Source organism: Mus musculus, chromosome 4 (assembly GCF_000001635.26).
Source record: "Mus musculus strain C57BL/6J chromosome 4, GRCm38.p6 C57BL/6J".
Classification (NCBI taxonomy): Eukaryota; Metazoa; Chordata; class Mammalia; order Rodentia; family Muridae; genus Mus; species Mus musculus.
Genome location: NC_000070.6, coordinates 8119371 through 8263549, shown reverse-complemented (window position 1 = coordinate 8263549; position 144179 = coordinate 8119371). Strand labels below are relative to the sequence as shown.

Genomic DNA, 144179 nt, shown 5'->3' with positions numbered 1-144179 from the left:
AACCCTAATTAAAACACACCTGGAATTACCTAAAATTCCATAATTACATTGAGGGAGCACATATGAGGGATTCTTTGCTTAATTTGAAGTGGAATATCCACTTCTAATCTAGATATTTGAACTGAGAAGACATGCTTTTAATCCAGAGCTTTTAAAGTAGGAAGACCCATCTCTAATCTGGGTCATGCCTTCTGCTGGAAGTCTACATAAGGACATAAAAGAAGGAAGCTTTTGTTCTTTGCCTGATTCTTTTGCCTTACTAGCTAGTCCTTACCTTCACTTGAATTAGAAAATATTTCTCTGGAATTCTAGCATATACTGATCAAAGGAGACATACAGCGACATAGACTGAGCAGCTAATGAATTCTTCTGTTCATAGGCAGAACATTATTGGATTAGCTGGACCACACCCTGTAATTCATTCTAATAAGTCCTTCTAAATAAACAGAGGGATATTTATTCTATAAGTTTTGTTATTCTAGAGAACCCTAGCTAATACAGTGATCATTTAGTATAGTATTTATATCATCCTAAAATTTCTTTCCCAATACTGATTTGTCTAAATTAATTTCATCCATTTTGTTTCTGGATCACAAAACTAGAATTTTTTCCAGACAGAAATAACATACATGAATTTTTTCAGTTGTGATGACTTTAAGAGATAATCTACCTTACAATTTTCTTCATTGCAGGGCATGATTCTGTACTGTAGATGTTGTTAAATGTGTTAATAAAGCACAAGTCTGCTAGAAAAAAACAGATGGCAAAATAGTCATTACTGAAATGCTTGGTGTTTTCATTGGGTTATGGATACCTGGGGTAACTGCAGCTATAACGACCTAATGTAGAGCTCTTAACGGGAACATATCAGAATGGAAATGGAAACCACCAGCATAGATGAGAAGAGAAAGAACTTTGCCAAAATCCTAGAGTATGCATTTCTACCAGAAAAGCAACGTGTAAACTGGGAAATGAGCCCAGCATATAAAAACACACTTAAAACTTGTTCAGCTATTGGATATCCATCAAGTTTGAGTACCTCATGACCTCTGAACATCGCCGTTAAAAGGAAAGGATCTGGGACCTTGGGAGAGGGAAGATTTCCATGAAAGCATGAAGACCTGAGTTTAGATCTCCACTATTCACACACAAAAAAAAAACTGCAGGAAGTGATGCAGGTCTGTAACACTAATGTTGGCAGAGGTCATGTAAGCTGAGACATGTTGATGCCCAGAGATCACTGGTTACTGGGTTAGCACTTGGTTCAGTGAGAGAGCTTGTCTCAAAAAGTAAGGTAGGGCCATCAAGATGACTCAGTTAATATAGACGAGGCATATTTAATTAGTTTCTTTTTCACAGGCAGATACCTAGGCACTCAATGATGTTGAATCTTCTATTGTCCCCTGCTGTCCTTTCTTCTGTAAACTTGCCTAGGAATGGGGAATTTCTCTGAGGAAGCACAACACAGAAAAATCTTGGATTAAAAAAAATTGATGCTAAGTTTCATGTATTTGAAGTCTAGGGTCAATTTTAATGAATTCATTGAGGCTAGGTGGTAAAATTTAGTCAGCTTAAGAACCCTGCTTTCCATATTATGGGAAGTGGATTTTAATTTTTTATTAATGTAAAATTTTAAGAATAATTTAATATGGTATATTTTGATAATATTCATTTCCATTTCTCTCCAGATCTACTCCTATTTAGTCAGCTGTGTTCTTTCTTCTGAGCACTCTCCATTCCGTTCCAAAGATCACTTTTTAATTGGGTTGCCTTCTTGGTGTTTGGGTTTTTGATTTCTTTGCGTATTCTAGAAACTAATCTGTCAGATTTATAGGTGGCTTAAATTCTGGGAAATGATCTTTCAGGGTACATACATCAGGAAGATTAAGTATGGAAGATTCAGTAAAGATTAAGTTAGAAAGACACAAAAATTTCCATCCACTAATATAGACAATGCTCAATTGAAGAACAAGCATTGGAGTGGTTTTACCTAGATCCGAATTGAAATGGGAGGTTAAGAGATAGGTCTTGAATTAAAAATTTCACAATATTCAGTTAGTGATGAAGATTCAGTTTATGAGAGGGTAAACAACACAGGTTGACTCCTAGCTTTCCCCTCTGGAAAAATGGTGGTTTTTTAGTTTCAGTCAGAAATAATGGTAAGGGCCATCTGGAAAGGTTGCCAGTGAGTTTTATTTTAGATATTACATTTTTTAAATATTTATACGAAATATCATTATATATTTTTTATATTTTTATTAGGTATTTTTTCATTTACATTTCAAATGCTATCCCAAAAGTCCCCCATACTCTCTCTCCCAAACTCCCCTACCCACCCACTCCCACTTCTTGGCCCTGTCATTCCCCTGTATGGGGCATATAAAGTTTGCAATACCAAGGGGCCACTCTTCCCAATAATGGCAGACTAGGCCATCTTCTGCTACATATGCAGCTAGAGACACGAGCTCTGGGGGTACTGGTTAGTTCTTATTGTTGTTCCACCTATAGGGTTGCAGACCCCTTTAGTTCCTTAGGTACTTTCTCTAGTTTTTCCACTGGGGTCCCTGTGTTCCATCCAATAGATGACTATGAGCATCTACTTCTGTGTTTGCCAGGCACTGGTATCTTCTCACAAGAGACAGCTATATCAGGGTCCTTTCATCAAAATCTTGCTGGTGTATGCAATGGTGTCTGCATATGTAGGCTGATTATGGGATGGATGTGTCAGTCTCTAAATGGTCCATTCTTTCATCTCAGCTCCAAACTTTGTCTCTGTAACTCCTTCCATGGGTGTGTTGTTCCCAATTCTAAGAAGGGGCAAAGTGACCACACTTTGGTCTTCATTCTACTTGAGTTTCATGTGTTTTGCAACTTGTAACTTGGGTATTCTAAGTTTCTGGGTTAATATCAACTTATCAGTGAGTACGTTTCATGTGAGTTTTTTTGTGATTGGGTTACCTCACTCAGGATGATACCCTCCAGGTCCAACCATTTGCCTAGGAATTTCATAAATTCATTCTTTTTAATAGTAGAGTAGTACTCCATTGTGTAAATGTACTACATTTTCTGAATCCATTCCTCTGTTGAGGGACATCTGGGTTCTTTCCAGCTTCTGGCTATTATAAATAAGGCTGCTATGAACATAGAGGAGCATGTGTCCTTATTACCAGTTGGAACATCTTCTGAATATATGCCCAGGACAGGTATTCTTGGATCTTCTAGTAGTACTATGTCCAATTTTCTGAGGAACTGTGAGACTGATTTCCAGAGTGGCTGTATAAGCTTGCAATCCCACCAACAATGGAGAAGTGTTCCTCTTTCTCCACATCCTCGCCAGCATCTGCTGTCACCTGAATTTTTTTTTTTTGTTTTGCAAATGATTTTATTGTTCTCCTGGCCTTTTTAAGATAATACATATTTTTTTTTCCATTTTTTATTAGGTATTTAACTCATTTACATTTCCAATGCTATACCAAAAGTCCCCCATATCCACCCACCCCCACTCCCCTGCCCACCCACTCCCCCTTTTTGGCCCTGGTATTCCCCTGTACTGGGGCATATAAAGTTTGCAAGTCCAATGGGCCTCTCTTTCCAGTGATGGCCGACTAGGCCATCTTTTGATATATATGCAGCTAGAGTCAAGAGCTCCGGGGTACTGGTTAGCTCATAATGTTGTTCCACCTATAGGGTTGCAGATCCCTTTAGCTCCTTGGCTACTTTCTCTAGCTCCTCCATTGGGAGCCCTATGATCCATCCATTAGCTGACTGTGAGCATCCACTTCTGTGTTTGCTGGGCCCCGGCATAGTCTCACAAGAGACAGCTACATCTGCGTCCTTTCAATAAAATCTTGCTAGTGTATGCAATGGTGTCAGCGTTTGGATGCTGATTATGGGGTGGATCCCTGGCTATGGCAGTCTCTACATGGTCCATCCTTTCATCTCAGCTCCAAACTCCGTCTCTGTAACTCCTTCCATGGGTGTTTTGTTCCCAAATCTAAGGAGGGGCATAGTGTCCACACTTCAGTCTTCATTCTCCTTGAGTTTCATGTGTTTAGCAAATTATATCTTATATCTTGGGTATCCTAGGTTTGGGGCTAATATCCACTTATCAGTGAATACATATTGTGTGAGTTTCTTTGTGAATGTGTTACCTCACTCAGGATGATGCCCTCCAGGTCCATCCATTTGGCTAGGAATTTCATAAATTCATTCTTTTTAATAGCTGAGTAGTACTCCATTGTGTAGATGTACCACATTTTCTGTATCCATTCCTCTGTTGAGGGGCATCTAGGTTCTTTCCAGCTTCTGGCTATTATAAATAAGGCTGCTATGAACATAGTGGAGCATGTGTCCTTCTTACCTGTTGGGGCATCTTCTGGATATATGCCCAGGAGAGGTATTGCTGGATCCTCCGGTAGTACTATGTCCAGTTTTCTGAGGAACCGCCAGACTGATTTCCAGAGTGGTTGTACAAGCCTGCACTCCCACCAACAATGGAGGAGTGTTCCTCTTTCTCCACATCCTCGCCAGCATCTGCTGTCACCTGAATTTTTGATCTTAGCCATTCTGACTGGTGTGAGGTGGAATCTCAGGGTTGTTTTGATTTGCATTTCCCTGATGATTAAGGATGCTGAACATTTTTTCAGGTGCTTCTCAGCCATTTGGTATTCCTCAGGTGAGAATTCTTTGTTTAGCTCTGAGCCCCATTTTTAATGGGGTTATTTGATTTTCTGGAGTCCACCTTCATGAGGTCTTTATATATATTGGATATTAGTCCCCTATCTGATTTAGGATTGGTAAAGATCCTTTCCCAATCTGTTGGTGGCCTTTTTGTCTTACTGACAGTGTCTTTTGCCTTACAGAAGCTTTGCAATTTTATGAGGTCCCATTTTTCGATTCTTGATCTTACAGCACAAACCATTGCTGTTCTATTCAGGAATTTTTCCCCTGTGCCCATATCTTCAAGGCTTTTTCCCACTTTCTCCTCTATAAGTTTCAGTGTCTCTGGTTTTATGTGAAGTTCCTTGATCCACTTAGATTTGACCTTAGTACAAGGAGATAGGAATGTATCAATTCGAATTCTTCTACATGATAACTGCCAGTTGTGCCAGCACCATTTGTTGAAAATGCTGTCTTTTTTCCACTGGATGGTTTTAGCTCCCTTGTCAAAGATCAAATGACCATAGGTGTGTGGGTTCATTTCTGGGTCTTCAATTCTATTCCATTGGTCTACTTGTCTGTTGCTATACCAGTACCATGTAGTTTTTACCACAATTGCTCTGTAGTAAAGCTTTAGGTCAGGCATGGTGATACCACCAGAGATTTTTATCTTTGAGAAGAGTTTTTGCTATCTTAGGTTTTTTTGTTATTCCAGATGTATTTGCAAATTGCCTTTTCTAATTCGTTGAAGAATTGAGTTGGAATTTTGATGGGGATTGTGTTGAATCTTTAGATTGGTTTTGGCAAGATGAGCCATTTTTACTATATTGATCCTGCCAATCCATGAGCATGGGAGATCTTTCCATCTTCTGAGATCTTTGATTTCTTTCTTCAGAGACTTGTAGTTCTTATCATACAGATCTTTCACTTCCTTAGTTAGAGTCACACCAAGGTATTTTATATTATTTGTGACTATTGGGAAGGGTGTTGTTTCCCTAATTTCTTTCTCAGCCTGTTTATCCTTTGTGTAGAGAAAGGCCATTGACTTGTTTGAGTTAATTTTATATCCAGCTACTTCACCGAAGCTGTTTATCATGTTTAGGAGTTCTCTGGTGGAATTTTTAGGATCACTTATATATGTTATCATATCATCTGCAAATAGTGATATTTTGACTTCTTCCTTTCCAATTTGTATCCCCTTGATATCCTTTTGTTGTTGAAATGCTCTGGCTAGGACTTTAAGTATTATATTGACTAGGTAGGGAGAAAGTGGGCAGCCTTGTCTAGTTCCTGATTTTAGTGGGATTGCTTCCAGCTTCTCACCATTTACTTTAATGTTGACTACTGGTTTGCTGTAGATTTCTTTTATCATGTTTAGGTATGGGCCTTGAATTCCTGATCTTTCCAAGACTTTTATCATGAATGGGTGTTGGATCTTGTCGAATGCTTTTTCTGCATCTAACGAGATGATCATGTGGTTTTTGTCTTTGAGTTTGTTTATATAATGGATTACATTGATGGATTTTCATATATTAAACCATCCCTGCATCCCTGGAATAAAACCTACTTGGTCAGGATGGATGATTGCTTTAATGTGTTCTTGGATTCCGTTAGTGAGAATTTTATTAAGTATTTTTGCATTGATATTCATAAGGGAAATTGGTCTGAAGTTCTCTATCTTTGTTGGGTCTTTCTGTGGTTTAGGTATCAGAGTAATTGTTGCTTCATAGAATGAATTGGGTAGAGTACCTTCTACTTCTATTTTGTGGAATAGTTTGTGCAGAACCGGAATTAGATCTTCTTTGAAGGTCTGATAGAACTCTGCACTAAACCCATCTGGTCCTGGGCTTTTTTTGGTTGGGAGACTAGTAATGACTGCTTTTATTTCTTTAGGGGATATAGGACTGTTTAGGTCATTAATCTGATCCTGATATAACTTTGATACCTGGTATCTGTCTAGAAATTTGTGCATTTCATCCAGGTTCTCCAGTTTTGTTGAGTATAGCCTTTTGTAGAAGGATCTGATGGTGTTTTGGATTTCTTCAGAATCTGTTGTTATGTCTCCCTTTTCATTTCTGATTTTCTTAATTAGGATACTGTCCCTGTGCCCTCTGGTGAGTCTGGCTAAGGGTTTATCTATCTTGTTGATTTTCTCAAAGAACCAGCTCCTCGTTTGGTCGAGTCTTTGAATAGTTCTTGTTTCCACTTGGTTGATTTCACCCCTGAGTTTGATTATTTCCTGCCATCTACTCCTCTTGGGTGAATTTTCTTACTTTTTTTTCTCGAGCTTTTAGGTGTGTTGTGAAGCTGCTAATGTGTGATCTCTCTTAGTTTCTTTTTGGAGGCACTCAGGGCTATGAGTTTTTCTGTTAGAAATGCTTTCATTGTGTCCCATAAGTTTTGGTATGCTGTGGCTTCATTTTCATTAAACTCTAAAAAGTCTTTAATTTCTTTCCTTATTCCTTCCTTGATCAAGTATCATTGAGGAGAATATTTTTCAGTTTCCACATGAATTTTGGCTTTCTATTATTTATGTTGTTATTGAAGATCAGCCTTAGTCCATGGTGATCTGATAGGATGTATGGGACAATTTCAATATTTTGTATCTGTTGAGGCCTGTTTTGTGACCAATTATATATTCAATTTTGGAGAAGGTACCATGAGGTGCTGAGAAGAAGGTATATCCTTTTGTTTTAGGATAAAATGTTCTGTAGATATCTGTTAAATCCATTTGTTTCATAACTTCTGTTAGTTTCACTGTGTCCCTGTTTAGTTTCTGTTTCCATGATCTGTCCATTGGTGAAAGTGGTGTGTTGAAGTCTCCCACTATTATTGTGTGAGGTGCAATGTGTGCTTTGAGCTTTACTAAAGTGTCTTTAATGGATGTGGCTGCCCTTGCATTTGGTTCATAGATATTCAGAATTGAGAGTTCCTCTTGGAGGAGTTTACCTTTGATGAGTATGAAGTGCCCCTCCTTGTCTTTTTTGATAACTTTGGGTTGGAAGTTTATATTATTCGATATTAGAATGGCTACTCCAGCTTGTTCCTTCAGATTGTTTGCTTGGAAAATTGTTTTCCGGCCTTTCACTCTGAGGTAGTGTCTGTCTTTTTCCCTGAAATGGGTTTCCTGTAAGCAGCAAAATGTTGGGCCATGTTTGTGTAGCCAGTCTGTAAGTCTATGTCTTTTTATTGGGGAATTGAGTCCATTGATATTAAGAGATATTAAGGAAAAGTAATTGTTGCTTCCTATTATTTTTGTTGTTAGAGTTGGCATTCTGTTTTTGTGGCTGTCTTCTTTTAGGTTTGTTGAAGGATTACTTTCTTGCCTTTTCTAGGGCATAGTTTCTGTCCTTGCTTTTTTTTTTTTTTATTGTTGTTGTTATTATCCTTTGAAGGGCTGGATTCATGGAAAGATATTGTGTGAATTTGGTTTTTTCATGGAATACTTTGGTTTCTCCATCTATGGTAATTGAGAGTTTGGCTGGGTATAGTAGCCTGGGCTGGCATTTATGTTCTCTTAGTGTCTGTATAACATCTGTCCAGGATCTTCTGGCTTTCATAGTCTCTGGTGAGAAGACTGGAGTAATTCTAATAGGCCTGCCTTTATATGTTACTTGACTTTTTTCCCTTGCTGCTTTTAATATTTTATCTTTATGTAGTGTATTTGTTGTTCTGATTATTATGTGTCGGGAGGAATTTCTTTTCTGGTCCAGTCTATTTGCAGTTCTGTAGGCTTCTTGTATGTTCATGGGCATCTCTTTCTTTAGGTTTGGGAAGTTTTCTTCTATAATTATATTGAAGATATTTGCTGGCCCTTTAAGTTGAAAATCTTCATTCTCATCTACTCCTATTATCCATAGGTTTGGTCTTCTCATTGTGTCCTGGATTTCCTGGATGTTTTGAGTTAGGATCTTTTTGCATTTTGCCTTTTCTTTGATTGATGTGCTGATGTTCCCTATGGAATCTTCTGCACCTGAGATTCTCTCTTCTGTCTCTTATATTCTGTTGCTGATGCTCGCATCTATGGATCCTGACTTCTTTCCTAGGGTTTCTATCTCCAGAGTTGTCTCCCTTTGGGTTTTCTTCATTGTTTCTATTTCCCTTTTTAGATTCTGCATGGTTTTGTTCACTTCCATTTCCTGTTTGGTACTGTTTTCCTGTAACTCTCTAGGGCATTTTTGTGTTTCCTCTTTACAGGCTTCAAGCTGTTTACCTGTGTTTTCCTGTATTTCCTTCTTAAAGTCCTCCTTCATCATCATTAGAAATGACTTTAGATCCATGCCTTGTTTTTCTGGTGTGATGGTGTATCCAGGACTTGTTATGGTGGGAGAGTTTGGTTCTGATGATGCCAAGTAACCTTGGTTTCTGTTGCTTCTGTTCTTACACTTGCCTCGTGCCATCTTATTATCTCAAGTATTTGCTGACCTCAGTATATCTGATTGGAGCCTGTCCTTCCTATAATCCCAGTTGATTCATGGCTCCTCAGAGTCCAGCTTTCTCTGTCATCCTTTGCTTGCGGGCTCCGGTGAACCTGAGATTCTGAGTGTATCAGAGTTCCTGGCAGTCAAATTCTTGTGAGACACTGAAATACTGGTGTGACCTTTTATCCTGGGATCCTGTTGTCAAAGATCCTGGGCGTGTTACAGTGCCTGGAAGTGGTGTCTCCTTTGAGGAGCGTGGAGCTGTCTGGTCAGTGATCCTAAGACTGAGTGCAGAGTCCTCTAGGGATCTTGGGGGTGTCTGCGGAATCAGCGCCCAAGGTGACCCGGTGCTGGCACCAACAGGAAGGGACTTGTAGACATAACATTTGAGAAGCAATTAAACACAGAAGATTGGGAAGCCAGTTGAAATGTATGTTACTATTTACAAATTCTAGGATTTATATATATTAGCTTTTGTTTTTAAAATTATGAGTTGCTATTACTTTAAATCACATGTTTTTCACAGAGAAGGAAATGCTACCATGTTTAATATTTATGATATTTGTGAATATGGAGTGGAATATGATTCTTTTAAAGTGAAGACATACAAAGTTGTCTTTGCTGTTATAGCCATAATTTCTATACAGCAGGCAGTCTGTGTGAAAGACTCTGTCTGAAACCTCAAAACCTCCCAGCTCTGGAATGCTTCCCGTTGGTCATACCACTGTCTCCAAGGCTGGTTTCTTGTGGTCCTCCCTTGAGACATTAAGTGTTAACATGCTATTTCCTGGCTGTGACTCCCCAAGATCAAAGACAAATGTTATTCCTCATAGAATTCCAAATGCTTGTACAGTATTTTCTTAGTATCTGTGTTGGTTAATGTATGCCAACTTGACCCAAACTAGAGTCACGGTGAAGAGATAACTACAGTGGAGAAATTGCCTCCATGAGGATAGCCAGTGGCATGCCTAGAAGACTTTTTTTTTATTAATAGCTGATGTAAGTGGATCTATCCCAATGTAGGTAGTATTATGCATGGGCTGGCATTCCTAGATTATATAAGAAAGCAGGCTGAGCAAGCAGTGGAGAGTAAGTCAGTGAGCAGAATTCCTCTATGGCCTCTGCTTTAGTTTCTGCTTTTAGGTTCGACTTGAAGCTCTGACTTTCCTTCATGCTGAACTGGACTCTGTAAGCTGAAATAAACCTGTTCCTCCCCGAAGTTGCTTTTGGTCATAATGTTTAGCATAGGAACAGAAAGCAAGAGAGGAGAATACCTAATCTATAACTATTAGTTGTGTGAATAAATGAATGAGCATATTCACATGTAGTTATAGGAGTGATGTCACTCCTACATGAAAAACCCTAGAACTTTGCTACAACAACACACTGTACAACCAGTGTATTTAATCAATGTATTTAATTTATGTATTTAACCAATGTATTTAATTTATGTACTTAATCAGTTATTGGCCACACATGTTGTCTAGTGACAGTGTGTCCATCCTAGCTTGTGGAGATACATCATATGTTTATACAATACTGGCATTACCTAATGATGCATTTCTCAGAATGTGTTCCATTATGACACTCATGATTATATTTGTAATTTTATTGTTTCTAGAATGTGCAGAAAGCTCACATCTCAATGATTTTCCTCTCTTCTTTCCATGACCTTAGCTCCTTAATGGGTAAGTTCATTATCTACCTCACCTGAAATGTAAATATGAATATCTTATTTGCTTGACCATGGGTGGTGGCATGTGTGGGTAACTAATCCAGAATACATGTCTGTGTCTAAATTTGGACTTTCTTAATGTCAAATACCTTGTCACCGAGACCCCCAGCAGATCCTATTTTGATATGAGGTCTCAAAGGCATAAAGGTTAGGTTACTGAGCTATTCACCAAGTCTTGGATTCTTAAGTGATGTTGGTTCTTGTATATTATGTACTTGGGAAAATCTTGGAAATAGACTCATAAAGACGTTTCTGAATGTCATAATAAGAGTAATATGGACATAATTTAAACTAATAAAGTTAATTCCAACACATGATGATCTAAGAAAGTATACATAGAGACGGCTTCTTAGAATAATTACAGCAGTGATTAAGAGTACGTATCTGTGCTGGGAAAGTAAATTTAAGGGACCATTACTCTAAAAAATACCTGAAAAATGACATAGCAAACATTCATGCACATGTGTATACATGCCAACACAGATGAACCTAATAAATCAACAACAGGTTTTTTAAAAACACATGTGCTATAGTAAAACATTCAGAAATGCTAAGATAAATGTGGCATTTTTAAGTTTGGAAAGAGCTGATGTGTGCCGTGCAACTGAGTAACAGGCTGAAAGTTGTCAGTTGTGAAGAGGAGGCTGGAATATGGTGGTCAGTTGTAGTGGTGAATGGGGATGGAGTGACGTGTAGTACATAATAGGCTGTTTTGGGAGCACATGTGGGTGCGCACAGCTGTAAATTTTGTCTATTCTTCCCAGGCTCAGTTCTCCTGGATACCGTTTCTGTGTTTCTCCAATATTACCCATGGGGAAAGGTGAGAGAAAACACACTCTCAACTTGTTTAGCAATTGCAATTGTTCTCTAATTATACTATTATATTGACTTCACTGACATGTATTTGCGTTTTCAAAACACACATTCTGATTTATAGGCGTGGCTGCTCTAGTTGAAGGGTTTTGCCTACGTTAACTTCTTTATTCTTCCCAATAGCCAATTTAATTTGGTGTAGCCACTGCCTTCTCTTATTGGGTTAAATAAATTAATGAAGATCTGTCAATTTGCTTTTATTTTCTCAGATGAAGTGGTGAGATGAGAGCCATACCCAAGGTGTATTAATTCATGACTTGGGCTGTGTCAGAGCATTTCCTTCTATGTTCTAACTATCCTTAGGCCTAGGACTGGAAGCTTCTAGCCTCAGTACAATCTAATCTTCTAAGCTGACTGATTCAATGCGGCATCTAACTGAATTTCTCTGCTTGACCTCATAGTAACTTTGGCAATATGTTCTAATCCTCTCTCTCCTTGTCTTTCTCTGGATCATTCTGTCTTCACCTGTGTCTAGTTTGTTCTTTCTACAACCTATTTCTGTAAAACTGTCCTGGTAAAACTGCCATATACACATATCACATAGCACAGTACAACTCTCTCTCTCTCTCTCTCTCTCTCTCTCTCTCTCTCTTCCCTTAAGTATCCTTTCTTTCCTGTGGTGTTCTTCAGTGAGTTGGACATATCCTCTCTGACTCATTCTGTCAAATTTTTCTCTGATTTGTCATTTTGTCGGTCCCTTAATTAGACATCACATTCAAACATGGCTGCTTCTTTCACAAACTAATCTTAACTTCATGGTTAGGGATTAAAGGTGTATACTAAGAGCAAGTCTGTACTCCAGCCCTGTAATATAGGGCATGTCTGCATTTTGGCAGGATCAGATATTTAGACGTGATCCTTTGTCAGAGTAGCCTTTTGCTGGATTAAAGTGCCTCTACAAAAATCAAAACTTCTTAAACTAGAAAGCCATTATGTCATGTTGCCCTTCGATATTTATAGTATCCCAATGACAAAATACATTTAATAACACGTGGTTCAGCCGGGCATGGTGGTGTATGCCTTTAATCCCAGCACTTAGGAGGCAGAGGCAGGTAGATTTTTGAGTTCGAGGCCAGCCTGGTCTACAGAGTGAGTTCCAGGACAGCCAGGGCTACACAGAGAAACCCTGTCTTGAAAAAACCAACCAACCAACCAACCAACCAAACAACAACAACAAAATAAACAAACAGAAAACAAACAAACAAAAAAACCACGTGGTTCTACCTTATTTTGAAGTATGATTTATTTTGGAGAAGTCCTTTCTAAATATATCTTAGTACTTGAAAATTATTTTATCTTAAGTTTTTTATGTTTTAGTTTTAGTCTGTTCTTTAATTTTCTTCTCTACAAAGGTTGGGGTATAACACGCTATCATGTTACATGTCCTACTGATTCTTAAATAATTTGAGTTTTAGTTTTAGTAGTGATGCTGGTGCTGCGTACATGCTCAGCAGCAGGCTTGATTTTCATTATAATTATGCTTCTAATCAGTGTGAACACCATGAATCCTGTTAGCATTAGCATTCCAAATGCCTTTTTTTTTTTTGTATTTTGTTAGTGTTGTTCCTGATTCCTCCTCACTACACAATCTCTTTACAGAATAGTGAAATTTAACATAAAACATTTGAATGCTTTCTGTTTTAGGGGAGAAGCATTTTCAATTGCTAAATAGGCGCTTCACAGCTGACCCTCATTGAGATTTGGTGACAAATGGGAATGTTTGAATAACAAATGGTGCTATGAATGATCTTTTCATACAGCAGTGATTAACACCTCCTCACTTTGAGTTTTGTCTTGCCTACAACATGTGCAGGGATAAAGATGGAGCAGACATTGAAGAAACATCCAACTAATGACTGGCCCAACTTGAGACCAATCCTATGTGAAAGACCCAGCCCCTGATACTACTAATGATACTTGTCTATGCTTGTAGACAGGAGCCTAGCATGACTGTCTCCCGCACTGCTTCATCCGGAAGCTGATGGAAACAGATGCATAGACTCACAGTCAAACATTAGGTGGAGTTGTGGTTGGGAGGGGGGTGTTTTGTGGAAGAGTTGAGGATAGGATTGAATGAGCTGCAGGGGTCAAGGACATCACAAGAAGACCTACAGAATCCATTAACCTGGGCCCATGGGGGCTCACACAGACTGAACCACCAGGCAAACAGCAGTCAGGGGCTGGACCTAGGACTCTTACATATTTGGAGCAGACATGCAGCTTGGTCTTCAGGTGGGTCCCCTAACAATTAGAGTGGGAGTTGTCTCTGATTCTGTTGACTGCTATTGGATCCCCTTCCCCTACTAGGCTGCCTGGTTTGACCTCAGTGTGAGAAGAAACTGGACTTTTGAATATGTTGGGACAATTAAAAACCATTAGTCTGAAATACTGAAAACATAAAGTCTACACTGTATATAAATATTGAAATATATATATTTCAATATATAGTTCAACCAGAGAGAGAGCTAAGTAAAATTGGATAAATATACATTTGCCAAAGTGCTGCAAACTAAAAAGGAATATTGGTCAGGAAAGAACATGTGAGACCATGTCAATATATGAAGGAGGAAATCTTTAAAAAAAATCACCACCTTAAAGCCAAAATTTTGGTCATGGATATTTTATTTAAAAGAATCTGAATAATCATAAATGATAGTGATAAAAGTGATAAAATATCTGAAAATCATTTTGATCTACAGCGTTACTCTGCTACTTTTATATCATTCAGGTTTTTTTTTCTCTTCTCTGGCTACACATATTAAGATTTGCTGTGTTTTCCATGCTTGAACTTATAGCTCAATCTTAATTCCCTTTCTTAAGCCCTCCTCTCAGAGTTTAGGTAGCTATGCAGAAGAGGCAGAGAGATTGTAACAACCAGAGGGAACACATGACACCAAGGAGACAGTGCCTTCTACACACACAGGACTGATGCACATAGGAACTCAGAGAGCCTTGGCAGCAGGCACAAACCTTGCTCAGGTTTAAGTCAGATGGAGACCAACACTGAGGTGAGGAAGTGGAACAGGCTCCCCCCTCACCCAAGAAGCTATCAGCAACTGACACCGACTTGCAAAGGAAAAATTAGATTTGATGGAATCTAATTTGGTATATTAACTGTATGTAATTACAGAACCCAACCCCAGCAGTGAATGGACAACACAAAATGAACTTGATGGTATTTTTGTAGATTTTTTTTTTTGTCTAATAGTATTTTGCTTGAGAGTTCTTTGTCTTACTCATCTTTGCTTTGTTTGTATATTATGGCTTCCGATTTTGTTTGATGGTTTATTTGGTATGTGAGTCTCTGTATTTCTTGTTTTTTAAAAGATACTTTTATTCTAAAACAAAGAAACAAACCATTGGTCTTTGGGAGATGGATTAAGCATACTTTGAATTATGAGCTGGAAAGGAGACAAGAAGTCAGAAGAATGTTATGACTTAAAATATGTTTAGGGACTGCAGGGATGGCTTAGCAGTAAGAGTGCATACTGCTCTTACAGACCATTCAAGTTTGATTTTTAAGCACCCATGTTAGGTGACTCACATCAACCTATAACTCCAACAGCAGGGGCTATGACACCCACTTCTGGAGTCCATGGGCACCAGCACTCATACATCACATACCGCTTTCCACATTTACACATACTAAGTGTTTGAAAATAAATAGAATGTTGTGTCTGGGTGTCAAGCTGACAAGGGTTCAGATTCCGACTGTCTGCTTGATTATGTTTGGAATCATCTAGGAGACACAGCTTTGGGTGTTTCTGTGAGGTTTACTCTAGCGAGGTTTAACTCTCAAGGAGGATCCATCCTGAATGTGGTTGACACCGATCCATGGCTTAGTGTCCTGGCCTGAGTAATGAGGGACAAAGAACACAGTGAGCTGAGTACCAGCATTCATTTCACTCTGGTTCCACTCTGTGCTCAGACCACCATAACTTTTCCAACATGAATTGACTGTATCTCTTCAAACTGTGAGCCAAGATAAACCTGTTCTTTCTTAAATTCCTTTGGCAAAAGCAATGAGAGATGTAACTAGTACTAAGTCTAACACAATGACCTCTGTGCTACGAACCATGGTCAACAATGATGTACAAATACCAGCTCATGAAGTGCAGTCACCATATGCCATCTCATTAGTAATAGACAAAACTGGAAGTGAAGAAGTGTACTGGCGCTTTCTGTTCAGTTTCCCTTGTAATAAAAAGTTGCTTAAAGAACAGGAGAAAAGCAAGAAGACAATCCAGAAATATAATTTATTTTAAAAATTGTTTATGTTGTACTCTTATCTACTTGCTCTCCTTACTCTTTCCTTTTAAAACACTCAGAGGTAGCTGCCAGTACTGGTCTAGTCTACCTCTATACTGTGCCCAGTAGGATGAATATCTAGTGACCATAAGTAAAGTATTGTGGCTAGAGTGTGCTTCAGGTTGGGGCAGTGTTGATAAGATCCTCACTGTTCTGATAGGGTGAACATACTGGCTGAGTTCAGCTAACTGGAAAATTCAACTGCAGGTTTGGTGGATCAGATCATAGGCTCCAGCATGAGAGACAGACCTCAAATCATTCATGGCCTGTGTCTCTGCTTGTGGCGGAGTCTGAACCATTATTATTTTTAAGAACTATAATTTTTAGACTTTTACAATAACAATAAGAAACAATCTGAGGAAGATGGCATGGTGTCTGGTACATAGGGACTGGTTTTTAGTTTTTATTTTTTGGTTGTTATTGTTGTTGTGTGTTTAATACATTACTTTATAAACTGCTTGACAAATATACATCACAGCATAGACTATGCTGCAAGAACAACAAAACCAGGGCATCTGGGTTTCGTGTCAGAATACCTAACTTCTGACTTTCAGAGAGTGTGGAAACTTTACCTGGAGACTTTTTTTTTTCTTTTCCTTCTCTTTATTGCTTCAATATGGACTTGTTTCTCAAGTTTCAATCTGACAAAATAGTTCCCATAAGACAAAGTAAAGAACAGTTTTTGTTGTGTCTTAGTTTAGGTAACAAAGTAGAAGGTTTTGCATAAATTTGTGCCAGATGATTTGTCCAAGGTTGGCCATTCTTTCTCGAAGCACCAGGTCTTGCTTTTTCTTGGCCAGTGTGAAAAAGCTTTCTAGCATCTTTCCTCTCCTGGATAACTTTATCTAAAGCATCCATGGATGTTGTTTCAGTCTGTGCTGGATAATAAGTCAAAGTGAAGTGACTTAAAGCACGCATTGCCATGAGTGAGTAGGCTGGGGATGTGGGTGCGCAGGGCTGAGATGGACAATTGTTCTGCTCATGTTGTTAGCTCAGTGACTTTTAGCTGCAGTTTCTGCTGTACTCTCCAGCTGTGCCTCTGTCTTCCCTTTCCACGTGGCTGGCTGGGGCTCACTCAGACTTTAGTGGACTCAAGATGGTAAGATTCTACCACAGACTTTTGGATTAAACAGTTGTGAATCTAGCTCAAATTGTCCTGTGTCTATAGGAGGGCAGGGGTATGGCAGCCATCTTTGAAGTTGGCCACAGGACTCAAGTTATTATCCACTTTTTATCTGGCCTGCTGCTTTTGAGTATCAGGCATGGTTGTCTCTTGAGGGTAGAATGGTGTCCAAATCACTTCAGGAACTTAAGGATGGATATTGGGGTGTATGGAAGACACTCATACTTGGCGAAGATGTCTTCTCTTAGATTCAAAAGGTTTCAGTGAACTTTGAGTCCTATAGTTCTGTCAGCTAAGTCCTAAACTTGTTTTAAGGCTTTAAAAAATTAAAACACAGACAAACTAGTTAAATAGGTGCCTTACCCCTATTTATAGAACCATTGGGGGTGGGGAGAAATGACCAAAATAGTGAATCCACCCTGGCTTTTGTACTTGTTTTTGTGGTGTATTTCTTCCCTTTGAATTGGAATGCTCTTCTATGCTCCTGTGAGTCCCTTCAGTGAGCAAAAGAGCTCCTATTTATCTTTCAAGAGTGGTCTGTCATGTGTCACTCCCTTGATGAAGCCCCTGTTGACACACCTGTCATCAGGCAAACTTGATCACACCCTTTTATTTCCTTTGAGGCCCTTCTGCACTCCAAAAGCTCCCACCTTAGTAACTAACTAAAGTTTATTGCCCTAATATATTTATAAAGGTCAATCAGGCCGTTCTATGGCTGGCAACATAAGGAAACCAATTTCTAAGCACATGTAGGGTGCTGTGTGTGTGAGGGCTGGCTGCACAGAGCAATAAGGCTTGGGAAGCTCTCTGTCTGTTAGAGGAAAAGACTTAACATGGGAGATTTCAGGGTTAGAGGTATGTAACAGTGTTTTGTGAGTTATTTTCTTATTGCTATGGCCAAATATCTGACAGCTTGGCAGTGAAGGCATGATGGAATGCCTTATGTCACATGGAAGGGAAGCCCCATAATGAGAGTTCAGGAAGGGGCCAGAGAGCCACCCCCCCCCACCTTCTACCTTTCAAAATCTCTCACTGATGCTATCATATGAATTCATCCAAGGATTAATCCATTGATTAGGTCAGAGCCCTTACGGTCTAACAGTCTCTGTAACTAAAATGATGTTACAGGCACAGCCAAAGATGTGTTTTATTGATCGCCTAGGCATTTATTAATCCATTCAAGTTGGCAATAATGATTAACTATCACTTGTGTGTTACAAAAGCTCAGGGGAAGGCACTGCGCCCCTGCAGGGAGGAGTTTGTTTGTCAGGGGCTCCCTAAGGAAGGCTTGGTTGTGCTAGTGTACTTCATCAGAGCAATAATTTTAAAAGTGCCAACTGGAAAAGAAATCATTTTGGTGCTAAAGTGGGCGAGGGAGCCCTAGTGTAACTGCTGTGGCCTGAGTAAATAGGGGCCGATTCCTGGGTTCTCTCTAGATTGGTTAGTCTGAGAAGTGGCGGTATGCAGAACAGAGAGATTTCATATAATAACTCCTCAGACTTTCTCCTAAAGAAAGTAGCATGTGAAGTTGGAGATGTGGTTTAGCAGATAAGACTCTGACTGATCTTTCAGAGAACACAGGTTCAATTCTCAGCCCTCATAGCTAACTATATAAGTCCAGTTTCAGGGGGGAAATGACACTCTCTTCTGACTTATGCAGGTGGGAGCAAAACCATACAGGCAAAACACCCATTCAAGTAAAATAAAATAATTACAAAATAAAATAGGTAGCACATGCCATTTTTGCCATATTAACTTGATACTGGCTGCTTAGCACCATCTAGAAGAATGAAACTAGACTCATTTCTCTCACCAAGCACAAAATCCAGTTCCAGATGTGTCAAGAACCTTAATGCCAAACTAAAAATCTCTAAGACGGGTAAAGGAAAATACAGGAAAAAATATTTCAAAGGATAGGAATGGGCAAAACCTTTCTGAAAAAGACTCCAATAGTTCAGGAAATTATCCCAAGAATTAACAAACATTAGTGCAGGAGTGAATGCAAGCAAGGAAGAGTTCCCTGAACCGCAAAGGGAGCGAGCTCCGGTCTGCAGAGAGAAGAGACTCCCATAGAGTGGGAGAAACCCACCAACATTTAACAGAGAATTGGAACCTAGATAACTAAATACATAAAGAACTTTAAGAGTTAAAGATGGCAATAAATGGACTCACAAAGTGTCTGGAAAACTTTTAAAGGAAGAAAAACAAATAGACAAATAAAGATTTAAGAAAGTGTTTAACCTCTTTAACTACCAGGGAAATGCAAACTAAACTTTTTGGAAATTCTATCTCATTATAATGACTGTCCTCAAGAAAACAAGTAGCAAATGTAGCTGGGGAAAGATGATAACCTTACCTCCAGTGTGCGCGTGCACGTGTGTGCGTGCGTGCGTGTGTGTGTGTGTGTGTGTGTGTGTGTGTGTGTGCGTGCGTGCGTGTATGTGTGCAGGTGGACACGAAAGCTAAAGTTAACTTAGGGTGTCATTTCTCTGGTGTCATCTATGGTATTCAGCCTAGAGTTTGTCAAGTAGGCTAGGCTGACTGGCCAGCAAGCCCTGCCCATTTGCCTGTCTTTGCTTCCCCAGTGCTGTGATACAGTTGTACATCATTGTGTCTGTGCTGGTCTTGGAGAGGAACACTTACACACTGTTGGTGTGGACAGTACATCCACTATGAAAGTCAGTATGCATACTCCTTGAAAAAAAAATCTAAAAATAGAACTATCATTTGATGCAGCTATACAAGCTCTGGGTACACAGCAGAAGGACTCAAAGCCAGCACACCACAGCCATACTTGTACCTACAAGGTTATTACTGCCCCCCCCTCCCTTTTCACAACACCGAGGAGATGAACCGGACTCAATGCCTACCAACAAATAATGGATAGGGAAAATGTACATGTACACAATGGACTTTTTATGGAATTTTAGTCAGGTATAAGGAAGAATGAAATTATGACAACTATAGTAAAATGGACATATAAACCAGACCCAGAAAGATAAACATTTTGTCTTATGTGAGGAGTGTGTGTGTGTGTGTGTGTGTGTGTGTGTGTGTGTGCGCATGGGCACACACACATATGGGACATGAAGTAGGATATCAGAGAGAGGGAGAGGCTTGAAGGCTAGGAGCGGGAGGCGACAAAGGAGCCTAAGGGAAGATGTGTGGCATGGATGCAGAAGGGAAGATATTTGTGAGGTGGAAGAGGACCACCAAAGGGACGAGGGGGAAGGGAAGGGGGAGGGGGAGGAGAGAGCAGAGGAGCTAATTGCATAAAGTAACATGAAATGCACTCATGATATTGTAACAGGGAAATTGTAACTTCCTTAGGACAGAAGTGTGTTTTCTTCCTTTGGGGTCTTCCACTTTCATTGCTGCTGAAGATCCAGAATGAAGATCTGCCTAGAGAGCATTTGCCACAGACAAGCCAGCTCTACTGTCAAGGTACTCCAAGAAGATAAGGAGCATGCAGTGTGAGAGGGTGACAGTTAGACATGATCACTCCAGGACCCAACCTCATCAATGCACTTTAGCAAGTCTTGATAGGGCAGACAAAGGACAAGGAAGATTGACTGGGAGGACAAGAGTATTGATAATCTCTGAGATGGGACCCTACTTTCTCTGTTCCTGTGATATCTAGTGGAGCTTGCCCCTTCCAGGGACCCATGCTTATATCAATCGGTACTTTGTGATAAGATCCGAGTGTTAAGAGAATGTTCTGCTGATCTGGTTTGACATCAGGTATGCAAACACTAAGTGTGAGCAAATGAAGACAAAGTCTCAAATACCATAGTAACTTAAGAGAGACCCAGAGTCAGGAGATACTTCTGTTCCTAATGTGAAGCATGGATATGTTTAGATTCTGATATTGGGTTTGGGTGTGCTTGTTCTATTTTGTCAATTAAAGAATTGGCCTATATCTTTGATCTGTGTTTAGATTTTCTGATGACAGAATTTTATAATAACTAGAGCTAATAATGCAATCTTTGGTGGCAATATAGCAGGGGATCTGTGGAGAGGTCTTAAGGTGTTAATAATTAGCAGCATACGAAGCACACAGTCTCAAAGCAATTAAGGATGGTAATTGAATATTTGGTTGCAGAGCAAAACGGCTCATGTCTATGTAGCTGGAGTTACTGTTTGCTTGCTTATAGGAGTTATATTATACAAATAAGCTTGAAAGTCCAGAACAAAATGATATGAGCCAAACCAATGCTTGTCTTACAGGAAGCCATATTTTTGAGTAGCAATGCCTTCTTGCTATATGTGACGCTGTTGGCTGCAAACCTCAAGAGTAACAATTCAATTTTTCAGCCTGTCTATAATAAATATGGCACACCATTTACTCATGAAAAATTTAATTGTCAGGGATAGTCTGATGTCATTTGATTTGGTAAACACTTCCATGTTCATGTACTTTAAATGCAGTCAGAGGTCAGACAAAAATGGCCACAATATCACATGTATGCTCGTTTAAGGGCATAGGGGAATATTAATGTTGAATTCAGAATGACCCAGGTATCTTTTTATAGAGATTCTCTCCAGCCTTTGCATGGACTTCGTCAGCAATGACAGATCAAGAATCGATAAATGGGACCTCATAAAATTGCAAAGCTTCTGCAAAGCAAAAGACACCGTCAATAAGACAAAAAGGCCACCAACAGATTGGGAAAGGATCTTTACCTATCCCAAATCGGATAGGGGACTAATATCCAATATATATAAAGAACTCAAGAAGGTGGAGTCCAGAAAATCAAATAACCCCATTAAAAATGGGGCTCAGAGCTGAACAAAGAATTCTCACCTGAGGAATATCGAATGGCAGAGAAACACCTGAAAAAATGTTCAACATCCTTAATCATCAGGGAAATGCAAATCAAAACAACCCTGAGATTCCACCTCACACCAGTCAGAATGGCTAAGATCAAAAACTCAGGTGACAGCAGATGTTGGCAAGGATGTGGAGAAAGGGGAACACTCCTCCATTGTTGGTGGGATTGCAAGCTTGTACAACCATTCTGGAAATCAGTCTGGCGGTTCCTCAGAAAATTGGACATAGTACTACCGGAGGATCCTGCAATACCTCTCCTGGGCATATATCCAGAAGATGTCCCAACCGGTAAGAAGAACACATGCTCCACTATGTTCATAGCAGCCTTGTTTATAATAGCCAGAAGCTGGAAAGAACCCAGATGCCCCTCAACAGAGGAATGGATACAGAAAATGTGGTACATTTACACAATGGAGTACTACTCAGCTATTAAAAAATGAATTTATGAAATTCCTAGGCAAATGGATGGACCTGGAGGGTATCATCCTGAGTGAAGTAACCCAATCACAAAGGAACTCGCACAATATGTACTCACTGATAAGTGGATAATAGCCCAGAAACTTACGATACCCAAGATATAAGATACAACTTGCCAAACGCATGAAATTCAAGAAGAACGAAGACCAAAGTGTGGACACTTTACCCTTTCTTAGAAATGGGAACAAAACACCCATAGAAGGAGTTACAGAGACAAAATTTGGAGCTGTGACGAAAGGATGGACCATCTAGTGACTGCCATATGCAGGGATCCATCCCATAATCAGCTTCCAAATGCTGACACCATTGCATACACTAGCAAGATTTCGCTGAAAGGACCCAGTTATAGCTCTCTCTTGTGAGACTATGCCGGGGCCTAGCAAACACAGAAGTGGATGATCACAGTCAGCTATTGGATGGGTCACACGGCCCCTAATGGAGGAGCTAGAGAAATTACCCAAGGAGCTAAAGGGAACTGCAACCCTATAGGTGGAACAACAATATGAACTAACCAGTACCTGGGAGCTCTTGTCTTTAGCTGCATATGTATCAAAAGATGGCCTAGTCGGCCATCACTGGAAAGAGAGGCCCATTGGACTTGCAAACTTTATATGCCCCAGTATAGGGGAACGCCAGGGCCAAAAAGGGGGAGTGGGTGGGTAGGGGATTGGGGGGTGGGTATGGGGGACCTTTGGGATAGCATTGAAAATGTAAATGAGGAAAGTACCTAATTAAAAAAAAAAAAAAACAACAACATACACACACACCCTGAAACCCACAGGCCATGTGGGTGCTGCAGCTGTCCAGGAGGTTTTTTGTTTGTTTGTTTGTTTTTGTTTTTTGTTTTTCTTCAGACAGTGGAGGAGTAGGTCAACTGATGTTTTTCTCCTTAGCCTCCATCCACTTCCTGAAGACGTGATACGATATTTATTTTTTAAGTTAAGGCCCCAACAGGCAGTAAAGGATAGCAACCCGGCACCTTAAAATTTCCCAGCTAATCAATCACCCCCGCCCTGTTTGAGGAACTCGATGCATCCATTAATCTCACAGACACTGTGGAGTGTGCATGGGCTATGTAAAAGGCAAAGCATACTGCAGGCCTGAGTACTAACTTACTATGCAAATATATCTGCTATCGTGGAGGAAAGGAGCTTAGGGGTTACTGAACAGGGCTGGAACACCAGGATGAAGCATTAGCCTGAGGTTGGGACACACGCTTCAGGGGTAACGACTTGACCTCTTTGGATCGGGGAAAGTTCCTGTTTGTTTCGTAATGTGTGTGCATTTCATTATTTGCGCGACTTCACGAGGCGCTTGGGAGCGGTGTCCACAGCAAGGTGAGCCTGCAGCAGCACCCCAGACTTAGAAAGTGGAACCAAACACCCCATTTCATTGTCTTTGAAATATATTTAGTAAAAATTTCTCAAACTATACCTATGTCTAGTTGCTAAATTATTTTTCGTGAAATGTTTGTTGGACTTATTTTGGGAAAAATAAAATCCATATTCATTTTCCCTGTGTTTTAAGGACGGATTAAAAAGTAAAACTCGCTCAGATAAGCTGCCACCACCACGCTTGGCCCCATGGTGGTGGTGCATTCTTGCAAGCCCAGTGTTTGCAAAGTGGAGCGAGCCCTGTGCAGTTCAAGGTCATCCGCTTCTCCACTGGGAGGAGTTTGAAGCCAACCTGGTCTCCTTGAGACCCAGTCTCACAAAACCAAACCCCAACAAAATTGACCGGTAAACGATGGCCAATAAACCATTCGACCAGGGAGTCTTGTTGGGTTCCCGGTCTCAATCCCGTTCCCAAAGCAAGGCAACTCCATTGGGAAAATTGTTTGGAGCAAGGGGAGCACGGGAGACAGGGCGGATTTTGGAGTCTCCAGGCTTTTGAAAGGGTATTAGGACTTGGGTGCAGCAGGCTTCCCGTGTTGCTGCAGCCCCAGTTTGATTTTCGCAGGCTTGCCTGTCCCGATTGTGGGGTGAGAGGGGGTGTAGGTGGGAGTGTAGGGCGGGGGGCGTGTCCTCGAGTCAGACACGCCCCCACCGACCTTAAAACGCGCAAGCCTGCGCCGGACCGCTGCCTCTCGCGCTCGCGGGGACTGCCACGCTCAGTGCGGTCCCCAGCCCCGCGCCTGCCGCTCCCGCACCCGTGTCGCAGAGCTGCCCATGGCTGACCTGAGCTTCATTGAGGATGCAGTCGCCTTCCCCGAGAAGGAGGAAGACGAGGAAGAGGAGGAGGAGGAGGGCGTGGAGTGGGGTTACGAGGAAGGTAGGCTCGTGGGGCCGCTGTCGCGGCTGCTACGCCCCACGCGGTCCCCCACTTGCCCCTCCGTGGCTGCCTGAGTGCTGTTCGCACCTGCTGCACCCAGGCAGCCACATCTCCCAGCCTGGAGCAGACGTGCAACCGAGTTGCTTTCTAGTCTTGGGAAGTATAACCAAACGCACTTCAGAAAAACCGTCCCGAATTGCAGGCTGGATCTTGGGGACTTTAAAAAGAGTTTTCTAAATCTGTCTTCGCAGATCCAGGGCTTCGAATAGTCATTAGTGCCCGCCCATGTTTCCTGTATACACGGAGAAAAGAGCAAAAGAACTAATATGTATGGGACACTGTATTTGCATTTTAAACAAGTGGCGCTCATTAGCGTTACAGGTTTTCTGTTGTCTCTGAGCATGTGGGGCTTTGAGGAAATTTCCCAGTACTGCACATAATTGAACTGATGAGCAGAAGAAATTTCTGAGGTATCTTTTTTCTAGTCACTTCAAGATGGCATAAGTTTCTTAGATCCCTACATCAAAGCGTCTGTATGCACAGACAGTAGAGGATTTTGTGTGTGATATTTAACAACAGATCACTCACGTAATGAATGTAAAAACCCACACACATTTCTTATATTTCATCTACATACAGATGATAGTCACAGCTATAATGTTAAGGATTATGAGATTTTTGTGTTATATTTTACTGTCATTAACCTTAAAAAAATCCAACCTAGTCTCATTTTGTCTTCAGGTGTTGAGTGGGGCTTAGTGTTTCCTGATGCTAATGGGGAGTACCAGTCACCTATCAACCTAAACTCCAGAGAAGCCAGGTATGACCCCTCACTGCTGGATGTCCGCCTGTCTCCAAATTATGTGGTGTGCCGGGACTGTGAAGTCACCAACGATGGACACACCATTCAAGTCATCCTGAAGTCAAAATCAGGTAATTTGGAACACATGTTTCTGCACTTTTATAAGCAAGCTCTGATTTAACTTGTATGGTTTTAAAGGCGACACCAACACAGTTTCTATTTTCATGGTCCTTATAAGTTGCATTTTTCTGGGAATTATTTTCTAATAGAGTTCTCAGGGGCTAAGAGGGTGAAGTGATGATTATCTCAGCTGGCTGTTCTTCCAAAACTGTGCCTGGAGCTGCCTCTTGCTCAAACAAACATTTACTGAGCTATGAAGGAAGGAGTGCACACACAGGCTTGCGGAATTGGGTCTTTCTGCTGTGCGTTTTGTTCTAAGTTACTGATTAGCTGAAATCATTTAATTATAATGTCTTTTGAAAATAGTTTGTGAGACCAAAGATTGGGATGTATTGATATCACCTGTGTTCAAACTTTTCAAATTAAAGTTCCCTTCTCTATCAATGACAAGAATAACTTTAATGTTGAATGCAGTCCGATATTTAAGTGGCAACTCAGTGCTTGCTTTTGGTTATTGTTAACTCACTCACTCTTCTTGAACCTTGCCGAAATGAATCTGAAATGTTTTGTGGAAAATGCAATTTCTGGGAGAATTGCTTTCCAGCTTAAATGTAGGAGAGACAAAAACAGATTTAAAAAACATTAGCACTAAGATTGTGTTTTTCATGGGGAATAATGACTATTTTTCCTCCTGGAAGGAATGTAACATTAGTGTGTTGAGTGTTGATGTGTTTTACAAACAGACTGTGCTTACATTAATTCCAAATTGATCAGCTAGGTATTTCAAACCATGAAACCATTAGGTCTGTCATTAGGCAAAGAAGATATTTATTCCTCATCTTGTTTCACAGTTTCAATTCGAAATCCACCAGGCAGAGCCTGTATTCTTTGCAGTTATTGGTAGTTTAATTGAGGTGGGGACAGCTCCTGAAAACAGTGTGTATTTTATATGGAGCTAGTAAACACACACACACACTCACACACATTCACACACACACTTACATTCACACACACACTTACATTCACACACACTCACACACATTCACACACACATTCACACACACTCACACACACACAAACACACTCACAAACATTCACACATTCACACACTTACATTCACACTCACACACACTCACTCACAAACACATACTCACACACACACATTCACACACACACTCACACAGTGAACTTAGATTTGAGCTTAAATCAGAATGCTTTGGAGATGTTTATCTCTGGTCATTACATATTCTATACTTCTGTATACTTTATATATTCCTGGCCCCTCCCCTCCTCTGACCTCCACTCCCGAGCAGAAGGAACTGCTGCCTGTAGTTTTGTCCTGACTTGCAAGGCTGGATCCAGACTTCATTCTCTACTTCTTTCTGGACCTTCCTCCCTCAGGGGCCCAGTCCTCTCCTGTCACTACAGTGATTTCTCCCTTTTAATGTGTCAAGAAACGTCCTGCGCACGGCGGTGCACACCTTTTAATCCAGCACTGCAGAGGAAGAGGAAGGTGGGGTCTCTCGACTTCCAGGTTAACCTGATCTACATAGGGAGTTTCAGCCATGGCTACACAGTAAGAGCTTATCTAAAAAAAAAAAAAAAAAAAAGAAGAAGAAGGCAAGTGACTGGAAAAAAAAAATCTCTTAATTAGTTTATTACAGCTTCTCTAAGGAATTGTCTTTAAACTCTGAACACTATTATTTATTTATTTAATGAAGCTTCTTTTCTTTATCAAAATGGACTACAGATATAATTTGAATAGTTGGCTATGTCTACATTTTCTCTACATCTAACTACAGCCTGTCTTGCTGTAGACTTCGGTTTTCCTATAGGAACTTCCGGTTTTCCTATAGGAACAACTACTTTGAACCTTTAAAAACTTTACTTTTTCTGGTTTTTTTTTTTTTGAGGTTATAATATAATTCCATCATTTCCCCATCCCTTTCTTTCCTAACTTTTGTGTATTACCCCTTCTTGCTATCTTTCAAACCCATGGCCATTTTCATTAATATATATATATATCTTAGTCAGGGTTTCTATTCCTGCACAAACATCATGACCAAGAAGCAATTTGGGGAGGAAAGGGTTTATTCAGCTTACATTTCCACATTGCTGTTTATCACCAAGGAAGTCAGGACTGGAACTCAAGCAGGTCAGGGAGCAGGAGCTGATGCAGAGGCCATGAAGGGATGTTCTTTACTGGCTTGCTTTCCCTGGCTTGCTCAGCCTGCTCTCTTATAGAACCAAGACTACCAGCCCAGAGATGGTCCCACCCACAAGGGGCCTTTCCCCCTTGATCACTAATTGGGAAAATGCCTTACAGTTGGATCTCATGGAGGCATTTCCTCAACTGAAGCTCCCTTTTCTGTGATAACCCCAGCTGTGTCAAGTTGACACAAAACTAGCCAGTACAATATATGTGTGTGTGTGTGTGTGTGTGTGTGTGTGTGTATGTATGTATGTGTGTGTGTATGTGTGTGTGTGTGTATGTGTGTGTGTGTGTGTATGTATGTATGTATGTGTGTGTGTATGTATATATATGTGTGTGTGTGTGTGTATGTATGTGTGTGTGTGTGTATGTGTGTGTGTGTGTATGTGTGTGTGTGTATGTGTGTCTGTATGTGTGTGTGTCTGTGTGTGTGTGTATGTATGTATGTATGTGTGTGTGTGTCTGTGTGTGTGTGTGTGTGTGTGTGTGTAAAACCTGCTCAGTCTGTATAATGTTACCGACATGTTTGTTTTCAGGGCTGAACTTTTTAAAGTTGTTTCCATTGTCATTACCTCTGTATTTCTTAATAACAGGCTTATGCCATTTGCTCTGATATTTAAGAGTTCTTCAGTCTCCGTGCTGTGGAAGGGGAGGTGTGTCTTATTACTCTTTCCTGTCCTGGTTTTGTCCCACATCATTAAAGTATATTGTTATTAAAAGTAATACTCAAAGCATAATTGCTATGACCTTGCACCTGCCATTTCTGCCCGAGGCTCTATTGGGTTTCCTTTATGGAACAATGTTTTCCTTTGGAGTTACTGTATTCTTGTTTATATCTTTTTAACGTTGCCTAAGAGGAACTCCCTTCCAACTCTGACAGATGATAGATCCTGTCTCAGGACATTCAACAGCAGTGAGTCCTCCCTTCTCCCTTGTCCTTTCTCTGGCCCCTGGGAGCTGCCCCTGCGTCTCTGGACTGCCACCGAAACACACAGACTTTTTGAGTTTGCTCTCAATTTTCAGTTTCTAAAATCTGGTGCAGATGATTTGATTTTCTTTTGAATTTCACCCTTCAGTGTCTTATGAAAATGAGACCCTTCTTCATCGTTTTCTGTTGCCTTCCTCCTGTTTGCATATTTTGGGTTCCTTCTTTCTCAGTTCCGTTCTGTCCTTTCCTCTTAGGAGGTTCTCCTCAAACACCCAGTGATGCGGCTCTCTGCTCCGACTTAAGATGAGTCTAGATGAGTCTCAAAAGCTCAGTTCAGGAAGGCAGAGGCTGAGGTCTGGTCACATGGTCAGTAGTGGAGTCTGGCGGTGACATGGTGTGCTAGAGATAGCTTTGGAGGGGGCTCAGTGTCCTCAGAACTTACCTGCTTGCTGTTTCTGCTTTTTAGGGACACTGGGTAGGTAGCAAGGGAGGGCTGGCCCACGTCGTGTGGCTGTTTGCATTCTGGTTGTTGTCAACAGCCACGAGAGTGTCACCATACTGTAGTTCCTATCCTCTGCTCATCTGTTAGGCCGTGTAGCGGCAGCTGTTTGGCTATGGAGAACGGAGTTCCGAGAGAACCGCTCTTTTTAGGGACTTTCATTTCTTGTTTGAAGTTTTCCACTTTATGCCTCCACCTTCATCCAGGCATACACAATGCCCTTCCGTTCCAAGTCTGTCCTTCTGTCTCTTTCCATTTGGCTGTTATGACAAAATGCACATTTCCCTCTTGGGTAGTGAGGCCTGAGCAGACATGGAAGCAGTTCCCGTCTAACTGGGGGTGTTTCCTGGTGACAGTGTGACAGCTTTAAATTGTTTTTATTTATTTGTTGTGATCTTATTTATTTATTTATTTAGTGTGTTTTGTTTTTGAGATAGGAGCTGTGTAAGTTATCCAGGCTGGTGTAAAAACCACTGTGTAGCTGGAGATGGTTTTGAGTTTCAACAACTTCCTGCCTCTACCCTCAATAGCTGGAACCATAAACATGACCTACAGTGCCCCACTCACGTGCTTTTAAAAATGTACTTTGTAATTATTATTTTAGTTATTAGTATGTATATATGGGTTGTGTGTGCACGTGCACACATTCGAGAACATGTGTGTGAGTGTGTGTGCACGCGCACATGCGAGGCAGCATGTGTGTGCATGTTGAGGGTTCATGCAGGAGGGCGGGGGGTTCAGAGGGTAATTTTATGATTCTGTGCCTCCTTCCACCTTTACACGGAGGTTTTGGGATCAAATTCAAGTTGTCAGGCTTCAAAGAAAGTGCTTTTACATCCTGAGCCATTTTGCTGGCCCATAGGTTATCTTTTTATAAAAGTAAAAAAAAAAAAAAAAAAAGAAAAGAAAAATTCCGCCGGGCGTGGTGGCGCATGCCTTTAATCCCAGCACTCAGGAGACAGAGGCAGGCAGATTTCTTAGTTCAAGGCCAGCCTGCTCTACAAAGTGAGTTTCAGGACAGCCTAGGCTGTACAGAGAAACCCTGTCTCGAAAAACCAAAAAAAAAAAAATTCCTAGTGTAAGCACAGTATTTTTTTTTTTTTTTAATTAAAGCTTATATTTTATCACCAGCCAAGTTGAGGTCTCTGTTTCTATGGACATAGTCAGTTTTCCTTCTTTTTAATTTTTTTCTATTTTTATTGTAAAAATAGAACCTCACAAAGAATTACTCCATATGACCACACCATTTTTTTTTTTTTTTTTGTAGTCTAGTATCAGTGTTCATGCTTCACAAAGCAAAGCCCTTAGTGTTATCCTAACAATGCAGCTCATATATATATGGTCCCTCTGGACACGCTGCCTTGGGGCATCGGACCCACCTGACTAGTCTCTAGTCACTAGTCCACGCAGACTTCCTTGGGCTGAGGCCATGGGTGATCTTACCACACACTCTCCCCAGGGAGAACTGTAAAACCTTATCATACTCTAATTGCCGGGTTTTAAATGAGATGTGTGGAGACTAGTCTCAGACACGGTTACCTGCGGGCTATTTTAGTTTTGACTGCTTCTCCCTGTCAGTTCTTCCCACTCAATCATCCTGAGCACACAGGACTCTAGGCTTCCTCCTCAGCCCTGCTCACACAGGCAGTGTAACGTAGAGACCGTGTGCTGCCGTTTCCTGTTATTTTTTTCTGTCATCAGATTGGCCCTATGCTGCAAACTCCTTGGCAGGCTGTAGCAGCCTCAGCCCAGGGAAGGAAAGTCAGTCTTCACCGAGGAGCACAGTCAGGCAGTTCCGTGCCTTCCCCAGCATGTCCGTCTAGAGTTCTGGACCTAACAGAGCATGCATATCAGGCTTTCTCAGGCATTCTTTGGAACACTGCTGACCTGCCTGTAAGAGCTAAGCAGATACTCGCAGCTAGGAGAACAAAAGACCACAATAGCCACTGGGTATCTCATTTACCTTGGTGTTGGGAGTGTAGGGCCTGGATAAAGCGTGCCTGGTTTGCCAGATGTGTGATGTGTGGGGAGAAGCTGGAGCTGTGGGCCTGTGCAGCAGCTGACTGGTTTCCTCTGGATGGTAGAACGCAGTTGACAATGTTTCAGTTTTACCTTATACAAAGAGTTACAGGCTTTGGATGTGGTAAGTTTAAGCCAGCAACCAGTTGTTGAAGGATGACTGTTTAGTGGAAATTATTAGAGAAGAGTTTGGGAAAGAAGTAGGATTTGATGTGACCTGGAAGGGTACATATGCTGCAGGTTGGTGAGATACGGAGCAGAGAGCTGCACAAGCCACGAAATATGGGACAAATCTAGAGATGATGCTGGAAGGAGCGTCTTATAGCACATCTGGAAGAAGATGTGTTTGTGGTAAAGGGAAATGTCAAAGTGAAGGTGTGTTAGAACACCGTCTTGAGGGACCATGAACAGAGGCTAAAGGACAAGACACCCCCTCCCCCATAGGAGCCTTAAGTAGCATGTTAATCTAGGAAAATTAACATGGCAGCACAGAATGGGGTGGGACCTACAAGAGATTGGAAGCTGGTTAAAAATTCACAGCAATAAACTAAATTACCCAAGAAAGACTGAGGCCATTGTGGGGCCATCCAGTGGAAAAGTAGGGCTGGCACAGGGCTGTACTGAAGGGTCCTCTGCAGAGCTCTAGTGGATATAGTAAGGAGTAGGGAGAGGAGGGGATGGATAGAAATGGGCAGGGGTGGAGTCCCCAAGACTGGACCACCGTTCAGATCCTGTCACCATCCTCTCTGTCGTGGGATGTTTAAAAGTGGCAGAGTTTTACTTATCCTGGAGTCTGGCCCATTTTCACATCCCGTGAGTGATGAGTTGACCAGGCTATGTGCCCCATTGTCTCCTGGAGCTGGGGGAAATGATGTAAGCTGTCACATACGCCATTTGATTTCTCGTCAGGAGTGATGAATGGCAGGAATCTTCACACTTGAGGTATGCAAACTAAATAAAATTGAACATACCTATGATAAAGAAAATAATGCACATATAACATGAGAGCAGTTTTCATTTATTGGCGGTGGTTATGGCCCCAGCTTCCATGGATTGCGCTGAGCTCTTTCTATACTGTTTGTCTTGTTACATATACTTATGATAAAGTTTACCTTATAAATTAGGCACAAATTGAAATTAGCAACAATATGTAATAATCATATAAAAAGTTATAAACACATCCTGGAATACAAATTATGTGGATGGAGTCTCTATATGTTTGAAAGTCTTGCTTGAGTACTTTCAGTCTGTATTGAATGCAGGTAACAGAAACCTGCAGATATGGTGACTACAGATATGGTGACTACAGATATGGTGACTATAGATATGGTAACTACAGATATGGTGACTACAGACATGGACAGATTTCTACTGAGACAATGTGGCGCTCAGGTGTGTGACATTGCAAAAGCCTATAAGATAGCACATCACTCCATCTAGTGACAAGGGGTGAATACTTGTTTTTTATGACACATGGTCTTGCTATTAGTCCAGGCTGGCCTCCAGTTCTCCCTTGTCTTCCTTCCATCTCTGAGTGCAGGGATTACAAGCGCATGTTCCCTGTGCCCAGCAAAGATAATGACATTTTTAATTGGCCATCAGTGTAAGAGAGATTGCTAACCACTCTAGATCATTCGTGCTATCTACTAGCACTTATTATAGCAACTTTAATTAGAAAAGTTTACTTCTGGGTCTTCCATAATTCTCGGTCTATTTTTAGGCTGGATGATTATTCCTAACCCCATTTCCCCTGTATAAAACCTTTGCCCACTGGTGACTTATGATTTCTTCTCTCAGAACACACGTGAACTGCTGAGAATCTCTGAGCCTTTCCATCCCCTGAGTATATTCTTCAAGACTCAGCTGGGCTGTCATTCCAGAATGTCTTCAGTGACTCTGTGTATGCTATCTGCTTTTTGATGACTCTAGCTGGATATCTTTCTACTGTCCACACATTCTCTTTTCGGACTCTGATACCTCCTGTAGGGAACATTCTTTAGGTAGTAAGGATGTCTGGCTGCTCTGGGTATGACTGTCTGCATTGAGGATGCTTAACTGCACTCGACATGCTTGACTAAACTGTGGATGCCTGGCTGCCCTGGGGATGCCTGGCTGCACTGGGGATGCCTGGCTGCCCTGGGGATGCCTGGCTACACTGGGGATGCCTGCCTGCCCTGGGGATGCCTGGCTACACTGGGGATGCCTGCCTGCCCTGGGGATGCCTGGCTGCTGCTGAGGTCAAGTCCTTTTGCTTTGTCATCTTTGTGGCCAACACACTCAAAATGAGTGTTCAGTTCAAATGAACTGTGAAGGAATTCTCCTCCAGTCACAGCTTTTGAATTACACAGTAAATCTGTTTTCAGCAAAGGACTATGAGGCTTAGACAGGTTTAAGAACATGTTTGTTCATCAAGTTGTCACATGATCCTCACATTTTGTAGAGCATTCCTTTAGGGGCTCTATCTGTGTCTCTTAAGCATCACGACAAGGCCCATTAAATAGCAGCTAAGAAATGGGGACAGCAGCAATGACATCAACTAGTGGCAGATTCTCCTCCCGGCTTTGTCACTCTAAAGAAATGAAGCATTTCAGAAGAGCCATCCCTGGGCTGTTTGACTGTAATTTCATTGGAGTTGATGTCATCCCCCCCAAGGAATCTTCCAAGCACTGTGCAAACATCACTCTCCGGAACTTAGTCTGTGGTTACGTAGGAAAGGCACTCACTGGGTTGACTGCCTTCCTAATAAACAACATGTTTTTTGGTAGAAAATGGGGTATAGTATCTTCAGATGGGGTCCAACAGTGACAATTTATTTTAGTGTATGAACAGCCTATCTCGAGGGATTCATAAGGAGTTCATTTACTTGGCATCTCAAACTAAATTCAGTGGTTTGCCCATTTCATGGCTTTGCATGGCCACCTGGTATTAGTATGGTTTACTTTTGAGATGTTGACCAGCAGCAAAAGTGAAAAGTACCCAGACCCTGATACCTGGACAAAGCTGCCTCTTTGCTTCCTCTCCCTGAGCATCAGCCTGGGAGCAGTGCCCTCCTCCTACCTGTTCACATATCCTCACAGCATGGGTGCACGAGGATCCTGTTGCTTCAATATAATTTAATGGAATACAATTAACTGCAGCTAATAAAACTGCCACAGTGACCAAGAATGACTTGGCTGTCTTTGATCCCCATGATTGAGATGAATTCAATTTCAACCTAAATGGATATGAGATCCATGAAGACAGGAATTCTGTCTGTTTTGTTAAAATCATTTTATTCTATATATTTTATATACTGACTAGTATCATGTAATAGATGATGAAGAATATTTGTAAATGGTTCCCTTGGGTTTTGAGTATCTGCCTGTCAAAACATCTGGGCTTGTACCGTTTGAGTTTCTAGCATGTTTAAAAACAGAAGCTCTGGGGCTGGAGAGATTGGTCCATGGATAAGAGCATTTACTATGTAAGCCTGAAGACCTAAGGCCATTTCCAGTTTCCTGCACCCATGGTAGAACGATTGTCTCTCCTTTTATTTTTAACTTATTACACATGCATGAGCATACACACACACACACACACACACACACACACACACACACACACGTTCTTAAATACACAAATACACCCTTCTCAGTCTATATAACATACACACATATCTGATGTAGATGATCTTAGGGTAGAGCAACAGGAGGGCTCCTCCCTGGAGAAGGCGATTCTCCCTACTCCCAGCACTCCTCAGTTCTTTGTCTAGGCAGGAGGACCCACAGGCTTTCTCCCTTCCATGCTAGCCTGTCCACTGTTGTCATCCTTATTCAGGTCTTCTTCTTTGTCTAGGCAGGAGGACCCACAGGCTTTCTCCCTTCCACGCTAGCCTGTCCACTGTTGTCATCCTTATTCAGGTCTTCTTCTTTGTCTAGGCAGGAGGACCCACAGGCTTTCTCCCTTCCACGCTAGCCTGTCCACTGTTGTCATCCTTATTCAGGTCTTCTTCTTTGTCTAGGCAGGAGGACCCACAGGCTTTCTCCCTTCCACGCTAGCCTGTCCACTGTTGTCATCCTTATTCAGGTCTTCTTCTTTGTCTAGGCAGGAGGACCCACAGGCTTTCTCCCTTCCACGCTAGCCTGTCCACTGTTGTCATCCTTATTCAGGTCTTCTTCTTTGTCTAGGCAGGAGGACCCATAGGCTTTCTCCCTTCCACGCTAGCCTGTCCACTGTTGTCATCCTTATTCAGGTCTTCTTCTTTGTCTAGGCAGGAGGACCCACAGGCTTTCTCCCTTCCACGCTAGCCTGTCCACTGTTGTCATCCTTATTCAGGTCTTCTTCTTTGTCTAGCAGGAGGACCCACAGGCTTTCTCCCTTCCACGCTAGCCTGTCCACTGTTGTCATCCTTATTCAGGTCTTCTTCTTTGTCTAGGCAGGAGGACCCACAGGCTTTCTCCCTTCCACGCTAGCCTGTCCACTGTTGTCATCCTTATTCAGGTCTTCTTCTTTGTCTAGGCAGGAGGACCCATAGGCTTTCTCCCTTCCATGCTAGCCTGTCCATTGTTGTCATCCTTATTCAGGTCTTCTCCAGGTCACCCTGTTGATGAAGCTTCATGGGTATAGCCTCTCTGACATTTTTAGGAGACATGATGTCAGAGAAAACTTCCTCTGGTTCTGACAATTGTCCTGTCCCTTTTCTACAACGATCTTTGAGACGAGGAACATTTGTATTGAGGATCTTCCTGTTGGGCACCATACCAACTCTTGTTCTCTACATTTTGATTGTGGTTTTTAGTAATGATCTCTGCCTGTTGTAAAGAACAGTTACTTTAATGTGGACTGAGAACTACATGTATCTATGGTATAAGAATAAACACAGCGTAGTTAGAAGGTATTCTCATTCAGGAAAGTGGTAGTTGTAGGTTTTCCTCCAAGATCCATGACCATGCTTGGCCTCGGTAGTTGACTAGATTTCCAGTTCCAGGAATGATTTCTCTCTTGTTGGGTGGCTCTTAAGGCTGGGTAGAGAGCTATTAGTTATCACCAAGGTATGTATGCCACTATTGCACCCCTAAGGTTATTTGGCCGTGTTGGTCATTGTCGGACTTCATAATCATCGTAGTGGGGTAGGACTATTGGTAGATTCGCTCCCTTAGAAGCTCGCATTGTGTCTTTTCGTAACATGTGACTAGTCCTCAGAAAGGGCCTTCAGGTTAAATGCATCTCAGGTCCTCTGGATCCTGTGTCTAGAGTATTTGGTATTTTCAGCAATGGGGAAATTATCTTCCACCTCTGGGAACCAACCAAGGGCAACAATAATAGTCTATGTTTGCGGAGTCTCTTGGACAATCCTGACTCACAAGGGGCTTCCGATGCTTGGTGATGAGGCTTTTATTAGTCTGTGGCTCTTGGGGGCATCATTGTCAGTTCAGATGGGAAGATTTTATTTATCCTGTATGTGTAGGCATATATACAAGCTTATGTTTGTTACATGTAACTTAAGGTAAAAAGTTAACAGCATGATTTCTTATAATTTTTACTGTTATTTTACCCTTCTCTCCCCTTCTTTATTCATTTCCATTCTTTTCCCTGGTTAACACCCTCCTCCCCCAACTCCAACCCTCACTTTCAAATGCTTGTGCCCTGCTACTCTCCTACCTCCACAATGCTCCTCCTTTACATTCCTGCTTTCGTCAGTTACTCCCGGTTACATATTCACATTAGAAGATTTGGAGCAGAAGGCTGTAGAGCCAATAGCTATAGTTCTATGTATTATGTTTGTGTCCTTGGCTTTGTTCTGTTGGTTGACATGTCGGTCTTTGTGGCGGCACCATATTGTTTGTCTTACAATGGTTCTGTAATGTGTCTTGAGCTCTGGAATGGTAATCCCTCCAGCACTGCTCATTTAGCTCAGGATTATTTGGATTATCTGGGGTCTCTTGGGACTCCATAAGAATTTTAGGATTGTTTCTTATATTTCTGTGAAGAATGAAACAGGGATTTTTGATTAAGATTGCATCGAATATGTAGATGGCTTTTGATAGAATAGTCATTTTTACAGTATTACTTCTGCCAATCCATGAGTGTGGGCATTTTTCCATTTTCTAGTGTCTGTCTCTTTCTTCTGAGATTTAAAGTTTTCATTGTAGAGATGTTTGACTTCCTTATTTGAGTTTATTCCTAAATATGTTCTTTTCTTTGAGGCTGTTGTGCCTATACAGGAGTGTGTTCATGACCTTTTCCTCTGTATATTTGTTGTTTATGCAAAGAAAAGCTATCCATTTTTGTAAGTTGATTCTCTCTTCTGCCACACAACATAATAATACTTTGTAAGACTCTCAGTATTGGTCATTTTTGTCTGATAGTTTTGAAAGGTGGATTTCTTTTTGTTTCATTGAGATCCACATCAAAACCACTTGTATCAGCCTTTCCCATAAGGAACAGCACACTGTTCTATAGTAGTTTGTGTAAGTGTGTGTTCATATGCATCTTATAACAGGGTTTTAGGCAAATGGTTTAACTCCTTTTCTTTTCTTTAATTGGATATTTTATTTGTTTACATTTCAAATGTTATACCCTTTCCCAGTTTCCCCTCTGCAATCCCTCTATTCAATCCCCCCTTACCCTGCTTCTGTGAGGGTGCTCCTCCACCCACCTACTCACTCCTGCCTCACCTCTCTAGCATTCCTCTACATTGGGGCATCAAGATTTCATAGAACCAAGGGCCTCCTCTCCCATTGATGCTAGATAAGGCTCCTTTCAGCTCTTTCAGTCCTTCCCCTAATGCCACCATTGGGGTCCCTGTGCTCAGTCCGATGGTTGGCTGAGAGCATCTGCATCTGTATTGATCAGGATCTGGCAGAGCCTCTCATAGTGTCTGAGATAGGTGTCTGCATGTGGGATGGATCCCCAGGTGAGGCAGTCTCTGGATGGCCTTTCCTTCAGTCTTTGTTTCACTCTTTGTCCCTGTATTTCCTTTAGACAGGAGCAATTCTGGGTTAAAATTTTGGAGGTGGATGGGTGACCCTATTCCTCAAACTGTGTCCATGCCTAATCTTTGGATATGGTCTGGACAGGTTCTCCCTCCCCTTCATGGGTTTTTTCAGCTAATGTCATCTCCGAGGGCTCCTGGGAGCTGCTTGCTTTCCTGGCATCTGGGACTTTCTGGTTGCTATGGCCAGTTCCCCATCCCCTATTGCTATACACCTCTGTTCAATTTCCTGACCCTCTGTACATCTCCTCCCATATGTTGGAGCATCTTCTGGGTATATGCCCAGGAGTAGTATAGCTGGGTTCTCAGGTAGTACTATGCCCAATTTTCTGAAGAACTGCCACACTGATTTCCAGAGTGGTGTACCAGCTTTCAATCCCACTAGCAATGGAGGAGTGTTCCTCTTTCTCCACATCCTCACCAGCATCTGCTCTCACCTGAGTTTTTGTATCTTAGCCATTCTGACTGGTATGAGGTGGAATCTCAGGGTCATTTTGATTTTCATTTCCCTGATGACTAAGGATGCTGAACATTTCTTTAAGTGCTTCTCAGACATCCGAGTTTCCTCAGTTGAGAATTCTTTTTAGCTCTGTCCCGCCCCCCCTCCTTTTTTGGATACAGTTATTTGGTTCTCCAGTCTGTCAGTCTATATCATTTTATTGGGGAAATGAGTCTATCGATGTTAAGAGATATTAAGGAAAAGTGACTGTCACTTTGTTGTTAGAGGTGGAATTATGTTTGTCTGGTTATCTTCTTTTGGGATTGTTGAAAGATTACTTTCTTGCTTTTTCTAGGGTGTAGTTTCTCCCCTTGTGTTGGAGTTTTCCGTCTATTATTCTTTGTAGGGCTGGATTTGTGGAGAGATATTGTGTAAATTTGGTTTTGTCATGGTTTCTCCGTCTATGATAATTGAGTTTTGATGGGTATAGTAGCCTGGGCTGGCATTTATGTTCTCTTAGGGTCTGTATGACATTTGCCCAGGATCTTCTGGCTTTCATAGTCTCTGGTGAGAAGTCTGATGTAATTCTGATAGGTCTGCCTTTATATGTTATTTGTCCCCTTACTGCTTTTAATATTCTATCTTTGTTTTGTGCATTTGGTGTTTTTTACTACTATTTGATGGGAGAAATTTCTTTTCTGGAGTTCTGTAGGATTCTTGTATGCTTATGTGCATTTCTTTCTTTAGGTTAGGGAAGTTTTTTTCTATAATGTTAAAGATACTTACTGGCCCTTTAAGTTGGGAATCTTCACTCCCTTCTATACTTATTACCATTAGATTTGATCTTTTCATTGTTTCCAGCATTTCCTGGATGTTTTGGGTTAGGAGCTTTTTGAATTTCTTATTTTCTTTGACAGTTGTGTCAATATTTTCTATGGTATCTTCTGCACCTGAGATTCTCTCTTCCTATCTCTTGTATTCTGTTGGCAGTGCTTGAGTTTATGACTCCTGATTTTTTTTCCTAGGTTTTCTATCTACAGGGTTGTTCCCCTTTGTGATTTCTTAATTGTTTCTATTTCCATTTTTAGATCCTGGATGATTTTGTTCAATTCCTTCACCTGTTGGGTTGTGTTTTCCTGTATTTCTTTAAGGGAGTTATTTATGTCCCTCTTAAAGTCCTATTATTGTCATGAGATGTGATTTTTAAATCAGAGTCTTGCTTTTCTGGTGTGTTTGGGGGTATCCAGGACTTGCTGTGGTGGGAGAACTGAGTTCTGATGATGCCAAGTAGCACTGGTTTCTGTTGCTTATGTTCGTGTGCTTGCCCCTTGCCAACCGGTTATCTGTGGTGTTAGCTGGTCTTGCTGTCTCTGACTGCGGCTTGTTCCTCCTGTAAGCCTGTGTGTCAGCAGTCCTGGGAGACCAGCTCTCTCTGGGCAGAATTGGGTATTGAGAGCTGTGGCACAGGGTTAGCTCTGGGACTCAGATGGAAACTGGAGGGATCCTGTATCTGGCTGTTTCTCTGTTCCTGTGTCCTGATGGTTCTGGGAGGGTCCCTCTTGGTCCAGGAATTTGAGCAGAAGTGGTGGTCTCACCTGTGCTCTCAGGTATGTCAGTACTCCTGGGAGATCATCTCCTTCCTGTCAGGATTTTGTTAAGACAAGCTGTGGCACAGGGTCCGCTCCAGGCACAGATGGAAACCAGAAGGATCTTAACTCCTTTTCTTATTTGTGTATGCCTAATTTTATGATACACCTCTTTCTTTTCTGTTGCAACATGGAGCTTGGCTTCTCCCAAGATAATTACTTTTATTACCTCCATTTAAAAATGGTGAGTTCTAGAATTTGCTCTTAAGGCTGAAGTCAGGTCCATGCTGTGCATGGTAGTAGGGATGCAGTGTGTTCTTCAGAGGATGCTGTTTGAGGTGCTATGTGAGACTCTACTTTTCCTTCTCTGGTTTGGATGACAGGGTACAAAGTGTGTAGAAGTCTGATCTCCTTCCTTGGTTTTTCTCAAGGTGGAATTTGGACAATCAGTGGAAAGGACCATGTGGCAGTGAACTATTCGGAATCTACGATACCTTTTTGAAATAAAAACCTTGCATACAATTGTAAACCTCTATCATGGGTGTACATAGAGTAGACAGAGCACATCTTCACAGAATTCTGAGAATCTGTAAACCTTTTTGAATCATGCATTTAGATTAGTTCTGATTGCCTTTTGGAAAATCTGATAGCATTTAATTCTCTAAGAAGAACCTAGAGTTTAGAAATCTAGGCTTAGAATCTATATTATTTTTTAATTCCATTCTTATAGACAGTATAATTTAAGTCTCTGTCCCTATCTCATCACCCCCATGGAATGAGATACAGAGACAAGGTGTAGTGCAGAGACTGAAGGAAAGGCCATCCAGAGACTGTCCCACCTGGGGACCCATCCCATATACAGTCATTAAACCCAGACACTATTGTGGATGCCAACAAGTGCTTGCTGACAGGAGCCTTATATAGCTGTCTCCTGAGAGGCTCTGCTAGTGTCTGACAAATACAGAGGTGGATGCTCTCAGCCAGCCATTGGACTGAGCACAGTGTCCTCAATGGAGGAGCTAGAGAAAGGACCAAAGGAGCTAAAGTGGCTTGCAGTACCATAGGAGGAACAACAATATGAACCAACCAGTACCCCCAGAGCTTCCAGGGACTAAACCACCAACCAAAGAGTACACATGGGGGGACCCATGTTTACAGCTGCATATGTAGCAGATGATGTCCTTGTTGGACATCAATGGGAGAAGCTGCCCTTGGTCCTGAGAAGGCTCGATGTCCCAGGGAAATGCCAGGGCCAGGAAGCCGAAGTGGGTGGGTTGGTGAGCAGGTAGAGGTGGGATGGGATAAGGGGTTTTTGGAGGGGAACCAGGAAAGGGGATAAATTTTGAAATGTAAATAAAGAAAATATCTAATTAAAAAAAGAATAAACAAAATTGAACATAAAAAAAAAAAAGAATCCTAGTGAAATCTGGACAGTTTAAATTTACCTCAGTTGTAATACATTTCTCATTTTGATTTTGCAGATTCAGTCTTTAGAGTCCAGGAGGGCTTTCTGGTTCAACAACAGCACAATCACAATCACAATGCCCCTTGTGTATACAGGTTGGGACAGCATTCAGCAGCATCATTTTCTCTTTTCAGTCTTGTCAGGAGGACCACTGCCTCAGGGACAGGAGTTTGAGCTGTATGAAGTTAGATTTCACTGGGGAAGAGAAAACCAGCGTGGTTCTGAGCACACGGTCAATTTCAAAGCCTTTCCCATGGAGGTAAGAATAAGAATCTTGTAAAAATCTCATAACTTAGTAAAGAACTCAGCAATTTACAGATGTGTAACTCTTGAGTTTTATGTTTGTGCTAAGACAAAAGAGTACCTAGTAGATTTCAGCTTAGACTGGCTAATGGAGCACTACCTGCCTACTTCCTGGGATCAGAGTGCATAAGGGGCACAGGCCACAGAGTGATCAGCACTTGCTGTCTCAGGTCATGGAGAATGTGTGTGTCTGTGTGTGTGTCCCCCCGAAGTAATCCCTACAACACTTCTTTTTTCGTGAATTTGTATGCATTCTTTAACACACAGTTGAAGTGTCATATCTCCTTTGTTTTTTTTTTTTTTTCTTGGGATCCTTGCCTAGGTAGAATTCTTCATCCCCTTTCTAATCTCCCATTGGACTTGAGAGTTTCCTGTCATGCGCTCATCCCATGGTTTGGCACATGTTGAGTCCACTGACTTCTTTGGCTCCGATAGTTCAAGGACAAGGCCTCCTCTTCATTCCTTTGATGACTTTTGTCATTACAAACTGCTAGGCTCATCTCAAAGGTCACGAAGTTGATGAGATGCTCCTATTAGTATAGGAATTGTTGTATTTAATTCCATGAGGAATCTTAGTCCTCCTCAATAAGCAGATGTTCACTAGTATCTAAGAGCTTCCCTTCTCTCCTCCCTTCTGTCCTCACTCCCAGTCCTGTGGTTTTTAATTAATTTCTAGGCCTTACACCTTAACTACATCAGACCCTGACTTCGCCTCCATGTAGAACCATGTAGATAGTCAACCACCTAATGGATTTTCCGTTTTGGATATCTGGTAGACATTACAGAGTAAAGATCGTCTGAGCCCTTTGTGAAAAAGAACTGTTTTGAGGTTTGCTGCAGTACTAGGCTTCTTTCTCTGTCCTCCACACAGGATGTACTTCATATTAAGTATGAGATTATTCCAAGAAAGGAGTCATGTGTAGCTCTGCCTCCACGACTAGAAATTGCTAATGTGTAATCTACATCATACGTGAACTGGACAGGATTACACTGGAATATTTTTCAGCATTATCTTAATCATTATTTTAAAATTTTCTCAGATGCTCTGGCTATTCATTTCATTCAAAAGAAACCCAAGCTTTAAAAGTGAAATGTGAATTGCTTCAAGGAGGGGAGAAAAACCCAAATTGGCGGTGTACTGAAGAGTGTGTGAGGTGTGCCCAGGAGTTCAGGAAGAGAAGGCAGCATCAAGCATCTGTTGAGGAAGCTCCCAATGATATCCTTGTTCTTGGTTTTCTGCTTAGCCCTCCCCCCGCCCCCTGGGCATAGAGATACCCTCTCATTTCTACCACCTTAAAAAACATGTCATGTTACCTCTGGCTCCTGTCCCGAGTGTACCTGAGAAAGGAGAGTGTACGCCACACAACATCAAAGAGGAAGGAAGACACTACAGGGCCTGTGGAGGACCAGGGTGGAGGCTGGAGGCGGGAGTCCTGTGGGGGCTGGTCAGAGGGGAGGACAAAGCAAGCTCTGCCTCCTGTTGGGGTTGGAAGGTCACCATTTTGTTTTAGTCATTCTCAAAGGCAGAGGTCCCTGTGAAGATTGGCATAATGGGGCAGAGAGAAGCACAGTTCGATTCTGGAGGCTGTTTCTCAGACAGTCCAAGGCCATGCAGAAGTTTTGCTATTTTGGAGTCAGTGGTCATCTGGGCGGTCAGATGAGATTTCTGACCTAACGTTCAGGCAGGTTTATCTACTTAGTATTTTATCGGATTCATTCTTTTAAGCGCCGGCAATGGTTTATTTTGAGTAAAGATTAACTTCTGGCAGTGAGGCTTTGCTTCTGTAGAGATATTTATATTGGGGATAATGGAATTACTAGCTTCATTCTTTCCAATGTCGTTAAAGGGTGGTTTTTCTATTCTTTGTTATCCCAGATTATCTTTGGTGCAGTCCCAGGGAAAATACTGCCATTAGTCATCTGTCATCTGCTTGGACTGATTCTATTGGTGTGTAAGTGCTGCGGCTTCACAGGGTTTAGAGGAGAATCTCTGCATCAAAGTTCTTAAAACTGAAGGATACAGGGGGCTGGGTGATATCTCCTTGCTTCAAAGCATCTACTGGTCTGCCAGAGGATCCAAGTTCTGATCCCATGCATCCATGTCAGGTGGCTTTCAACTACTTATAACTCCAGCACCATTTCCTTCAGACTTCCATAGGCATTGCCTTCATGTGTAGTAGGTAGGTTGTTGTAAGGCTGGGCGGAGCAGTACTCTGCTATAGGCCTTGGATGCTGTCTGACAACATTTGGGTCTGGTGAGTCACAGGGTGGGTCACAGAGGGGGTTACGAATTGGCTCTTCAGTCATTAGACTCTGGAACTACAACATCCCAACCTGCCTCCGACTCAGCCTTTGCAGCCTCTTTCCAGGGGTTCTCGTTTCTACAGGCATTGTGTTCTGCTGCTGCCCTCCGTGGAGCATCGTTTTCTGGTTGCTCTGAAATAGCCCAACAGCCATCTGTCTGATTCTTGGTACATCACTACCAGTGCCTGCCCAGGAGAAGCTACCCGCTCAACCCTAGGGGACGTTGCTTTGATTTTTATGCTGGGCCAATTAAAAATAAAATCAGTCAGGAACTTAGCATGTGGCGAAGGTTTAGGTTTTCTCAATAAGAATATCACTCACCTTCTGCTCATCATTTGAGAGAGAAGATTTAATTATTGAATTTAGGGAATATATGGTCTCAGAATAACACACAGACCTGAATAAATTGGGCAGGTTAAATGTTTCTTTCTCTGAATCCCTCCAGGTTTATCGCTACTAGACCATAGCCTCCTCTCTTGCAAGCATAGCCTATAGAAATGTCCATAAATAGTTTCCCTGTGTGGTTCTTATGTCTGGATTTCCAAAGCTATCATGTTATATAATGTTGAATAATTTTAAAAAAATCCCTCTCTTTTGCTAATCTATGGCATTATTTTTGCATCTACTATTTTTGAGTAAAAATATTTATTTCTAATGACTTTTTGGCCTGAGATAGAGCATGCTTAATAGCATTCATAGTGTCACTATTAAACATTAACTAATGCCAGAATTAATGTTAGTATTAGTGTTGTAAAAATGTAAATGAAAACATAAAAACTTTATTGGGAAATGGAGATGTGCATTCTTATAGCCGTGAACCCAGAAGACTATACAAATTATGAGTCAAAGATATGTTAAGTATCAAAGACAGATTTAACTATGTGATAGTCAAGAAACTTTATCAAGAGGTTTTATGAACAAAGCAAAAGACAAACACAGCCTGAAGGGAAATGAGATAGTGAGTACCATGTGACGAATTGAGTTTCCTTATGATACATGTGAGGCCCTCTTAACCCATGGTGGCCGACAAATGAATGAGTCATTGAAAAGGAGCCAACATGCCATTCAGTTAACTGCTGCTGTCTGAAGGAGTCTCACTTTAGCTGTGGGTGAAGAGTGAAATATTAATGTTGAGAAGATAAGGTTTCTTAAACATTATTGCTGGAAGGTATAAGCTGGTGGACTTTTTGGAAGAGAGCCATGGCAATGATAGTAAAATTTTTTGTAATGTTCTTTAAATTTTTTATGTAGTATATTTTGACCATATTTATCCCTCCTTCAACTCCTCCCAGATCTTCTGTGCTTTTGTAATTTCTAGGGATCTATTATTCGATCGGTTCATTGACTGACCCTTAAAATGTTCTGAATGTGTCACTTCTTTTTTATCATTAATTAATTCAGCTTTGCTTGTTTCATACATGTATATACTGCATTCTAATCCTTTCCTCTCCCCCACCCCTCATCCCTTCTTTCCCATAGATCTCTTTCATACTTAATGGCTTCTTGTTTTATTTTATTATCCGTTGCACTTACCCAGGGCCATCTGTGTGACTCCGGGTTTAGAACTATTCATTGGCCAGTGGGCTCACTAGGGGATATGCAACTGAAGACCACGTCCACTCCTTTCCAGAGTGTGAGTAGCCAGTAGTTCTGCAGTAATGAGTAAGGCCCTACAAGGGCTTCCCTCATCTATGGCAGGACTTGTCTTGGGCAGAACCAGTGCAGATAACCTGAGATAATGTGGTGAGTTCTTAGTACATGTACTGTGCTATGCCTAGAAGGTGGCATCTCATGGCCTTTCCCTATCGTTAGCTTTTACGTTCCTTTAGCATGGCAGGGGGTGCTTTAAGTGTTGTCTTTAGGGCCAAACCCCAAGATGTTATCTTCAACATCTAAGGCAGCTACAAGCCGCTGCACTCACCAGTTCTCTTTGAAGAGAGGCTTCTCTGATAATGGCTGAGAGCAGCATTTGTCTGGGTTTAGACAGAAATTTAAGAGATAGTGTGTCTATCTCCTTAGGCCTGGAGTTTTGGCCAGGTCTGTAGGACTAGGCATGGATTCCTTCCTGTGGGGCAGGCCTCCAATCCAGTCAGGGTATTTGGTTACCTCCATAACAGCTATATCACACACGGTGATGTGTCCTTTTATAACTTGAAGGGGTCACAGTTACCTGCAAATACTGGTGCATTTTTCTTTCCCCAGGTTCCTGCGTAGCACCTTTTAGAACTCTGAAAGCCAAGTAACTCAAACACCAACTTTTTTATTTTTCCATTTTTTTTTCTTTTGAGTCAAGTATGTAGCCCAGTCTGACCTTGAACTCAAAATCTGCCTGCCTCCGCTGCCTGAGCGCTGAGATTGCAGGTGTGCACTACCCTGGCCGGTTTAGGGCAAGCATTTAAAAAGCTCTGTACGCTGTCTGTTTTTGTCACTGCTCTCGAGATGCAGGGGTGTTGTGGGGGATGGGCACCGATTCTGCACACACTAGCACTCTGAGCTGGAAGGCTCTGGTTTGGAGTGGGTGGGTTAGGGAGCAGGGGGAGGGGAGAGGAGATAGGGGATTTTCAGAGAGGAAACTAGGAAAGGGGATAGCATTTGAAATGTAAATGAAGAAAACATATTATAATAATAATGATGATGATGATGATAATGATAATAATAAAAGAATGCCTTTAGTACTTTAATAGCAGGCCAGTGGTGGTGTGGCAGACTCTTGTCTTTATTTAGGTTATACTTAAGAAGCTCCTCTTGCTTTGTACTGAGTGATGAATGAGCCTAAAACCGGCTGTTCATGGGATGCTGAGTTCAGTGAGAAAGAAGATTATCTTGCAGAGCAGGAGCCCTTGCTTCTCAAGTGTTCTGGCCCTCCTGCCCCCTCCACTAAGACTTGTGCCAGCTCTGCTCCTGTCCCGCGTTTCCCCTTTCTCCTCAGGGGAGTGGGGTGTCTACCATGAATTGCAGCCTTGGTACAAATGACCTGGTCTTTATAGTCAGTGCCTCCAGGTAATGTTTGTATTTCCCTGGGGGGGAAAAAAAGACATCTTTTTCATTATTTCTTTACTGCTCCAAAGAGATCTCAGGAAGAGGTTGTCTGGTTAGCAGAGGAACAGTGAGTGAGTTATTTTACTTCCAGGAGCTGCTCACAGAGCGCTTAAGGCTTGTTAATCTTTTCTAAGAGGGATGTCCACTGACTTTCAAGGAAATGTAATATGAATACTTTATGGCAGAGTATGGTAAGAATTAGATGTAGAGACTTAATAGTTAAAGCATTCCAGATTTAAAAGGTACCTTTGAGACTAGCCATCCAAATACCTATCTGATACAGGATAAACCTCTGAGGGTTTGGAAGGGTCGAGTATGATCTAGTATTTGTTGGAAATATAATGTATGGTCTTGATGAAGCATAGAGGCTGGTTAAATAGTTCATGTAAGGGAAGGGTGTCCTTCTAAGCGCTGTTCTTGCTAGTGTATCTGATGGACACACACACTAGAGGAGTCATTCCTGGTACTTGACCCACCCTGTGATTGGTTGTTGAATCTGCAGCCATCTTAAATACAGAGGTGATGGGGAATGGGTTAGGGGCTGTGGCACTTAGAGCAGGCTGTGAAACCAAGATCCCAGTGAATTAGTGAAGGTGAAGGGGTGTGGCCTTGCAAAGGCGGAACATCTGTGTGCCTTGAGAATGCTGTACTGAGTGGATAGCCTGGCTCTGCCTACTTCGCACCTCCTAAGTCTGAAGTGGGAGGCAGCTAGGTTCAGGATCACAGTTCACAGAAATACCTAAGAATCAATGAATGCTTCAAGAAGAGCCTTCTCCACAAGCCAATTGTTAGGAGGAAATCAACAAATTTGGAATTTTCTTTGCACATGTAGTTTGCAAAGAAAATCTTTGCATCTTTGGGGGCAAACAGTTGCCATCTAGAAGAATTAAGATGGCTGCTAAGAGAAACTCTGCAATTTGAATATTCAGCTCTGAATTATTATTTTTAATTATTTCCAATAAAGTCTAATTATTTTTCATTGAGGAAGATTACCTTGTTTCTGACTGTACTTATTGTTTAGTGTTCCTGTATCCCCCATGGGGCTTACAGGTTGAGACTCCTGGCTAAACTGACCACTGGCCTCTACAGTGCTCACAGTTGTAGAAACTCTATTTCAGCAACTAACAAAAAATGTTTATGTTTCTTGAATTCTACCAAGCACTTGCCTTTTTACTCCAAGAAAATAATGGTCTCTGCTTTGATCCAGCATGCTTATCTTTCATTTATTATATTTTTGTGTGTATAGAAACCTAACAGATTACTGAGTAGAAGATAAAGTTATGATGTTGAGCAAACATAAATGTTCTTGCAGCTGCACTGTGTGTGTGTGTGTGTGTGTGTGTGTGTGTGTGTGTTGGGGGGACATGGTGAGGTGGGGTGTGCAGGGGGCCCCGCCCTTCTTCCCCATCTCACCTTTTCTTGGCAGTTATCTCTGATTTTTCATCTGTAAGCAGTTCCTTCCCTGTCACTGTTTGAAGAAGGTTGTTTTGTCAAGCTAAATTTGGAAGAGGCATTCATATTCTGGCTGATTTCATGATACAAAGGAAACCACTGTAGATATTCATGGATATGTAATTAATGCACAGGTAGTTATAGACATAAGTTTACTACAGAATGGTGGTCTGTAGTAAATTATGTCTTATCTCAATATGATCTTAGACAATAAACATTGATTTTGACATTTAGTCTGTAACTGAGCAGCTGTCTCTAAACTTACATTTCTTTGGACATACCTTTTTTTTATCCATCCATATTCCATCCATCTAAACATCCATCCATCTATCTGCAAATACATTTTCAAAACCTACTACTAGTCAGGTCTTTGGCTCAATGCTGGTGATGAGCACAACATGGAACTTGGAATTTTTCACATAACAGGGGAGCTTGATGTGATTTCTTTCCTCCCCAGGTTTGCCCTAAAAGGAAGAGCATTTAGAAACGATGAATGATTCTGTGATATAGAAAGGACCTCAGCCTTTTAATCTGCCCATACAATATGTAAATTTTGTTCATTAGAAACTAAGGAAAATACTCTTTAAAGACATATATTAGAGTGTACCATCATTTGAGATGCAGATAGTTGCTAACTCTACAGAGTATCAGCTAGTATATGAAAGACATTGTGCCAGGCATAACCCAGGCACAGGCTGCAATGGGATAAATTAGTTACAGTAACGTAACAAAATTAGAACCAGTGAGATTTAGGACAGAAAGTGTTAACAGGGTGGAGTTAAGAAAGGAGGTCCATTTGGGAACGTTGGCCAATTTGGAAGGAATGAGAGAATCTTGATTCTATGTAAGCTCTTCTTGGATAAGCTGACTGTTTCCAAGTTCCACATTCCCATGTAATGGGCAAGAATTTAGCTCAGATATTGGCAGGGCAAACCATTCTGTAATTCCTATGACTAGGAAGAGATGGGAGAGACTTAGGAGTGATGGATCTCAGTGGTTGTAATAAAACCTTTGAAGTAACTACAAATAAGACACACAGAGAGTCTGCACAGGGGAAAATGTAGAAAGCCTTTACTGATCCTTGTAGCTTCTCTTTCCTCTCCAGCTTAATATATTAGCATTATAATCTAATAACTAAGCTGTAGTCAGTATCCACTCCTAAAGCCCTCTTTCCCGATGTGTTTTATTATGATTAGTATACATGCATATGAAATAGAATTTCCATCGTTAGCTGTCACTGATCTAGAGGCAGTGGGACCTGGAGAATGGAGCTGATAAGTAAGGCAGACTAAAGTCTTGTGCAATAGCTAATTTTATTCGGAACCTCAGACAATTTATACTCTTAGGGTTAAGAAAGGTCATGTGAGTAATGTTTATGAGAGAAGCTGTATGCAATCATGATGACAGGCCTCACTGGCAAAAACTAGTTTTTCCACAGAGGCATATAAAGCTAGTTTAAATATTTAATTGATTAACAGTAGCAAACAATAATGACTAATCTGGAGTAAACTGTTCCTATCTGCCATACCTTGGAGGAGAATGAAAACAGATTCCAAGAACAATTCTCTGTTTTGAAGAAACTGAGGTCACAAGACTCTTGTCTCATTTCCTTGGAGCTATCTCACAAGCCCTCTGAATTCTCCTCACATGACTCCGTCCCTGGACCTCGTTCCTACAGTTGGCTGTTTTGTAGTGAAACTAAACCCGGCTCTGGGGAGGATAATGGTCTATGAACATTAAGCTGCTGGTTCAATGAGAGGATGTTAGAAGATTTTTAGCTTTGTAACATCTTCGTCTGACAAACAAGCAAGCTTTTCTGCTTTAAGAATTGCGGTTTTGGTCCTCAGTGTGTGGCATGGAGGCAGAAAGCCTGCCTCGAATCACCCAGATTCCATTCTCAGAACTGTGAAAAAGGAAAGCAAGAGAAACGTTTTCTAGGATAATTGCATTTTTGCCAATTCTTGGATATGCTTAAATATTTTTGTTCTTTTGGTTTTACAGGACTCTACACAACAAAGTTCACTACAGAGCCTTACAACAACATAAATAACATTCTCAGACAGAAAGACTTTTGTGGGAGAGGCATAATTTCCTAGGATGCAGCTGGCCCTGGCAATGTGTGTTATAAGAGAGAAAGTGCTATTCTGATTCTAGTTCATTTGCTGTTTGGATCCCACAAAGTTGTTTAACTTAAATTTTTTAATTGATACACTAAAAATACATTTGTCCCTAGCACTGTGAAACAGTAAGAAGCTGTAAAAAGTAATAATATAGGAGCTATAGTTATGGCCCAGTGGGTAAATACTTGTCATGATACAAGAGGACCTGGTGTTGTATTTTCAACACACAATGGTAGTCATGTCTCTAGCCTCAGTCGAGGGTGCAGAGATAAGTGGATTCCTAGATTTCACCAATTCAGTGAAAAGACTTGTCTGTTAAAAAACAAAAGGGGGCTAGTGATTGAAGAAGTCATCCGTAATCTTTGGCCTTCATAGGCACATACATCTCTCTCTCTCTCTGTCTCTCTCTGTCTCTCTCTGTGTCTCTCTCTCTCTGTCTGTCTCTGTCTTACACACACACACACACACACACACACAGGAACGTGTATTACCCCTCAACACTAAAAAATATTGTGTAAGAATCAAGTGTTTATTTGATGGTTTCTAAAAGCATTCCATGAACATAGTTAGATGCATTCAATGAAAATGAAGTAACTTAGGGCTGTGGGTTACTCTGTTATTTAGAAGTTCAAAAGAACTAAAAATAAAATAAGAAGAAAAGAAAAGACAAAAAAAAAGAGAGACCCAAGTTTCAAGTTAAATATAAACATTAACTATGAATAGAAGATATGTAAGACCTGTCATGTATCAGGAGGCCTTTTCCCATTTATTATTGTCTGTATTTGGAGACCCCACAGCAAGTAAGCTCTCTGAACCCTGTCTAACGAGTCAAAGACCTCTACATGGAATGAGTTCTTTAGCGGAACTGCTTGGTAGACTCCGGAGTTTCCCAAGGAAGTGTTTCCTTATGATCTGTACATTGGTGAGTTTGGTGAGAAGGATTGAGTGTCCCCCTCCCCCCTGTTCTCTGCACTGTAAAGAAGTAAGGCATTATGAGAGTCTCTGGATGAGAGGAAATGCTGGGGACAGTTCAGTGTGAGACAGAAAAGGGACTGGAGGGAACTAAACAGTGTGCCTGGGCAGTTAGTTTATATGAAGGAGGGAGGGTAGGGCTAATTAGTTAATTTCCTAAGACTAGCTCAGATTTCACACAAGTTTATAAAAAGAAGAAAAAGGAGGAGGAAGGAGCTATTTGTGGTGGAGAAGTAGAGAAGAGGGCAGGCTCTGTTTAGGGAAAAAGAACATCTCTCATTATAGAGACCAGGAACAGGGAAGATGTGTTTCCTGTTAATGGTACTAATTGCTCAGATTTTTCCACTCACCCCTTAAGGCTCATGCTCTCCACTCACTCTGTAAGGCTCCATGACACTAGATACCAGAGAGAAGATCACTGCATCAGGGAGTCAGCAAAGGCTGCCTTTACTGCAGACTGGCTCATCTTAACCATCTGTGAGCCCTCACACACCTTTAAAAAGATTTGGGGGTGGGGTGGGCAGAAGATTTTTTGAATCTTGCTAGGATTTAGCTTGCCTGTTTCTTCTTTCTAAACTATTAGGTTCCTTTTACCCAGTCTACCTTCTTAGCCTGGGCCAATCACTGAACCATGGTACTAACCAAGGGTACTTTATGGTTGTCACACTTTACAGCAACTGTAGCCTTGGTCCAGGGCTTAAGTCACTAATCCTCCTCTTAATTTGGGCTGTACAGCAGTGGAAATATTTTGCAGTGATTTAAAAATGAATACCACATATCCACCTGTTTCAGAGAACAGATACTTGAGATTTTTAATCAGCAGGCTTTGTTCACAACAGACTCACAAGCCCTGGTGTACTGCAGTGGGCTTTGTTCCCAACAAACTCACCAGCTCTGGTGTACTGCTGAGCTGCTTGCTCTCTTGAATTAAAGTTTCCTGTATAGGCTGCAGGGTGAGTCATAGTGGAAGGAGGAGGAGAATATTCATAGCTGTTTGTCACTTTTCACAGCCCAGCACTGTCAAGTTCCTTCCTTAGGAGTGTTTGTGGTTTGGAGGCACCTTCCATTCAGGCAACACAAACAGACAACACAAGCAGGCAACACAAGCAGGCAACGCAAGCATCAGTTACTTTTGCATCACTGTGACCACGGCACCTGACAGAAGTATGTTGAAGGAGGACAGATTTATTCTGGATTGGGGTTTCAGAGGGTCTCGATCCATCCTGGTGGGGAGGGTGTGGCAACAGGAAGGCCTGGTGGAGGCTGTTTACACCCTGGGGGACCAAGAAGCAGGAATTAAAGGCCAGGCCTAACCTATAAGGGTCCACTCCAGTCCCCCACTTTTGTCAGCCACCCTTAGGCTCCTGAAGCCTCTGCAGCCTCCCCATATAGAGCTGGATGGGCAGAAGCGCTGAGACCATGAGCCTGTGGAGAATGTTCCAGATTCAAACTATAGCAGTAAGAGGAGAAGAGTTTCTGATGCTCGTGTCTATTGGGAAGGAAGACTCTAGAGTAGCTGATGCATTTGGTGAGCACACATTTGTGTGTGTGTCCAATACATCACCCATGAGAAATATGAAACACAAGAAGGCAATGTTTGTTTCCAGTGGCTCTTGAGTACCAAGAAAGAAACATATTTAACACCTGGACTGTTGTTAAATGATGTTGTAGAGAAAACCAGGATAGGCTTAGGAAGTAATGGCTGTGTTCACTGCTGTGCAAGGACAACATAGAAGTGCTCATCCTCTACAGGGTGGCAGACATATTCAAAATGGCGGCTTGCCCTAAAAAGGCTTTTAGGGTGTGAGTGCAAAAGATCATAAAATGATGGAATTCTGCTAGGCTCAGAAAAAACTAGAAAAGAATGGTGTCTTAGTTTGGGTTTCATTGCTGTGAAGAGACACTATAACCAATACAACTCTTATAAAAGCAAACATTTGATTGGGGCTGGCTTGCCGTTTTAAAGGTTCAGTTGATTATCATCATGGTGGGAAGCAGGCAGGCTTGGTGTTGGAGGATCCAAGAGTTCAACAGCTTGATTTAAAGGCAGCCATGGGGAGGGTCTCTCCTGCCCTTGGTGGAGCTTAAGCATTAGAACCTCAAAGCTCACCTGCATAGTGACATACTTCTAATAAGGTCACAAATCCTCTAATAATGCCACACCTTCTAATAGTGCCACTTCTCATGGGCCAACTGTATTCAAGCCACCACAAATGGATTTTAGAACATGGTCTTGATAGTAGAATAGGAGCTTGCTTGATAAACAAGGCTGGTAAGGCTGTTTCTGGGCTAAGGAGTAGCATTATTTAGGGTAGAAATTTTAAACTCCATCCAGGATGAGAAGGGGCCTTAGATATTCTTGAGTTGCTGAGGATTAAATTCTGTTTTTTTGGAGGGTACTTGGAGGTACAGTCAGGGTAAGATTAGGGTGGTAGAGTGGGAATAGAGCAAAGATCAGGGAAGATGAGGATCTGTGAGTGATGTGGTAGAAAATATATAAGCTAGACAGATTAGAACAAGCCACTGGGATGCTGAGAAATGGAACACAAACAATACAACATTCCTGAAATGAGTAGTGGAATAATGGAACCCTTACAGACATAGCATCCCTAATCCTAAATAGTGGCCACCAGAAGTGCTTCTAATATGAGCTTTTGGAATATGTGCATCCAACAGTGAGATATGATGGGTCTGGACACAAGTCTAAACAGGAGATTCATACACATCCCACACATACTTTACACACAGAGTTTAAAGGTGCACTTTTAATATACATGAAACAAAGGTTCCTTGTGTAGCATCTTCTACTGGCAGTGTCACATTAGTTTGAAAAGGTTTTGGATTTGGAGTTCAGATTTTGGGATGAGGGATGATAGTTGTGTAATAGGGAAAAAATGAAGTAGGAGAGAGTGAGTGGAGCTACTGAATGAGCTAGCAGGTTTTAACAATAGAGCCATTGTTACCGTGTAACTGTCTAGCGTGCTTTTAGATCTTCCAACTTTCAAACTACAAAGAGAATAATAGTACGAGGTCCTAGCCCCTTGGGTATTGATAAAGATGTCCTTGGCTACCTATACAGGAAAGACATAAACATGTGGGAAGCCGTATATAATTTGAGTCTTAAGTAGGATAGTAATGTCTCTCTGTGTAACAGTGTGGATTTTTTCAACAAAATCATTAACTTTCGTCCTTGTTTATTGTTAATTGCATTTGATTTGTATTGTCAAGGGGGGCAGAATTCAGCTTTAGAATATTCCCTTCCTTTTTTAGTTCAAGCATCTTAATTTATTATTCTCCATAGGAAAATGTGTTTTTTTCCTTTGGCTTCCTAGGCAAAAATCTCCTGCACTCTCTTCCCTGGTGCAGCTTTTGAAGGGCTTTACCGTGATACCTTGGTTCTCTAAAATTGCTACCACCTGCTGTTGTTGACAACTGCTTCCAGAGCCTCTGCTTATCTTTTTCAATTACTTATGGTATTTTCCTACAAGATATCTATATTTTGTCATGTGCCCAGTAAAGGGAGGTCTAATAAATTTCATGTTTTCATATTTTTTTTAAAAATGGAAGAAAATAAAGACTTTGGACTGAAAACAGCAAGTGAGGAAGCAACTGGGTTTTCTACATTTGCCTCTATGAAAGGTTTAAGAGAGACTTAATTTTGACTTAGAAGTGTAAACCAGTTTTGTGTCAAGCACAAAATACAGAATTTTATTTAAAATGATTAGAACTTGTCTTGCTGGTGGTCCTGGTCCAGAGAGAAAAACATTCAGAGAGTTAGAGTATTGCTTCTTGATTCCAGCTGGAGGACTCATTACAGGGTGGAGGCTTGGCTTCAGAGGCTTATAGGTTTCACCATCGAGCAAGTGACCGTTGTGTCCCATGGGCTGTGGAGACTTGAGAGAATGGTAAATGACGCCACTCTTCTCTCCAAACCTTCTGCTATGGAGAAGCTAGAAAAAGATAGGATAAAGGCTGAGCAAACAGTTGAAGTCATTTTTGGCATGATGTCCAGTAAACATGTATGTGATATTTTTCATGAGTTGTGGTTTTTTTGTTTTGTTTTGGTTTGGTTTTGGTTTTTTGAGACAGGGTTTCTCTGTATAGCCCTGGCTGTCCTGGAACTCACTCTGTAGACCAGGCTGGCCTCGAACTCAAATCCGTCTGCCTCTGCTTCCTGAGTGCTGGGATCAAAGGCGTGTACCACCACACCTAGCTATTAGTTGGGTTTTGAGTATAAGGCCCTGGGGGGGGCGGGCACAATGTTATTAATGATGCAACTACATGGAGACCAAGAGAATCAGAAGGAAGTTTTCAAGGTCAAGTAGTCATGCTGGTGTTGTGATTAGCATCAAATTTAAAATAAACTCAGTTAGATCCTAAGAATTTTTCATAGGTGGCGGTTTATCTTGACATCTAACAGAAGAGCAATTCTTGGCAGGCAGTGAGTTTTAAATAAATAAAACTAGCAGGTAAAAGAGTGAAGAATAGATGAGAGAGTTCTGGGCATAGTGCCAGGTACTGAGGCCACAAAGGTGACAGGGAGGTCATTTTCCCACTTTGGAGACTTCCTGTTTGCTATCTAGCGTGCTTTCCAATCAGAGAGCTACATGGTTTTCTACTTCAGTGTCTTTGGGCCTCTGTTCACATGGCACATACACAGTGGGGCAAACCCCAGCCCCCCTTCTTCTTTAGCTGGTTTGCACCATAGTCTTCTGTAGGAATTTATTGATATACACATAACTATAGTAAATATGTGCAGCTATATAGTTATATATTGCTGCATATATATAAATGCAGGAGTACAGTTATTTCATAATAGTCTGCTCTAGTTGGGTTTTAGCATAGGTAGAAATAAGGTACCTGGAAATGAATTTAGAATGGCTGGTTAGGGGCAGAGAATGGAAGTGTGACCATCAGGGTTTCACTGAAAAGACGACTGTGGTCAGATGTTTCGTATGTAAGTGAAGTCTAACTAAGAGCCGTAGGGTATTGCTGTGCAATATTTCAGCAATGAGTTCTTTATTCACCCACTAAACATTTATTGGGTGCCTATTGTGTTTGTTCCAGACAGTTTTTAGTACTGATAAATTTCATAGAAAAATCTATATAGAATCACTCTACCCAGAAGCCTTTGCCTCTAATGCAATGATTTCTTTGGTCAAGAGAGGTGACATACTTTAAAGGATCCTTGTTAAAAGCCAGATGTGATTGTTTACATGACCTCTGATGGGATGGTGGCCTTGGCAAAGAGGAAAGGGGGAGCCAAGAGTAAAGGTGGGGAGAGAGGGACCTTTAGCGCCTGGGAAGGCTTTAGAATTCTGGAGCTCAGAGGGACGTGGAGCTTATGACTTGGGAACTGGAAGAATGGTGGACTTTTTGGACAGAGTTTTCAGGTAAAATCAGGATGTAGAGTTTGACATGTTTGGAATCTGACCGTTGTCATTTATTTTGTAAAATGCCCAAGACATGGCTGGGATTATAGCTCTGTACCTCAGAACAGAGCAGACTAAATCTATGCCAGTGGCTAATATTCTCTCATTTCCCTCTTTCAATCAGGCTCTATGGAAGTGATAACTCCAGGAACACAGTGTCCTTTTTTTACCCAGTGTCATTGGTAGTAGTTACAGTATTAAGTGGTGTCCTGTTATCATTGCATATTGATTGGTATCACAGGCATATGGAATATGCTTGCTTAGCAGAATTGTCTGTAAGTCAAAAAAGCCTACTGCTATAAGTGAAATGTCTGCTTCGCCACACCTCACCATATCTTGAAGTGGTAACTGTACAATGGTTACTATTTATCTAGTCAAATAATTAAACTCATTTAAATTAAACTTTCATTACTGTTGAAGACTTAAAAGGCCTATTGATTGAAAAATCTGTTTTTTTACAGGAGTGAAGCAAGGATAAAATAACTGTACACCTTACCTCTGTTTTAAAAATTATCTTGCCTTTTTTTTTTTTTTTTTTTTGAGACAGCTCCTCGTTATATGGCCCAGGCTTACCTTAAATCTGTATTCTCCTGCCCCAACCTCCCAAGTGCCGTGGTTACAGGCATGTGTCACTATGCACAGCTTTCTGTTAGAATTGTAGGAAGCAGAATTATTTGTTGTGTTTCATTACTGTGGAGCAAGGAAGGTCCTTTGTAACCTTGTGGGTTTTTTATGTCCACCACAGTTCCTGAAAAATGACACAGAGGCTTAAATTTATTTACAGTGCTTATGTCCTTAAGCTGGGCTTGCTTCCCAATTAGCTCATAACTCAATTATCTTGTTTCTGCTATTTGCTGCTTGCCACTTGGCTGGTTAGTTACCTCTCCTTGATTTCCTATGTCCGAGTTCTGAGTCAACATGGCAAATCTTCCCAGAGTTCCTCTCTGTCTGCCAGCTGTCCTGCCTGTTTTTCTGCTTTGCTATCGGCCATTCTGCTCCTTATTGACAGGTGATGTTTTTACACAGTGCATCAGAGATTTTCCCTACAGTCTTTCCTTTCCTAAGGGCTCCATCTCAGTACATAGAAACACATATCAAATACAGTTTGGGCTTTGTACTGATTTCATTTGTCTAAAACAAAAGGGGAATTTTCAATAAAAGAATAGAGACATGCATGGACTTACACCAGGGATTCAAAAGAAGCACATTATGGTGGGAACACTGGAATGTAGTCACACCAACCCTGATGGGTCTACGTCAGTCATAGTCACATAGTCAGGAGACTTGGTGTACACCAGGGAACTTCAGCTGGCTTCAGAGCAGACTGCTTCATGGTAGCCCTAGAAAAACGTAAGTGGAAGGGCTGCTGTCTAACATAACAATGAGGGACTGCAGATCTGACTCAGCAGAAGAGAATTTATTTATCTGCATTGTACAAGGTCATGAGTTCAAACCTTAGTATCATTCAAACCAACCAACCAGCCAACTAAACAACCAAACGAACAACAACAACAACAACAAAAAAAAAAAAAAACCCAACAACAACAAAAATAAAAACACAAATCGAACAAAAAGTTTTAGTGTAGTAAAATTGAGTAATAGCTTATTATCCTAATCAGGTATTACATATTGTGTAAGTGCATATACTTTTGTATGACTGACATTGCAGTTGATTTTTTTTAATGCTAGCATCACTATATATAGTAGTGATGAGCTTTTCTATGACAGCAATGGAGTCAGCAGAAGGTAGGGCATTTCCAACTTCTTTGTCACACTTTCTCTCCATTTCGTTTGTTATTAAGAGAATGGTTGCATAGCTAAGATGATTAAAGTACAATTTATGTATCACACAATCAACTATTATGATGTGACATGGAGCCCCTACCTTGGCCTGTAGAAGCCCAGGACACGTTTAGCACTTTTGTCATAGATGCTCACCAGCATCATTGCAATTGCTCTTTTCTTTGGTTGAGACTGCGTCTGGATATACAACCCAGGCTGGCCTGTCCTCGAGGATTGGGACTCAGCATTTCTGGCATTCAGGCATGCACTACCACACCCAGCAAATTAATTAACATAATAAATTAACTAATTTTCTAGTCTTATTTTCTGGGGAAGAGGGCTACTGACAGGGTCTTTCATATTCCTGGTAAGCTCTCTGTAGCTCAGCTACATCTCCACCCTAATGATGAATCTTGGATTGTGTATAAGGTGTAGTGTCTAGAAATGTTTCTCCATATCATCATAATCTGCACAGAATTGAAGTTCAGTGCTAGAAGATGTAGGTAAAACTTCTTATCTCATTTCTGGTTCATACCCATTGATCTCTTTCCTGTGTCCAGTTGTCCATGTTATGTTTTTAAAACCCTAAATGTTTTGGTTCAAATTCCACTTCAGTCAAGCTACCTGATACTGTAGCTTCTCATAACATTGAAAAGAGCTGGACTCTGTGCTTTGGATCAGTAGTTTCTTAAGCTCCATTTTCATGGAATAGCCTTTACAATTAGTTTATAGCATTGCATAGTCTCCAGCACTATGGGAGCAGGGGAGTTTGAGCAGATGTCAGGGGAGTTCAGTCCCCTTTACTTCGTAGAAGAAGCACCTGTAATGTGTTTCACCCTGTGTTTGCTGAAGAATAGTTCTTTGTGCTACTCTCTTAAGCAATGAGTGAGTTGGATTAGCATGTTTTGATTTTAAAGTGAGTTATAAAACTTACATAAATAAGGAAGTACTTTGTTAGAAAAGAATGTGTGTGTGCTTACACAGAGCTTTTTGTCCTCTGATGAGGGCCTCCCTCTTCATTTTCATGTGGTCATGGAGAAGAACAAACTTAGGGAATGATTTTGGCAAAACTCTATTACACATGCTGCTGTGCATACTCATGTCTGTTTGGCCTGCCAAAGTCACCCTTATTACAGTCTTCTGAAGACAGGGGTTATACAGTTGGGCAGTTTTATATCTGTGTATTGTCTTGTGAGCATGAGGTTAGTGCAAAATGCATTCCACTATGATTCTCAGAGGGTGGTGAGAATCGTGTTAATGCTTCGGAAGACACATGCCATATCTTATTTGGCCCGTTATATGTATATTCTTTTTATTTCTATCTTCAACTGAATAATCATGTCAGGAAGCATTAAATAAGTTGCCCAAGCTACTAAGGTAATGGCTCAGATGAGGACTGCGTATCATTCTCTCTTCCCTACAGGGTATGGCTTTCCCATTTCTAATAAAATGGTTCTGACTTTTGTTTTGGATAATCCTTATTGGAAAAGCCCCAGGGATACTAAGTTAACTGATGAGTCTCTTGTAGATAAAGTGAAAATTAAAGTGAAGTGTTGTCCCTTTTCAACATTACCAGGTAAATTCATTTCAGTGTAAATGGTATAATTGGGTCTAAACTATTGTTCTAAATAATGAGGCGAAGTACGGAGCTTATAAACTTAGAAAATGACAGTAGTATTTGACAGAGAAATAAAATCATGTTAGGTTTGAAATCCAGTTAAAGTCGCTGTATATGAATTCCTGGTACTAAAAAGAGCTCACATCAGTAACTGTTAGCATACTTGAAATAGTTAATATAAGTCAAGTCATGTTTGTCACACTTGATGACTATGGAAAGATGTTCTGTTTGGACACTGTAGACTCCAGATTCCGTTAACTGCTCTGTGGGCAGTGATGTATTCTGAGGAAACAGTGGAAGATAAAGGGGGTGGATGGGTGGGAAACACCAGCTTTAGAGGCATTGACTACACTTAGATTTGGATGGTAAGTATGACTTAGATACCTCAAGTAAGGAATGGGCAAGACTTGGCTAAAAGGGTAAATTTGGGAACTTTGTGGAGATGGAAGGTGAGATGTAACTCTTGGCTGTGCATAAAAAGGACATGTTGGAGCAGATTTCTGGTTTGGGTTCTGCCATTAGAGTTGAGAAACAAGAAACAACAGAGCAGTGTGGAACAATAAGGGCTGAGATACATCAAATTTAAAATACCCTGCAGGAGGGCTTTTACTAGGCATCTTAGCACAGAGACCTAGGCTCAAGAGTCTGTTTGGATCAAAGATGTTGATTTTGGAATCATAAACTTATAGGTGATGGAGTAGATAAGATCACCCATCAACAATAGATAAAGGGAAGGAAAGGAAAGAGGCTGAAAGATGGGACCAGGACCCAACCAGGGGAGCCAAGTCATAAGAAAGGAATTAGCAGAGTTGGAGGCAGAGGGATGTAGAAGTAGGTACACATTGAGTAGCCCACAGCCAGGAGATGTGAGCGTGAGGATGGGGACAACAGATGCTGTGAAGTGAGCAAGTATGCCAAGGACACACTGTGACACAGCAGAAGGACAGTCCCTGGGTGAGCACTTGGCTAGAGTTGTGGCAATGAGAGCTAGATTGTATGGTATCACCCAAGAAATGGGCAGGGAAGGGTGAGAATGGTGACCAGAGATACATTTAAGAAAAGCAAAACCTGCTGGGAAGAGAAAGCAGTGGGAGGATGTGTGAGGTCCAGAGAGTTTGCTTTTCTAGTTAAAGGTGAGAGGAAGAGACGTGTTCAAACAATGTTGAGAGGGTAGTTCCTTACAAGGAGGGGGCAAAAGTTGAGATGGGCTAAAGATCTTTTTGTGGGTAGTGATAGAATAGTCCAGTGTGTCAACAGGTGTTTTGGAGAAAGGTTGGACAAGTGTTTTTGTCAGGGAAGGACAGGTTTTCTTTTGTCCCAGAAATGAGTGGCCTTGTTGTGAGAATATTGACAAATGCGTGACATTAATGGATGGCTTTTGTGGTTTGGTTGAAGGCTGGCTCCAGAAGACCAGTGTTTTGTAAAGTTTGGCCTCGATGCTCTATTCTTCCTTTACACAGTGCTCAGTACTTGCTTGGGAGGCACTTGAAGTTATGAGAGATCCTGGTGTCCTGGCTTTGTATAGTGGAAAGCAATATTTGTTCTATTTGTATGTTAAGGAAATAAATGAGTTGAAATGGTGCCACGGGGAAGATAATCTGGAGTGGCCTTCTATGCGAGCTTTCCCCCTTCCTCACTGGCACAGCAGTTGGATTGTGCTCGCTCTGATCATATTTAGGCAGCCAATTTGGTGAGACCTCATGGATGCAGCTTTTCTGATATTTCTAGGAGATACAACCTCATAGCAGATTTCCTGGTTTTCTGGCTCTTACAGTCTTTCTGCACAGTCTCCCAAGATGTTTCCTGAGCCTTGGGCATAGGAGTTGTATTGTAGATGTATCAGTTGGGGCTCTGCACCCCACAATTACTTCTTTTTTAAAAGTCCTACCTAGATATGACACTTACGAATGATAACAACAAAGAGCATGACACTGTAACCCTAAGGGTTACAACACAGCAGTGTGGAACAATAAGGGCTGAGCTACATCAATTTTAAATACCTTTGATAGAGTGTTGGTGGGAGTCCTAGCTATCCATCTCTTCTTTTTCTCTCTCATATCTTTTCGTATAGGTTCTCACCCGCATCTCCATCTCCCTGCTCACCTCCTTCTCTAGTCTGTTTTTCTATCAACTGTAGAGTAAGGCCAGAGGGTAGAGATGATTTGCATGAGGTGGGTGGAAGGTGAATAGTGGTGGAGCAGTTCTGAGGGGTCTGGGTCACCCTTGCCTTGAGCACTGGATGGTTAAATGGGGGAAGGAAGGGATTAGGGATATTTAAGTCTGTTTGGAGTAGGAAATGAAGGCAATTAGAGATTTTGAACAGAGGAAATGTGAAGTCCAGGCTGTAGAGAGATTAGTGGGACCACAAATGGGTAGAGGCAGGAAAGGCGTTGGTGAGCGGAGATAAGGGCTGGTGTGTGAAGCCAGGGAGGCGCAGCACACTGCTCAGTGTCAGCCAGAGTGCACCTTGGACAGGAATAGATGTCACGTCTACAACTCTTTTGTTTGTGGTAACAAGAAGACATCAGAAAGGAAATGCCTTTAAGCTTTTGCAGAAAGGAGACTCCAGAAGACTCACAGGAGTGCAGGAGCGGGGAGACTGCTGAGTCATGGTGGCCTTCTCAGATTTTACAACTTTTTCCAGTCTCATGATTCATTCTTTTGTCCTTTAATACTGTCATGTTATTTATGTTCATAATAAACCTCATTTATCTTGAAGGTAGCTTCCTGTTAAGCCACCATGGAATTTTCAGACTTACTTTCTCCAGTGACAGACAAATGGCTATATGACTATGGCGTGTCAGAGTCTCATGAGTGTGGACAAGTTTATCTGCTACTGTGTGAGATAACGAGATTAAGACTAATGTATTCCAGGGGCTAATGGTAAAGTCCCATACTCAATTGCAGGAAATTAGAGTCTGTGAGCCCTGTACTGAAAACACAGTCAAGGGTTTTCTGTGAAACTAGAAGACGGTATGTTACAATAGCTGTATGTAACAGCCAGTGGTCTGATGTAGTAGTAGGTTTGCAACCCCTGCTAGGCTGGAGTATTGTAGCCTTATATCTCTCACTGAGTCTTAAGTGGGTGGGAAATAGTTGTAACAAGTGAGGAGAACTGGGTTTGATTGTCAGAGAAGAGCTTTTCTGTTGCTCTGATCTACGCAGGCAGAACGAGGCATAATACACATTGGATTTATGTATTCTTACAGTACCTGGGGAGGGTATTTGTCCCGAGATCTTAGGCAGATGGCTGAAACGAGCACAATGCCGAGTACCGATAACTAATGTGTAAAGAGGTAAATTACAACAATGACTGTGGTAAAAACTCTAGTGTTTCCCTATTAGAGCTATGACAAAGTCTAAGGCAGCTCGCAGTCTGACTCCCTTGCCTTTCATGCCTCATAGCTTTGCCAGACTTAGGTCCCCACAAAGGTATTCTAGCTCTTCGAATACCTTGATGATCTTCCTACTTCTATGACTTGGATTCGGGGAGTTGAACCAACCTTACTCTAAGAAGGAACTGTTAAAATTATAGAAATAAAGGAGGGGCTGGGGAGAACAAAGATAGTTTGAATAGATCAAGAGGTTGAGATGTAAACAGACCATGCTATGATTGCAAGACAGGAAAGGCAAGCGTTCTGGAAAAATCCCATGAGAAAACCTGGCTGCCAGAGGTGGAAGGTGCTGGAGACTGAAGTGTCAGACAGATGGGGTGTTAGAAAGGACCATGGAGGATTCACAGACCAAAAGTGGGCAGGCAAACTGGTGGATCGCCATGACTTTGTGAGAGGGAGGGGCCTTAGGGAGTGAAAACTGGCATCACTTATGTTGCAGTTACTAGGTTAATCTCAAGTGGCAGCAAAGTTTTCCGGCACTTTCCTTGTGACAGTGTCAAGGTCTGGCCATTGAGCTCCAAATATCAGTCTTGGATATAGTCTGTAAGCTGAAAATTGTGCTGCAGGAGAGCACATGATGGCTACTTGGGGCAGGCATGGTGCCTGGGACTCAAATTGGTTGCGGCTACATTGAGCTTGCTTACCGCAGGTGAGATAGATGGACAAGGTTATGAACAGAATTGTGTCCCTCCAAAGTCAGATATTGATGCCAGCACATGTGATTATGAGTATGCTTGGAACTCAAATCTTTATAGAGGTAATTATGAAAGGACTTTTATGTACAAACCCTCATCCAATATAACTGTGTTCTTGTAAGAAGTAATGATCAGGACCTAGACACACATGTGGGAGATACTATGTGACATCATGGAGAAGGTCATCTGTAAGCCAGGGACAGAAATGTCACAGCTAGCACCTCCTTCTAAATCTTCCAGCCTCTGGAACTTTAAGAAAGAGAGTTCCTGTTGCTGCAGCCTTATAGTCTGGCCTGGTGTGACAGTGTACCTCAGAGGAGGACTATAGAGGGAGCACGCAAGCCCTGGAGGACCAGAGCGGGCCTAGAGTTGAGAAGCAGCAGAAGAGCAGTGTGCTGTGCCTGCAGATCGTGCATCTGATTAGCACTGTGGGTGGCAGCCCATGCTGGCCAGCTTCCAGGATGTGTCGGAAGCTGGCCTGGAATGGAACTTGAGTTAGCCATCTAATCTCTTTTCATGGGGAAGTGGACTCTCCCATTGTCTCCTTCCTGTAAGAGGAAATGCATCTTCAGGAGAAGATAAAGACTCAGGACCAGCGTGGTCCTTTGGTGTCAGAGTGTGGAATGCTTGTTGTCTTTGAGATGACAGTCTTCTTGGCCCTGAGCCACCAGGTACAAATGAGAAAAGGTGGGAGTGATTTTCTTGCTACTTTTAGTTTGAATTCTTTTTTTTTTTTTCCATTTTTTATTAGGTATTTAGCTCATTTACATTTCCAATGCTATACCAAAAGTCCCCCTTACCCACCCACCCCCACTCCCCTACCCACCCACTCCCCCCCTTTGGCCCTGGCGTTCCCCTGTACCGGGGCACACAAAGTCTGCGTGTCCAATGGGCCTCTCTTTCCAGTGATGGCCGACTAGGCCATCTTTTGATACATATGCAGCTAGAGTCAAGAGCTCAGGGGTACTGGTTAGTTCATAATGTTGTTCCACCTATAGGGTTGAAGATCCCTTTAGCTCCTTGGGTACTTTCTCTAGCTCCTCCATTGGGAGCCCTGTGATCCATCCATTAGCTGACTGTGAGCATCCACTTCTGTGTTTGCTAGGCCCCGGCATAGTCTCACAAGAGACAGCTACATCTGGGTCCTTTCAGTAAAATCTTGCTAGTGTATGCAATGGTGTCAGCATTTGGAAGCTGATTATGGGGTGGATCCCTGGATATGGCAGTCTCTACATGGTCCATCCTTTCATCTCAGCTCCATACTTTGTTTCTGTAACTCCTTCCATGGGTGTTTTGTTCCCACTTCTAAGGAGGGGCATAGTGTCCACACTTCAGTCTTCATTTTTCTTGAGTTTCATGTGTTTAGGAAATTGTATCTTATATCGTGGGTATCCTAGGTTTTGGGCTAGTATCCACTTATCAGTGAGTACATATTGTGTGAGTTCCTTTGTGATTGTGTTACCTCACTCAGGATGATGCTCTCCAGGTCCATCCATTTGGCTAGGAATTTCATAAATTCATTCTTTTTAATAGCTGAGTAGTACTCCATTGTGTAGATGTACCACATTTTCTGTATCCATTCCTCTGTTGAGGGGCATCTGGGTTCTTTCCAGTTTCTGGCTATTATAAATAAGGCTGCTATGAACATAGTGGAGCATGTGTCCTTCTTACCAGTTGGGGCTTCTTCTGGATATATGCCCAGGAGAGGTATTGCTGGATCCTCCGGTAGTACTATGTCCAATTTTCTGAGGAACCGCCAGACTGATTTCCAGAGTGGTTGTACAAGCCTGCAATCCCACCAACAATGGAGGAGTGTTCCTCTTTCTCCACATCCTCGCCAGCATCTGCTGTCACCTGAATTTTTGATCTTAGCCATTCTCACTGGTGTGAGGTGGAATCTCAGGGTTGTTTTGATTTGCATTTCCCTGATGATTAAGGATGTTGAACATTTTTTCAGGTGCTTCTCTGCCATTCGGTATTCCTCAGGTGAGAATTCTTTGTTCAGTTCTGAGCCCCATTTTTTAAGGGGGTTATTTGATTTTCTGAGGTCCACCTTCTTGAGTTCTTTATATATGTTGGATATTAGTCCCCTATCTGATTTAGGATAGGTAAAGATCCTTTCCCAGTCTGTTGGTGGTCTTTTTGTCTTATAGACAGTGTCTTTTGCCTTGCAGAAACTTTGGAGTTTCATTAGGTCCCATTTGTCAATTCTCGATCTTACAGCACAAGCCATTGCTGTTCTGTTCAGGAATTTTTCCCCTGTGCCCATATCTTCAAGGCTTTTCCCCACTTTCTCCTCTATAAGTTTCAGTGTCTCTGGTTTTATGTGAAGTTCCTTGATCCACTTAGATTTGACCTTAGTACAAGGAGATAAGTATGGATCAATTCGCATTCTTCTACATGATAACAACCAGTTGTGCCAGCACCAATTGTTGAAAATGCTGTCTTTCTTCCACTGGATGGTTTTGGCTCCCTTGTCGAAGATCAAGTGACCATAGGTGTGTGGGTTCATTTCTGGGTCTTCAATTCTATTCCATTGGTCCACTTGTCTGTCTCTATACCAGTACCATGCAGTTTTTATCACAATTGCTCTGTAGTAAAGCTTTAGGTCAGGCATGGTGATTCCACCAGAGGTTCTTTTATCCTTGAGAAGAGTTTTTGCTATCCTAGGTTTTTTGTTATTCCAGATGAATTTGCAAATTGCTCCTTCTAATTCGTTGAAGAATTGAGTTGGAATTTTAATGGGGATTGCATTGAATCTGTAGATTGCTTTTGGCAAGATAGCCATTTTTACAATGTTGGTCCTGCCAATCCATGAGCATGGGAGATCTTTCCATCTTCTGAGATCTTCTTTAATTTCTTTCTTCAGGGACTTGAAGTTTTTATCATACAGATCTTTCACTTCCTTCGTTAGAGTCACGCCGAGATATTTTATATTATTTGTGGCTATTGAGAAGGGTGTTGTTTCCCTAATTTCTTTCTCAGCCTGTTTATTCTTTGTGTAGAGAAAGGCCATTGACTTGTTTGAGTTTATTTTATATCCAGCTACTTCACCAAAGCTGTTTATCAGGTTTAGGAGTTCTCTGTTGGAATTTTTAGGGTCACTTATATATACTATCATATCATCTGCAAAAAGTGATATTTTGACTTCCTCTTTTCCAATTTGTATCCCCTTGATCTCCTTTTGTTGTCGAATTGCTCTGGCTAATACTTCAAGTACTATGTTGAAAAGGTAGGGAGAAAGTGGGCAGCCTTGTCTAGTCCCTGATTTTAGTGGGATTGCTTCCAGCTTCTCTCCATTTACTTTGATGTTGGCTACTGGTTTGCTGTAGATTGCTTTTATCATGTTTAGGTATTGGCCTTGAATTCCTGATCTTTCTAGAACTTTTATCATGAATGGGTGTTGGATCTTGTCAAATGCTTTTTCTGCATCTAACGAGATGATCATGTGGTTTTTGTCTTTGAGTTTGTTTATATAATGGATTACATTGATGGATTTTCGTATATTAAACCATCCCTGCATCCCTGGAATAAAACCTACTTGGTCAGGATGGATGATTGCTTTAATGTGTTCTTGGATTCGGTTAGCGAGAATTTTATTAAGAATTTTTGCATCGATGTTCATAAGAGAAATTGGTCTGAAGTTCTCTATCTTTGTTGGATCTTTCTGTGGTTTAGGTATCAGAGTAATAGTGGCTTCATAAAATGAGTTGGGTAGAATACCTTCTACTTCTATCTTGTGAAAAAGTTTGTGCAGAACTGGAGTTAGATCTTCTTTGAAGGTCTGATAGAACTCTGCACTAAACCCGTCTGGTCCTGGGCTTTTTTTGGCTGGGAGACTATTAATAACTGCTTCTATTTCTTTAGGGGATATGGGACTGTTTAGAAGGTCAACTTGATCCTGATTCAACTTTGGTACCTGGTATCTGTCCAGAAATTTGTCCATTTCGTCCAGGTTTTCCAGTTTTGTTGAGTATAGCCTTTTGTAGAAGGATCTGATGGTGTTTTGGATTTCTTCAGGATCTGTTGTTATGTCTCCCTTTTCATTTCTGATTTTGTTAATTAGGATTTTGTCCCTGTGCCCTTTAGTGAGTCTAGCTAAGGGTTTATCTATCTTGTTGATTTTCTCAAAGAACCAACTCCTCGTTTGGTTAATTCTTTGAATAGTTCTTCTTGTTTCCACTTGGTTGATTTCACCCCTGAGTTTGATTATTTCCTGCCGTCTACTCCTCTTGGGTGAATTTGCTTCCTTTTTTTCTAGAGCTTTTAGATGTGTTGTCAAGCTGCTAGTATGTGCTCTCTCCCGTTTTTTCTTGAAGGCACTCATAGCTATGAGTTTCCCTCTTAGAAATGCTTTCATTGTGTCCCAAAGGTTTGGGTACGTTGTGGCTTCATTTTCATTAAACTCTAAAAAGTCTTTAATTTCTTTCTTTATTCCTTCCTTGACCAAGGTATCATTGAGAAGAGTGTTGTTCAGTTTCCATGTGAATGTTGGCTTTCTGTTATTTATTTTGTTATTGAAGATCAGCCTTAGTGCATGGTGATCTGATAGGATACATGGGACAATTTCAATATTTTTGAATCTGTTGAGGCCTGATTTGTGACCTATTATGTGGTCAATTTTGGAGAAGGTACCATGAGGTGCTGAGAAGAAGGTATATCCTTTTGTTTTAGGATAAAATGTTCTGTAGATATCTGTCAGATCCATTTGTTTCATCACTTCTGTTAGTTTCAGTGTGTCCCTGTTTAGTTTCTGTTTCCATGATCTGTCCATTGGTGAAAGTGGTGTGTTGAAGTCTCCCACTATTATTGTGTGAGGCGCAATGTGTGCTTTGAGCTTTACTAAAGTTTCTTTAGTGAATGTGGCTGCTCTTGTATTTGGAGCATAGATATTCAGAATTGAGAGTTCCTCTTGGAGGATTTTACCTTTGATGAGAATGAAGTGTCCCTCCTTGTCTTTTTTGATGACTTTGGGTTGGAAGTCAATCTTATCAGATATTAGGATGGCTACTCCTGCTTGTTTCTTCATACCATTTGCTTGGAAAATTGTTTTCCAGCCTTTCATTCTGAGGTAGTGTCTATCTTTTTCTCTGAGATGAGTTTCCTGTAAGCAGCAAAATGTTGGGTCTTGTTTGTGTAGCCAGTTTGTTAGTCTATGTCTTTTTATTGGCGAGTTGAGACCATTGATGTTAAGAGATATTAAGGAAAAGTAATTGTTGCTTCCTGTTATTTTAGTTGTTAAAGGTGGCATTCTGTTCTTGTGGCTGTCTTCTTTTAGGTTTGTTGAGGGATTACCTTCTTGTTTTTTCTAGGGCGTTGTTCCCGTTCTTGTATTGGTTTTTTTCTGTTATTATCCTTTGAAGGGCTGGATTCGTGGAGAGATAATGCGTGAATTTGGTTTTGTCGTGGAATACTTTGGTTTCTCCCTCTATGATAATTGAGAGTTTGGCTGGGTATAGTAGCCTGGGCTGCAGTTTGTGTTCTCTTAGTGTCTGTATAACATCTGTCCAGGCTCTTCTGGCTTTCATAGTCTCTGGTGAAAAATCTGGTGTAATTCTGATAGGCTTGCCTTTATATGTTACTTGACCTTTTTCCCTTACTGCTTTTAGTATTCTATCTTTATTTAGTGCATTTGATGTTCTGATTATTATGTGTCGGGAGGAATTTCTTTTCTGGTCCAGTCTATTTGGAGTTCTGTAGGCTTCTTGTATGTTCATATGCATCTCATTCTTTAGATTTGGGAAGTTTTCTTCAATAATTTTGTTGAAGATGTTTGCTGGACCTTTGAGTTGAAAATCTTCATTCTCATCCACTCCTATTATCCGTACGTTTGGTCTTCTTATTGTGTCCTGGATTTCCTGGATATTTTGAGTTAGGATCTTTTTGCATTTTCCATTTTCTTTGATTGTTGTGCCGATGTTCTCTATGGAATCTTCTGCACCTGAGATTCTCTCTTCCATCTCTTGTATTCTGTTGCTGATGCTCAAATCTATGGTTCCAGATTTCTTTCCTAGGGTTTCTATCTCTAGTGTTGCCTCGCTTTGAGTTTTCTTTATTGTGTCTACTTCCCTTTTTAGGTCTAGTATGGTTTTGTTCATTTCCATCACCTGTTTGTATGTTTTTTCCTCTTTTTCTGTAAGGACTTCTACCTGTTTGATTGTGTTTTCCTGTTTTTCTTTAAGGACTTGTAACTCTTTAGCAGTGTTCTCCTGTATTTCTTTAAGTGATTTATTAAAGTCCTTCTTGATGTCCTCTACCATCATCATGAGATATGCTTTTAAATCTAGGTCTAGGTTCTCAGGTGTGTTGGGGTTCCCTGGACTGGGCGAAGTGGGTGTGCTGGGTTCTGGTGATGGTGAGTGGTCTTGGTTCCTGTTAGTAAGATTCCTCCGTTTACCTTTCGCCATCTGGTAATCTCTGGAGTTAGTAGTTATAGTTGACTCTGTTTAGAGATTGTTCTTCTGGTGATTCTGTTACCGTCTATCAGCAGACCTGGGAGACAGATTCTCTCCTCTGAGTTTCAGTGCTCAGAGCACTCTCTGCTGGCAAGCTCTCTTACAGGGAAGGTGCGCAGATATCTTGTATTTGGACCTCCTCCTGGCCGAAGAAGAAGGCCCAAAACAGGACCTTTCTCAGACAGTGTGTTGCTTTGGCAGTTCCCAGGTGGTACAGACTCTCACCTAAGCAGACTAAATTCCTAAGTTCCTTGGAGTCCCGGGACCAAGATGGCGACCGCTGCTGCTGTGGCTTAGGCCGTCTCCCCAGCCGGGTGGGCACCTGTCCTCCGGTCTGGAAGGTGGCCGGCTGTCCCCGGCCCACACAGGGTGCTGCCTCAGCGCCTCTGTGCTTCTGCCTGTTCCAGAAGCTGTCAGGTTCTCTGGCGCACCCTCTCACCTGTTCAGACTAATTTCCTAAGTTCGGCGGGTCCCGGACCAAGATGGCGACCGCTCTAGTTTGAATTCTTGTGTTTGACATGTGGAGACCACAGAGAGCTGCTGTAGGTTTTTATCTTGGAATGGCTGAAATGCTAGGGTTTCCCTTATTTTCCTTTAAGGGAAACAACAACAACAGCAACAACAAATCACCATTTTTACAACAGCTTGAGATTTGCAGAAAAATTATGAACATAATCTAAGACATTTCTGTGTGCCACATAGCATTTTCTCCTATCGACATACATCGGTTAGAATTAGTGGGCCAACATGGATACATTCTTAAGTCTATATCTCATTCATAGTCCCTGAATTTCTATGGAATTTCCTTCTGTCTCTAAATCTCATTTATGAAATCCTATCACTGTTAACACTCTTTAGTTCTTCAGCTTCCCTTACCCGTGACATTTTCTCATTTTCTACTCGATGGTTTTGACAGTTCTGAGATGTCCTGGCCAGGTGTTGTGCCTGACATTCCAGTCACGATTACATTGTTATGAAGGGTTGCTGGGAGGAGGAACCCAGAGGCACAGTGCCATCTTCATTGCATATCAAGACACCTACTGTCCGTGTGACAAGCTGTGAGCTGGGCTGGATCGTGTGGTTTTGTTGGGCTCCTTTACTAGGACGTCCCCCTTTACCCGCTCCGTGTGCTGTACTTCCTGAAACAGCTACCGTGTGCTATGCACACATAGAGAGTGGGGAGTCTTAGGGTTGTTAAAGTGCTTAAAGGAATTTGCCAAATTCTGAGGGGGCAGGTGTGAGTAATGACTCGGCCAGACTCCACATGCCAAACGGAAGGCAAAAAGTCATACTTTAAAAATGTTTCTTAATATTTCATTTCTGGAAAAAAGTGTCCCATAATACTGTTATGGGAAGAAAATGTCATCAAAGTGTGTGATATGATGAATAAAATCCCTTCTGATGGAGGGCTCAGAGCTTTGTTGATGAAGCGGGACCCACTATCCCTTATCTGCACCATGGGGTTTTGGAAAGCCATTGCTGCACTCACAGAAGAAAGAACAAAATTATTCAGCATTTTGTGGTTAACTGGGAGTTGATGTGAGGCTGCATTCAGAAAGGCAGGGCCTCGAGAATTAATACTGGACACTTACAGACCCAGTGAGGCTGTGCAGCCTGGCCTCGGTTCTTCAGTCCATTACTGACTTCCTTACCTCCCTCTAGTGGTCAGTTGGTGTTTTAATTTTTTCAAAAATATACTCTCGTCTTACAATGTATTCTGATTATAGGTTCCCCTCCCTCTTCTCTTCCCAGTTCCTTCCCACTTGGATCCACTCCCCTTTTGTTTCTCATTAGAACACACATCTAAGAGACAACGATAACCGAACATTACAAAATAAAATACAATAAGATGAAACAAAAAATCATATTGAAGTTGGACAAGGCAACCCAACTGTAGGAAGAGTCCCAAGAGCAGGCACAGGAAAGCAAACTTTAGGCACTCCCTATTTCAGTCTCTCTTGGAAATTTCAAGATCCCAAAATGTACAACGATCACATTTGAGGCGTGCTTTTGTTTCTGGTGAGAATTGCTTTTGAAACGAGGAAGTGCTTCAATTTTCATTTATTTATTTTGTGTGGGTGGTATGGGAGGTGTGAGGGGTAGAGAGGGGGAAACTTGTGGAGGTCATGTGGGGGACACGATTTGGCTACTTGCTGTGTGTGTGGGAGCTATAGGCACAGGTGCATGATCTAGAAAGCATGTCTGAAAACAGTTTTGTGAGGTGAGAGCACCGGCTCCTCAGCATTGCCTGCCATTGCTTCACAGATGAGGTTTTATCGGTAGTCACGGAAGTGGTCTTTTTCTAGAAATGTGCATCTGCATTCATTACTTTACCATAAGTTTTTTAAAAAGCTCCTTTCCCCTGCCCAATATTTGCTGTTTCTGGGTATTCTCAGGTGGTTGAGACAATTTGCCAGATTTTGAGAGCAGCTTTGTACTGGAACCGCTGGACAGTGATACAGGTTCTAATCCAAATCTCCCAAACTGTTGGTGCAAGGGTTGACGTATACTACCACTCCACCACCGAGCCACACACAGCCTGCCTCCGTCCTTCCTGTGAGGAATGGTGTTTGCCTCTAGACCTGTAGTTTTGCTCCATGGCAACCCACTGGGCTAGGATTTAATGATGCTCAGCCCGTGTGAAATCATTCTTGAGTCCCATTGAGCGGAACAGAGATACACAGGAAGCGCTCTTTGAGACAGCTTCTCCTGGGGCGGTAGTCTGCTTCCGACTGGTTTTGATCTCCCTTTACGCTTGATACCATGTTTGTTCTGCAAGGGGGGTAGACACTGCCTGCTTGTCTGAGTAGTGTGTTAAGTGATGTGGTCGGTCTGTCTTGTGCCTGCAGCTCCACCTGATCCACTGGAATTCCACACTGTTTGGCAGCATCGATGAGGCGGTTGGGAAGCCCCATGGTATCGCCATCATTGCACTATTTGTTCAGGTAAATTGTCTGCTGTGAGGTTATGCTGTGGGAAGATGTTTTCCCTTAGTCATTGTGTGGAATAGTTTTTTAAACTCTCAATTTTATTGCTTAGAGGTCAAATTAAACACATATAAATGCTCATAATTTGACAGTCAGTTCTCAAGAGTTGAGCTATATTTCTTGTATAAAATAGTTCATTTATTTATCAGATGTTTTCTTCAGAGTGGTATCTGGGGCCTTTGGAGAAACAATTTGGAAAATATCTCCTGAAGTCAGACTTCATTTTATTTAAGAAAAAGAATTTCAGAAAAAATTTTTAGACCCAAGCTCACTACAAAAATCTAAGAAAAATCAACACTGTAATCATGTAGTGAGTCACCTTGTCTTTTTGTTATTAATAATTTTCACTCAAAGATGATTTGAAATGCTTTATAGAAAACAATGATAAAGATAGGCTGAGACCATGGCAGATTTAGCCAGTCTAAGTGGGCATTGATCTCTGTGACCACAGTGACTCTAACACGGTTTAGCAAATGCATAAATGCATAAAATGGTACCATGTGCCATGAAGTAGAGATTTAAAAGATACCCTAAGGTGAGTTTTAAACTTTGTCCTCAGCTTCATGGTATGCTGAAGGACTTAGTAGAGATGAAACGGTCCTTGGGAATCTTAGCAGCCTTCTGGTCTGGAAGAAGAGCAACTAAGGCCCATGGACAGAATTAAAGCACCTCCTTGCATTTGAAATGGAGTTCTCTCCCCATCTCTACTTCATGTCTACATAGGCACAGCTCAATATTCCTTTAGTTTTACAACCATTATATGTAGAAAGAAATGTCAAACTGTTGACAGTAAATGTATTTAATTTTCATTGTATTGAAGAATTAATTTAGAAAGACTTTTTTCTGCAACCTGGAAAGGGGAGTGGAGTATCAAGTTGGGCAAAGGTAAGGCAGTGGAAGACATTAGGAATAAGAATAAGGATAATAAACTTAGAAGCACAAATAAACAAGATGTCGTCGTTTGGGGTGTCGTCGTTTGTTGGGGAGATGGGAACAGCTTCCTGGTCAGACTTGGTGGATTTGGGGTTTTATTAGGTATGGTTGTTTACTGTTACCATTGTCTGATACTGAATATGTATAATGAACTGAGGACTGAGGGGGGCCCTGGATTGAAAACTTAGCCCCCCCTGGGACCAGCCCAACATTTCTAGGAGCAAGCTTGTGGCCACAGAAAGGCCCAGAATATATGCAGATATTCTCACCTCCATGCACTTGCTATGAGGAAAGACTCAGGAGTGGCTGATGAATGTCAGAGGAAACAGAGGAGAAAGGGGCTGAAGTTTCCACATCCCAGGCTGGCGCCTTGGGCCACAGCAATGGAGCCCCAGAGTAGGAAGTGGGGGCAGTGGGGGCTGAAGTTATTTCTAAAGGCTTGACTCAAGCAAGAGAAGACCAAAGGAGTAGAGTCCGTGGTGGGTTTGAGGTCTGCGAGCTAGTGCAGACACAGTTTAGAATATACAGAGAAGGGAAGGAGAGAGGGGGTGGTTCAAACAAAGGCATCTTAAAGGAGAAGGGAGGGTGTGGAGTGGCTGCTTGGATTTAAGGCCTCACACACAGCAGCCACGTTCTTAGGTGAAGACAGGTCAGGAAGTGACGGAAGCTCGTGTTTGGGGTTCTTTATTATTCTGAAACATGCAAAGCAGTATTGCAGAGTAAGAGGATTCTGCACGTAGGGTTCGGCTTTGAAACAGCCAGGAGAGAGAGAGATAATAAACCCACATAAGGGTGTGTGCAGCAAGCCCACTTAAGGCTGGATGGCATGGCCTGGGTGGGACAGCATATGAGGTATTAGTCTCCTCCACATAAGAGGAAGGACATGCAGTAGATTGTGATGATCAATTGGAGAGTAGGCGATTTTGGGGGATAAAGGGATGGGAGAGCTGAAAGATAGAAAGATGTCATTCAATTTAATGAGAAAGGATGAATCAAGGGGCTGAGTATGTCAGCTGCTAACACAGTAAAGGGAGAGAACAAAGGAGAGGGCTGGGTGAGTGTGAAGGTTTGATCAGAGAGAGTGACCTCTTAGAGCTGAAAACTTCAAAAAGACAGCAAGGAGGACAGAGGGGGTAAAGTAACTAGTCTGAGATCACGGAGCTCAAATGTGACAGAGTCAGAAACAGAAGTAGGCTGGTCAGTGCTGTGTGTCCAGCTCACCGCTGGACCACTGTATTGTGTGGCTTTACAGTGTTCTGATGTGGACTCTTCTCAGAGTTTATGATCTGACAGGAGATTCCTAAAGGGAAAATGGATCCCAATTAGACATTCATGCCTCTAAGAGCTGCCTCCTCCTCCTAAAACCATGAACATAAGGAAATGCCATTTCTCCCGATGATCAAGGAAGGCTCCTGGCGTGCACATTCATGCATATATTTACAATAATATGTATTGTAATAGTTATCATCTATCATATTGTGTTAGTTATTGCTTTATTATTGTAAAGAGACACCATAACCAAGGGCAATTTATTAAAGGAAGCACTTAGTTATTAAAGGGGGCTTGTTTACTTAAGCTCTAGAAATGTTATTTTCTGTTTTTAGAGCCCTTCTCAGGAAAGTTTTTGATTACGTTGAGCTGACTAGACTAGCAGCCATTCTTCATTGTTTCTTTCTCTTGCGTATTTCACAGTTAATGTTAAAGAAACAAAGGTACGCATTGTTGCCAGCTACTGTAGCTTCTTGCAGGTCAGTCTGCAGACATATTGTAAAGAGAAAAAGCCTAGCACAGCAGTGCCTGTCTGTTCGAGGTGATGTCTGATGCTCTTCCTCGCTGTTGTCAGGGCCACTGGAGAGAGGCTCAAAGTGGCAGTTAGATGTCACTAGAGATTTACAAAGACAAGGACATAACTGACAGAAACTTATTTCAAGTATCAGGTTTTGGAATACTACTTTAAACATACACACATATTTAAAGTAGAAATGTATATTTTATAAATAATATATAAATATGTATCATGTAATATATATATATATATTATATGAAAGCTTTGAAAACCATGAAGAAAAGGCTATTGAATAGTGATCAGCAATACTCCAGAGATGTTTTAATTTTGATATTAACTTATGAAACAATACATCCACTTCTGAGTTAAAGAAGAATTTCAACTTTGATTACATTTTTATGGCAATGCTCTCTAAATGGCAAAAGCAAGAATACAGGGCAAAATAGGTAAATAAATAAAAGTGAAAGGTCTGGGCATGGTGATGTATGCCTTTAATTCCAGTACCTAGGAGGCAGAGATAGAGGCAGGCAGATGTCTGAGGCCAGTCTGGTCTACAGACCACATTTCAAGGCTAATTAGAGAGATAGGCAAGACGTTAGATATATATTGCATAACTTTAACTCACAACTACTTATGCTATTTTTCTATAGAAGCTTTTATGGTTTTATATATTGCCTATGACATCATAAATGATAAATATCTATAGTAACATGAATTTTGATAAGTTCTCAGGTATTATATTGTTCAAGCCTTACCTATAGTTATTGGTATGAGCATAAATAGGAAAGTAATTTAGTTTCCAAGAAGTTCATTCAGGTGGACTGGGGCCTTGCTTCTTGTAGTTACTTTGGGTAAAAGCTAAGCATGAAAAATGTGTTTATGCTTTGTGCGTTTCAGATCGGGAAGGAACATGTTGGCTTGAAGGCTGTGACTGAGATCCTCCAGGATATTCAATATAAGGTAAATCATTATTTAAATGAGGTAAAATGGTTTTATATGAATTCCCAATGGCCATCTTTAGGCTTGATAACTCTCTAGAAGGACATATGGGAGTCTGAATAGCTGCTAAAGTTACCAGTTACAGTTTGTTACAGGGTGATACTGGGAAGGGGACATGTGTCAAAGCCTAGGAGGACCTGAAGCCAAGCTTCCCAGTGTTTCTTTTGGGCTCCTAGTTGTCCTGGCATGATGTGTTTTTCACCTGTGTGACCTGGAAACTCTTGTGTCCTTGATGTCTAGGGATATTTTCATGGACTGACCATTTATCATGAATTGCCTAGTCAATGTTCCCTGGCTTCTTAAGTCCTGTTGTTATTTCTCACACACTGAGTCAAGCCAGGCGTCCATGTATTTTTCAGGATAAACACACTGGCTCACGCTGGTGTAACAGGCCCCAAGGGAAGGGTTGAAAATCACCAAGACTCTACCTTAAATATGGCATGACCCAAGCCTTCAGGTATAGGAGAACATCTTACTAGGGGTGGAGGTGGGTTACTCCAGGGGCTCAGAGGCCATCTTCTGGAAGGCAACCAAAGGGCTCCCCCTGAAGTCAGGATGGAGTCCAGGAAGTAAGGATGAGACATCCTCTGACAACTTTTGCAATGGCATCTGTTTTAGTAAAAATTTTTCTGAAGGGCAATAGGCACCAGTTGCATATTCACACCAGACATTACAAATGAAATTTAAATTAAAAAACAAACAGCCATAGACTCAGAGCAGGTGTATTTTACTGGATATAGTCTATCTCACTCCAATGAGAAGAGCGGTCAACTCACTAATACTGGGAGCTGGTAAAATCATAAGAAAAGACTTAAGTGCAGAGATCTTTAGTTCTCATAATTTTTATTCAAAATTTTAATAAATTTTATACTAACATGGAGTGAATTATCTTTTTCTTTTTCAGGGAAAATCCAAAACAATTCCATGCTTTAATCCTAACACTTTATTACCAGGTAAGCGTTTATTGGATGGCCTTGATTGGACTTTGACTGTGTGTGTAAGCTCCCTGTTCTCCTTGAGTGTTCATGAGCATCTATTATTAGCTAACAAGATTTCTTTGGAATTTCTGTTCGCTATACCAGGTGCAGTTTCAGATCACTGTTGATAAGGCAGGAAAGCTTTTGAATGTTAGGAAATCCTTGCCTCTGCTTCCTTATTCGAGAAAGAACTTTCTCAGTGACATCATTTATAAAATGTAAAGTGGCCACCTCAGAGTAAAGAACCAGCAAACCTCAAATAGCTAATAACACTTCCAAGACAATCAGATTATTCTAGAATGAAATAAACTTTATATCTACTTGTATAAGATTACTTACTTACAGCATCAGTATTTAAGTGTTGTAACTGTAGTCATGCACAGGTAATAATTATATATAAACATCCTGAAGATACCTTGGAGTTATAGTTTTGGTCTCCACATTTCTCTGCTTAAATTATGTGCTGTTCTAAACCAACCATGTTGATACATTGTATCTTCTCTCTACACTTAGCTTAGCTCTTCTATCACAAAGTAGTTTCCCTCACATATTGAACACTTCCCTTGGTGTATATTCAATCACCAGTTCTCTCAGGCAGTGCTAAGGAGTGGCTTGTTTTCTTGTATCACAGTAGGATTTTAGTAACGTGCTGTTGAAAATAAAATGTAGAGGTCACTAGAACGGAATGTTTAAAAGCACTGCCGTTGCTTAGGTTCAAATCTTCTGCTGGTTAGTAGCTGTGTGATCTTGGATAAATTGCTAACATTTTATAACTTAGTTTTCCCATATAAAATGGGGCTAATGTGTCTCATTTGTTTGTTGAGAAGAGTCAATGAATTGTTGTATACCACCCCAAAGAACACTGGACAACACATAGTTAAATAGAAATCAGCTGTGAATCAGCTATTATAAAAAAAATGGGCAATAGTTTCCTAACTGTATTAAGACATATGATAGATATGTGTAATGAGCCATTGATAGAAATCGTTGTAAATATAAAGTGAATTATTCAGGTTTTTCATTGATTATTGTGATTTCACAAGTGGTAGTGTAAGAATTTGTATATGAGCTCTAACTTACAAATAGCATCCACCTGAGAAATGTTACATGAACTGACTGCCATTTTGAAAATTGCTGCTGGATTCTTAAGTCCATCAACTTGCCCCTTCATAACATGCCTGCGTGTTTTCACAGACCCTCTTCTGCGGGATTACTGGGTCTATGAAGGATCTCTTACTATCCCACCTTGCAGCGAAGGAGTTACCTGGATATTATTCCGATACCCTTTAACTATATCCCAGATGCAGGTGAGTATGCACCTTTCGATCCTTCAGAGGGAAGTTATGAGGTTAAATATCCTATCTATAAAGGGAAAACGCTCTAGTTCCTGTTGTTAGATCATCAGCTTTCGGATGAAAGTTAAATGCTGCGAGCCTGGGAAATTGATAGAAAGGTCAAAGGTGAATGAAAGCCAGTGCTCTTTTATGATCTGTATTCTAAAAGTTAGTGTTTGTGGAGGAAACAAAAGTCACTGTGAAACAGGCAAACTTGAGGTGAGTCTAGCCGTTACTTTATGTGAGTTTTTCCAGGTATGGGAAAGGAAAGTTCTGCAGCTACCGTGGGACTGCTGATTATTTCACAGGCATGTAATCGTTCTTTCTTGCCACGCAAACTACTGTGGTGTATGAGGGTATGTGAGAGAGTCAGAAAGAAAGCCCTGGAAAAGTTCTGGATTGTTCCCTGGGTTTATTCACTCTTGCTGTCCTTGGGTTCCATACAGATTCTCTAAATGCTAGTGAAAGCCTTCTGTGGGGACTCACATCCACAGGGATGCTAAGGTGGTAAAATCATTTGAGTCCAGGAGTTTAAGACTAGGCTAGCTATTGTAGCAAGATGTATTTGGAAGGAGGAGGAGGAGGAGGAGGAGGAAGAGGAGGAGGAGGAGGAGGAGGAGGAAGAGGAGGAGGAGGAAGAGGAAGAGGAAGAGAAGGAAGAAGAGGAGGAAGAGGAAGAAGTATGAATGCTAACTTTGTGAGTCGAGACAGCCTAGGAAATTTTGGCTGGATGTTAGCTGGGAAAGAGTGAGCCAGAACCTCTATTATGTGCTGATGGTTTTGAAGGGGCAGAGGATAGAGCTCTTGCTGAGTATGTGTGGTCCTGGCTGTGACTGACAGTACCACTCATATAGAAAAAAAAATGACATGATTACAGTACAGTACAGAGATGTTTGCAAGGTTTCTGTCTTTCCAGATCTAGAGGTCTTATTCTCTAAAGCTGTATTTTTCCCTTCTTGACACACCTCAAATGCTTAAGAAATAGTTAGAACCAAGTTTTCTTCAGGAAAGTCTTAAGATTTTTTTAAAATACCTTATCATTTCTTGAAGTTAAGAAGCTCAAGTTAACTAAATTATAGATTAATTCCTCTGCTAGTATTATTTTCACTTATTATGTTTTTGAATATTATTTTTATTTGTTGAGATTATATTACATAATTTCCTTCCTCCAAAGCCTCCCATGTAGCCCTCTGCCCCCAGCTCTTTCAAGTGTATGGCTTCTTTTTCATAAATTGTTGCAGATGTGTATGTAAATACATATGTATTCATAAATGCATAGATATACCCTGCTTATTCTGTATAACGTTATTTTATGCACATTTTCAGGGCTGACCATTTGATATTGCATAATCAATTGGTGTGTTCTTTACTGGGGAAGACTGTTTCTTGCACACTCAGCATTCTTTAAAATCTCATACTTAGCATTTTCAATCCTATGTTAGATTGTCTAGGGAGCAGTTTAAAGTCCCCATTCATCCTCTTCTGGATACCTCTCATGGGTTTTGAACTTTTACCACATTCCCTTCAGCTTTTATTTTCCGTAGAACAATCCCAACTCCGTTCTTCTTCCTCATCTATTAGTTCTTAAAAGAAACTATGTCTCGGTGTGAACTGGGCATAGGGGACAAAAGATTGAAATACAACCTTCACTTTCAAAAGTATTGCTCTCACTTCCAAAGGAAAGTGACTATACGGGCTACAGTTGTGGTAATGTGTTCACAGTGGTTCCAACTGGATGGACTGAGGAATGACTTCAGAAAAGTAGAGGTTTGTGTGGAGGAAGTGTGGAAATTATAAAATTCACTTTAACTATTGAAAATAGAGCCTTGGGATAATGGTGTCTTATTCTGAGATTTAATAGTAACAGTATCTTCCATAATAGATAAACCTCCAGCGTTGTTGACCTAGAGTAAGTAACTCTTTTTTTTTTTTTAAGATTTATTTATTTATTATATGTAAGTACACTGTAGCTGTCTTCAGACACTCCAGAAGACGGAGTCAGATCTCGTTAGGGATGGTTGTGAGCCACCATGTGGTTGCTGGGATTTGAACTCCGGACCTTCGGAAGAGCAGTCGGGTGCTCTTACCCACTGAGCCATCTCACCAGCCCCCAAGTAACTCTTTTATATGAGTTTGTTTCCCCTCAGTGATCTGTCTGGAATCACATGGAGGATCTAGCGGCTCTGGGTTTGTGAAAGGCGAGCTCCATTGTGAACATTCTCGGGTGTGGCATAGACTCGATACAGTTTTTCACTGTTATGTTCAACAGTATACTCTAAGACAGAGGCAAATCCATTGTTAGTGGCTCTCTCTGGTGTCAAAGGGAACCTGTGTTTGTGTTATCTGTTTGAGTAAGATCGGATATGAAGTCTGACCCTCATTCACCAAGTCACACCTGGGGATAAACTGTGTTGGGAGAAGCCAACCCCATGTGCGTTTGGAGGAAATGTCTCCTCTTCCTTTGAGAATAGCTGCCTTCCCAGTCACACTACTCTGTCAGGAAATGGGCTTATTTTTAGCACAGAGCACTGTGGCATCTCTTGAGAGGGAAGCAGTGTAAGTATAGACGCACATGCATACAACATGTGTTTATGGCTATGAAGATGCATGTCAGAGTGATTTTCTGTCTTTGCCTCGAAGGTTTCACTAGATGCTTCTCACAGAGATCCATAGAAGGTAAAGTTTAAAAAAAAAATTGAAGACGTCCAGAGAGGGCAGTAAAAATTAGAAGTTCAAAGAAAGAGGGTATGACCAAGAAAAATCAAGATTTGTGCATCATTAAAGGAGAGAGGGAGGAAGGGGAGACAGGGACAGAGGAAAAAGAGAGAAAGATATGGGTCCATAAAGCACCCCTAAGAGGGTAACAGGCAGAGTCTCAAGGTGGGAAGCTGCATCCTGCCTCACGTGGTCTGTTTAGCCTCACAGAAGCAGTTGGTGCCTTGGAATGCCTCATCTTCACTAGCAACCCTGAAAAAGTGCCCTAAATAATTCCACTTCCTGCTAAGTCCACAGCAACTCACGGTGAAAGAGGGTGGGCTTCTGCTGCAGTGTGGGTAGCTCTATCCTCGGTGCTGAGGACTCCAGACATGACCGGATACACGACCCATAGCCTCTGTGGAGGTGACTTTCTTATGATTCCAGGCTAGTGTGCTGTATATTGGACAGAAAAAGATGCTTGGGTGGATTTGAATGAAAGTAATTTTCTTTTTATGTTCTCAGAACCATTTAATCACTTTAAGATAAGAGGGCTCTAATTATTAGAAATCAAGGAACAACAGCAAAAAACCATTTTTATCTAAATTGTTGAATTTAGAGTCTTAGAATGAAATTTCCAAAACAGAAGACAAATACCAAACATCGTCAAATATGACAGAAATTTTAAAATGCTTTTTATTTTGTGGTCATTAAAAGGGAGACAGAACTGCCTAGCATTGTTAGAATATGACGGTGGAACAGTGGTTATATAGCAAGAGATGCAAACACATATCAAGAGAAGTGTGTTGGTTGTTACTATGCATGGACATGCATGGAAAGAATTCAGCAGATTTGGCATGTCAGATGTACTTTTAATCTATGTCCATGGCTCTGGTAGTTTGAATGAGAGTGGCCCCCACAGGTTCGTGTGTTTAAAAACTTTGGCCTCGTTGGAAGCGGTACATCACTGGGGACAGTCTTTAAGTGTGCAAATCCACCACCATTCCTAGTTAGCTCTATTCGCCCCCTACTTTACGGACCACGATATAAGTGCTGAGCTGTTGCTCCAGTGTCAGCTCATGTCACACTGCTTCCCACTGTCACCATGGTGATCATGGGCTCCAACCCTCAGGAACTGTGAGCCCCGAACTAAAAGCTTTCTAATTTACTTTGGACATGGTGTTTTGTCAGCAATAGAAAAGTAACTAAGACAGAAATTGGTACCAGAGAGTGGGCTATTGCTGTGACAGGCTTAACTATGTTATTTTTTGGAGGAATGGAAGATATTGGGACCTTGGCCTGGGAAAGTGGTTAAATGCTGTAAATGGGGCTTAATGGGCCATCATAGTAGGAGTTTAGAAGACAATACTGCTGAGAGCAATGTGGCTGCCCTTTGTGACCTAAGAATTTGTTTGAAGCTAAATTGAAGGAAAAAAGGAAATCCCACATCTATGGGTTTAATGGGTCCCTTCCAAAATGCTGGTGTTAGCAATGTGATAGTACTAAAAGCTGGGGTCTGTCATGAAGGCTTCTTTTTTGTTTATGGGATCGAGATGTAAGAAGAGTGTTGGACTGATTTTGTTGGTAGAGAAGATTTTAAGACAAGCTAATATTTACTCTCAAAATATTGATTCTGTTGAGTAGTTATTACTAATAACTCTTATGCAGATCAATGAAAAGGGGCAATCAGGACAAATAGAAATAAAAAAACATACAGTTTGTGGAGAAAAAGAATACTAGGAAATTTTATGTTGGAATCAAGGCTTATGCTGAAGGAGATAAGGAGGGTCCAGATGCGAATGGAATAAAGAGTGATGTCTTCAGGGCAAAACTCCACACAGCCAGTGCTGCAACTTGTGGGGGGGAAAAGGCCCAAAGAATATTCTCCACCTGAAAAGCAAATATATAAACAGAGGGAGCCAGGCTTCATCCCAAGCAATGTGGTGCCCCCAGTCATGTGGTTCTGATTTTGGATCATGAAGGAAAGGGGGAATAAAATGGTTGTGGAATCTTCCTCCTCGGTTAAGGAAAGCCGCTAAGCCCCGCTTTGTTAGCAGAAGTGTCCCTGCATGGTAGCTCTAAGAATTCACTGTGTGAAGCTATGAGAGTGAAGCCTGGATTGAATTGCAGACCCAAGGATGTCTGCCTGGGAGAGCATTCAGCAAAGTAAGAAGGATGGAACCATCTTTGATATCAGAGATGGAGTTACAGAATTTAGCATTTGCCCTACTGGGTTTCAGTGCCATATTTCCTCACTCTGCCTTCACTCCTTCCTTTTGGAATGGTAGTTATGTTTTGTGCCATTATACTATGGTGTATTCTATTTGTTTTTTGATTTAATTTTATAGTGGGTTATAATTAAAATTGCCTTGAGGCTCAGATGAGACTTTGGATTTTTAAAGTATGTTAAGACTGTAAAAAATGAGAGGGACTTCTGAAGTTGGACTATATGCAGCACTTTGCATTGATATAGCTAGGAACTTGTGGAGTAGAATGTGGTTTGTATGAGCCCCCCCCCCATCCCCTGCTCATATATTTAAATATTTGGTGTCCCATTGGTGAAACATTTTGGAAATGGATTAAGAGGTGGGATCTTGTTGGAGACTGTGTCACTGGGGATGGGCTTTGAGGTTCCACGAGCCAACACCATTTCCAGTTAGCTCTCTGTGCTTGATGGTTGTGTCTCAGGATGTAAGCTTTCAGATCCTGCTCTAGCACTAAGCCTGCTTGCCTGCTGCCATACTCTCAGCCGTGATGATGATGGTCTGACTCTCTGGAAGGGTGAGCCCCAAATTAAATGCTTACTTCTATAAAGTGCCTTCACCATTGTGCTTTGTCACAGCAATGGAAAAGTAAGACCAAGGCTACGGTGTTGATGAGTCCTTGGAGAAAAGACTTTGCATTTCATTTTCTTGCTTGTTTCTTCTTCCACTTTTTGCTGTGAGAAGATGCTGCCATGAGCCTGCCCCTTGCTCTTATAATTTCCAACTTCCAGAGCTGTGAGAAACATATTATTTTTACATCACCCACCAGCTTTAGGTATTCCATGACCAGAGCATAAAATAGACTTAGGTACTTGTAGGTCTCAGACCTGAGTGTGCACCCACATCCTCAGGAGGTCTCTGGGCTCCACCTGAGATGCTAACCAAGTAGGAGTGGTATAGCAGCTGACAGTCCTCACTGTCATTCTTGAGAGTCACTTCAAGTACTGTTTTGTTACCCTGTCCTGCACTTATCCCAACCATGTATTAGATTTGTATTCTAATTCCAAACATTGAAGTTCAGAAGATAAGTGTGAAGGGGATGGGTAGCCCTAGACCCTGCCCAGTGGAAACATAGCCATGTATGCACACATGTAAAGACAAAAAAAAAGCCAGTAGAATTTATCAAAATCATGGGTTTAACCAAATATACATGGACCGCAACAGATAGTCAGTAGAAAGGTATTGGTGGGAAGGTTCTGAGGAATTTCATGCGTAGCCTCTGGTCCTCTGGAAGTGTTATGTACTTACATGGACTGCTTTTAGGCACTTGCGGCACCTTCTGTGACACTTTGTATGATCATGCTTCTGTCTTGTGTGATGAGAGCACTTCTGTGGTAGATGTAGCTTAGTGACCTCTGTTTCTGGAGGAAGTCAGCTGGGCTGAAGCTGCTGTGGGCTATAGATGGGAATAAGAGGGACATTGACATCAGAGTGCTTGGGAAGACGATGTTCTTTCTCTTCTCTGATTCTTCTCATGGAAACATGTCTAGGTTACGAAGTCTGTACAGAGTCACTCAGAGTTGAGAAGTTAGACGCCTCCTGAGTGCTGGGAGGATAGTCATAAGTCATATGCGACTCTGACCTTACACTATTTCATTGAAATATGATTCACATAGGAAGTTGTGCATACTTGGCATAAGGATCCATAAGAATACATAAAATTTGATAGGTCTTGGACTAAGGACATACCCGTGAAACCATTGGCACTATCAAGACTATCAACATGCTCATCATCTTTATCTTAGTTATGTTTCTATTGCTGTGAAGACTCTACAGCCACAGCAAATTATAGAAGAGAGAGTCTATTCAGGCCTTACAGTCTCTGAGTATGAGTGTATGACCATCATGTCTGGGAGCACTGAAGAAGGCAGGCATGGCAATGGAAACATAGCTGGAAGCATATGTTCTTATCTGTAAGTAGGAGGAATACAGAGAAAGAGCTAACTGAGAATGGCATAGCCATCTGAAATTTCAAAACCTTGCCTCCAGTGACACACCTCTAACAAGGGCACACCTCCTAATCCTTCCCAAATACTTCCACCAACTGGGAACCAAGTGTTCAAATATGCAAACCTATTTGGGTCTTTCTCATTCAAACCATCTCATCTCTCAATGAACTCTCCCATACATTGGTCATGGTGTCTTCCAGCAATAGAAAAGAAACCAAGATAACCCTTCAACATTTCTTCTTATGACCTTTTTTTAGTATCATGCATTCTTGATGGGAGCAGTTAATTAAAGATGTAACCCCTTGATACTTTTAAGTGCACAGCACAATATGGTTAGCAGTTTTCCACAGAGGGCAATGATTGAGGCTAGCATTTGGCCAGAACTCCTCTCAAGAAGTTGTTTTCATATAATGTGCACCAGACTGAGGTCCAGGGCTTGAAGGCTGTGCCTTCGGCTTAGGAAAAGAAAGTATAAAATTAATCAAGTTTTAAAATAAGCTTCAAAGTCAGTGAAAAATGACACAGTTCCTATAATGTGCTTAGGTCACGGCTTGTTACTGACCCTCCCTATGGCTTGTGAACTTTGGCATAGACTCTTCATACAGTTTAAAGTGAATGCTGAGAGGCAAGATTTAAACTTTCCCAATGAACTGATTTACTATCAATTTTAGCTAATGATTTATCTCCAGAATGCTGAAGGTTTGGTGTATAAAGAAGCTACAGTGCGGATGGCTGGTTAGTAATTAGTATAAGTGGTTTGCTGCTGGAGCTATGCTAAGTGTCTGTGCAAGGACTCTTTCTTCCTTCTACTGTGTATGTCACCCCTGTGAATGTTGCCATCATTGTCATCTCTGTTGCACAGGGGAAATTGGAGAATAAAGAGGTGATGTCATTTGGTCATGTGGGGCCCAGGTAGCAGAGCCAAGAGAGAATGACGGGCATTTGGCTACAAGCCCACACCTTCACCACTCTATTCTTTTGGAAATAGCATAGGATTCTGTGCTGTCCAGAGTTTTTCTGTTTTCACCCTTGGGGGTGGGGGGTAAACATTAAGGAAAAAGCAAAAGCAAATACTGAGGGGATTCTCATGCAGCCACACTTCTAGAGAGTTTTCAGTTGCTGTCTGTAAGCATTGGGTACTGCTTAGGACCCTGGGAAGGACCAGTAAAGAAGGCGGGTTTAGTAGTTGCTTATGTGCTTGATGGGCACTGAGATGCAAGAACAGCATGTAGGCATAGTGAACATGCAGATCACCATGACAACTCCAGCTGGGTCAGACTTTCCTCCCAAAACTCAGTCTCTATCTGCAGATGTGGAAGAAGAAAACATTACAAGTCATCTTTGTAACCAGGTTGCTAATCTAACCCATCATTCAATTTATCTCAGTTCTGTGTTCCAGCCTATATGGGAGTGAACTTCATTAGGTATGGGACATAGGGGAAGGCACACATGTAGTTTTGCAATCATTTAGAAACTGCCTGGTCCCTTTTAAGTCTGAGCTTTTAGTTAGAAGCCCTGAAGTTCTTGATCTCTTTCATTGCTTCTCTTTAAAGGAAGACTGGATTCTTGTGTTACAGACCTCTGTAACCACAATATTTTGATACACAGACACTCCTGTGTGAAAAGAATGGAGCATGGCTGTTTCTTATTGCTGTGGAATATTTTAGTTAAGTACCAGATGTTGTAGGTTACATGGATAGCATGTGGGATGAGCTTGGGGAAAGCACATGGAATTTTTTGCTGGCTACTAAATTCTTCTTACATTCACATCTGGTAGACTACAATTTCTTAGGAGGCTCAAACCAGAGGACCTGACAAGGAGGTCCTCAGAACCCTGGAAATCTTTTCCCATGCCACAGGCGAGGAGAGACAACCGGAGTGGAGAGATGGGCTGGGAATGGTCGTGAGAAGAATCTGGGCTTACACTTCAGGAGGAGCAGAGGCACCTTTCATGTCTGTATAGTCCAGAGGGCTAGATGAGAAGAGGGGTCGGCATTCTATGTATGTATGTATGTATGTATGTATGTATGACATACATGTCTGTCTGTCTATCTATCTATCTATCTATCTATCTATCTATCTATCTATCTATCTATCTACCTATCTATCTACCTATCTACCTACCTATCTACCTACCTATCTACCTATCTATCTACCTATCTATCTACCTATCTATCTATCTATCTATCTATCTATCTATCTATCTATCTATCTATCTATCTACCTATCTACCTACCTACCTATCTACCTACCTATCTACCTATCTATCTATCTATCTATCTATCTATCTATCTATCTATCTATCTACCTATCTACCTACCTATCTACCTACCTACCTACCTATCTATCTACCTATCTATCTATCTATCTATCTATCTATCTATCTATCTATCATCTATCTATCTATTTATCTATGTATCTCTCTCTACCTATCTGTATGTATGTATGACATACATGTCTGTCTGTCTATCTATCTATCTATCTATCTATCTATCTATCTATCTATCTATCTATGTATATATCTAATTCTATCAATATTTTATACATATATATATATATAATGAAATATAGTCATATACATAACCTTCAACACTACTTGCATTCCCCTAATACCTTTCCTAATTTAATTTACTCCTCCCCTTCTTCCCCTTCTTCTTCCTCCTTTTCTTCTTCCATGATAACACACTAAGAACAATTAATGCTACTCATATGTGCATGGGTCTAGGAACTTCCATCAGAGAATGGGAAACCTTCTAGTGGCCATGCCCTCAAGGAAGAGTGATACTCCCTTCCTGAACAGCTCTTATCTGCCAGCAGCACCTCAGTAACATGCGGTGCCTGGGGACCAAGCCCCATCTTTATTAGACAGCTTCATCTTTTTTTTTTATTTTTTATTTTTTATTTTATTTTATTTTATTTTTCTTTCCATTTTTTATTAGGTATTTAGCTCATTTACATTTCCAATGCTATACCAAAAGTCCCCCATACCCACCCACCCCCACTCCCCTACCCGCCCACTCCCCCTTTTTGGCCCTGGCGTTCCCCTGTTCTGGGGCATATAAAGTTTGTGTGTCCAATGGGCCTCTCTTTCCAGTGATGGCCGACTAGGCCATCTTTTGATACATATGCAGCTAGAGTCAAGAGCTCCGGGGTACTGGTTAGTTCATAATGTTGATCCACCTATAAAGTTGCAGATCCCTTTAGCTCCTTGGCTACTTTCTCTAGCTCCTCCATTGGGAGCCCTGTGATCCATCCATTAGCTGACTGTGGGCATCCACTTCTGTGTTTGCTAGGCCCCGGCATAGTCTCACAAGAGACAGCTACATCTGGGTCCTTTCGATAAAATCTTGCTAGTGTATGCAATGGTGTCAGCGTTTGGATGCTGATTATGGGGTGGATCCCTGGATAAGGCAGTCTCTACATGGTCCATCCTTTCATCTCAGCTCCAAACTTTGTCTCTGTAACTCCTTCCATGGGTGTTTTGTTCCCACTTCTAAGGAGGGGCATAGTGTCCACACTTCAGTCTTCATTTTTCTTGAGTTTCATGTGTTTAGGAAATTGTATCTTATATCTTGGGTATCCTAGGTTTTGGGCTAATATACACTTATCAGTGAGTACATATTGTGTGAGTTCCTTTGTGAATGAGACAGCTTCATCTTAAGAGTATATGCGTGGGTAGCTACAGTGCTGTCTTCATGAATGTAATGGCCGTGTCATATCTAGAAGGCAGCGTTTCACAGCTCTTGTCCTTGTCCTCCAGCCATTACATTCTTTCTGCTGCTTCTTCTGTGATGCTCCTTGAGCCGCGGTAGGGGTCGGTGGGAGGTTATTAAAGATGCCCCATGCAAGACTGAACACTCAGTCCCTTCTTTTCCACACCTTCACCAATTATGTGCCTCTGCATTGATTGCTGTATGTGCAGTGAGTTACCCTATAAGGACTGCACCGCTATGACACCAGTGCGCACGTATTCCCTGGCAGGTCAGGATTGTAGCATTCAGCCTCCGGAGCCACATAAAAACAACAGCGTTTTACCCTTTCAGCTATGTGTATAGCATCATCTAGCATGGTGAGGGCTAATGAGCAGGGAAGACTTTGCTGGACAGTTTGATGTTGGTCTGCAGTCACTGTATGTTGTGTGTTCTCGCCATGCAGTTCTCGTGGGCAGAGAGAGCAATGGTATTATCCTCTTTGTTTTAGAACTTCTGGGTGCCTTCCTGACCAGTAATTTGTAGGGAGGTATTTGTTTATGTTTAATAACTCATATCCTCTTGGATGGATATGTCCACTCATTGAAGTTGCCTCCGTTTGAACTCATTTCTTTTAAAGTTATATTTTGAAATTATCTTATTAACTAACTAGTGAGTTTCCATAGACTTTTTCATAAAAATTAGTTTATGTTAGCGTACCCATCCTCCTCCTGTGTCGCTCTGGGTCTGAGTCACCTCACTCAGTATAATTTTTCCAGTTTTGTTTGCAAATGTCATCATTCTTTATGACTCAGTAATATTCCATTGTGTGCATGTAGCACAGTTTTCTTGTTAATTCATTGGTTGATGGGCATGTGGTATGAGCCCATTTCCTAGCTAATGTGAATCGAGCAGCAGTGAGCATGGATGTGCATGCGTGTCTGTGGCTGGAAAGTTCTTTCGGAATGTAGCCTGCAATGATAGCTTGGTCATTTTCTAGTTACAGTTCTGTTTTCTTTTTCACCTCCAGACTTATTTCCAAAGTGGCTGTACTAGTATATACCCCACCCCCACAAATAGTGACTAAACATTCCCCCTTGCCACAGCTATACTACTATTTGTACTACAAATAAACGCTGCTTATTTGTGTTATTAACATGAAATCTTTTTAAATTTTTAAAAATATTTTTCATAATTTATTCATTTTTATTTACATTGCATCCCAAGTTTAGCCCTCCCACCTCTCCCCCTCCCAGTCCTGCCCCTTCAAATCCCTCCCCCATTGACTCTTTGTGTACCACCCCACCCTGGGACATCTAGTCCCACCAAGACTAATCACTTCTATCTCACAGAGGCTCAAACAGGCAGTCCGGGAAGGTGAACTAATGGCAGGTAACAGAGACAGAGAAAGCCCTGGCTCCAGTTGTTAGGGGAACATATGAAGACCAAGCTGCACATCTGCAACAAATGTAGGGGGCCTGGGCCCAGCCTCTACTCTCTCTTTGGTTGGTGGTTCAGTCTCTGTGAGCCCCTATGGGCCCAGGTGAGTTGACTCTGTAGGTTTTCTTGTGTTCTTGACTCCTCTGGCTCACGCCGTCCTATCCCCCGTTCTTCCAGAAGACTTCCCAGCACTGCCTGAGGTTGAGCTCTAGGTCTCTGCATCTGCTTCCATCAGCTGCTTGATAAGGTTTCTCAAGAGACAGTGACGCCTAGGTTTCTGTCTGTAAGCATAGCAAAGTATCACTAATTGTGTCACGATGGGGTGACATAGAATCTTAAAGTGCTTTTAATATACATTTCCCTGATGGCTAAGGATGTTGAGTGCTTCTTAAGAGTCTTCTTAGCCATTTATATAGTTTCTTTTGAGAATTCTTGGTTTAGTTAATAGCCCATCTTAGAAAGTATTTTATTTTAAAATGAAATGTACATGTCTGCTTGTGGGTTTGTGCATGTGAGTGTAGGTACCATCAGAGGTCAGGAGAGGGTGTCATGCCCTCTGGAGCTGGAGTTACAGATGGTTTTGAATCCACTAAAAGGAATGCTGGGGACAAAACAGGTCTTCTGTAAGAGTAGTTTACACTATCAATTGCTGAGCAGACTCTCCAGGTCCCATGGGTCACTTTCAGATTAGGTTGTTTATTTTCTCAATATTTAGGTTTCTTTGGTGGGGGGGGGGGGCTAATACTTTAGATGTTCAGGGCTCTAATGCTCTATCAGATGAATATCTGGATTTTTTTTTTTTGAGTATTCTATGCAATCTCACAGCAAATCTAACACCAAATCATCTCACACCCAGTGACGTCAGAGCAGGTCAGCTAGGGATGCCCTCGGGAAGGCTCAGAGCATTTACTCGTTTGTTCTCCCCCTTATTCTCTGTGTGTAGTAAGCTGACACAAAAATTTTGTGTGGTTGGATTTCCACATTAACAAACCTAGTAGGTTTCTGTAGACAATGGAATTACCCGGTTTCCTATTGTCTTCTTTTAAGGCCCTTGTCTAATATCCTTAGGTCTGGAACAACCAAATCTGTCTTACTGGCTTAAAATTTTTTGATTTATTATTATTTTAGTGTGTGTGTGTGTGTGTGTGTGTGTGTGTGTGTGTGTGCAGTACCCCTGGAGGCCAGAAGTGGGGATTATATCCCTATTGTGGGTACTGGGCACTGGACTCAGGTCCTCTGCAAGGGCAGCATGCTTTCTTAACCACTGGGTTTTTTTTTCCAGTTCTCTTTTTCTGTTTTTGAGGTTCACCTTTCATTTTCTCTTTTATACTATAATTTATGGATATTTTAAATTGCTTATGAAATTCTGAACTTGCATATGTATGGTTAGTGACTAATCTTCTTTATTCTGCTTCTCTTTCCAGATAGAAGAATTTCGAAGGCTGAGGACACATGTCAAGGGGGCAGAACTGGTGGAGGGCTGCGATGGGATTTTGGGAGACAATTTCCGACCTACCCAGCCCCTGAGTGATAGAGTCATCCGAGCGGCCTTTCAGTAGCCAGAGAGACCGGGAACAAACCCATCTGCATCAGTGTATGTAAAATTAGACAAGGAAGTGAGACACCTTAGCCCAGCATCCCAAAGTCATTCTACAGACTGACTGCTGAAATGCATGTCACTGTAAGACATTATGGTGCATCCTCTGGCTCCGTTAGTCACAAGTCAGGGCAGTCCTTTCGTTTCATGCAATATATTTTCTTAAATCTTTATTTTCTCACTTGAAAATCCTTGATCCCAATTTCTGCCTTACTGGTGGCTTTCCTAAGGAAGAACACGTGGGGTTAAGAGGCAGGAATTTGCAGCGGTCTCTTTAGCATTCACTTTGTCATCTGAAGATACAGCAGCAACTTCCTGTGATCATGGAGCATGAAAGGCCTAGAAGAATTAGCCTTCCTGTTTAGCACCTTGTAGGGTCATTTGTTCAGCGGTGTATGAAGGGCTGATTGGGCATGTCTGAAAGTCCTGGAGAAGTCTTTGTTGTTAGCATATGTTACTTATACAGGATAATAGGTTTATGTGTGACATTTTCGTGTATATGACCTACTTTGGTCATGTTGCTCCTGCCCTTTTACTCTCTTTTGTTTGCTTCTTAGAAGTGCTTTTTATTTGCTAACTGAAGAGGCATATATTTTAAATAGTATTATTTTATTGAATGACATATTGAATTCATCATATTTATTACTTATGCTTAAGAAGTTCACAAACAGGAGAAAGATAAAAAACACAAGGTTACTATGTATTGGAATCTTTCCTTACCTTGTAAGCCACCTAAGTGTGCTTTGGTCAGAGAAACTGTAGCAGACAGCTGCTTCCCACAATGGGGACACCTCTGCTACAACAGAACCTGAAGGAACAGGACAGAGCTGGGACTGGTGATGAACCCTTGAGAGTATGTCCTGATATGTGAGTTGTATTAGTAACATAGCACAACTGTGAAGTCACAGTTGAATGGAAAGTTCAAGCCTTGAAAAGCTCACGGTCTCATGACCTGCCCGACCGCTATTGATGGAGATTTTCAAAAGGCAATGATATCGTCAGTCTTCTCTTCTCTCTGCTTTTAGTCTGTAGTGGAGACTTTAGCTTTCTGGAGTATGCTTTGCTCACTCTATACTATACATCCTTCCTTTTGCCTATGTGACCTCTCAACTGCCTGGAGCTCAGCTTAAACACCAGTCTCAGTAGGGATTCATGCTTTTCGCTTACTTCATTTCCTGACCCATCTTCCATATAGCTATTTACGTCTTTCTTATTTTTCTATTGTATCTCTGTGGGTTGGGATTGATTTGTTTCATCATGAATCCGCTATAAGACATGATGTGTTGTATCTGGCTTGTCTCCAGGCCAATTAGTAGTTTCTCAGAATGCACGTATAGAACAGTCAGCCTCAGGTATTCTCATCTCTCAACCGGCCAGTGTAGTACTCCCTCTAACTTGAGACAATGAAGGTCCGGCAAATCCACCATTGCTAGCAATGGGAAAAGTATAGTAATTCAGATGTTTAGATGAGAAAGTCTGAGTGTGCTATAGGCCAAACTTCAAAATAGATAAGCCGAAGAAGTAAAATGAGTTACATCCAAAGTTATTATTGAGCATTTTTTCTGACTGTTGTGGGTGTACCCAGAAAGAAATACATGGTTCTGCCCTCACAGAATCTAGAATCTGAGGGAAGAAGTTGACAATAGAGTAGTAAGTGCTCAAAAATACACAGTTGCAAATAGTAATGCTTCATATGAGTGAGAAGAGCTCAGGAAGAGGCAAAGGAACTTCCAGGAAGGGAAAATATCTTTCTGCAAAGGCCTCATGGCATGCTTGCTGTGGAGGAGGCAGGGCATAGGTCCACTGAGATCCCTGAAGGAAAGCCTGGTGTGTTTAGAATAGAGAAATAGAGGCTGAAGTATGAGAGACCCACGCAGCAGATGTTGTCAGTCACACTAACGTATCTTGATATTATTCTGGATGTATCATGAACCTGTAAGGACCTTGACTCAGGGGAGTAACTTTATCCCATGTCTCTTTAATAGCACACCGTAAGAAGAAATAGAGTAGATTGAATAAAAGTGAACCAGAGCAGGAGCAGAAAGATTTTAGAAATCTGTTGGGTAGCCAAAATGATGGACATGGAGACCCAGACCTTAGATTGGAAGCAGTGGCAATGGAGAGTAAATAATGCATAGGACATAGAAATTATAGACGGTATCCACTGATGAACTGGGTAAGGCAAAGGTGGAAGGAGATAGAATTGCCAGATTAGGGAGCCTCAGGTTACCGTGCAGACATGGCCAAGTCCAAGAATCACACCACACACAACCAGTCCCGCCAGTGGTACAGAAATGGCATCAAGAAATCCCCGTCACAGAGATATGAACCTCTTAAGGGGGTTAGCACCAAGTTCCTGAGGAACATGTGCTTTGCCAAGACGCACAACAAAAAAGGCCTGAAGAAGATGCAGGCCAACAATGAATGCAAAGGCAGTGAGTGCGCGCGCAGAGGCCATCAAGGCCCTGGTGAAGCGTCAGGCCATCAAGTCCAAGATGCCAAAGGGCCCCAGCTGCAAACTCAGCTGCCTGGCTTTCATAGCTCACCCCAAGCTTGGGAAGCAGATTCAAAGCTGCATGGCCAAGGGCCAAAGGCTCTGCCAACCAAAGCCTAAGGTTCAGACCAAGACATGGGCCAAAGCTCCAGCTAAGACCCAGGCTTCAGCTCCCAAAGGTGTCCAGGCCCCTGTGAAGGCCCCACAGAAAAGGCTCCTGCCAGTGTGAGGACAGGTAGACTGCTGTGACACACCTAGCCACACACTATTTGCAGATGACCAGTGTCCTATGCTATTTTTACAAATAAACTCAGGCAAGATCTGTTAAAAAAAATTGTCAGATTAAATGCTGAGGTTTGGGTCTTAGGAAGCCATGCTTAGAATACCATTGAATAACAGCAGGAAAGTGGAGGAGGCCATTTTGGGATGAGAAAAATAAAGAGTTAAGAGTTTGAGTACGTTGACAAGGAGATACCTGTCCATCATAATAGTGGGCTTGTATAGGAAGCTTGCTAAAATTTCAGGTGTGGAGACGCACTTGTCAATTTTCTCATTGCTCGGACCAACTATCTGACAGAAACAACTTAAGGACTAAGAAGTTGTTTTAGCTTATAGTTTCAAAGAGTTCAGTCCATGGTGCTCAGCTCTGTCTGTGTAGGCAGAACATGATGGTACTAGGTCCTTGTGATAGAGGACCTTCATGGTAGACAGGAAGCAGATACAGAGAGAGGCCAGGCCAGGATACAGCTCAAAAGCCATTCTCTAGTCATATGTGTCCTCCAACTAGGCATTGCACCTGCCTCTCATCCTCTCCATCACAGGAATCTACCAAAATATTAATACACTGGGTTGGTCTGAGCCCCTGTGATCTAATGCTCTGCAAACAGTGCTGAGCTTTTTAATCTCCTGGGCATTTCTTAATCTAGTCATGTTGAAAATCAAAATGAAGCATCACACAAGATCAGAAAATTAGTCTGTGTGAGATATGAAAATATTTGTCACAGAGGAAAAAATGGCATTCAAATGGATCAGAGGGGTTATTTCACTAAGTGTTTATGGAATCTTACGTGGGACTTTATAGTAGAGGTAATTGAAAGCCAGGCCAATCACCGCCTAAAGGAAATTCATTGCTTGAACAGTGAGGTTGAAAAGCTGACATACACAGCTTGGCTGGCCTCCTTTTTCTTCACACCCTTAGGCTGGGGTCAGAGAAGGTCTCCACTGTGATGCGAGTGGCTTAGCAATGAAGGATGCATGTTGCTGGGGCTGGGGTTCGTAGAAAGGGCTACAGGTACGATGACTGGACACTTCTGAGAAGGGTGTTTGTTTAACTTTACAAATGGCTACCCAGTTGTTTCTCAAAGTACTTTCAATCCCACCAGAAAGAAAGCTCCAGGTCCTTCACACCACCAGCACTGTTGGGCTTTATTGGTCTTCCTAAAACAGCTATTATCACATCAAGCGCACAGATTAACAGTATTCATTGTGATATTTTACACATACATGTCTGTGTTTATGATGATACAGTGGGTCAGGTGAAGCAGAACACTGAGATTGATTTTAGTTTGAGCACAAATTGTCTGTGTCTGTGTGTGTGTGTGTGTGTGTGTGTGTGTGTGTGTGGTGGGGCGGGGGGAGGAGCAGAGTGTGCAGTTGAGCAGTTTGTTCTCTGGGACAGATTTTAGTGTTGAAGACTTTGAGCCTTGAACGTAGCAACCCAGAGCACGCACCAAGACAAGTTTTGTGAAGAGCAGGTGCTTTGTGTGTTCCTAGTTGAAGGAAGAAAGGGGTGCTGATTGGGCCTGTCCGTCCCTTGCTTTGTTTTTTAACATAGGTTAGTCACTATGTGGCAATGGCATTTGGGAAAAGACTCAACTGGAGGAGAAGATAGAACTACAGGAAGAGGCCCTTTAAGAGCGTAGAGCGGTACAAAGGGACCGGTTAGTGGTAACTTATTAGGCTTTACAGATAATGGCTGGTATTCACTCTGTAAATAGAATTAATGCAAATGATGCTTTTAGTGGCATGAGGCTATTGCCTTGAGTGTTTGACTCTTATCTGGTCCTAGACCAGAGTTGCTTCTGAGTATCTAAACATTCATCACTGTGCTGTGCGTGTCCTTTGTCCCTCTGTCTGTCTTTATTGTACACAGATACTGAAATCTCATGCTGCTCCTGAGATTTTGTATGTTAGATCCTTAACTCTTTGATAGAACAGTGATATTTACTTTTTCTAAGTTTTAAAGTAGTTACAGCTGAGATATTCATTTTCAAAGGGGAAAATCCTTCCAATTTTCTAATTCTGATTTTGTCCTTTTATGAATGCATTATTATCCTTTTGTCTTGAAATGCATAATACAAATGTAGTCTTAGTTCCACATGAAGTTATGTGGGAATCAGACTCATGGATGTTTTCTTTTATTTGATATATAATAATGCCCTAAGGCACATAATTCAAATTTTTATTAACGTGAAACTATTTGATAGTCAGACTTTGAATTTAATGCATGAATGTTTCATTTAAACTCTTAGAACTAAAGAGCAGGAAAATTCCATGGTAGTTATTCTCTTAAAAATGCTTAAAATAATTGAGATTTATTTCAGCTGTGCTTTTGGAATAACTTTAGTTTTGAAATTAAAATGACAGGTTTTTAAAATGTGCCGTTTCTGGACATCTGCAGAGCTTTGATAAGAGGAATTATTATTCCCACAAGGAATCTGAGACCGTTTTATATGAATGAGGATTTGGAAGTTGTTTATAGAATTAGCATGTAATTCACCAAGGTGCTAGGAATGCTTTGCTTCGGCAGTGATGGCTCACATTTCAGGGAGACTATGGTCACTATGAGGTCCATTATTTATTGAAGTTTTTTAAAGTGTTTATTTTTATTTGTGTATGTGTGCGAGTGCGTGGCACATGTGTGCAGATGCCCGTGGAGGCCAGCAGAGGGCGTCAGATTCTTTGGAACTGGCATTATAAGAGGTTGTGAGCATCCTGGTGTGGGTGCTGGAAACCAAACCTACGCCCTCTGCAAGCAGAAAGCTAATTGCTGTACTTTAATTATTCTTTGAATTTTTAAAAATTGGGTTCAGAAAAACCAAATCTTAGTAACAGTAAATAATAAAATCAGGTTTGCAGTCCAGTTTGCACATCGTGCCTGATATTATAACATTATACTATTAGATCTTCTGGAAAATAGTTATATCCTTTTTTTTTTATTAAGTGTTAGCCCACTTTAAAAGCCACTTGGACTGGTCACAGAGCAGATCACCCAAGACTCAAATATTATTCCATATACAGGTTTCCAGTGACGGCAATACATCACAATGATTTATTTTCTGCAAGCACCAATACATGTTTCTTTCTCTCATTAGATGTGCTTTCCTTCATTAAAAACAGCAACAACAAACAGAAAAAGAAAGAAGACCAGCAAACATCCTAGAATAAACCTTTTGCAAATTACTGCCATTTTTTCTTGGTCTTTGGAGCCATCCTTGATTATGTTGAAAATTTTCCAATATGTGCTTTTGCAGCTAATGGTTTTGTCTTCTCAGCTTTGATGAGGCAATATCCAGCATCGCTTTCATATCTGTTTTCTTCTGTAACCAGAAGCAATCCTAGGCTAGAAAACCACAAGGCCTTAAGGGAAAGGGAGGACTATGTATGGAGGGTAAAGAAAGCCTTGGTGTTGCAGCCAACCCATTATCCATCCAGGATGGAGGAAAAGATCAAAGCCATTTCACTTGGCTCAAACCACATAACATGGTGTTCAGGATCAGCAAAAGCTCCACAGACGGGGCTGTCTTCTGTTTACTAAATCCTAGAGAATTCTCTCAAAGTTTGCAGGATGATTTCAGTAATCCATGTCAAGATCTGGATCAGAAGTCTGTTCCAGCCTCTAGATCTAAGTCACAGCTGTGCCCTCCATCTCTGGATTGTAGTACATTCCACATGTAGTCAGTTTGACCACCAGGAAGAGCCATGCCTAAACACCAGGGATGCCCAAGCCATCTCTTAGGTTCAGATTATGTGATATGAAATGATTCTTAGCTTGAGAGCTAGGATATCAGAGCTGCATAGGCTCTCTTCTGGATTACTGCAATAGGGAAGTAATTCCTGTCTTGAAATCTGTCTCTTTACCTTTTTATGTTTTTAGAAATGTTAATAATTTACTGCATATAAAAATTCTGAAGCGATTTAATTTTTTTCTCACCTGACAATTTAAAAAGCCCTTTGATAAGAAGAAAAGAAAAGATTTTGCAGCTAAAAACTGTGTATGTCCAGCATTTGTATATTCTGACCCCTGAAATACAATCAATTTCATGATATTTAACATCAAGGAACATTTTCCAAAGAAATTCCTCATGACTGTGGCCGATTTATGTGGCCTAAATAGGTTCTGTATGTCTATGGCCCTATGCTCAGAAGATACATGTTGACATAGAAATGGATGTAAATAGGCACAAAGAAGACATATATCAGCCAAGGAGAGAATTTACTTCTCGGAGCTGTAAAGCAGACTTGTCCTGTAGATCAGAAGATCGGCGCTTAGAGAAGGCTTTTGTAGCACTGTGGATTAGAGACTTCCCAGTTCCTTCCTGTATGAGGTCGATGGCAACCTGGCTGCACCAGGACATGTTCCAGCAGAGCCCTTGAGGGCCTTTGACTTCTGGGCTTGTGTGATGAATGTTCTTCTCTCTCTCTTGACTAACTGTGTCATGGCACAGGAGAGGAGAGGCAGGAGGGAAGTCAGCAGAGGCTCAAGCTAACAGGGTTTTGTAGTAAGTCTCCAGCTAGAAAAGTTGAAAGCTAAAAGTAGAATTTGGGGAAATTGCCAAAAGTGCTAAAAATGAGTGCAGAATCCTTCAGAAATAACATGCTCCTTGACCAGGATTTTTTAAATTTAATTTTATTTGTAATTCATTTTTTATACTCCATATTCCATTTCCCGACCCTCAACATCCACCGTCCAACTGCTCCACATCCCACACCTCCTCCTCACCCCACCCCATCTCCAGGTGGATGCCCTCACCCCCATCCCACCTGACCTCTAAACTCCCTGGGGCCTCCAGTCTCTTGAGGGTTAGGCGCATCATCTCTGAATGAACACAGACCTGGAAGTCCTCTAGTGTATGTGTTAGGATCCTCATATCAGCTGATGTATGCTGTTTGTTTGGTGGTCCAGTGTTTGAAAGATCTCAGGGGTCCAAATTAATTAAGACTACTGGTCCTCCTACAGAATCGCCCTTCTCCTCAGCTTCTTTCAGCCTTCCCTAATTCAACAACAGGGGTCAGCTGCTTCTGTCCATTGGTTGGGTGAAAATATCTACATCTGACTTTTTAAGCTGCTTGTTGGGTCTTTCAGAGGACAGTCATCGAGAGATCCATTTCTGTGAGCATTCCATAGCCTCAGGAATAGTGTCAGGCTTTGGGACCTCCCTTTGAGCTGGATCCCATTTTGGGCCTGTTGCTGGACCTTCTTTTCCTCAGGTTCCTTTCCATTTCCATCCCTGTAATTCTTTCAGACAGGAATAATTATGGGTCAGAGGCATGACTGTAAGATTGCAACCCCATCCCTCACTTGATGCCCTGTCTTCCTGCTGGAGGTGGGCTCTATAAATTTTCTCTCCCCACTGTCAGGCATTTCATCTAAGGTCCCTCCCTATGAGTCCTGAGAGTCTCTTACCAACTAGTTCTCTGGTACATTCTGGGCAGTTCTCACAGCCTCCTATTTCCTGAGGTTGCCTGTTGCCATTATTTCTGCTGGCCCTCAGGGCTTCGGTCCTTTTCCCTCACCCAATACCAGATCATGTTCCCCTCTACTCCCAACTGCCCCCCATCCAGTTCACATTCCCTCCCAAGTCCCTCCCTCTCTCCTCACTTGTAATTGCTTTCTTCTCTCTCCCAAGTGGGACTGAGGCGTCCTCACTTGGGCACTTCTGCTTGTTTAGCCTTTTGATGCTGTGGACTATATCTTGTGTATTTCCTTTTTTTTGTTGTTGTTAATATCTACTTATTAGCATACCATCCATGTCCTTTTGGGTCTGAATTACCTTACTCAGAATGATATTTTCTAGTTCCACTCATTTGCCTGCAAAACTCAGGATTTTCACTAACCCCACATCCAGTAAAGGGCTAATATCCAAAATATATGAAGAAGTCAAGAAGTTAATCACTGGCCGGGTGTGGTGGCTCACGCCTTTAATCCCAGCACTCGGGAGGCAGAGGCAGGCAGATTTCTGAGTTTGAGGCCAGCCTGGTCTACAAAGTGAGTTCCAGGACAGCCAGGGTTATACAGAGAAACCCTGTCTCGAAAAAAGCAAACAAACAAACAAAGGAAGTTATCACTGAAAAACCAAACAACCCAAACAAAAAATGGGGTATAGAACTAAACTGAGAATTCACAACTGAGGAATCTCGAATGACGGAGAAAAAACTAAAGAAATGTTCCAAGTCCTTAGTGATAAGAGAAATGCAAATCAAAATGACCCTGAGATTCCCCCCTCAGAATGGCTAAGATCAAAACTTCAAGTGACAACACATGTTGGAGAGGATGTGGAAAAAGAGGAGCACTCCTCCTTTGCTGGTATGGTTGCAAATTGGTACAAACACTCTGGAAATCAATCTAGAGGTTCCCCAGAAAATTGGAAATAGATCTACCTGAAGACCCAGCTAAACCACTCTTGGGCATATACCCAAAAGATTCCCCATCATGCCAAAGGGGCATGTGTTCCACTATGTTCATATCAGCCTTATTTGTGATAGCCAGAAGCTTGAAACAACCTAGATGTCCCATGACAGAAGAATGGATACAGAAAATGTGCTTCATTTACACAATGGAATACTTCTCAGCTATTAAGAATGAGGACTTCTTGACCAGGATTTTAAGAGGATATTTTCTCTTGGCTACTGCGTGAGTCTGAGCACAGGATACTGTGGAAGTATAACTATATAGAGAGTGACTCCCACACTAGCATTTCATTCTGATCAAAAGTACTAAAGGGAAAATATAATCAAGTTAGGATTAGTAATTTGCTTAACAATTTTCTTAGTTAAAAAACAAAACAAAACAAAACAAAAACAGAGAATTTCCTAGAAACTCAGGTGGGCTATTTACAACTCAGCCTGCTCCTGAGTAAGTTGATGACTATAGGAATTGAATTACTAAGCTGTTCTTCCTCTTAGGCTCACCCCTCAGCCCACACCCCAGGAACACACCATTGGGAAGTCCTGAGTATTCTACTGGCTTCTGACTATTTAAATACAGTTTCTATTTGAGGGGCCATGAATTCTTTCCCAAGTTACCTTGGCATTACCAGCCTTTCTCTATTTACTGGAGTTTATTTCCACGTTCATTTAGCTTGGTTACTTTAGCAAGTTACTTTGGTCTTCTAATAATGTGGTTAGGAGTAAGTGTTATGCTCTACTAAAGTGTGAATTCCTATGTGCTGGAATTAAGTCCACCTGTAAAGTATTATGTTAGCTTGGTTTTCTCTAGGTAAGACTTCTAAGAACATTTACTATATCAGGGTCCAAGACAGTCTTGTATAAGGATACACCTCTGCACACTTTTAACCTGGGAGTGGCAGCAGGTTGCTGACCAGTAAGTGTGAGGGATTGCAAAGCATTCTTTGTGGTTCTAGACCTCCGGTGGTGAGGACCAGCACGACTAGCACACATAGGGACCTGGGATCCTCTGTTTCCTCCTGTCTCTAGGAGAGGAAGGGCAGAGGCAGGGTGTCTTCTTTTCATTTAAGTGTGTTAACAGCTTCATGGCCTCTGATTGTATTCTTTCATACAGACCTGGCTCTCTGCTGGCTTGTGCTCAAAGGCAGACCATGTGGGACCCTGGCTTCCTCACCTAGCCCCATAGTTCCAATATGTCATCAGTTTCTGCATATTTTCCTTCTAATAGCTTCCAGAGCTGTATAGCATCTCCATATCTGTCATCGCTACCTGCAAAGACACCGTCAGATTATGTAAAACTGATGTATGTATTCTACATAAACCTGCCGAGGAAAGACACGGATAATAGCGCCCAAGCTCATTCGTCAGCTCCAGTCAGTTAGAAGCAGCTGTGTGGAGAGCGGTACAGATTTTTGAATTCCTCTACGAGCACAGTGGGAAAGAGTATTGGGACTGACTGACGATGGCTGCCATTGGTGGGCATGGTTTCTTGTCTTGTTTTGTAGCCCATAGTTAAAGGTTACATTAAAATGTTGCTTTAGTGTTCTAACTGTTAACTATGGAATCTTTTGAAATGAGCTTTGGAAAATTTGTGTGCATTAGCCAGTACTATGTTGCCTTGTATTATCCATTACTGAAGAAGTAGAGAAACAAGTCAGAGTGGTTGGATCCCCTGATTTACTCTGTCAGTACATTTTTTTTTAAATCTCATTTATGTACAGATTAAGGCCCAGGTTAAGGGTACTAACCCCTATCCCACCAGTGCTCCAGTTTCTAATACTATATAGCATACTGCTTACATGCAGGAAGCACTTGAGAAACCTGAAGTCTCAGGGCTGGTAGGATAGCTCAGCCATTCAAGGCTATGGGCAAGGTTGAGAGCCTGAAGTCTCAGGGTAGAAGAGAAATGTTATTGCATCAGCAAGAAAAGAACAGGAGCCTAGAGTGGAAAAGGCTTAGCAAATTCCTCTAATTGGGCCTCTGATGAAATCCCAGGAGCGGGGTAGATTTGGAGATGTGTAGCCAACCTCAGGATAAGGTGACAGAAGCCTGTGTCTGGGACAGTTCATTTTCCTGGATGCAGAACCATTTCTTCCTTCCTACACTAGGAAGGGACTGCTTAGTTTTGTGGAGTCCCTTTCATGAGTGTACCAATCCCGGTCATGTGGCCTCTGCCTCTGTGACCTAACCTCCCTTTGCAGACTCTACTTCCTAATACCAACCCTATAAGAATTGGGAGGACATAAACATTTAGACCATTCAAGTATACATAGAAGAAATCTTGTAAGAGGACAGTGGATGCTGACATGAACCTCCCAAGGCCAAGAGACTGACTATTCAAAATGTTTTAGTGGAAATATGACCAGAACAAATGATGACTTTTAACTGTAAATTTTAGAGCTTTCTGTTGTTGTTATCTTTGTTTACATGGTAATTACATAGAGGTCTGTTTACTTATGTGACTATTTTAATTTTACTTAAACATCCAAGTTAATTGTTTCCATAACAGACTTTCAACAATCTATGCCCAGTATTTTTGACAGGATCTGAAATATTTATTTAGACTATATAGAGATGTCTCTGGTTGAGAAATGCTGAAATAGTAAAGTAGTGACGACTTCAGATGACTTTATTTTCCACTCCTGGGCTTATTCAGCCAACCCCTGTGAGTGGTCTGTGTTCTCATCACTCTGAGTTCCCATCATTCATTCTGTGATGTGCTTTAATGGGAACTACAGGTCTTCAGTGCTTGTCTATGGAAAATACAATGCTTTCAGAAGCTTTAAGGAGTGTGGTACTGAATTGGATCTCAAGAAATTCTTTAGTCTTTTGCCTGAAGATGTCCTTAACTAAATAATTCCAAATGGCTACTCCCCATATATAGAAAGAAAAATGAAAGCTTTGTTTTCTGGGACTAGTTCCTTCCGCCTTCACATCACTGGTGTGAAGTGATGTGAAAAGGGTACCTTCATCGAGTGCTGTACCTGCTGTTCTGTGCGGGATGCCCTCCTTTTCATGGTGATCCTCAGATCCCCAGTTAGTATATATCTCTGATGAACATTGATAGTTGTACTTTCAGTGCTCTCAGATCTGCATGGTCCTCCACTCACATGTGATTCCTCCACCGTGTGCTTCAGGAAAACAACAGTGAGCTTTTCGCAGGCCTACAAGTTCATTCTGAGTTTTCAAGAAGGCAGCAATGCTTCATTAATGTCATTTTTTAAAATATCATTTTTTTTTTACAGAAGAGTGATTATAATTCATGGGTTACAGTAAAAACAAATCACTGTAATGCTAAAGAAAAGAAATAAGAATAAAAATGTTGCTAGCATCACAATTATTCATTTGTGGAACATTTTGGTACCTGAAATATTTACATAAGAAGGCGGAAACCCATCCTTACTTATAATGGGACACAGTGCAAGCAAACCCTTTCTCATAATAGCTGTCCAAATTCCAATTCAACTTAATTTCGTTGACTTTGATTTTTGGACTAAAAGAATTAAGCTTGAACCGGTGAAAAACGAAGTATCTGTGCTTTCAGTTGGGACGGAATCAGACACACAGTCACCCTCACAGCACACCGAGGAGCGAGGGGGAGGAAGAGAAGTGTGACTCACTGTCCTGTATCAAATGGCTTTGCTAATTAGTGTAGTGCTAATTGAGATGGAGAGACTGTCACACTCTACCACATAGGTTTCCTTCTGAATCATTTTAAAAGCTAAATTGAGAGTTCCATAACCTCAGTGCAGAATGCAGTGGCGATTATTAGTAAGGACTATCCTACAGAGGGGATAACGGACATCAATGCTCTCGAGGGGTGGCTTCAGATGCTATACTGTACAGCATCTCAGGTAACGGTCCCAACTCTCTATGAGATACGTACTTCTTACCTTTATTTTAGAGATAAAGAAACTGAGGCAGAGAAGTGATGTGTAGCTTGCTTGAGGTCACAACTAGTCCAGCCATTCAGGTCCCCATGGGGTTAACTCCTGACAGTGAGCTGACGGGCATCTATGGATCTCTGCCCTCTCTCCCTTTCAGATAATTCCCTGGAAAAGAGATTATTGAGTGGGTGGGGAGAATGTATGTTTTCACTTGATGGGACGAGTTGCCAATTCCTCTGTGGGGTCACTAAGTCACATATGCCCACTCTGAATATTTTATAGAATGAGGATTTGTCATCTAGTCTGCCTCCCTCCCTTGGATTATCTCCTTTCCCTCTCTAGTCTATGCTATGGCAAACTAACCACTGAGATATTTCTTTGCCTTTGTTTCCATGACTCCAAGTACAATTGATAGGCATACATGGTTAAAAATTCAAGAAACCACAGCATTTGATGGCACACATCTCTGGAACTGTACTGCCAGTAATAGCCATCATCACCAGCTCCAGGTATCCTGGCATGGCCAGAGGCCATGTATGTGAGGTAGCATGTGCTTGCTGTGACCGTGACATGTAATGTTCCATATGGAATCATCCTGTGTATGTTACTTGTCTGCTGGTTTGATATGTCTTTTTCTCATTAAATCACTATATGTCATACCTATGTGCCTGAAGCCATCCTGAGAGAGCATTTATGTAGATTATCCACTCTGTAGGATAATCCTTACTAATAATCGCCACCGCATTCTGCACTGAAGTTATGGAACACTCAATTTAGCTTTTAAAATGATTCAGAAGGAAACCTATGTGGTAGAGTGTGACAGTCTCTCAATCTCAATGTTTCCCTCACTTTAAGAAAGCTGTAGCAGAGTGTCTCAGAGGTGGTGGGGAGGTGACAATGAGAAAACAGAACCTAAATGTTTCCACTAGTTGTTCTGCAGTATAAGTATGGAAGGGATATTAACATGTGTACATGTGATCTGTGTATGCATGTAATATTCCATATGGAATCATTCTGTGTATGTTACTTACCTGCTGGTTTGATGTGTCTTTTTCTCATTGAATCACTATATGTCATACATGAAGTGTTTATTAAGTGTAGGGTTTTTTTTTTTTTAATTTTTAAAGGTTTATTCATTTAATTTTATGTGTGTGAGTGTGTTAGCTGTATGTATGTGAGTGTATCACGTGCATCATTGGATTCCCTTAGAACTGGAGTCAGGAATGTTTGTGAACTGCTCTGCGGATACTTGGAAGTGAATCTGCATGCTTGGGAGAGTGGCGAGTGCTACTAACCCCTCCCTCCTTCTCCAGTGTAACTTTTAAGCATGTTCTAAAATGTATTTTCACCTGGGTAACTGCCAGTGTTCTCTTATAATCAACTATACTGTGGCTTAGTGACTAATTTTGTTAATGAACTACCAGAGTTCTATTTTAACTCAGAAAACTCACTGTCCCCAAGAGTTGTGTCAATTCATGACCCAACTGGTCACATGTTCAGCTGTTGTTTCTCTTCACTTTTACCAGTACAGAGTCCTTAGGAGGTTCTCATTGTTGCCAGTGTGCACACAGATGATGCTCACATTTCAGTCCTGTGATCCTTGGCTCCTCCCCCCACTTACTTGCTGCAGAGTGGCCTCAGTCGGCCCCCCTCAATCAGCGGGAGAAATCAGGGTCCCGGTACAGGTGGGCAGGAGTTGTCGGAAAGGGTGACAAACAGATATGGACACAAGGGAGTGTGGTATCTGAATGTAATTTGTCAAAGCGAACATCAGTCTTATATATTACAGAAAACAAAGAAGTTAAATGATACATTAAGGCCATCCAAGGAACAATGAAGTTATCTGATGCAAAACTACTTTTACAACAAAACAGAGGAACGTGAACACAAAAGCTAACAGGAACCAACTGGGATAAAATCAGTGTTAACAACTGGGATCAAAAGCAGCCCCACCTAAGGTCAGCTAAATCTTAGAAGTCAGAGGCAAGGGCTTCATGCCCTTGCCATAGTTCCAATTCTAGTCTATTGTATAGTCCACCTTCCCCCTAGGCCATTGTAAATTCCTGTGTATGGGAATGACTCAGCTATCTATTGTTCTAAGTATTATGTAGACTAGCCCTGAGATTACTAGCTCTATTCTAGTGAATTGGTTTTTTGTTTGTTTGTTTGTTTTTGTTTTTTTTGTTTTTTCTTGTGGTTTTACGAGACAGGGTTTCTCTGTGTAGCCCTGGCTGTCCTGGAACTCACTTTGTAGACCAGGCTGGCCTCAAACTCAGAAATTCACCTGCCTCTGCCTCCCAAGTTCTGGGATTAAAGGCATGCGCCACCATGCCCGGCCCATATTCTAGTGAATTGTAATGCTTGATTTCTTTCACTATGTCTCTCACAGTACTAGAGGCAATTCTGAATGTTACTGAATAGGTAACATTCTTACTGAATTCCAAGCCCAGGATTGGCTCAAGGACTTCCTAGGACATTGGAACACTGGTGGAGGCTAATCTAACTTAGCTATATGTCAAAATCAATCCGTTGAGGCACTTATAATAAAACAATATTGAAGAAAAGCACACAGATCCATTCGCTGACTAAAGCAAGGACAGATTTGGAACGTTAATTTTATAGGATGCCACAGTTCCTCCTCAGGACTGTGTCCAAGCGTTTGGGCCTGTCACTCGAAGTCACTACTGGAGTAGGTGTGGCACTTACTGTTCTGTTTTTCTGTCTAGTCATAAGCACCAACAGTAGAGCTTGTGGCATCAGTGCACAGGAGATCTCTTTCCAGTCTGTCTAGCTGTTCTCAGATCTTTAAAATTTCCAGTTAAACTATAGAATCATTTTATTATAAGACTAGAAGCAACAAAAGAGAGTAACAAAATATGAGAAAATGGAAGAAAGAAAACTACCAGAGTGTGGGACTTGTATGACATATCACTTATAGGAGTTTACTTCTTTGTAATGTTGAGGACCAAAGGGTAGATATTTGTTGAGTACAATCACTATAGCTTTTATGTTATGGATATTTTAAGGCTATGTTTTATATATTTTGTTCATTCATTGTGGATACTCTAGTGGTATATTTGGGCAGAACCAACAGGGGTGTGTCTGGTCAGTGAACGCAGTGGTGTGAACAAGCCACTCTACTGTCTCCCCAACTTGGGCAAATCATCAGTAGTCATTTAGCCTTCATAAATGAAGTGGAGACATCAAGCGGTTTAAGTTCCTTGAGCTGTTTGAGGACTAAGGGCTAAGGACCAAGCTGTTTGTGAGTTTATAAGGCCACGTTAAGCGGATTAGCATTCCTGCAGCAGCCCTCCCTGTACCATGATGCTCGGTACAGTCCATGTTGATTGTCCATTTTGTTTTCATATTGATTAATGTTTTGTGGAGAACATAATTTGTTGGGTTGTCTCCGATGTTCTAATGATCCTTTCATTTAGTGCCTAATAACGTTCAGCTGCTTTTATCTATCTATCTATCTATCTATCTATCTATCTATCTATCTATCTATCTATGTTGTCAATTGTGGTAATTTTATGTAATTTCATGTATTTCTAATTTGAATCATTTTTACTCAGTTGCACCAATGGGTACTCTATAGAATGTTAACTCATTTGCTGTGATGTCTGCCGTCCTTATTTCTGATGCATTTGGATCTCTGAACCCAGAGGCTAGTTTTCCAGTATCTTTCCTTAGAGTATTCAAAAAGTTTGCCACTTCTCTCTCCTCTTTGGCATTTCTTTGTTTTCCTTTTTGTAAGTTAGTGGCTCTTGGAAAGTCGGATGGCTAGTTGCCATTGCTTATAATAGATACGCATTGAGTTTCAGTCTTTTTCTTTTATGCACTACAGCTTTGAGCTCTCTGAGGTAGGTTTCAGGCTAGAGCTGAGGCAGGTGGGTGCAGCTAAGTTCACATTGAATGAATTTGTACAATCCACTCAAAGATGTGTGCCTAGTGCCAGGGAAAATGGCCACTTAGAAAGGTTCTTGTTCTTAGCACATCACTATTTCTTTTTAGATTTTTAAGTTAAAACATTTTTTAGATTTATTTATTTTGTATGTGGAAGTGTTTTGCCTACTCATACGTGTATGTACTATGTGTGTGCCTGGTGCTCATGTATGTGTGTGCCTGGTGCTCATGTATGTGTGTGTGCTATGTATGTGCCTGGTGCTCACGAATGTGTGTGTGCTATGTTATGTGCCTGGTGCTCATGTATGTGTATGTGCTATGTTATGTGTCTGGTGCTCATGTATGTGTTTTTACTATGTGTGTGACTGGTGTTCATGTATGTGTGTGTGCTATGTATGTGCCTGGTGCTCACTAATGTGTGTGTGCTATGTTATGTGCCTGGTGCTCATGTATGTGTTTCTACTATGTGTGTGCCTGGTGCTCATGTACGTGTGTGTGCTATGTTATGTGCCTGATGCTCATGTATGTGTTTCTACTATGTGTGTGCCTGGTGTTCATGTATGTGTGTGTACTCGGAGGGTACTCTTGGTGTCAGAGGAGGCATTTGGATGCCCTGAACTGACTTTTCTGATCTGCCATGTTCTAGGTCCTCTCAAGAGCAGGTGCTTTTAGCTGCTGGCCATTACTACCCCCATGCCACCATTTCCAAACACTTCCCATCTTGGAGATTTGATTTTGAATTGTTGTTCTTAATAGGGATAATTTTGTAGATAGTCAGTTAGCTGAGTCAGACTTCTTGTCCCTGAACTCAGCCTCTGACCTTCAGCAGCCTCTGAGGGTCAGGAAGTACACACATGCAATTGTATTTTTCATAGCTTTTCAGGGAATTCCCTAAAGGGATCTGAATTCTCCTCATTCCCTGGGGTGTCTTAGTAAAAGACAAATTCAACTTCAAAACAGGCCTGTGAAAGATAACATCTGTTGTAATTATACTGAAAGAATTGATGATTTAACAGACTTTAGAATGTGGTCATACTTCAAGGTCATTATTGTGAATAATAATCATTGAAGAACAGAAAATTCTCTCTACATTTTAGGTTTTTTCTGTTTATATTTAGACAAGAGGAGAGTTGGAAGATATCCCAAAGCAGAGAATGCAAGCCTGATTACCTCTGTTTATTTGCCATTTCTTTAGATTCTTTTATCAAACAGATTCATGTTCTGTGGCCCCGATGATACGGTATCAGAAATAATTTAGAAAGCACACAGAATGCATCAACGGGAATGTTTGTCACAAATAATGATCACTGATTGAGCATTGGCATTTTTTAAAACCACAAATCGCATTAAAATAACAGAAAAGTGAATTTCTTTAAGTATACAAACTCGCAAGGATGAGAAAGCAAGAGGAAAGACACAGGCTGCAGCGCTCTAGAGGCTGGAAGCACGTGGTGGGGTGGTGATGGGGCATGGTAATGGAGGGAACCGAGGTTTTAGTGATGGGCTCAAAGGCCTGCGAATTTGCCACAGATGCCTCTGGACATTGGAGGAGAAAGAAGCTAGTGGTAGCTGTGTTGGTTGAATACCGCTTGAGAAGCAGTTATACCTTAAAATCCCTTTCAAAGGCCTGGCAGATAGATGCCTTACCTTGTGGAGAAAGTGGTCAAGAACTGATGATAGGGAACTTGGCTGCCTCACTAAACCAGGATGTAGGAGCGAGTTCCTGAGAACTCAGCGCTTCTGGTTTCTTCCTCTCCACCTAGGCTCTGGTGCAGTGTCTGGTGCAGCTGTCTAGCTGACCAACAAGGCGCATGCCCAGGATAACAGTGGCGTGAGATCAGAGACAGAAATCAGTCAGTACAAATGTGAATGAGTTGGATATGAGCTTCTGGAAGAAGCTTCCGCAGAGACGCAAATGCAGAGGGCTCACTGTGAAGCCTGGCAGGCCTTTGGCCTGAGGAGACCTACCTCTGTCTGCCTCACAAGTGCTGGGATTAAAGCTGTACTCAGCCTCTCAGCCACAAGATATGCTTTAACCTCTTGAAGCAAGTAGGACAATTGGCAGGTAGCAATGAATTCAGCTAATTATAAATATCCAAGATGATTATTCAACTTAGAGAAAGCAACATGCAGGGCAAAAAAAATATAATGAAACACATAGTTTCATTCTGAATGATATTTATCATTACTATACTACAAAATAATTGATTCAACCAGGATTTTAGTATAAATATGCAGGGCAGAGGGTGCAGGGGAATAAAGGGATTGGGAGAAAACCTTCGTCCCGCCAGAGTTCTGGTGCTCCGGGCAGGCGGATGTGGAGGATTGCCATACACTTTCCCCCGTGAGTGTCTGGCTGGGTGAAGCCAATGAATCCCAGCTCGCTTGGAGGGTGGACAAGGGGCAGTCCTAGGTACCAGGCTCTCAGTCTCGAGCATCCCAGACACCGCTGGACACCTCGGTAGAGCTGAGAACAGAATTGGGGGGAGGGGGCAAGGGCAGCTTGGTCAGCCCCAGGGCCAAAGGGAGGAAAGGATGGGGAGAGGGGCGGTGCTGGGTGGTTCCCACTTGGGTGAGAGTCCTTGGTCGCTGGAGCTCAGGAAGGCCTTCTGGCTGGAGGTTAGAAGTGACTCATTAGGAGAAAGCCTATCCCATCCCATCGTTCAAGCACAGCAGGCCTTGATGAGCACAGACAGTCTGTGGTTTTAGAGCTTTATTGTAGAAAGGCAGGGAGAAAGAGAGAAGGTAGAAAGAGGGAGAGAGGCCACCCATGGCCATGTGGAGGGAGAGAGAGAGGGCTAGAGAGGAAAGTAAGAAAGGTGAGAGCTTAAAGAAAGCAAGGGGGGCAAGAAGTCCCTTTTATAGTGGACTGGGCTATCAGATAACTGGGGAGAGACATACCTGGCTATAGTTAGGTAACTGTGGGGATGGAGTCTAGCCAGAAGCTTGGGACATTGTCTACGCGACTTACAGTCACAGAATTATGGAGTTTGGGGGCTCTGTGGTTTCAGGCACCTTTCTCTGGAAATGTGGCTCAGTGTTCCACCCCTTATAGAGTTTTCTACTGGGTTGCTGGAGCAAGCCTCATTCAACCACAATAGGCTGCCTATCCCGGTCCCACATAAATATATTTGCAAGGTGGGATGTGGTAAGGATTTATGATAGGTGGTGTGCCTTTTTTGATCAGGGGCTAGGAGGAGACTGACTAGAGGAAAGACCTTCAAATCTCCGCTTGCCATCGGGAAAGTCAAAAGGTAATACTTAAGCAAACTGGATGGTGAACTTAGAGGCTCATGATCTGGGATGTTCATAAAATTTTTCTATGGAATGAACTGATTAGAAAGTTGCTGATGTGTCAGACCGAGGACAAGTAGTCTTCATAGCAAACAGTTTTACTTATTTGTTTAAACGGCCTAAATATAATTTTGTTACAAATAAAAAAGTTAAATAGGAACACCTGCTGCTGTTGTTTTCGTCATATATTTTATGCACATGCATGATAGTGCAATATGTCCATCCTTTTTTGGAGCACTTGCTTTGGGTCAGGTAGCATGGTGGGCACTTTTGAAATGGCCCTGATGAGACCTATCATAGTTCCATCCCTTTAGAACTCTCTCTGAAATACAGAAAATTTCACACATCTGCTACCATGTTGGAAGATAATGAGCCGTGTTTCACATTTACTTTGATGCACAGAACATCAGGTGAGATGTTTTTGAAGCATCCGTCATGATTATTGGTAGGTGGGCTTCCAGCCCAGGGAGGGGGGCAGTATGTTCAACACATTGTTCCCAGGCAGGATTCCATTCTCATAAGCCATGGGAGGCAGGAATTGTGCTCTCAGGCCTCAGAGGGTGCCAGAGATAAGCATAGAGTGCCTCTTAGTTGCTGAGTTCCTTATTAAGAATGGGTCTCACTGCCTGCAACGGACTCATTGGTTATGTGAGTCTGGCCGATGAACCCAAGGGTTCACCTGTCTCTGCCACCCCAGTGCTGGTTGATAAGTGCACACTACCAAACTAGAGATTTTTACTGGGTTCTGGGAATCAAACGCATAAACCTCGTGCTTGCAATATAAGCTCTTTATCAAATGAACTCCGTCCCAGGGCCTAGAAGGTAGCATTGGAAAGACACAGATAATGAAAATTTTAACAAAAACAAAACCAAAAAAAAAGGCAGTGATTATTTCTATCTTCCTCTATGGGAAAAATTTAGCAAAGTAAGCATCCCGATTAACCAGCATATCACATACCAAGATAAATTAGAATTTCATAGGCATTTGCTGAGAACCTCTCAGTCATGCCCCTGGAGCTTCAGAAACCAGTGGGTTCCAGTGAACATGTAAGCTTGAGGTTGTATCATATGAAGCCAGGTCTGAATCCCAAGCTGATGGAATATTGCAGGTTCATATTTTGTTAGTTGATATTTGGGATTAGAATTCATTAGAAATTAGGATATTCTTCAAGTAGAATTTTCTTTTATGAACTTCAGATAAAGTCTGTCGACCAACCTATCCAAATGAGTTCTGTAAAGCTCTGATCCATGCGGAGATCTCTTGAGTCAGTAAAGATGGTCCCCATCCTGAAGACAATGTCCCTTTAGGCATTTACAGGGCAAGTTAGCAAAGAGATCCTGGTGATTCTGAGTTAAAGAACTGTTACCAGAATCTCCATGGGGGTTTGGGACATTTTTTTCCCCCATCCAGCTTTTAGTATTGTTAGCAACACATTTTGGGAAAGATTCAATTTCATTGTTTCCTTGCAGAAAACGAATGCATGTTCATTAAGACCCTCTTAACTCTGAAATGTGGTACACTGATTTGATTAGCAGTCAGTTTCATGTATTTTAATTTGTAATCCTTGTGCTTATTGTTGTTAAAATGTGTATCTTGACAATATCTTATTTTACCCTTGAAAAATCAGATTTCTGAGGTTTAATATTATAGATATGATGGAAGGAGTCGGAAGATACTGGCCAAAATTATAAAGTTTAAATTAAGAATGTGTTCAAGAGAATGTCATAGTGACTGCAGTTTAAAGTGATGTTATTATTGGAAAAGGGAAATAATAGATTTTAAGTGTTCTCCCAACAAAATGACAACAGTATGAGGTAATGCATCTACAGTTCAGCTTGATTTACCCATCCTACAATATATTTCATAACACCATGCAGTATATGGTTAGTGTGCCAATTTATTATGTAAATTTGAAATATTTTTAAAGTCTGTGGCATGACATTATTTGTTTGAAATATAGTTTGGAACTATATACCTAACATTATAAACCTTTGTTTTATAAACTACTTATATGCTTCCATGTGTACACTCATGACTTGCAAGTGTGTACAGGCATATGGACTAATAGATAGGAATACCATATGGATAATTCTAATGTATTTTGTTGTATCAGCATTTACGGTTTTAACTGTGGTGGTGGTGGTGGTGGTGAATATTCTTGCACATAAGATTGGCCAGGTGGCTTTGTCTTTGTTATGCCCATCCTTTGAATGGGCAGCTGTTCTCTGAAACTATGACACTGGGCATCTGCATGCGAGTATCAGTATCGAATCCTAGTAGGATGTTGGATTCTAGTCTTAGCTGACATATTTTCCCTAAATGAATGTCTTAGTTACTTTTCAATTTCTCTAGCAAAACACCATGGCAGAAGCAACTTATAAAATAAAGTATTTAATTTGGGGCTCACAGTTCCAGAGGAAGAGAGCCCATGCTGGGAAGTATGGCAACAGGCAGCAGGCATGCCATTGTAGCAGTAGCTTAGAACTTATGCCTTGAGATACAACAGGCAGAGAACACTGAGTATAAAAACTCAAAGCCTGTCTCTACATACCTCCTAATCCTTCCCAAATAGTTTCTCCAGCTGGAAACCAAGTATTCAAACTCATGAGCCATGTGTTTGTGGGGGCCATGCTCCTTCAAGCCACAGCATTGCGAAGCCTGTGGTTTGTGATGTCCCTGAAGTCCTGTCCAATGTATTATTCTACACTTAACCATGTAATTACTAGGATCTTTAAGATGCTTTATGGCCTGGAAGAAATGGTTACTAGCCATCATGTTTATAACACATGAAATTGTTAGCAATTTAAAGTCTTGTTTTTATTAAAATTGACATGTAGGTATTTAATTGATAATATAGCTCAAGTATCAATTTAGTTGACAATATCTGTGACTTTGACATTGTATTCTAATTAAGTCTAACACAGAAATAAAATTATTGTGTCTTTGTTAGAAAATTGCAAACAGATTGCAAACCTGTGAAGATATTTTAAAATTTCTGCATTGTCTCATGTTTAATTTCTACTATCTTTAGTTGGATTTTAGAAGGGCTTTTCAGATGCTATGGAAGGATGCAAATAACCTTACTGCTTTGTTCTCTTTGCCTGAAGGAAGAAGACAGTGGTCCCACGGAGTCCTTTGATGAGGAGTGGAAACTCCTGAGTGGCAGCTTTGTTTTAACCCTCAAGCCTGCATTATCTTCAGTTACTGCAGTGTTGATGGATATCTGTGACCATTGTCTGTATACATGCTGTTATGAAATATTAGAAGTGGCTGTTCATTTTAAAGAAACACAGTGTGTGTGTGCACACACCACAGCTTCTGGAATTCATACTTTTGCACATACTGCTTGTTGCTTATGTGTAGAAAGAATGAAAGTAGTTTTCAGACATACTAATATGACTGTATTATATATCAATATGAGATAAGAAAAGCACATTCCCAGAGCCAAGTCATTTATTTCCTGTCTGTATTAGAAAATATGCTCACTAGTGTATTTCTTGATAATAAAGCAAGATGTTTGATCTACAACAGCTTAGAACATCAAAATACAATATGAAGGAGTCATAAAAATTATCTCGTGTTGTTTTTGCAATAATTGCACCAAATTTAATGTCAAACTGGTTTGTCATGGAAAAAATTTTGAAGTTAATGCAAAGATACTTTATATATTATTTTTAAAAAGAATTTAATTGAATCTAATATACTTATGGCATATCTGAATGTATGGCTTCTAAGGAGTTAAGAATAGCATAAAAATAGATAGGAGGAAAGATGGGGACAGCATACCAGTAATAGCTTTGTTTCCATAATAGAAATAAAAATCCACTAGTATACTATGTTAATTTAGTATTGTATACTTTTTAAGTCTTCAAAATACGTTATAGATTGCACATCTGTAGTGGGATAAGATAAGGGTCAACCATACCCTTCTTTTCAGTTAAGCTCATCTTCAGTCATATCTCAGTTCAATGTGACAGAATGGTGTAAAATGGTAGAGATAATGGAAGAAAGCAACTACTTCCCAAATAAATTTTATTGACTGTTTTAATTGTTGCACTCTCAATTTGGAGGGATTGTGTGCTGGTAGCTAGAATAAGCACCGATTTAGAGGTTTTAGATCTGTTGGTAAAGGGAAACAATACAAAAAAAAAAAAAATCACAAGAGATCTCCCTGAAAACAGAAGCAAAGGAAGTTCAACATAGAGTCTTGGGCAGGAAGGAAAACTAGAGCCATTGTCCTGAGGGAAGTGGGATACAGGAAGATTCAGTATCCCTGGAACACAACAGAACAGCCACACGCAGGGTCTCTGATGACAGAGAGAGTGCCTGCATCCTGCCTCTTTGAAGTTTTTAGTATTTGCTAAAATGAAAATGTTAAAATATAGGCTAAACAAACAAACAAAATGAACCCTGAAATTGAAATCTTTATAGCTTCCAAGCTAGCAAGCACTATGAAATCCATGTTCAGCCATGACTATGGGGATGTCATAGTTTATAGCTAATAGACTAGACTGAAAGGCCGTCATGGGGTGTCAGTTACATGGTTCTCCTGGTGATACTTTGGTAGTACAGTGCTTGGGACACAGTCATGCAGAGAGGTCTATGTCTCCACTCCTACAGAGTTGACCTAGACTTGCATTTTCATGTCTCATCCTTCCTATAGTCTTCATCCATCTTACTCTGAAACATATAAAGTGGAAAATGAAATGTAATGAAAAACCTACCGTGATTGTCTTCCAGAATGATATCTAGACGTCATAAGAATTTCATAAAGCAACCAAATTTATTTTTTGCGTTTTTTTTTTCTTAAATGACCATTTAAGATTAGTATCCATGGTGAATTTTGTAGAGCAATTTTAATCCAGCAACGTGGCTGTTCTGGAAAGAAATCATATTGAAAGACTTTCTTGGTCTGGGCAATCCACACCTATAATCCCTCTGGCTAGAATACAGATATGCCCTTAGTGCACATCCTGAATCTGAAACAATGTAGGCAATGTTAGTTTGCAGAAGGAAGCAACTAAAAGTGATGTCTCATTGAGGGGTAGACAAAGTTACAAATCAGAGAAAGATTTGGCAGAACAAATCAGATGTAGGATACCCCAACTCTAAGGAGCACAGGAGAGGTGGGGGGGTCGGGGGGGGGGCGAGCAGTTCAGTGAGCACAGTTCAGTTGAGTTCAGGCAACGCAGTGTTGTGCAGTTGAGTGCGGTTTGCTGTAGTTGAGATGAATGCCGTTGAGTTCAGTTGAGTTTGTGCAGTTCTGCTTAGTTCCATTCAGTTCCTGCCGGCAATACAGTTCAGTTTGGGGAAATTCAAGAGGCAGTTTTTCCAAGCAGAGCAATTCAGAGAGAAGCCAAGAGAATCCCGTCTTGAATTAGTCACTTTGGAGAGGAGTTTGAGTCAGAACAGCTGAGTTGAATGAGCTAGGCAGAGTTCAGAGAGAAGTAGAAAAGGTGATTTATTCAGCAATAAGGCTCCGAGATGACAGTTACATCTGGTGAATAAAAGGTACTTTTACAGAGCCTTTGTATTCTTTCTATCTTTTGCCCCCCCCCCCCTTTTTTGAGTTTTTTGAGACAGGGTTTCTCTGTGTAGCTCTGTCTGTCCTGGAACTCACTTTGTACACCAGGCTGGCCTCGAACTCAGAAATCCTCCTGCCTCTGCCTCCCGAGTGCTTTGGCTCCCCCCCCCCTTTTTTTGAGAAAAGTTTTCACCACATAGCTCTGGTGGTCTTGCACATCTCTGTGTAGACCAGACTGGCCTTCATCTCACAGAGATCTTCCTGGGTCTGTTGGAATTGATGTGTACCACTAAGCCCAACCAATATTTTTATGTATGAAAACCCCCTCAAAATGCTAATTGCATCTGATTCAGAATAGAAACATTACTGTGTGTTTGTATGAATGGATTTGAAAGTCTAATTCGTCCATCAATAAAACTTTAAATAACTATTCTCAAATCTATGTTGCTTTGATGATGACTGAGAAAGAAAATTCAAAGCATTGCAATGAGATATGAGCCTTCTGGAAGTGAGGGAAGCCATTAACTAGGAATACATGGTGACTTCCACAAGTCTTGAGATTTAGGGTAAAGGCAACAAGCTGAAGTGCCTTTCCATGTAAAAGTGTATCTGAGTTGTGGTCATTAATGACCTTAATGGTGTGTGAGGGGATATTGTCTTAGAAGGTTTGTCAGCCAAGACACTTTCAGAATTTAAATGAGAAAAAAAATGTTCGTTTGTATGTGTGTGGATATACACATGCCACACGGTGCACGTGGCGGTCAGAGAACCGCTTCCAGAAGTTGGCTCTCTCTTTGTACCATGCAGGTCCTAGGGATAGGATCAAAAATTGATCATCAGGCTTGGCAGCAAGTGCCACCACCCACTGAACCGTTTTCCTGGGGTCTTTTGTTGGTTATTATTCTGTCTATCCGAAGATAATTCTGTTAATTGTTCTAAAGAACTGAACTCGGATTTTGTGGCTTTTTTTTTTTTTTTTGAATTGTGCTTCTGATGTAGTCTGCATTTTCTTTCCTTCCTTGATGCTTACTGTGGATCTGAACTCTGCTGTTTCCATTATCTTAAAGGGTAAATTAGGTTATTTCATTGATACGTTAGTTTCACATCAGGATATTTGCAGTTGTAAGTTTGTCTTAAATTTTGAAATGACACTTTTACATTTTCTTTCACTTCATCTTATGCTCCCCAATTTTCAGTGCTATGTTGAATCCAATTGTCCCTTATTCCCGTGGTGTCTAATTTGTACAAATATCTGAGTTTCTAAGTTTTTCCATTCACTAATGATTTCACTTCTTGTGGTTAGGCAATCTATTTGGCAGGATCCGGATCCATTAAAAGTTATGTGCCCTTTCTTGTCTCACGGAGAACAATATGGAGATGTTGAACACGGATGCTTTTTTTTTTGTTTTCCATTTGTGCAGTGTCTTTTATAGATGTTTATTTATCCTAGTTGACTTACATCTTTGGTTAACTCTTCAATTTCCTTGTCAAGCTTTTGCTTATTATTGAAAGTAAATATTGAAGTCTTTAACTACTATTGTTAAATTATTCTTTTATTATTTTCTTTGCGCATTTTAGAACTCTGTTGTTAAAGGTATACATATTTATAACTGTTTAATTACTATTAAATTGTTCCTATTTTAGTTTATATTCTTAGTGTTCTAGGAATATATATCAGAAACTAGAATATTAGTTATTGAGAACTGAATTTAGATTTATACCAACTTGATTATTATGATCTACTTATTCCAAAATAGCTCCATGGCTTCTCTTTTTGTGCTATAATTGTGTGTGTGTGTGTATGCATATATACTTATATATATATATGCATATATATTTATATGTGCATATATATACATACATATATGTATGCATGTTATCCTTTTCATATGTCCAAAGATATCATCTTAAACATCAATTAAAGATGTATCAAAAATATATTTTAGAATTATTAATCTGTATATGTATATACTAAAGAATCTAAGAAAAGAGAGTAAATGCACATTCACAGAGTTTCTTAGTCTTATTTGTTGATATCCTTATTTTCATTTCATTCCAGTGATTCAAGTTACTGACTGTCATTTTCTCACTCTAATTTTGCTTTGTTCCCATCTGCCTCTGTGCTGTTATTGTGAAGGGAGCTGTGTATGTGTGTATTGAAGCTCTAATCGTTCAATAATACAGTATTGTCTTATATAGTTGCCTTTTGATATAAGTAAGAAATGCCCATTTAGCACTCCTTTATAGTGACCTAATTACATTTTCTGATGTTTTGTTGTTGTGTTAATAAAGGTTCTGTCTATCACAAATAAGGCCACTATGAACATAGTGTTCTTATGGCATTGTGGGCATATTTTGGGCATATTCCCAAGAATGGTATAGCTGGGTCTTCAGGTAGATCTATTTCCAATTTTCTGAGGAACCTCCATATTGATTTCCAGAGTGATTGTACCAGTTTGCAATCCCACCAGCAATGGAGGGGTACTCCTCTTTCTCCACATCCTCTCCAACAACCTGAGGTTTTGATCTTAGCCATTCTGATTGGTGTAAGGTGGAATCTCAGGGTTGTTTTGATTTGCATTTGTCTGATCACTAAGGACTGTGAGCATTTCTTTAGGTGTTTCTCAGCCATTCAAGATTCTTCAGTTGTGAATTCTCGGTTTAATTCTACACCACATTTTTTGATTGGGTTGTTCAGCTTTTTGGTGATTAACTTCTTGAGTTCTTTATATATTTTGGATATTAACCCTCTATCAGATGTGGGATTAGTGAAGATTTTTTCCCAATCAGTAGGTTGTCGATTTGTCTTATTGACTATGTTCTTTGCCTGACAGAAATTTTCCAGTTTCATGAGGTTCCACTTATCAATTCTTGATCTTAGATCATGGGTCATTGGAGTTCTGTTTAAGAAATTTCTCCTGTGCCAATAAGTTGAAGGCTCTTTCCCACTTTCTGTTCTATTAGATTCAGTGTATCTGGTTTTATGTTGAGGTGAGGTCTTTGATCCACTTGGACTTGAGCTTTGTACAAGGTGACAAGTATGGGTCTAAAACATATAAACAGCATCAGTTAGAGCAGCACTGTTTGTTGAAGATTCCACTATGTTCAGAGTGGCCTTATCTGTGATATCCAGAAGCTGGAAACAACCCAGATGTCCAACAGAAGAATGGACACAGAAAATGTGGTTCATTTATACAAAGGAATACTCAGCTATTAAGAATGAGGTCATTCTGCATTTTGCAGGCAAATGGATGGAACTAGAAAATATCATCCTGAGTGAGGTAACTCAGACCCAAAAGGACATGCATGGTATGTACTCACTAATAAGTGGATATTAGCCCCTCTCCCCCCCAAAAATGGTGCAGAATACCCAAGATACATTCCACAGAACTCACAAAGATTAACAAGCTGAAGTGCCCAAGTGAGGATGCCTCAGTCCCACTTGGGAGAGAGAAGAAAGCAATCACAAGTGGGGATGAAGGGATGGATGGATGGAGGGAGGGAGGGAGGGAGGGAGGGAGGGAGGGAGGGAGGGAGGAAGGGGCCTGGGAGGGAAAGTGGAAGAGGGGGAGTGGGTAGGGAAAGGGGAACCTGAACTGGTATTGGGTGAGGGAAAAGGACTGAGGGCCAGCAGAAAGAATGGAAACAGGTAGCCTCAGGAAATAGGAGGTTGGGGAGACCCCTCCCCCCTAGAATGCACCAGAGACCTAGTTGGTAAGAGACTCTCAGGACTCAAAGGGAGGGACCTTAGATGAAATGCCTGACAGTAGGGAGAGGGAACTTATAGAACCCACCTCCAGCAGGAAGACAGGACATCAAGTGAGGGATGGGGTTGCCATGCCACTGTCACATCTCTTGACCCATAATTGTTCCTGTCTGAAAGAATTACAGAGATGGAAATGGAGAGGAGCCTGAGGAAAAGGTACAGTGACAGGCCCAAAGTGGGATCCAATTCAAGAGGAGGTCCCAAGGCCTGACACTATTACAAAGATTATGGAATGCTCACAAAAAGGGATCTCTCGATGACTGTCCTCTAAAAGACCTCAAAAGCAGCTGAAAGAGTCAGATGCAGTTATTTGCACCCAAAAAAAGGGACAGAAGCACCTGTCTCCTGTGGTTGAATTAAGGAAAGCTGAAAGAAGCTGAGGAGAAGGGCGATTCTGTAGCAGGACCAGCAGTCTTAATTAATCTGGACTCTCGAGATCTTTCAAACACTGGACCACCAAACAGACAGCATACACCAGCTGATATGAGGCCCCCAACCCTAATACAGTAAAGGACTTCCAGGTCTGTATTCATTCAAAGATAATGCACCTAACCCTCAAGAGACTGGAGGCCACAGGGAGTTTAGAGGTCAGGTGGGGTGGGGAGTGGGGGCATCCACGTGGAGACAGGGTGTGGTGGGGAGGAAGTGTGGGTTGTGGAGCAGTCAGAGGGTGAATGGCGGGAGGGGAATGGAATATGGAGTGTAAAAGATAAATTAATTAAAAAATTAAAAACAAATTAAATAAACAAAGTTTCTTATCAGTGTCTGATATCGCTTCTGATATATCAGTGTCTGATATAGGTTTCAGGGTGAGGATCTTCTCTTATCATTTCTTTGGGGCAAGACTACAGGAAATATTCATGTTTTTTGTTCAAACATAAAGTCTTCATTTCCCTCTTATCTACGAATCTTGGTTTTGCTGGATATAATGTCTTCATTAATGTCTTTATCAAACAAGGGATGACCCACTATCTTCTAGGATCCACAGTTCTGGTGTGGTGTTATCAATTATATTCCCTCTGAGTGACAGGTTGTTTTTCTCTTGCTGCTTTCTAAATTCTTCTCGACCTTCAGCATTCTTCCTGTGATGTTTGGGGGCATAAATCTACATTTATTCTACTTGGACTTGTTTGACTCCCTTGAATATCAGAATAATTTTATTTTGGTCAAACCTCAAAAACAGTTTTCTCATAGATTTAGCACATCTCACTTTTTATCAGCATGTCAATGTAAACTAAAGGAAAAGGAATTTATGTCCTCCTGCTCACAGTCCTGGCTCAGGACTGGAAGATTAATCCTCATAAGGTTTTATAGGAGAGGGAAAAGATGCGGGGGGGAGGGGGGAGGTCATACTTGAAATTAAATGTTCTCAGTGTATTGAAAATATTCTGGAATAAACATTTCTGAATTTCACATGTGTTCTTAAGTCAGTTTCCATGTGTACACAGGAATATACATGTGTGGACTCAGAGATACAAAATCCTATCTAGTATTTCAACCAGACATGGCATATCAAGTCGCGGTGAAACAGTACTTCCATTCATAAAGCTAGATGAGACACCCCAGTAGGAGGAAAGGGTCCCAAAAGCAGGCAAGAGTCAGAGACAGGCCCCACTCCCACCATTAAGGAGTCACACAAAAAACACCAAGCTAAACAACTGTTAACATACACAGAGGACCTAGGTCAGACCCATGCAGGCTTCAGGATTGCCTGTTCAGTTTTGGTGAGCCCCTATGAGCCCTTGTTAGTTGAGTCTATGTGCTGTCTTCTTGTAGCGTTCTTGACTTCTCTGACTCCTACAATCCTTCCCCTCTCTCTTCCAAAGGATTCATCATACTCCACATAATGTTTGGTTGGGAGACTCTACATCTGTTTCCATCAGTTGCTGGATGGAGCCTCTCTGATGACGACTATATAAGATTCCTGTCTATGAGTATAGCAGAATATCATTAAGAATCATTTCATTGACTTTTTTTTTCTTTCTATTTGCTGGACGTGTTTGGTTCTATTATAGGTTTCTGGACTATCTGGACTCTGATTCCTGACCATCAAGTCAGTGTCAGGTATGGCCTTCCTCTCATGACACGGGCCTCAAGCTGCTCTGGTCAGTGGCTAGCCACTCCCGCAATTGTAGATTCAAGTTTCACCTCTACTGGTGAAGTGCTCAAGCAACTAACTGCCTTAGAGAGGGTAGGGAAAGGTCCAGAACCAGTGGGGTCCACAGTTTACCTCTTGCCTTTGGGGAGTCAGACATTGCTGCATGAATAGGGTGGATAGGGCTGGAGTCTGGCCGGGAATGCCAGAATTGTCACAGCTCTTAGAAAAGGAATAAAGAGATCCAGGTGGCCAGTGTCTTGGGTCCCATAGCTGCTGTAACAGTGGCAATGTCAGGAGCCAGTGCTCTGATGTAAGCCTCTGTGTGTGAAGGAGGTCTGGCCAGGAAGGTGGGTCCAAGGTCCAATGATGAGTGCTTCATGTGAGAGAGTCCTCCCCAAGTTACAGCTTAGTAAAAGCAGCCAGTCTCAGATGATCCTTGGTGAAAGAACTTGTGTGTTTTATTCCGTGTGGAGAGAGACTATATGAACCAATACATTCCATTGCCTGAGGCTAAGATGCTGGAACTGCTCTGTTTGAATGGGGAAGAATTCCAGGTGCTATGCTTTGTGACTGACTGCTTGATCATCTAGTTGGGGGTTGTGGTTTTATGTCCCAAGGCAGGCATGGAAACAGGGAAGAAGTTAGCTGTAGTCCTGCAATTTCCTTGATTTGAGCATGTTCCACCTCAGCAGTCCTATGCCCATTCCTCTGATCGCATGGTCTACATACCCTACATACAACTTCTGTGCCATCTTTACTCCAGCACATCTTGCAAGCAGTACAAATTGTAGGTTGATGGGTTTGTGGTTGGCGTGTACCAATCCTCCACTGGAAGTCTTGCCTCGTTACAGGAGAAGACCAGTTCAGCTCTGTATCCCCTATTACTAGGAGTCTTAACTAGAGTCATTCTCATAGATTCCTCGGAGTTTCCATTACCCTAGATGTCGCGCCCGCTCTCGACCAGCAAGAACGACGCGACCACCAGTCCTTCTAACAGCAGTTTATTCAGTCCTGATTCTTCTTGTTTATATCTCCCCCGAACCCTGGCCCTCTCACTCCTTTTATACTCTCTCTCATCCACGCACCGCAGGCCACGCCCCCTCGCCAGTCACGAGGCTTCAGCTAATCAGGGCAGCAGGGGCAAATCTCCACCAAATTGGATTCACCTGTATCCTGGTACACCTGCGCAGCACTCAAGATGTTTGTGTCTTATATGAGGAAGTCAGGTGCAAGTCATATGACTTAGCTGCAGTCCCTGGTGCCTTTGGGACTGCTGCCACACCCGCTCCCCACAATTCCCCCTTTTTTCTTTTTTGGCAGAGAGAATGTCTGTAGATAGCCCCCCGCAGCCATGCCCCTTACCTGTCCTTGGGTGACAAACAGCATTGGTTTGATCCCTGTCTTAGGTTGGTGACATGCCCAGGGAGTCTTATCACTGACTACCTCTCAATCATGCCAAGCCACTCCTGGGGAAATTGTGTTTTGCTTGCGGCAGGTGCATCAAAAGGCCAGGATGTTAATTAACCTATGGCCAGATCTAAATTGCTGCAAGCAAGCCTCATGGGTGAAGGTAGAGGTCTGATCCCCAGTGTGCAAGCATAGGGGCCCTACACAAAACCATCCCTTAGGCTCATCACCCAGAGAGGTCTTGGCCAGGTCCCGTGTCGTTTTTCCTGGGGGAAGGGAACTAGGACACTGAACCTTCATGCAATCAGACGTGCCTTCCACAGGATGCCAACAGCAAGCTATCCTCTGTGCAGTGCTTAGCCTCGCACCCCACGGCATAACGCAGCATAATTTCTTTTAGAGCAGCAAACCGAATCTGAGGAGATTGTCCCGCCTCCACTGCAGCAAAAGCCTACGCTACCATGGCGAAAGTGCGGGCCGCACACTCTGCACCTAACACATGTGCCAAACACAAAACACACACACACTATAACAAGCATACATCCCAGGGCTCTCATCCCCGCTCATCTTCCCTGAAGCAAGGGATAGATGGCCAGCGGGGCTATCTCTTTAGGGGGAATTCAGGGATCAAAAAGCGTGGAAAAATTTGAATGTCATGTCGAGCTGGTATCGGCTTCTGGAATACCGAAAGGATCTCCCATCTCGGCTCCATTGTTTGTGCTTGTGGGAATATCCACCACATCCACAGGGGCAACTGGATCAGGAGCCTCATTCTTGCAGCGTCTCACCAATCTCTCCGGCACCCAAAGAGGTTCCGTCTGGTCCTGTGGAAACACACAAACAGACCCTCTCGCCCACGTCAACACCGGATCTGGTCCTTTCCATGTGCCTGTAAGCACATCTTTCCACCTGGCATATCCTTGTAGGCCAGGTACTCTTTGAACATGTTATCTGCTGCTGCATGGCCATCTTTATTCAAATTTACAAAATTTAAAGTATAAAGAACTAAAGAAAGTCTCATCTTAGGGGTGCGGCTATAGCCTATTCCCCCCTTTTGTTTGTATAACATCTCTTTGATGGTTCTATGGGTTCTTTCAATAATCCCCTGCCCTTGAGGATTATAGGGCAAGCCATGCTTCACTTGCACTTCCATTTGTTGACAAAAGGACATAAAGGTCTTTGCAGTATAAGCAGGTCCATTATCTGTTTTAAGCTGTTGGGGTTTACCCCAGGCATCCCAGGCATCGAGACAATGCTGGATAGCATAAATTGCTTTTTCCCCTGACATAGGTGTGGCATGTACGATACCTGAGCAGGTATCCACTGAGACATGGACATATTTAAGCTTTCCAAACTCAGGAACATGAGTAACGTCCATTTGCCACACCTGAAGGGGCAATAGGCCTTGAGGATTCACTCCAAAAGGAGGAGGATGTTGGAACACAGCACAATGCCCACAGGAGACAACTATGTCTCATGCTTCAGCCCTAGAGATATGAAACCTTTTCTGCAAAGTACTAGAATTAACATGCAACTTATCATGAAAGGCTTTGGCCAATTCTAAGGTGGTAGATAGAGACACAAAATTGCATTCGCGTGCAGGCATCCACAACATCATTCCCTCTGCTCAAAGGTCCTGGGAGCCCTGTATGGGCGCGAATATGATTAATATACACTGGAGTGGAGCGCTGCCAAATGAGCTGCTGCAATGTAGCGGCCAATTCAAATATAGGACTATGCGATCGAATTTGTCCTGCAACTTCTAATCCTTTAACCATATTAACCACATACTGAGAATCCGAAATTAAATTGAAAGAAAAAGGACAATTTTTAAATACTTCTAATACAATTTGTAACTCTACCAGTTGGGGTGCTCCGGGTTGATATTGCCTAAGAACTGGTTGTTGAGTTTCAATAAGATAGGCTCCACATCCAGTTTTGGACCCATCTGTAAACACATTCACCGCTCCTGAAATGGGCCTTTCCTGCACTATCTTAGGAAACACAACAGCATGAGCTTTATAAAAGGTAACCAATGGATGTTTTGGATAATGATTATCTATTATGCCATTAAAGCTGCAAAACAGAATGGCCCATTCATCCACTGTGGCTACCAAAACCTTTTGCTGATGACTATCATAGGGAGTAACCAGTATACTTGGTTGACATCCAAAATGCTGCAAACATTGTTGAACTCCTACCAACGCCAAATTTGCTACTGCAGTTGGATAATGTTCCACGGTCTTACCCATGGATATTCTTGGATGAATCCAGAGCAAAGGTCCATCCTGCCAAACTAAACCAGTGGGCTGCATTTCTGTTTGCAGTATCAAAAGGTTGATGGGCATTCCCTCCCTACATTAATTAAAGCATTAATTGCTCTTTACTCAGCTCCTTTTCTACAATGGATAAGGCTTGTCTAGCCTCAGGGGTCAGACTCCTCACTGAATTTAAATCTGGATCTTTCTTTTTCTTTTTTCTTTTTAAGCCCTTCTCTTCTTTTGACATACTCTCTTGTTGCTCTATAAGTATTTTTTGACCTGTCTTGACTGCCTCTACACACAGTTTCAAACAGTAACAGAGTCCATATATCAGAACAAACAAGACCAAAACTATCAGACCTACCCACAAAGGGTCAATGGGAGAAAAAAGCATAACTACACAGCGAGGATCTATTGATCACTACACTGAGGTTATCATAGTTCCTTAACTTGTCCCCAAACCGGGAACCTATCGTTACTTTGTGCCTGCTTCCTGGCAACTTTATATTCCCCTCTATTTTATCCGAGGTCCTTCCCAAACTCGTGGGGTCGCAAGTTTCACTCACCGTGAACTTACCCTTCCGGCAACCACTGACTGCTGAAAGTTCTGAACTCGGTGGGGGAGTCGGTTCCCTGTACGGGCCACCAATTGTCGCGCCCGCTCTCGACCAGCAAGAACGACGCCACCACCAGTCCTTCTAACAGCAGTTTATTCAGTCCTGATTCTTCTTGTTTATATCTCCCCTGAACCCTGGTCCTCTCACTCCTTTTATACTCTCTCTCATCCACACACCGCAGGCCACACCCTTTGCCAGTCACGAGGCTTCAGCTAATCAGGGCAGCAGGGGCAAATCTCCACCAAATTGGATTCACCTGTATCCTGGTACACCTGCGAAGCACTCAAGATGTTTGTGTCTTATATGAGGAAGTCAGGTGCAAGTCATATGACTTAGCTGCAGGACCCTGGCACCTTTGGGACTGCTGCCACACCCGCTCCCCACACCTAGATCTCTAACTCACCTCCCAAATGCCCAAAATTCCAGTTGTCTTTCCCTCCATCCTCCTTCTCATCCCTACCCAGGGACATTCATATGTCCTCCCATAGTCCCTCATTGTTATTTAGTCTACTAGGGTCTGTGGAATGTGGCATGATTTTACTTCATAGCTAATAACTCCTTATAAGCGAGTACATACCATGCTTGTCTTTCTGGATCTGGGTTACCTTACACAAGAAGATTGTTTCCTAATTCCATTCATTTGCCTGAAATTTTCATGATGATATTTTTAAAGAGCTAAGTAATAGTCCATTGTGCAAAAATACCACATTTTCTTTATCCTTTGACTGGGGGACCTACAGGCTTGTTCTAGTTTCTGTGTATTACAAAGAAAGTTGCAAGTATACCTGTATCTATCACCCTTCACAAAACTCAAGCCCAATTGGGTCAAAGACCTCAATATAAAGCCAGATAAATAAACTTAACAGAAGAGAAAGTGGGGAACAGCACTGGATACACTGGCACAGGAGACAACTTTCTGAACAGAACACCGATAGTGCAGGCAACAACTAATAAATGTGACTTCATAAAACTGAAAAGTTTCTGCAAGGCTAATGACACTGTGCATAGAACAAAATGTCAGCCTACAAAATGGGAAAAGATTTTCACCAACTCCATATCTGGTAGAGGGCTAATTTCTAAGATATATAGGAAACTCAGGAAGCTAGACATCAACAAACCAATGAATCCAATTAAAAATGGGGCACAGATCTAAACAGAAAATTCACAGCAGAGGAATCTCATATGGCTTAGAAGCACTTGAAATGTTCAACATCCTTAGTCATCAGGGAAATACAAGTCAAAGCCACTCTGAGACTCCATCTTAAACCTGTCAAAATGTCTAAAATTAAAATCACAAGTGGTAGCTCACATTGGCAAGGATGTAGAGCAAGGGGAACATTCTTCCATTGCTGGTAGGAATGCAAATATGTACAGACATTTTTGAAATGGATATGGTAGCTACTTTGAAAATTAGGTCAACCTACCTCAAGAACCAGTTACATCACCTCTGGGCGTATACCCAAAGGACATTCCATACTACCACAAGGACAGTTGCCCTTTGATAACTTAAAAGGGAAGGTTGGTTACTGGAAAGTAAATGGTAGGTTATGGGCACCCAGTAACCTTTTTGTATCTTCACACATTGGGATCGAAACCCTAGACATGTGACCACAAGGAGATAGATATTGGTCCCATGGAAGAGAAGGGAGAATAAGAGTCAAAAGTAGATGGTAAAGATTTGGTGAAATCTAGGAACAATAAATGTTAGATTTTTAAAAGAAACACCACATTGATATAGGAAGTGTACAATCCTGCCTCCATTACAGTTGAAAGCAAAGAAAGACAGAAAGCCTGGACATGTAGGCTAGCTCACAAAAAGTGTAGCTGAGGTGGGAGATTCTTGGGAATAGAGAGATAGCTCAGCAGTTGAAAACACTGGGTGTTCTTGCAGAGGACCTGGGTTTGATTCTAGCACACACATGATGACTGCCAACCATCTGTAAGTCCACTTCTCAGGGCTCTAATTGCCTCTTCATGGGCACCTCATGAATGTGCAGTTGAATGACAAAAATCATTCAAGGAAGTCTTAGTTTAATTTTTCTGTGTCTCTAGTAAAATAGCCTAACAAAAGCAACTTAAGAGATAAAAGGGTTGCCTGGCTCACAGTTCTGGGTCCCATACCACCACTGTGGGAGAGTCAAGGCAGTAGCCACCGAAAGCAGCCAGTCAAAATACATCCACAGTAAGTAGCAGAGAGGCATGGGCTGATGCATGCATACAAGTGATTAGACTATTTTTTCCTTTTCATTCAGTCCAGGGTCACCCTATGAAATTTAGGGTGTATTTTCACACCTCAGTTAATTCAACTAAACCAGTAGGTATGCCCAAAGGCCAAACTAATCTAGAGAACTTCTAGTTGAGACTTCTTTCTGAAGTAATTCTAGACTTTGTCAAGTTTTCAAAATTAACAATCATATCTGGCTATGTAAAAGGGAAGAAAAGTCTTAAAGGGAAAAAAAAACTAACAACTTTTTTTTGGCATTTTATCATAAGAGATACCATTAGAAAACATAGCAAGAGAACCATAGACAACACACACAATTATGTGAAGATTGAAGTTGATTTTGAACAATTGATCAACTGGAAAAATTCAATAAGGGAAAAAGTAAATATACTTTGAATCAAATGAAAATACAACTTGTATCTTTGGGATATTACTAAAGTAGTTCTAAGAAGGAAATTTGTAGGTATGAATGCCTTCATTAAAAATTAAAATGATCTCAAGAAAATAAATTAAATGTGCCCCAAGTTCTTAGAAAAACAAGAAGAAGCCAAACCCAAAATTATTAGAAGGGAGTAAGAACTATCAAAGATGAAATTAGTGAGCTGAGAAATACAATGTCCATATCAAGTTCAATAAAATATATTGTCTGTTTTTGGGAAGAATTAGCAAGATTGACAAACTTTCATGCGAATTAACCAAAAGAATGGAGAGATGAACCAAATTAATACGATTCAGGCAGAAAGGACTATTTCAACCTTTCACTGAAATCTAGGGAACCATTAGGCTGTGTTTTGGAAATTATTTGAAATAACTGGAAAATCTCAATGAACTCACATACAATCGATTCATCAAGAGTGAGCCAAGAGGATATAACTTCATGAGCAAACCCCTGATATAACTAGGGACATAACCCAAATAGTAACATCTGTATGTGACAAACCAAAAACCAACATTACAATAAATGCTAATAATACACTGAATGTAGACTTTTTAAAAATAAATAATGAAAGAGGAAAACATGTCTACTCTCTTAAGTCTTATTCACTGTCATGTTTAAATTCATATCCACAGCCATGATGCTATAGAATAAATGGGAACACACATGGAAGAAATAGGTTAGATAATAATTGCTGGTGGATGACATGATTCTGTAAAGAAAATACTCAAAAAGACTTTGCTTAAAGAATCTAAAATCTGATGAACATTTGCCATATTGTAGTGGGTTACAAAACCAATTCACGAAGCTCTGTAGCTTTTCTATGCATTACTATCAAGTTTTCTGAAAAAGAAGTCAGGAAAATAACCCCACTTGCAATAACTCTGGTCAAAATAATCAAAATTACAGTGAGACAAATAGGCATATAGACAATTGATTTTTGAATAATTTTTCCCAATTCTCCAGAAGATAGCAGAGTTAAAAAAATTAGGTTGCATGAAACAGCAAAGCTCATGAAGGGGAGTAATGAACAGAGAAGAGAGACGACAGCCCACAAATGGCAAGAAACCTTTGCCGTCTGGTTATCTGACATGGTACTAATATCCAGACCATGGAAGAGCTGAGAAGAGAAAGGCCCCCCAAAAAGGCAAATAATCCAATTAAATGGACAAGAGAACTAAACAGACCATTCTCAAAAGAAGAAATAAAACTGTAAATCAAAAGCACACTCAGATCCCATCTCACTTTAATAAGAAGAGCTATCAGGAAAACACATTAAACATGACAAATACCTCAAGGAGAAAGAGTCTTCACATATTGATGGTAAGAAGGCATACTAGTTTTCTGTTGCTGCCATAAAACACTGTAACCAACTCAACGCAACTTGGAGAAGAAAGGTTTGTTTGGGTTTACAGCTCTAGCAGAATACGTGCCCATCATGGTCAGGCCACTGAATGCTCTCATCTTCCAATGCACGTGTGAAGCAGAAAGTGCAGATTGGAAGTGGGGTGAGACCATGAACTCTCAAAGCCTACCTCCGGTGATGTACTTCCTCTAGCAAGGACATGCTCTCTAAATACCAATGAGGGATCAAGTGTTCAGAGAGCTGAGCCTATGAGGGACATCTCTCATTCCAACCACCATACAATGTGAATTAGTCCAACCACCATGTAAATCCCTATGAGTGTTTCTTAAAAAATTAAAAATAGAACTACTATATACCACTTCCGAGTAAATACTTGTCTTAGGGTTTCATTGCTGTGAAGAGACACCATAACTACAGGAACTCTTAATAAGAAAACCATTTAATTGGGGCTGGCTTGGAGTTTCAGAGGTTTAGTATGTTATCATAGCAGGAAGCATGGCAGCATCCAGGGAGGCACAGTGCTGGAAGAGCTGGGCAGCTACTCTTGATCCGAATGAGGCCGTAACACTGGGCATAGCCTGAACTTAAATGAAACCTCAAAGCCTGCCTCTACAGTGACTTACTTCCTCCATCAAGGCCACACCTATTCCAACAAAACCATACCTCCTAATATTGCCATTCCTCATGATCCAAGCATTCAAACACATGAATCAATGGTGGCCTTACCTATTCAAACCACTATGATACCCAATGAATCTGAAAAGTACACCATAGAGATGCCTGTATCCATATGTTTGTCATGACACTACGTACAATGCTAATCGATGGAATCAGCCTAGGTGGTGGTCAGTGGATGAACAAATAAAAACATGTGGTATATATGCACACTGGAGTTTTATTCAGCCACAAGGAAAAACACCATTTTGTCATTTGCAGGACAATGACTGTAATTGAAGACCATGAAGTTAAGCAAACTAAGCTGGGCCTCCTGAAGTCAAGTGTTGCATATGTGGAATCTGGGGGCAAGAGGAAGGCTAGGAAAGTCAATGAAGCCTCTTGGGAATGTGGAAGGTAAAAAGAAGTAAGAGAAGGAAGAGTGATGGGGGTAGCTGGGGTCAAATCTATTGCATGCAGATACAGCAATGTCAGCATGGAATCCATTACTTTGTAATTAGCATGAACTAATACAAGCAAAATGAAACATTTACTAAAATGAAAAGAACACTGAAGTAGTCTAACATCAGTTATTACCTTGTTGCAATAATTACTCAGAAATCTTATTCTTCCACTTTATTTCTCTATTTAAAGTAATTAATTAGAAGTGGTTAATTAGTAAGGAATGATTAATGTTTCTCAAGTCTTAATTTCACAAATGTAATACCAGCAAGGTACATACATAAATTGACACTCAGAAAATCTGTGTTCTTGGGAACTCTGTCCACACACACTTTTCTTGGAATATAGTAAGATAGGAAATATTTAAACAACAGACACAACCTATGTTACTTAAATAGATTATTTCATCTTGTTTACAAAGATAGAGAACTATGGAAATGCTAAGGTATGAAATGAGTTGGGGCTCTCAGGTCATGCATAACTTCTTATTGTTAACTTTTCTGTCCTTCCTTCTCTATACCATTTCCTTTGCCATTCTGAATGGAACCATGTATGTCACTCATGCAGTGAGGTAGTGCTGTTGTTCTCTGATGCAGTGAGGGAGAGTTGTGCCTGACCCTTCACACATTTTTAAGAAGGACAAAAACAATATAAAAGAAAGGATTTCAAGTGGGAAATCTCATCCTGCATCCTATGTAGATGCTTTAATACAGCATCCTAGCGGCTGTACCTCTCAGGATATATAGGCAAGTCCATTTGGTAATGGTGCTGTGGGGAATTTCAGAAATTCCATTTCTGAAAGTGGAAACTTTTTTCACGCACCGAAGCTTCATTTGGTAGAACTCAGGAAAGTTTTTAGAGATGCTGAAGTCCTACGTCTGCTTCATACGCTTCCTTCACTTTCTTTTGGCTTGGTTTATTCCTAAGAACGACAGAACAATTTCTTGGAGAAAATTTAATTGCTTTCAAATTATATTGGAATTCAGCCAGACTCAATGGGAGCTTTTCTGTGAAATTCTATTCCAATTTGGTTCCAAGAGATTTAAAAATGTGTGTCAAACTCAGTTAGAGGAGAGACACTATTTAAATCATACAGTTGGCTTCTTCATGGTGATCAAGAAAGCCACCTTCTCCTAGCGGGAGACTGGGGTCAAAGCTGAACCCTTGAACTTCACTCATTTAGTAGTTTTTTTCTTTAAACAAATAGAACAAATTACATTTGAATGAAATGTTATTTATAAAAATCCATAATATACATAGTTTAGTATTCAATGAATATATTTAGACTATTGAGAGAGAGAGAGAGAGAGAGAGAGAGAGAGAGAGAGAGAGAGAGAGAGAGTTTATTTTGAGAAGGGAACTAGGGAACTGTTCTGGTTTTAGGCTCAGCCTCATACATTCTCAGAATTTCAAAAGCTGTTTGGGGAAAAATGGGCTCCAGCAAGTAGGCAAAGCCTTCCTTCATCCCTTGCCTTTGTTTGGGTCCATGAGAGAGAGAATGCAGCAGGGTTTCCCTGTGAGTAAACTGGTCTCCTCAAGAGAAGAACTGAGTGATTCTGGAAGACAAGGAGTGTTTCTCATTTACAAAATTCAGGGACAACCTACTTAGCAGCACTGTCCTCCCACAGAAGCAGGTAAGCAGGACACCCTGAGGGCAGCACAGCAGGTAGGGGCAGGACAATTGTCATTATTGGTGACTTCACAACTACACATTGGAAGTGTGTTGTGTAAATTGATGGTGCCACTTATCTTCCTTTCTTTTTTAAGTCATCATTCCATTTGTTTACATCTCAAATGATATCCCACTCCACCAACCTCCCATCCCACATCTGCCCTCCGGCTCCCTTTTGCCTGTTTGAGATTTCTCCCCCACCCACCCTCACTCTAATGCCCCACCACTCCAGCATCCCTCTACTCTAGGGCAACCTCCCTGGGATCAAGAGCCTCCCTCCTATTGCTGTTAGGCAAGGACATCCTCTCCTACATATGAATCTGGAGTCATGGATCCCTCCAGGTACACTCCTTGGTTGGTGCTCTAGACTTGGGAGGACTGTGTAGTCAGGTCCGCCTATGTTGTTCTTCCAATGGGGTTGCAATCTGCCTCTGCTCCCCCACCAGGTCCCCTGAGCTCAGTCTGATGGTTGGCTCCAAGCATCCACATCTGCATTGGTCACTTGCAGGCTGGACCTCCCCAGGAACTGCCACACTTGGTTCCAGTCTGCAAGCGCCTGTTGACCACAGCAACAGTGTTAGGTTTGGTGTCTGCAGACATGATGGATCTATGGGGCTGTCCCCAGATGGCCCTTCCTTCAGTCTCTGTTCCATTTTTTGTCCTTGTTTTTCCCTCGGACAGGAACATTTCTGGGTTAAAAAACTTTGAGATGGGTGGGTGGCCCCATCCCTGGACCAGGGCCTATCTATGCCTATCCATTGGAAGTGGTCTCAAAAGATTCTGTCTCCCCCTTCTCTGCTCATTACAGCTAAAGTCAATCCCGTTGGGTCCTGGGAACCTCACGTTTCTCTGGTGTTTGGGACTCCGGTGGCTATCCTCAGTTCCTCATCCCCGCTGGTACCTATTTCTATTTTCTTTCCTGACCCTCTGTACCTCTCCCTTCCAACGCAGTTCTAACCTTTGCCTTCCAGCTTGGCACTTCTCAGATTCTGGAGCCTCCCTGAGGATGGACTCATCTTTATTGCTATTGTCTTTGTTAAAAGGACATATTTTGATACTATTGTTGGAGGCCTTGTGTTCTTATTGCTGACTGCATTTGTATTTATAAAATGATATTATACTGTACTATGAAAATTAGTTTAAAGAGAATAAACAATGTATGAGGCAGAATTTTCTTTCTTTCTGAAAATGAGCCAAATAGGATGACAGAACAGGAAACTAGGGCTACTTCTTTTGCTTCTTAATCTAAGAATCTTAGAGAATTCCATACATGAATACTGTGTTTATATTATTTCCATCCCTCCCTCACCCTCACCCCTCACCGCATCCTCACCACTCCGTCTCAAATTCATGACTTCTTTATTATTGTTACACACACACACACACACACACACACACACACACACACACACACACACAGCCTACTGAGTCACTCAGCCTTTCTCAAATGTACCTGTGTTTGGAATTTGATTGCTGGGGCTCTTTTTGGAAAAAAAAACTAGAAACCATTTTATTTATTTATTCTATTATTATTATTACTGTTGTTGTTATTGTTTGTATGTGACATAAGTGTTTGTGTGTGAGCACTATAATCCCAAAGTACACATGGGTAGGTTAAAGGGTAGCTTTGATGGAGTCAGTTTCCCCATCGAGTTTGCGTGGAAGCAGGGTCTCTCCTTACTTTTCTTTCCCTGAGAACTCCAGGCCAGTTGGCCTGTGAGTCGCTAGGCAATGCTCCCATCTCTGCCTTCCCTCTCACTACAGGAGTGCTGAGATTTCAGACGCATGCTATTGCATCTGGCTTTTTATGTGGGGTCAAACTCATGGTGTCAGGCTTGCTCACTGCGCCTGGATTTCTAAATCCCACAGTCTGATTTAGTCAGGGGAGACTTTTGTCTTTCTGACAAATATGCATATGAATAAAATATGCACTCAAAGAAGAAGTATTTGTTGTATTTTTGAAATCATTTAGGATATTTTCCTATGGGTTGTGAAATACTGTTAATGAAACAATCTTTCCCCGGTACCAAGAATTCATATCAGCATCTTGCAGGCAAGAAGACAAGACTTGAGGCAGACTTTATATAGGTGGGTGCACGTGTGTGTGTGTGTGTGTGTGTGTGTGTGAGAGAGAGAGAGAGAGAGAGAGAGAGAGAGGGAGAGAGAGAGAGAGAGAGGGGGAGAGAGAGAGTGCATGTGCAGCACATGGAATCCAGAGACTGATATATTCCTTCATCACCTTTCCACCTTACTTTTTGGAACAGTGTATCTGCACTGAAGTTGAAGCTTTCTCTTTCTGCTAGCTTGGTCAGCCAGTGAGTCCCTGAGACTTACCATCTGCTAGGGTAGCAGTAGTATACTGACCCGTCCAGCAGGTCCAGTTATTCGAGGATCTCGAGGGGACCTCCTCCTAAGAACCAAATGGGGGGTAGAGAGAGACGAGGGTCTTGTACGAATAACGACACGGAAACCGTTCTGAAGTTGTATCAAGACCCCAATGTATTGAGAAAGGTCCAAGGTTTAAATGCACAAGCAAAGGGGGAAGTACAGATACTTATCAGTGGGAGGGGTAGGGCAATACAAGCAAGAGGGGAAGTGATTATCAGTGGGAGGGGTAGGGCAATACAAGCAAAAGGAGAAGTACTTATGGGAAGGGGGGGCAATATAAATTCTTTCTTTTGGCAGCTACACTGGGAAGCAGGAACTTGGTGGTATCAGGGTGTGGTCAGGACATCGGTGATGACCCAGGGCTGGAACATCCCGTGGTTCTCGGAATCCATGTGTTGGTGGCCCGCTTTTGACCCCCTTTTCTTCTCAGGGGGAGAGGCCCAATTCAGAGATCAGGACAATAGCGTTGCCTTAATGGCTCCCAACATCTCCCCCGTTTTAATATCTTTATAAAGGCATATTGTATAATAAATTTGTAGCCACGTTTTTAACGATCACCTAAGCGTCTGTTTGCTTACCGGATGATTCTCTAAAACCACAAAGGACACAAGGACAAGTCATTTATGAGGCTTGAAAGGTTCCAGTCTTTTGGATATAACTTGGGCTAGCCAAGGGAATTAGGAATGAAGCAAGCTCCGTGGGTAGAGGTAGAGGTCTGATCCCCAGTGTGTAATGTTAGGGGCCATGTACAGGATTGACTCTCAGGCCCACAGATTTTTACCCAGAGTAACCCTGACCTGCTCCTGTGCCGTTTTTTCTGGGGAAAGGTCCCTGGGGCACTCAACCTTTATGCAATCAGACATGCCTCTCAGAGACTGTCTAACAGCTTTTAGACTAATCTTTGTGCAGTACTTAGTCTTACAACTCTCACGGGCGACGGCTTCAAGTTTTAATTTTTTTGATGTGTCTAGCCTGGGATGACTGTTTAGTTTCCAATGTGGCGAGAACGTATATTACCATGTCAGAAAAGCACAGACTACGGCAATCTATAAATGATTTGTGGCATGAGACTGATGGCCGAATTTAGGGGGAGGGGAATGATCTTACTTAAGCATTTTATGGAAATTGAGTCTCTCTCCCCGAGAAGAGGGTGATGAAGCGGTATCCCCGTCTGCCTCTTCTCCAGTAACCTGCTTGTTATCGCCAACGTCCAGCCGATGGTAATGAACTGAAACAAATGCACTTGAAAGAGATGAATCAACTTGAGATTTAACAAATCGGGTCAATTTCTGAAATGCCCAAGGACCGAAGGAAATCAATAATAGGAGTCCCAATAGGGGCCCCAAAAGGGAGGACACCAAGGTCGAAAGCCAGGGGGAGGTTGAAAAACCAGTCTTGGTAGTCTACCTTCCCTCTAGGCCATTGTAAATACTTGTTTATGGGTGTAACTCAGCTATCTACAGTTCTAAGTATCTACTCTGGTTCCTCTTTAGGTCTTAAACTTCCTTTTTCCTAGTTGATGCTAAATTCCTGTGTAAGGCAGCGACCTAGCTTTCATTCAAAGTGATAGTGTCTTGAATTCTAAGCCCATGGTCTGCTCAAGGACTTTCTAGGACAGTGGAACACCGGTCAAGGCTTGGCTATGTCTAAAATTTTCACCTTTCTAGCCTTAATGTATGTTATATCCTGTCTTCTTACTAAGACTACTACTTCTAAGACATCTTTTGTCTCTAAATTTTTATCTATATAATATGTTGCTCTGACAAAGCTATGGAAATATTCCTATGCTTATCATTAGCAAAATGGGCAGTATGTAGCTGCTGATCTAAAGCTGTGGTAGATACCCTTTTAAAGTTTGCATTCTCAGATTTTAAAACCAAGGATCATTTTCTAACTCTAATGGGCAGCAAAGCATAAGCAGGCCTCTTATAAAAACATAACAGTAGATTTCTTATCTAAATTAGGATTTACACAATTAGTTACAATGAATATGAAAAGACTTGCCAAGATTGTCGATCTTAACTCTTAAAATTATCTAACAATAAGCATATAGGTAAGGTACACAAACTTTCATAGCTATAAGGAGCTGGCCTGAGTGGCCAAAAACAGTGTCTCTGACAAAAGCATCTTGTACATTCTCTGTACCAGTCTTTTTGCCTCACGAGTCAGCTTTTTTAGTTGTTTGTATTTTAAGTTGGCACCAGGTTGGTACTCCTTGTTGCAGCCCATGGTGGAGATACGAAGTTTCTTTATCTGTTTGTAAGTGGATGCTCTCCGATTTCTCCTCTTTTGTGCACTCAGCACAGCTTTTTGGTCACCACTGTCAGGGCACTCACAGGTCACAGGTCAGCCTGTCACATTGGAAGCTAGCATGCTCTTGTAGCATTCTGTGGAAAAAACAGAAACATTTCCCCTTTTCCCCATATTAAGTATCTGAACAGGATCATGGCATGTGTCAATAAGTGGATCCTTTTTATCTGCCCTAGACACTATTATATCCAGTTTTTTAAAAAACAAAAATGTGATCCAAATAATGTGCACGGGGATATAATTTCTCTCCCCCCTTCTTTGTTTTTAAAGAAGGTATAGTTTTTAAAGTTTTACAATACCTCGTCTTTGAGAATTATAAAATATTTCAGTAACATGTGTAACATTAAATTGTTGACAAAACATCTTTAGGAGGTTTTGAAAATAAAAATTTTGAAGCAAATAAATTTTTCTTTTTTAGATTTTCTGTAACTAAAATCTTAAATATTAAAAATATGTTGCCTCTAAATCTTATGGAGCAACAATTACTTTTCAGAACTTTAAACTTTTCTTTGGAGGCATTAGCTAATAGAATACTTTTTTTTTACTTAGGAAACAATATACACTGAAAGATTTAAACTTTGTTTCTTGTATTGAAGCAGACAATAAAAATTTTATACATATTGTAAAGCTATGTTAGCCATACCTACAGGCAAAATTACTAGTGATCACCAGTTTACTAAAAGTAAAACTCTTTGAATTTAAGCATTATTTTAAACATTTGAATAGATCTGTAACAAAGCTAAAAAGAACTTTTCTTGAACACAGGGAAAAACTTCTTTAGGCACTGTTTGCAAAATAAAAGAAGGCTATAAGCTTCTCTGGGTTGTAGGATATTTTTTAATCTGAGCATCTTGGCCCTCCTGTAATAAGAACCGGTTTTTGAGGAACAATTTACCTGTCTATGCCTCTAATTTTTGATACTCTTTCTTAAGGATGATTACTCTTATAATTATCTCAATTACAATATACAGGTGAATTAAAGATCTTAAATTTGTAATCAAACTGCAAGCTGCAGTCAATGGAACACTGGCAATTTTAACCCTAATTTTTAAGTTTCCGTTGTAATATTAGAATATATCTATAACTTTTGAAAAGTAAGACCCAATTTTAAACAATATTTTTTCTTTTTAAATCAATACTAGAAACATCACTATCACGTTACAAAGTTTGGCTACCAATTTATGAATGCATGACAGTGTAAATTTTAATGTTCTATTAAAGAGACATTGTTTTAAAATCTTATCTCTATAAGTCTATTTTTTAGGATAAGAATTACATAAAATATTATCTCAATTTAGAAGTATCTTTACGGGACTAGTTTTCTGGGCTGTTTTATGCCAGGTGCTTTTGTTTGAAAATGACTCTAGCCTTGAGTTATTACTTAAGCTAACTTTGTAACCCGTGTTATACCTTTTTAATCATACCCAAATAACTTATAAGCCAATTCTCTATGACCAAGATATGTAGGTCATATTTATACCTTTAAGACCAATCAAAAACCAAATGAAGTGGCTTCACGAATCTTATAAATTTAGATCAATTAAAGACTTTTACTTTTTATAGCTATACTTATAAGATAAAAACACACTTTGTCATTTGCTAAACACAATAATCACAAAATTGCAGAGAATTTTTTAGGAAAAAACAACTATCAGCTTATTTGCCTTAGAACTAAGAGGTTGTCGATTCTAAGTTTTTCAGCAGGACCTCTCCTGCTGTGCTTGATTTTGGCTAAAGGGAAGGGCCTCTCGCCTCAGTTGTGCAAACTGAGAGTGATTCAGCAGGTAAAGTTTTAACCATTTTTTTTTAACATGAAACATAAAACAGCCAGTCATTCAGACAATGAAACAATCATTCAGACAACGAAACAGAAAACATACATGAATTGACACGTGATTGGTGCACCAACCACAGACAATAGAAAGAGGGTAGAGAGCTTCTCCTGTAGGGGCCAGAGAGAATAAAACAGGGTGTCCCCCGATTTCTCTCTGTCCCTGGGAGAGTTTTAAAATCTATTTCTCTATTTTTTCCTTTCCTTTCTTGCTTGTAAGAGGCAGCTTGTCAAACCAAGATTAAAATCCAAAATTTTCTAACAGTTTCTGGCAAGCATCTAAAACTTTTAATTTATTTAATCTGAGGGCAAATTTTTGAGAAAACACACAATCTCTATACACTAAATGTCTCAAATAGCCTAAAAGTTTACCATGTTAAATCTTTTTTGAAGCCATTATCAGTCCACACTTAGTTAAATATTTTATAGCCATCTGTAAAAACGCTCTCTATTTTCTGCGACCAACAAAAACACCATTGACAAAATGAATTATATATGTTTTAGGAAATGATTTCTTAACTTTCAATAAAACCTAATCTATGAATTTTTTGACCTTTACAAAGTCTCTTTAAAACCCATTTTTATTTACTCTAAACGTGTTATTGCAAATCTCTAGCAAGGGCCTCAGCGGAAGCATGCCTGGGCCCAACACACAACTTCTTACCCCAGAGAGTTCTGTCAAGGTAAGCTGAACTGACTCAAGGTGAAGCTGTCTAGCGTCTGAAAGCAGGGTAAAATTTTCAAATAAGGCTATGCCCTCATAAAAGGGCAGGGAAGCAGAAAAGCACATCCAACAATCTTCAGATTCTGACGCGTTATCTCTTTGTGTCTTATGCAACAAGGCTAAAGCAGAAGCATTCAATATAGACCACAGTAAATCAGTGGAAGAGGGGAGCCTCCCCGCAGGGAGAGTGGGCTGAAACAGGGTCGTAGCACA

The 144179-nt window shown here is 41.3% G+C and overlaps 1 protein-coding gene across 1 annotated transcript; it reads left to right on the top strand.

The window, feature by feature from the left end:
• Positions 1-24508: 24508 nt before the first annotated feature.
• On the top strand, positions 24509-122057 carry Car8 (carbonic anhydrase 8). Its single transcript, NM_007592.3, has 9 exons — positions 24509-24698; positions 25440-25631; positions 41876-42000; positions 74158-74253; positions 77912-77974; positions 78918-78966; positions 80185-80297; positions 93785-93954; positions 117334-122057. Exons 1-8 carry the CDS (start codon positions 24596-24598, stop codon positions 93917-93919), a joined length of 876 nt encoding a protein of 291 aa, NP_031618.2. The 5' UTR covers positions 24509-24595; the 3' UTR covers positions 93920-93954; positions 117334-122057.
• The last annotated feature ends 22122 nt before the right edge of the window (positions 122058-144179 follow it).

Bases quoted from the DNA above. Each gene is read 5' to 3' on its own strand.
- Car8 (NM_007592.3), top strand. From the start codon at position 24,596: ATGGCTGACCTGAGCTTCATTGAGGATGCAGTCGCCTTCCCCGAGAAG. The intron at 74,254-77,911 runs GTAAATTGTCTG...TGTGCGTTTCAG, and splicing joins TCATTGCACTATTTGTTCAG to ATCGGGAAGGAACATGTTGG. The intron at 80,298-93,784 runs GTGAGTATGCAC...TTCTCTTTCCAG, and splicing joins TAACTATATCCCAGATGCAG to ATAGAAGAATTTCGAAGGCT.